This window comes from Argentina anserina, chromosome 4 (assembly GCF_933775445.1).
Source record: "Argentina anserina chromosome 4, drPotAnse1.1, whole genome shotgun sequence".
Lineage (NCBI taxonomy): Eukaryota > Viridiplantae > Streptophyta > Magnoliopsida > Rosales > Rosaceae > Argentina > Argentina anserina.
Genome location: NC_065875.1, coordinates 19,156,343 through 19,263,321, shown reverse-complemented (window position 1 = coordinate 19,263,321; position 106,979 = coordinate 19,156,343). Strand labels below are relative to the sequence as shown.

The window sequence follows — 106,979 nt, the reverse complement described above, 5'->3', positions numbered from 1 at the left end:
GGTCACTAAATATATATACCGATCATATCGACTAGTGTCGATCGATCTCGAGAAGTTTCCTTAATATAGTTGTTTCATAATGCAATAGTTTTATTCTAAACCTAATAAAATATGTATGTATAATATTTTATTATTTGGCGGGCTTTTACGGGCCGGGCATTGCGGGCTTTTGGCGGGCCGGGCTGGGTTTCACAACTCTAATTTAAGCCCGGCCCTCTACCCACGGAAGCGGGCTTTGACGGGCTTTCTCGCGGGCCGGACCAGATAAAAGCTCGTCGGGCTTGCGGGCCTCCGCGGGCTTTTCGGGGCCGCGGGCTAAATGATGAGGCCTAGCTGAACTAGCCAATCTATTTATTGGAGCGTTCTGCTGAGAGCCTTAGGTTCAAGAGCCCAACAGATTTTTGGGACGGCGTCAGTTTTGTTTTAGCGAAACACTAGCTTTGGTAAAATTATACGAGTTACAGTCACGGCCTTTAACTACTTACAAGCGGAGGTCACGTTTTTATTTCGCATGTAAATCATTGTTTAAAGTTTAAACCCTATTGCAACATTGGCATCTGCAATTCTGCATCATCCAAATCCCCAAACTTGTGAACCAAAACCCAAAACAGTTCAAAACCCAACTCAAAACAAGAACAACCGAACAAAGTCAAAGATGAAATGGGCATACCTTGGAGTCAGTAAGATCACGGTCCTCACTAGTCATTACCATCACTCATTGTGACTCACAGAACACACACGTTAGCACAAAGTACAAAGAAGCTTGGAAGAAGAAGAAGAGAATCAGAGAGTGAGCTAGATCCTCTGAGATAAGAAGAGGAAGAGAGAACTGAGTTGAGAAAAGGGTTGAGATACTTTGAAAACACCAACACCAACCCAAGATGAGCTGAGCATTTAAACACGAAAAATCACCCACAAAAGGACGTACTTTGTTAACCCCATTGGTCCTATCCAAATATAAGAGGTTCAGTTATGGTGTTTGCGCTTAATGTAAGTAGTGGCCATTACAACTGCCATTCAAAGAGCCACTATAAGCGACCCTTTGCCGAGTCTGGGCATACACCATAATTGACGACGGGGATTGCAATAAGCTACTTTCGGAGAGTTGTCATCTTCGTCTTCTTCCACCTCTTCTTTGCCTCCAAAATTCTCAATCGCATCAACCAAAATCGATGGGTCAAACCATGGGAACCGGTACCCCGCCGCTCTTTGTCCGGAAACGGTGCTTAGAGAGTCGAGTAATCTAATTTGGCCACGGTCACTGAAGTATTCCAATTTCAAATTGCGCCTCCCTCTGATCTCCACTACAACGACTTCCCACGTGTGGTCAATAGAAAACGGTCAAAGTTATACTTATCCGGCACCTGCAAGGCTGCAAATATTACGAAATTTCATTTCACAATCTCACGTGCATAGCGTGTGCTATAATTTTTGTTTCAAACGTCTGTCAATTTAACAGATAATAGTGGGACCATAATGCATAGCTAAGTAAAATTCCCTTATGAATCTTGGAGCGAAGGCGCATTCCAGAAGGCGCGTTCCAGAATGCTCCATATTGGGAACCATGTTCATAGAGCCTTGCCTTGAATTTAATATACCGAACCTCACGCATCCTCCCAACTCAACTTGATTGTATATATAAAACTGTTCATCCGTGTTCTATTCGCCTACTATACAGGGTAGGCATTTTACCTATGTACAATTAAAAAATTAGTAGATGGAGCAAATCATGAACAGAGAAGTTTTGAATAGTGAAAATGAATGCTTTCGTATATATACAAAAGGTCAAAAGAGAGTACTAGTCCATTACATATTAGAGTAACATCAAACACTTTGCATCTGAAATGCCTCTAACCACCATGCCAGTAATATCAAAATTGCTTCAGTTTTGTAGATTTTCTTGCTCAATCAAAGCACACTTATAACAAAATAATTGTTCTAGTTGTTTTCCTTTTAGTATAGTTGGCTCCTTGTCCTCATCTTTAATCGTCATGCATTATGCAATTGTATGGAGGGCCAAAGTATGCGGAACTGCGGAAGCAAGGAAAAAACAAAGAGAGAATAACTTGAAGGAAAAAACTTGCGTACAAACTAGTATGTACGCGTGCGTCCAAACTCTCGTTTATTTGCACACTTTGGGAATATAAATACATGATTTTAACCGTTCAAAAGTTTAGTTTATTACTAAAGATCATTTATGTAAAAGATCAACATAAACAAAAATCGTCTTCATAGTCGATTGCATCAAACAAATTGACGGTTGATCATGAGACTACTAACTTTCACCATAACCGTTAATTTGTTTGATGCAATCGACTATGAAGACGATTTTTGTTTATGTTGATCTTTTACATAAATGATCTTTAGTAATAAACTAAACTTTTGAACGGTTAAAATCATGTATTTATATTCCCAAATTGTCCAAATAAACGAGAGTTTGGACGCACGCGTACATACTAGTTTGTACGCAAGTTTTTCTCTAACTTGAATACATTGCTAACACAAATATGCAATCGAGGGTGCAGTGTCCAGAGCTGTGTTAAAGTGAGTTTCTCAGTCTAGCAACTTATCTCTTAAATAGTTTGAGGGAAATATCCATCTGTTCAATAACTCATTATTTATGAATTCTTAAATTACAACCCCGCCATGTCAGCAAAAAATATGCTCATGAGATTTTTAATACTACTATACATTATGCAATTCTTAATGTAGCCACATAACCAAACGAAGTTTATGTGATGACGGTAATAAAAATGATATAAACACACTAATGAAATATACAAAATTTCTTGCCTAAACAGCTACGGGGGCAAAAAATGATGAAAAGAAGCTATAGATGGCACAACATAAGTCATACCCTAGTTCAAAACAGTAATATATGTTGAGACCACACTATTCATTTAATCATCCTGCAAAACAAAATGGGAATGCTTATAACAAACAACAAATTAAAAATTTATGTATTGCACCTGCCCCTATAAATTTGACAATGAATATGACAAAAATTTGAAATTTTAACTTTAATACTTGACTTAGAAGCATGATATTAGCTGTAATGGAACCAACTGACTTTAACAGCATAGCAGAATAAACAACCAGCAATGGTATGGGTAAACTATTCCCTTTTCATATATGGTTATTAATATATAGGATAAGCATATAAACTTACCGGAACAATAAATCACTTTTATCCTCCCTTAAACTTCGAATTCATCTCCGAAATTGAAGACGGAAAAGCATAGATGGGAGATATTCGAGATAGAAACTAAAGCAAACAATTCGAAATTGCAGTCCATATCGTTATAGGATTAAAAGATTCAAAAGATATGCCACATAGGGATCAAATTGATCCGATGATACAGTGATACTTTTCAATTATGTTATGTACCACATATCAACATCAAGTCAAAAAGGTCTTTTGACTGCTTCAAAGTCCATTTAAAAACATCATCTTCTCATATATTTGAGATAACCTGTCTAGTAATAATTTATGAAAAACCAACAGTGGAATGAGAACAAACATTGAAAACTATAAGAGGAAGCAATAATAGCATACCTAGAGAGCAACCATGTAAAAAAGTTTATGGAGCTTGATATGTATTTTCAAAGTCCATATGAACTGCAATGCTGAAGTCACATGTATATCATTAGTTTCATGCTTATCCAAGCGGGAGCAGATAATGCATATTATCAGTTTGGCCGGGTAAAGTCTAATCTCATCAACCAAGTACCTTCCCATGGAAACCTAATCATTGCAATGATTAGCTTCATTCTATCTCCTCACACATTTTCATCAGTTTCATTCATATTGAAGAAAATACTAATGCAACAAACATGTAAGTTGAATACATTTTTTATGCAGTGGAACATACTATGACAAAGGAAAAAGCACATAGAAACATCGTAAATGAGAATTGAGTTGAGTAAATTACTAAAGAATTCAATGAGAATACCAATTTCTTAGGCAGTCTAGTTCATACTGGATACATGATATTTCAACTATATTTAATCAAGAAATTACAGGAAACAACAACAAAATTCATATAGCTGAGTATCCAATACGAAAAAGGATATTTATGAACCTTCCTCTAGCTGTACAAAACTTTCAATCTCCAAATAAAGTCTCACCTGCAAAAACAGATAACAAAGCAAGCATGAAGTACAAACTCATAATCAAAACTTGAGAAACGAAATTGAAAGAGGGTGTTGTGAGCAAAACAAAAGCAAACACAGGGAAAAACGAAAGTAGCTACAAAAAACAATGTATAGCTAAAGGCATGCAAAATAGCCAATTAAATTTGGAACATAATCCCTGTTTGCATGCAAAAGCTACAAAAATTCAGAAGAACAAACTTTAATTTACAACCCACAATTAGAGAAAAACGCAATGACCAAGCTCCTACTATGCAATATAAATTGAAGGGTATAGATTGGGTGACCAAGCTCCTAGCTAGTAAGCTTAAGAAAATAAAATTTAGTTTACCATCCTCTGCTCCAACAAAAAAGGTATAAAACACGCAATGACCAAGCTCCTACTATGCAATACTTCAAACTCCTACTATACTTCGCTTATTTAACCCCCAACATGGCCGATTGTTTTGTGTATCAACTTTCTTATAGGAAAAAAATTGTATAAATGAGAGGACTTGAACACCAATTTCAATTGAACCAAAATAATCAACATGAACTAATCAAACAATGAAATAGTAGAATACATCTTGAACAAATGACCACCGCGACAGAAACTCCAATCTGATGTTCTAATCAAAATTAATTACAACTCCAAGTCCGAAATAAAATCAATACAACCCAGATCTCGAAGACATCAAGTCAGATAGCCTTAATTCCCTTCTTTAAAGCACACTCACTTTCTTCTTCCTCCCCATTTTCTTTTTAGGCATATTAAAGGTTTGCTTTCGTTTTCATTCACACCAGTTAGCAGCAACATAAGTGCATGGGATTAATTCTACTGCGCATCTGCAGCTAGCTCTGATCTATTCATAATATTCTTTAATTTTATTTTATATACATAGATGATTGTGATCGAGTGTGTATTATTGAAGCAAGGTAGTAGCAGCTAGCTGAAACCCACCTCATAATCCACATCTCTATATTACCATTACTACTGGTTAGCCTCTGAAAATCTGTCAGAAGGAGATGGATGAAGTGGGTTTTCACTTTGTTTTCAAAACCCAAAACTGCTTAGCTTTATCTTTAGCTTGAGAGAGAGATAACAACACTATCCCGACTTGCAGCCACCATCTCCAAACACAGACAACAACACTAAACATGCAGCAACCCATGAGAAGAAATTGAATTTAATGGAGAAAATAACCTTGATGAGGTACAAATTGAAAAGGCGGAGGTCGTCCAAATCAAGCCGGCTTACCTGAGTGGTCGCAGTTTCTGGAGAATTTGAAATCTGAGATTCTTTCGATCTGAGAGCAATGAGAGTAGGGAAAAAAGATCGCGAGGTAGAGAAGATGAAAATGCAAAGAGGTAGAAGAAATGAGGACAAAATCGGTAATGCATCGTAGATCGGATGAATAGTATGAACAATGTATCACCAAATAATTAGTAAATTATGTACTATTTTTCTTATTCAAATGCTTGAAAATTTGGTAAAAACATTCGTCATCTCCAATGTTCAATTTCCTATACTTCATTCGGCCTAAAGAATTAGTACTGTTTACTTTAATTACTGTTCATGTTTTTTACGTTTCTGCCACTGGGTCGATACCCTTTAGGCTGCTGCAAAGCGCGGCACTCTAACCTAGTATATAACATTCATTATTCTTATGTTAATTTGTACAGTAATTGGCAGATAAAGTTATTATTATTAGTGTTAACATTCATATTTTTTCACAATTTACTAAGTTACTATTTTCTTAAAATCAAATCCCGGACTTCCAAATATGGTCAAATATGTTTTGTAAATACGTACGTGCAGGAAATCTAGCTACCGGAAATCTAACCAGTAACCATGGACTGTCCTGTGTTGGCAAAACCTGAACATGTAAGAACTAAACCAAAAAAGAGGTCGTTCGAGTAGTTTCGAATGCCCGCTGTTTGAAATGCTGTTTGAATATGGACTCCTACCTAGCTTCCGGAACATATCGAAAAAAAAAAACTAGCTATACCGGAGACCTATCCAATGTTCAATGCTTCTATTTCTACAATTTCCTCTGCAAAAACCGAATACGTAGATCTTAACCGAATTTGTGAAAAAAATAAAACTAAGAGAATGATCGAGCATATTCTAAGAAAAAAAAAGTGAGAATCATTGATCATAGATTTAGAATAAAGAAAGGTAATCATGGGTGAAATATAATAAAATAAGCGAACATGTTATAATTTGTAAGTGTTTTATAGGCTATAAAACCCATGCATCCAAATTGTATTCCTGATCGATAAGCAACTGATCATCATCAACAATATGGCGGAGAAAGTACGTGGAGAGGATGAGGGAATCGGTAGAGACTGAAGGAGAAGAGTTGGAGAAAAAGAATGATCAGATGAAGGAGAGAAAGGTTTCATGGGCAAAGCTAGGGCACTGCATGTGTTACTGCTACTCCCAGTTTGTCATTTATATTCTCGATTCGGCAAAACATTTATCTGTTGTACTTATATAACTGCTAATTCTGTACTCTCACATCAGGTGAACTGGAGGAGGACGATGAGTTTGGCCTTTCAGAGCATAGGGATTGTGTATGGAGACATAGGGACGTCTCCTTTCTCTATGTGTATTCTAGCACTTTCACTGATGGCATTGAGCACAATGACGACATTATAGGGGTCTTGTCACTCATCATCTACACCATTGCACTCCTACCCATGCTCAAGTATGTGTTCATCGTCTTGTGGGCAAATGACAACGGCGAAGGTAAGTTATCGAACCAATAATATGATCTTTTCTTGCATCACAAGATCGATACGTATTGTAATTAATTTCATTTCCATATGATGATGCGTGCATGTTCATCTTCTAGGGGAGACATTTGCTCTGTACTCTTTGATATGCCGGTATGCAAAGGTGAGCTTACTTCCGAATAACCAGCCAGAAGACAGGCAGCTATCGAACTAGCTACAAGCTTGACTTACCATCAAATGAGTTGAAACGAGACCAAGAGATTAAGAAGATGCTGGAAAACACTAAAATGGCTCAATACATACTCTTCACTGTCACTATTATGTGAACTTCTATGGTAATTGGAGATGGAGTTCTTACTCCATCCAAATCAGGTAATACATCTACCCGGCCAACTCATGGGAATGATATCCAATAAATAACTGTTTGTGAATTAAATAATATACCTATTTAATTTTTCTGCAAAATTTAACAATAGCCTATGTGTTCAACCTGATTGCAGTTCTTTCTGCAGTGAGTGGAATCGAATCGTTAGGCAAAAGTATGTAATACTTAACGTCGAGCAATTTCGCTTAAATTAATAGATCGATCAATATACTGCGTATCATCGATCTGTATGCGTATTAGCTGTGAAATATATTTGATCCGCGCTCTCTCTCACACAAAATATATCAGATGCTGTCGTGGTAATTTCGGTGTTGATCTTGGTCGCTATCTTCTCTGTTCAACGATTCGGTACCGACAAAATGGGGTTTTCCTTCGCTCCTATAATCTTGGTGTGGTTCCTCTTCATCAGTGGCATTGGTCTTCACAACTTGTTCGTACATGACACTGATGTTCTTCGCGCTTTCAATCCAATGTACATAGTCCAGTACTTTCAAGGGATTGGAAAATAAGGGTGGATTTCCCTGGGGGGAGTATTTCTCTGCATTACTGGTTCATATTCTTTTTCACTGGCCTTTATATTTCCAATATTTAAAGACATGCGAACTTCCAGAAATGATAGAACCAATGACTAAAATTACGGCGATAACGGAAATATTAAGGATTCAAAAATTGTAAATTTTGATAGAAATTTCGGGAAAATTTCTATTAAAAATAAATAAATAAATTGATAGAAATTTATATAAAACATGGAAATTTTGAATGAAATTTATTTGATTAATAATCTACTATAGATCATAATAAATTATTATATAACTATTAATTTATATTGAGTTATAATATTGAGCATTATTAAAAATCTACTTAATATATATATATACACCTAAGGGGAGACTATCTCATCACACCTTATATACATATGATACATTAAACATGAAATTACATAAATAATTTAGAACCACATAAAAGATCTATGAGGTACAAAATTTTCACTATCTTCATCATGTCTTTGAGTAAAATCCTGAGTATTGTGAAGAATAATCATTAAATGATACCTCACCTTTCTAATTTTGCATATATTGATTTATATGACAACCATATGGGTCGTGAGTGATTGACTGTGGGTTGAGGTACTGATAGTTCCCGTTTGGATCAAAAATTTCTCGACTTTGATCATAACCATAGCTTTGTGAAGATTGTGCATCAGATTGTGTCCATATGTTTTCATTTGATTTCATCTCATTATAGAATAAATATGGTGGATAAGGCATGTTGAATTTCCCTCAAAAGGGTAAGGTCTATCATTGCTTCCTCCTATACCAAAGGGGTTCGATTCCTCTCAACAATTAGTTCGATTTTATTTCAATTTTAGGTGAATATTGAGACATGAAATGCAATATATAATAAAAAGAGACATATATAACAATAAGCTTGCAAAAAGATGGATCAGAAGTTCGATTCTCCTAACAAGTGATTTTTTATTTTATTTTGAAGTTGGCATGACACGTGGCAATATTATGAAAATATCGGGAAATTTTAAAAGTTTCCAGTATATCAGGAAATACTGGGAAATTTCGAAAATTGTTATTGAAAAATGTTTTGATATGTAACAGATATATCCATATGCCAAAATATGAAAAATTTTGCGGAAATATCAAAGAAATTATAAATATTTCAGTCATCGGATAGAACTGCGTCCAAGCAGTGTTGTATTTCGATCAGACTCTAAAACTTTTATGTGAAGTCCGCAAGTTCTTGTTCATAACCATTAACTAGTTAGAAATTAACATTATAAGAAAATAACCAGGCACCTGTTTACCTCACAGCATGCACATAGAAATTTAAAACTAAATAGCGTATGCATTTTCATTCATCGATCTTCATATATATTTTCTAGCTAGCTATCAAGCAATCCTAGCATAATATTAATGGAGCACACGATCGACCGAGGTTTTATCTGCAATAGATCGAGAACACAAATAATGATCATATTAGTACAATAATTAAGATATCAAATTCACTACTAACTATTTGATCAATAGGGACGGACCATTGGGGTAACTCAAACCGTCGCAAATATTAGTCCATGGGAACTATTGGTGTCGTTTAGTCACAAATATGGTAGTGTTGACCAACTTTGAAGGTTATCAGCACAATAGCTACGGAATCTGTCCCATTAACAGGCCTAGGGGTACAAGGTAAGACAAGACTGATTAAGTTTCGTCCCGAAGTATAACCGTATCAGTTTGGGTGGGCCCAATTTGAATAAAAACTATTTTTAAAAACATTTTTTTGTAATTAGAAAAAATCAATATGTTCGTCCACCAGTGTCTTCACTCCCATATCTTTCCTCCCCTTCTCCTCTCTCACGGCCTTCGTCCACCAAACGATGTAGCTGAGGAAGATGATCCAACTTAATCTCCACCACGACCACGAAGTGGTTGATTATAGTTTCTCACAGCTACACAGCCATATGATTATCGTTAGATCTGTCGGTCTTCTCCGCTCTCTCTTTCTTCCTATCTCAATTTCTGTCGTGGATAGTGCCATAGTGTGGTGGTTTTCCAATGGTGATTTCAGATTCGCCGCCTGATGGCGGAGGCGCCGTCGCCGCGAGTCCGGCTGCGGTGTCCGATCTGCGGCGGAAGCTGATTGCGAGAGGAGAAGCGGGTTTAGATTCTAAGGACGGGAAATTGATCGCCGACTCGACGTCCAGTGAGGACTCGGTGCTGGTGAAGATCAACGGAGACGATAGCAAGGCGAGGAATGAAGGTTTGGCGAAGTCAATTCACAGCGGCGGGGAGGATGGAAGCGGCTCTATGGTGAAGTTTGCTTACCGGCCTTCAGAGATTCCAGCTCACCGGAGGATTAAGGAGAGTCCGCTCAGCTCCGACGCCATTTTCAGACAGGTAGTTATGGATTTTGAAGCTGAATTGTAGAATGCTAGTTCGTTTGTGATTGTTTTTATAAGTAATTGAGTAGTGAAAATGTGAAGCAATTTCTAAATTTAGAGTGAGTGTGATTTTGATTGCTGGTTTTACTTGTTTTGTGATTATTAAGGTATAGTTTATGATGATACAGTACATAGAATCTGTAATCAGTTTGTTTTTGAGGTATAGTTTCTGATGATCAGATTGGTTTCACAGGGAAGTAGAAGGGACTTCTCCAATGTCGACCCTCTTGTCAAACATGCATCAAGTTTCTACAGTTAAATCATACGGAGAAAGAACATACCTCCTCATTGCTTGCATTGTAATTGTCACTGGTTTGCTTTCTGGATTGTCAACAAACCATATGGTAAAGTTGAACTCTAGAGCACAAGTGTGTGTGTGTGTGTGTTACTCAGCTTGGTATGATGCTATATGGCCAAGTATCTATGTTGCAACTAATTTTATGCTATAAATGATATCTTTGCACTACTTATTCACATCTTTTATCCTTTTTTATGTTTTCTTGTATTCTGTCCGGCAAATAACATTGAAGAAGAAGGATTCCCATATAGAAGAAGTCAGAGAAGCTGGAGACTTTCGTTTATAGAAAAAGATTTAGCAAATGTGAGATCGTAACTGACCAAGAAGGATAGGAGGATAAAAGACACGTTGTATGCAGAAGTATACTCAAATTTCTAAAGTTAAAAGCATTTATTCCATGTTGTAGGATGTGTGTATCCTTCTATTTAAGGATCAGTCTTCACTTTAAGGTTCTAATTTCTTATGAGTTGATTGATCAATCATCTTTCTTTGACTTTGATGTTCATCTTTATTCTATATCAACCATCCTTCTTTGATTGTAAAATTGGATTCAAATGTAGGGGTTTGTAGGAAGGTTGGACGTGGTGACTTACTTGCATCACCATGGCCTTGAGGACAAGCTTCCATGGTATCGTGGAAAGGTAAAGTATTCAACTTACTGACTTAGATGTTATTCACGCATTTTTATTTGGCCATTTTGCTTTCAAGTTCAATACGAATTACTTATATAGCACTTTGTTGCACATTCCATACACTGCAAACTCTGACTTGGTATGTAAAGTAAATGGTGCTAATATGTGTTCTCTGGTAAAAACAAACAGGAATGGAGTTATCTAAGAGGAGAGCTACAACCATAATAGTTGGTAGAACTGTACTTAGTCATTATGACTTTTTATTTGCTCGCATGTACCATTGGCCCTTGGTCAATCACTTAATCCCACGGTCTTAATTAATTTTAGCTAACTATTGTCATTGTTCTTTATGTTGTGTTGCTTCTTATGTTTAGTTTCTTTTATTCACGTATGCTTGTTCTAAAACTGAATTCTGTACTGTTTCCATAGAATTTGCTACTTCACTTTTGTCTTCCCTGTTTGCTGCTCCTATACTCAAAGCAGTTAGTTAACAGCAACATAGGTAATAGATTGAAAACACCTTTAAGAATAACTTCAGTAGCTTGTTGATCGGCTATAGATTTAGAAATAACATGATTAGTGGTGTACTTTGTTATGAAATGCCTATAGAACGATTTCTCTAAGTCATTTATTTACTCAAACTTCTTCCTAGCATATTGTGATGGGATATCTAAAACTGAGACTGCTGAATCATAGGTAATGTTGGTCGTCTTCCACAATTGGTCCTTGATCAAGCACTAAAGCTAAGGCAGTTAACTGTGCTTACATTGGCGTAGACAAACAAGGCATGATTCTTATTCATAATCATCTTTATCTAATTTTAACATAAATTGTAAATGGTTTACTTGTCTAATTAACAGAGTTGTTACTGCTTTGTAGGTATGGGCCAATCTAGATATGCACAAGACTAGTATTTGTAGCAGCAACATCCATTCGCACCTTCAGAAGTTAGTAGCACACAAGGTCAAGAGTTGGATGCTTGGATATAATTGTGCTGAGCCTTATGGTTCGGACTAAATTTTTGTTAGTTGTGTAACCACTAAGGGACAGACAAGCACAAGCAACAGAAATTATAAAATACTGGTGGTAAACATTGGGGACGGAGGCCAAAGTCTGTGGTAAATCAGAAACAATATAATAAGAAATGGGAACTGTTCACTGTCAGAGGGGATTTTGACTAATGGAAAGGAGTGGGACGGCATGATAAACCGTGCCAGAGAAGGAAGGGACCCTAGACGGAGATGTACCATCCTGAGATGGACAGGTTTTTGTTCCCAAGGGACTTTGGGTGGCATTTAGGAACAGATTCCATCTCCAATGACATTAAGTGGGACGGAATAATTGCCATCCCCTTTGGCCTGATAGTTAGTAGTGAAATTTGAGTTGACATTGTCCAAACTAATAAGGACATTTGGGCATGCATCAACATTCTATATAAAACCCATTTTTCAAACACGTATGAGACACGTTCAGTACTATAGGAATCTCCTTATATATATATTATTTATGTAATCTTCCGGTGTATCTTGTCCTAATTAGTATATGTTAATTTAGATAAAGAATGATATATGATATTTTAATTAACGTGATACTCAATGTAATGTATATATATATAAAGATTTTTTATCAATGACTAAGATGATGCTTCTTCATATTCGATGCGTATTACATTATTCTGTAACACGTTATCAACACGTAGTTTTAACTCTGAGTTCCTAGGTCTAGAACCCTAATTTCTGAAAAATTTCCTTCTGTCATGAAAAGATTCCACGGAAGATAAAGAATATTTTACTTCTATTGAAAAAAAAATTTGCAGAAAAAAAAATAAAGAAAAAAAACACATAAATCGGGTTAAGTGGGCACTCAAAATTTCGCTCCAGGCACCCACCTTCACCGATTTTGGCCACAGCAACCACGCTGGCGCTTGTGCCCAGAACCACGTCGTCAATCTAGTGATGACGCCCCAAACTCGAGCCTCCGTGTGCTGCTGCCTCAACCCCAAAGCTGGGATCGCTCGACCCAGAGTTGTCAACCCATCTCTTGGAGATCGACTCCGTCCAACCTCGCAGCGACCTAGTTCGGCCATCCTCCAACCTCAGTCTCGATGTCGACGAGTGACCCCATATGTGGTAGACGCAGAATCCGAGTGCCGAACCCGGATTTGCAGACCTCCCGACCCAAATTTCAGAGTCCGACCCGACTTGGTAGAAGAGGGTTACCCTTTATAGTAAAAGACAATAGTATTTTTCAATATTTACCGTATTGTCCATTTTTCTTTACTGTCTTACAAAATTTTATTAGTAAATCAGTAAATTAAATATATATATATATAGTGAATATATCTAACCATATGTTATTGTTTTCCATGAAATTAATCGCTTGACGATAAAAGAGTTACCCTTTATAGTAAAAGATAATAGTAATTTTCAATATTGACCATATTGTCCATTTTTCTTTACTGTCTTACAAAATTTTATTAGTAAATCAGTAAATTAAATATATATATATATATGGTGAATATATCTAACCATATGTTATTGTTTTCCATGATATTAATCGCGTGACGATAAAAAATGCAATGGTGAGAGTCACTTCGCCGCATATTAGTGGAAATATGGAATCATGCATGATCATGGAATTAAGCAAGGGCAACTCTTATACGTTGTTTATTTGGGAAACAACAAAGTATGTTTTAATTAACGTTGTTGCTTTCATGCAATTTAAATTTCTCTGAATTTTGTCTTTCATCGGAGACTTTCAACCTCTCTTTCATTTTCAACCCGATTCTTTTGTTTCTCAGGTGGTATACAAGGATATGATTCTCCTAGTACCGAGTTTTAGGAGTGGCTGAGAGTATCGTTGTTACCATCCGTAGCCGTTGTGTGCAGCTACAATATTTGAAAAAAAAGGGACAACCATCGGTTTGCGACGGAAATTGTCGCTTATACCATCGGTTTGTGACTAAAATTGTCACGTGTACCATTGTAACGAAATTTGTCACGGTTTATTGAATTGAGTTACCAAATTATGGGAATTGACCTCCAATTCAGTACTTGGAAGTTGTATCGGATTTTGATACATAACGAATCTTCCCTCTTGTTGACCGCAACATACGCTTGAAATTTGGTATCTTCATGTTGGATGTGTTTATACACCTAGTCCAGATTAATTTCTTTTGGTGCAACATCGTTTCATTAAAAGACATAAATGTTATGGTCAAAATATACAAGAGCGAGATATGAGAAGTTCTTGAAACAAGACACTTATTATATGAAAAAACATGAGAATATCTTCTCATTAAAAGACATAAATATTATGGTCAAAATATCTTCTCACTATTAAGGATTACAAAAGAAATTATACATTGCGATTATAAAATGAAAATAATGAAGCATAAATGTTTCGGTTAATAGTCCGAATGACTATAAATTCGTGTATTTTCCCAAGTCTTTCTGAATATATTCACCGCACAAGTGTGACTATAGTTACGTAGTCATTACACTTTGGATTGATTTCTTGGTCAAGATCTCAATACAATTGTTGGCTATAAAATTCTCATGCAGTTTAAGTAAACGAACATACGAGAATGTCTCGATGCATTTATGGTTTCATTACCATAAACAATATGTTAATGCAATGTAACGCATTACATACTACATGGCACTACCTACATAAGTCCACGTTTTAATTGTGGCATAAGTATGGCTTACATGATCTTTGTGTGGCACAATGCACACTTATATGATCTTTGATGTTGTTATTATACATCTGTTTCGGTTCTCCATAATTTTTAGCGGATTGGGTCATCATCTATTGATTTTGATTAACACTTTGTAAACTAGCATTGCAAAACGCCAAAGGACTCTGAGCCATGAGCATTTGCTCTTGGCTTATTTCGAACCGACAATATGCTTGTTGTAGTATATTTATGCCTCATTGGCATGATGAAGTCTTGATTGATGTCTTGTTATGACATGTTTCCACCTTGTTTTGGTGATGATTTGTAGTGTTACACATCATGTAATGCACTATATATTCCATCGTTTCAAAATATGGTGATGTTTTCACAAAGTTCAAATTGAACTAACTCTCGTACAAGATTAGGAGAGTGGCAAACTACAACAGGTTCATGAGATACAGCCTTGGCAATAACGCCAAGATGTACGGTCCGCCGCCCGGTTTTACCCCTAATGGCATCGAAAAATAGCCGAGCTCTTGTCTCGGCCCCTAGGCATCCTGCAGCCCCTGCACAGCCCCCTGTAGCCCCCATGCGAGGCCCCCCTGCAGCCCCACTGCAGCCCCTCTTCAGGCCTCCGCAGCCCCTGCACGGCCTCCGCATGGCCTCCTCACGAACTCCTAGCCTTTTTGGCTATATTTTTTTACGCCGGCAATCTTTTTATGGGTATGTCTAGGCAACACTGATCCTTGTATTTGGTTCTATGGTGTATATGCATGATATTTACATGTCAAAATCACTCGTGAATGACGTTTGAGGGTCTAAAACCCTTAAATAACGTTAAGCGGCCATTCGAGACTATGTCAGTGCACTTGCCGAGCTTTATATTGTGATATTTATATGTCTTGACCTAAGACTACTTGTCTCTATATTCTTATTTATGAATATGTTACAGAGACGTTGAGTGCATAGCTAAATGAAAGCTATTAATGGATCTAGTTTTAATTCATTGTGACTATGATGACGAGGTCATCACACATAGAATCAAGAGCGGTTTAGGTGCTCAAGTTTAAATGTCTTACGACATTATGATTCAAGTCACATGATTTTATGCATCAAGAGAGCAATTGCACCTATGAAATGGTTTTTGTCATAGTAGTTGTCTACGTTGATGAATTCAAAATGATACCATATATAAAAATTGGTGAGACAATAAGCTACTTGAAGACAATCCTTGTGCCAACATTATTTATCACTTACAAACTCATTGTGAACGAGTTATTATGTATCACTTCTAATGATGTAGCACATCTCATGAGTCGAAATAGTGTGAATTGTATTCTTTCACGATACTATGATTCAGAATAATGAATCGATGACTCATTTATGCTATTCTTTTAAGCAAAGATGTTATACGGATCATTAAAATTCTTCCAAAGTAATGGAGATGTAATATATGCCTTATCATGTGCATAAGCCCCCCCTATGATCCTTTATTGACTATGCTCAATCTCCAAGCATATTCTTTAGCAAAGTTTAGGAGTGACATACACCCTCATACGCTAAAGAGAATGTGACATGAGATGGAAGCCGAAATTGACTTATTATGATTCACTTTGAGGATAAAATATATTGTGGTGATACATATATCATGGTTAAACTAAAACCATAACACTTAGATGTTATGAAGCACCTAAACAATGACAAAAATGAAAAAAGCCTAAAGTTTCAAGATTTACAAATTGTAGACTTGTCATTGTGAGGACCAATTCACCTACTTTTCGGTGGGCTATTGAGGTGCTACTTGTGGCCACTGATTCCTAACATTCAAGGATACCTACTCACAAAATTTAAGCCCATTTGGAGACCTGAAACATGGTGATCCGCTCGACACAAGTGGTCACTGATCTCCGGCGAGTATTCCGGCTGGTTCGGTACTTTTCTGACCGGTTCCGGAAGTGTGGCTGGTGGAATTGGATTTCTAACACCCATATTTACGTGCTCCTAAAAATTCATAGTATAGAGAGACCACTTGGTTCGATAATACTAATGCGAGTTATGGCACAACTTGATCTATGATCAATGATACTCACTCGTCTGTTTTCTTGGATGATGGTTATCATTGGGGGACGCCTCAATGTCAATACCAATCCAAATGAGAGATCTTGAAGAGTGACGATGTTGAATGAGTTTGATGTCAAACTATATATACTATGTTGAAGTGTTGAAGAATTCCAACATTGAACATTGGTCTACGTGGAAAGTGCTATCTGGCAAGAATTGATGGTGATGATCGAACCATGTCACTGCCACAGCCTCCTGGAAAGCCGTAGGATCCAATTTTAAAAAAGAGACAAGTCATTGGTCAGGTAATGTCAACACCGCACATGTAAATCCTATCGGTTATACCTTTGTTAGGCGTAGTGAAAAAGTGAAGAGTTTAGACTCATCTTATAGCGCAAACTCTCTAGCAAAACGCCCTAAAATCAAATATGAGACGGCTTGTTCTCATAATATCTTGTCAGTTAGGTGGTTTCTAAAACAACTGAATTTGCAGCTTGTGGTCACAAATCATCTCTGTTAGGACTGAGTTAAGAGATGTAGATAAAGATCTTAAATGGATTGGTTTTAACCTAATTCAAGTGCATCCAGACCACAGAGTATGATAACTTGATTAATGTAGGGATATTAAAATGATGTGTGATGGACTCTTGATGAACTAAGAGCCAAATGCTGCTTTCTGAAACTCCTTGCTCAAAACTCAGGGCTCACCACCCTCACACTGCAGGAGAATTCTCTTCAAATACTTTATTGCATAGCCGGGATTGGACATTCGCGTAACCCCATGTTCATTCTGCATGAATGGATGGGCAAGAGCGACAATTAAGCAGTTAAATCTTATTGCTAGAGCCCTCATTACGCATAAGTAATTTACCCATAACTGTCTGGGGATATGCAATATTGCATGCAGCTGTACTTAGAATGAAAGGATATTGAAAATACTAGGTCTCGAAAGTGATGACTATTATTGATGATGTTATTCATCGGTTGGTTAAAGGCAATAAGGACGTTAAACCAATACCTACAAGTATTCTATAAATAAGTCGAAGTCATAAAAGATGTATTTCCACCGGATGAGTAACGATAAGTCTTAAGAGATGAAACTCTCAATTTAAATACGATATGTGTATGCATGTACTTGTTGTAATATACATGACTCGACATCTCATTCGGTTTAAACTCATAAGGCCAAGATATTGGCTGAGTGCGCCCACACAAAGTCAATGCTTGATCACAGCATGTTTATGACATCAAATTCTAAATCCCAACACAAAAGACACTATAATGAAGCGATGCAGGAATCTGTCAAGATTCGTATGTCAACTTCCACGGGACCTGTAAGGCAGCTCACTTATTGAAAAATGGTGAATTTGACCATTCGAAAGCTCTATATGTCTACTTTATAGAGACACTAACCAGTTGACCATATATATTATACTCAGTAAGTTATATATGTTTTAGTAAAATATGACGGATTTGTCCGGAACTTGCATCTGAGTCAACTTTGACAGAGCTTTGTGATCAGCTCAGAACAAATTAGGTTGTGAACACATATCATTGGAAAATCACGGGTGTCTACTTTCCAAAACGTTTTACGGTTCATCCATACCTATTGTATATTGTATCGAAGAAGTTATGATTGTTTAAATGCGTAAAGGTCATACCACGCGTGAATCTGTTTTCATTACAAACTCTTATTTTGAATTGTTATGCAATTCCTTTTCTATTTATCAATGTACGGATAAGTGTACATGTTTGATTTAAGAGTGTTTGGCGAGATTTGATATTCAAATCATTGATCCATTGCTACTTTTGAAGAATGTGAAGAGGGTTCGTATACGCTATCTATCTAAACTCCAAGATTGAGTTACCAATCATGGGGAGTTGTTTTGCAAACTTCATGGGGAGTCTATACCACATGTTATCTTCAGTTATAGTTGGTGTGTTGTGCTCTTTTTCCCTTCGACCAAGTTTTTTATTTTACCTAAGAGATTTTTGTTTTGCTTGGCAAAGTTTTTACCGAGGAAACAGTATTGCACCATGACACATTAGGATCGCGATACAAGGGGGAGTGTTGTAGGAGAATTACTCTCCGTAATCTTCTGGTGTATCTTGTCCTAATTAGTATAGGTTAGTCTAGATAAGGAATGATATATAATCATTTATTCAACGTGATACTCAATCTAATGCCTATATCAGGTCTCATTAACAATGAATAAAGATGATACTTCTCCCTATTCGATGTGTATTACATGCTTCTGTAACAATATACAATTTTTTTCAAATAAGGAGGTCCGCACCAATGATTTTGGTGCAGATTTCCATTTTTGAACCACTTTTCGGTCGCATTTCCTCATCTCTACCGTCTAGTATCTATATAATATTGTGTAGATCATCTCTGCATAATTTCGACCAATTTGGTGATCGTTAATGTCCTCAAAATTGAAATACAAATGGACGGACTGAATTCTGTTAAACATGAACCGTTCATGTTTTAATAGAAAAACACAATTTTGAGAGCCTTAACGATTACCAAATTGGCTGAAATTTTGTAGAGATAATCTACACAATATTAGCTAGATACTAAACGGTGGAGATGCAGATATTTAATCGAAAAGTGGTGCAAAAATGGAAATCCGCACCAAAACAGTGTTGCGGACCTGTGTAGTCAAGAAGGGATATATCATCATCATCATCATCATCAGAGGTACGTACCTTGAAATTTAAGTTCTCTTTAAAGTCCACTGCCATCCTAGCTTAATTATTGTTTTGTAGAATAATCCTTATGATACGAGGTGCAGTAATGTCTGTTAAATAAACTATATTTTTGAGCGATGAGTACAGTGATTCTTTGAAACGATGACCAAGTGATCAAGATTTTTACATGGACCAGATTAAATTTTAGGTTTATATAGAGAGATAAATGACATATACAATATTGTTCTTGACGATTTGACGGGTGTTTGACATTTCTCATTTTCAGTGTTTACTGATTTACAAAATGCTGTACATATAATTGAAAAACAATTTGTCCTCATCCCATATGATTACAAAAGAGTCAGAGAGAGAAAAATAATCACATAATCACATATGTATCCAACTATCTTTCACTAAGATTTCAACTAAATAAATTAACTAGTAAATACTTTATGGGTTTGATACATGGGATTTCAAGTTAAAAATTTGTTCCTCGATACATTCTACAAGTAATACGTTAGAGTTCTTAATCATGTATGTATTCGCAGGTCAGTTTCTCTTGTATTACATTTCCCGCGTTAATCACTGCATACTGTGGCCAGGCAGCATACCTCCGCAAGTTCCCTCACGAAGTGGAGAAGACGTTCTACAGCTCAGTCCCAGGTGACTCGATCTATCACTTTCCTTCAACCAAAATTGCTGAAGTTTTACCATTGATCGGTATACAACAAAATTAAAAGTGTGCAGAATTTTCTTATAGTAATTAGTACGTCGTCGTCAAACTTAACTGATAATTACAATATAATATTGCAGATCCGTCGTACTGGCCAACCTTTGTTGTGGCCGTAGCCGCTACCATTATAGCCAGCCAAGCTAGCTATGATTTCCGGGGCATTCTCGATAATCTCTCAGTCCCTTAGTCTCGGTTGTTTTCCACGAGTTAAGGTCGTTCACACTCTGCTAAGTACGAAGGCCAAGCATACATACCTGAGGTTAACTATATATGCTCATGATCGCTTGCGTGGCCATCACCGTAGCCTTCTAGACAACAGAAAAGATTGGACACGCTTATGGACTAGCAGTGGTCAGTGTGATGGTGATCACTACATGTTTACTTGCTCTAATTATGCTGGTAATACGGAAGACCAGCATATGGCTGATTGCTCTATTCCTCGTCGGGTTTCTTTCCATCGAGATCGTCTATTCGTCTGCAGTTCTGTCCAAATTTGTTCAAGGCCGGTACCTTCCTCTGGTGATTTCTGCATTCCTCATGGCGATTTGGCATTATGTACACAAGAGACGCTACGTGTTTGAGCTCAACAACAAGGTTTCAAGCGAATACATGAGACAATTGGCCTTGAATCCCAAAATTAACCGCGTCCCTGTAATTGGACTTCTCTATTCTGAGCTCGTGCAAGGAATTCCTCTAATATTTTCTCATTTTGTTTCTAATATACCCTCCATTCATTCGGTTGTAGTAATTGTGTCTATCAAGTCCATTCCCCTCAGCAAAGTTGCAGCGGAGGAGAGGTTTCTATTCCGACAGTTGGAGCCAGGCGAGTACCGGATGTTCCGTTGTGTAGCCAGATACGGTTACAATGACAGAATGGAGGGACCAAAAGAGTTTGAGCAACAGTTAATTGAGAATTTGAGGAGTTCATTCACCATGAACACTTTGTACTTGAGGAAGAAGCACCCGAGAATGAAGGGAAAGTAGAGGAGCAAGTGGAAGCAGTGCAACAGTCTAACCCTTCGTCTGGTTCCTCACCCTCAATTCAGTTCAATGCCACTAGGTCGACAAATTCATCTAACCGGATTGTGTCTAGCCGAATTGTTTCTGTTCTGATCCGAGGGGCCGAAGAGGAAATGCAGTTCGTGCAAGCAGAAATGGAAAAAGGGATTGTATATCTGCTGGGAGAGACAGAAGTGGTTGCAGCAGAAAATGCATCTCTCTTCAAGAAATTCATAGTCAACTATGTACGATTTCTTGAGGAAAAACTTTAGACAAGGGGAGAACATATTAGCAATTCCAAAGTGTAGGCTTCTCAGGGTTGGAATGACCTATGAGATTTGAGACTTGAGGTGACAATCTCTACAATCAAATAATTGCCTCCATTATGGACAATTGGAGCCAAATTGTGTAAGCAATTGAGTGATAGATTGCATAATGTGCTTATCTATATGTTTAACAAGTAGATCCTCAGACTTTGAAAGCGTGGTTGTTTTACAAGCTTTAATATTACTGTTCTGCTTGACTATATTCTACTTAAATATAAATTTCAATGAATGAAGGTTATACTATTCTCCAGAAAATATGTACGAGGGTTATACATGTTAAGTTTACTGAGTATCATGTACAAACTACGCAGCCAAATAAACCATAAAGTAGTTAGGGAAGGTGATAGGGTTATGCAGAAAAATACACAAGTACGTCTTATTGGTAAGAAAATGAACTACTCTGAGGCAAATAAACCGTTAATACAAATCTTGGACAAGAAATTAAGGTTGAAACCGCTAAAGCTCGTTCCAAAAAAGGTCATTAAGAGTTTAGGACCATAACTGAGTATGCCTCAAAGAAAAATCGTAAGGTTTGCTTCACAAAATATATGCTTGAAAACTAACAGAAATAGACAGCAAAATGATCTCTTCTTAATGTGGATCAACTCTCGACTTCCACCCTAAACCTTTCGTGTTATTAGTTAGTCTTAACCAATAATTCTTCATGACAACTCATATTAACAGCATAATCCTTCTAAAATATGTGTCCTCCAGTGGAATACTAACAGATTATATCATGGATTTGACAGTAATGTTTAAACTTTAAAAGTTGAAAGTAATATGCATTTAGTAGAGTATTGAATATACATGCATTCTAACTTTCTAAGTGCCAGTATAGTCCCCAGCTAGCAATGAGTTTCATTATATTTAGGAGCAGTTAAGAATCTGCAGACTAAATGAGGAGAGTGCAATATTATTTTGATAGCAAGTCCCTGATTCAATATCACAATCCCTGCCATATTGAAACAAAAACAAAAACCTGATTCTCGATACTTTAGTTTAAGAGATACTTTAGGGTAATGTTGTTATTTCTCTGACTATTCTAAAATCACGTCAATGTCCAGGAGGGGCATCCACTTCTCTCAATAAAAAAATTTAAAAAACCTAGTACTAATTACTAAGAAACATGAAGTGACTGATACTCTTCATAGCATTTTCAGTTTTTTTTTTCTCAAAGGAAATGACTTCTATTAAGAGCTTAAATCTACATTACATGAAATCTTCTAAAGCATCCCCTATGATATAACGAGCCATTCAACCAAAACACATAATCTGGCAAGCGAAAATGGAAAGAATAAAAAAATAGAGGATGAAGAGCCAATCTATCTATGGAATAAACTATATGCCTCAGAAATTGCTGACCTACTAGAATGGCATGTAAAGGGCAATTATGGAGTCGATGTAGCTCCCTCTGTAGCAGAGAAGGCTTCAACATTTCAGCAGCTACACAGGGGAAATGTATCTTCAAGTTTGTTCTTCCTACGCCTCTCTATCCTCCACCTACAGTCCTTACTGTCTCAAAGTTTTATGAGATAAACTCGTGTTTGTAATATACAAAATATAATAGAAGAAATCCTTTACATACAACTACTTTCTAGGTGAACAATAATTTTCTCTAGTTTTTCTTCTCAACTCAAATCTAAAACAACTCACATATATATCCCATGGATGTCAATTGCCGGCATGACTGAAAGCCACCTCCTCAAGAACTGCACCGCATCACACAAGCTCTTCTGTGATTCAATCAACTATAATGACTGAGATGATGGACCTTGGTTTCCAGAAGAACATACACTTCAATCCAGGTATCTATAAATGCAGTTTGATATATGGCAATATGTTTCTTTACTGTTTGACTGAACCAGTCCGAACACTGAGAACTTGAGCCTGATAACATCCTTCCCATGGGGAGGGAGTTCAGCACTACGTCAGTATTCAAGTTTTAACATCCAGGTTAGCAACTATTATCAAACTTGGCTATAAGATCAAACATAAATTGCTCTAATGTAGGTCATTAGGCCCTTCAATTTTCTGTCTGCTTGTTGTTGAACCATCTGACATTCCAAACTCAGCAGCCAACATTTGTATATCAGGTGAGGCTGGCCAGTTGGCTTTCTGATCCCAGTTCGAATGTCTTGGCTGAGTCCCACACCTCTCCAACGTATCAAATCCAACAACAGTCTCAATCTGACTATGTAAATCCTCAAGATCTTCAGCAGCCACAGCTTGGCGTTTTCCCATCTCTGTGTCATATCTTGTTTTGGGCATCTCAGGGCTCATGGGATAGACAGAAGACGAGTCGACCTTAACCTTTTCCCTGAAGTTATGTTTTGATGGAGGAATTCTAGAGCAGAAGACTTCTGCAATATTTTCAAAACACCCACGATTATGCGGGTTCATCTTAATAGCATACCGATACCGGAAGTTCTCATAAGTAGTCTGCAAGGATAAAGTAAAGAAAAATATAAAAATCTTAGTGTGAGAGATACAGAGATGGGAACACCAAAGAGTGATACAGGTAACAAATAAGGAACCTGATTGGTGCAGATCAAATATAGATGGAAGCTGGTCAGACCTCCAACAAACCATGCAGCTCCAAATGTATATACAATAAGAATTCCTGAAACTGGTGACTTCAACAAAGCTCTCCAGAGATTGTCATGGTAAGTATCCATTATTTTCATGATGTTTACCCAGGAGAAGGCAAAGACATAGAGGCACAGCATGGCTGTGGATACCACAAACATGAAAAAGAATCGGTAATTCCTCTGCAAAAATAAAATAAAATAAATGAAGCGTGTTAGGCTATCTATTTCCAACAGAGGTAATTGTGAAAAACATTAGCCCCGTGAACTCAAACAAGGAGAGAGAGTAATGTTGCAGCTACAGGCATATATTCAGGGTGCAGACTTCAGAAGGAATAAGTCTAGAAATTCACAACCCCAGTTACTGACTTCAGGATTAGGGTTTAGGGTTCAGGAAGAAACAAATGCAGGGTATTGATATCATAATGCATATATGCAGGGTATTTTAAAATTTTCTTGAAGATCTAATGCTACAGGGTTTGATTTCGTATCACAAAGATAAATAATATATATTGAAACAGAATAGCTGTTCTGATTCAAGCTAATATGAGGAAAACTAAAATGTCAAAGTGAAACATACTCTCCCAATACATTGCCCCACCCATGGGCAATGGTGATCAAAACGCTCCACACAATTGTTGCATATAGAGCAGTGTGAGCATCGGGGCGGACGATATAGCATGCATGTATGACAGTATTTGACCTTGACAATCGAGCCATTAACCATCACATCTTTTGTGGGCGGTACAGTTGGTGGTCCATTCTGACTTCCAGGCCACTCAGATGACATACTAGACATATAACCATCATCTTCTGGTTCAGGAGGATGCAAACTTCGAGGAATGATGCCAGGATCTCTTGAAGCTGTAATCAAGAGAAGACTAACAACCTGCAGAAGTCAGTCCAAACCGTTCAATACTAAAATTATAGGAAGTGTACAAACAATATGCAAGCTTTTGAAAGAAAAGTCAAGCAAATGAACTTATTTTCACTGATGATACAACAAAGACGATACTATTTTAGAAAATGCTATAATAGCTTTCTTATTTCACAAATCTCATTGAAGCTGAAAACTAACAAATGATTATGTGTATCTGCCAAAGCAGGAACAAAATTTTGTGGGTCCTTATGGTCCAATTAAGGTTCAAACATTGAATTTCTATATTTTACTTCAATTCTCGGAACTGAAAGTTAACTCTCATAGCTCCTATGCACGCACTTAGCAGAAAGAGAAATAGCACATACTTAATAACAATGCTATGAGTGAAAACTTCTACTCTTACTATTTAGTTTCCTCAAACCAGGTACATATATATGCATAGGAAATTGGTGAACCAGTCATGTAAAGTAGGAACTCACATAGACAGCGAATACGACAGCTATAGCCACAATACAATTGCCAATACGGTGGGGGAACACATGAACTAGTCCACTAGTAACGAAAGCACAAAATAAGATCACCGGAACCACAATCAGCAACATAGTAAGAATCAATGACTTGGCATCCGGACCAAATATCAGTCTGCCACCAAAGAAAAATCTCTGCACACAAACAAACATGCAAACAATGAGACACATTGTACGTTTCCTCAAATCCAAATACCAATCCCAGCTAATTCTAGCACTAATCAGTAACCATGCACACATTGCATATGTCTTTGAATCTAAAAAAAAAAACCAAAGACGAAAATAGACGTACATTGTTTCCTTTCCAAACTTGATAAACTCTGAGGGAGGGGCCAGGCGTGTCCATAATCCGGCGGTCGGAGCTGGAATGATGAGCATGCACGTACATTCCATCCGGCGTTCTGACCATGTCGTTGTCGTCGTGTTTTCTCATTGGCCCGGACCCTATAAATTACTGAGCTCAATGCATTCGATTCTCAATCTCAAGCACAAGGCGCTGTCTTCTTTAGACAATCTGAAACACAAACAGACCTGTCCCCCAAACAACACTCTCAGAATCATGATCAAGCCCCAAACTTCATCCCAATATTTTCTATAATATCACCCAAAAAAGTAGGAAATTAACAATCTTTCACGAAATGGGTGCCTGAATTCTCGATTAAAAATCAAATCTTTGAGGCGTACCTTGCTTTTATGTCGAATTCCGGTTTCTGGATCCGCCGGAAATGGGAGGAGAGCGCCGAATCCGAAGTGGTGTGACTTGAAAAGAAGGGGGCGGCTTTCCGGGTGTATGATTCCGGTGAAATGTGCAGAGGCTTCAGCTCAGAAAACTGGAGAGAGGATCGGAAACACGAACAGGAGTTTGAAGATGAGATAGTGATTAACAAGTCCCAGAGAGACAGAGAGAGAAGGAAGAATGCGTTTTGCCACCGTGGCAATGACCTTTCCCGACAACTCGGATCGCCGGTTTTTTCGAATATTTTTGGCTCCTAACTAATTTTTTTTTTTTTTCAAATGAGGGAATGAAATTATGACTAGGTTGTGGGAGAGGAAGACAAGTATGTGAGCCGATGACTTCGCCGGAGCTATCTCTAACTCTTATTCCAGCACTTGTGAGCTTAGTTTACGCACTAATGTCTCTCTCTCTCTCTCTCTCTCTCTCTCTCTCTCTCTCTTTCACAAAAAAAAAACTACCAATGTCTCTAATGGCGCTTTGGCTTTGGAGGGCCTCCGCCTGCCTCCCCCGTACATTGAAAGTTTAGGCGCCCTTCCTTTTGCTTTTGCTTTTTATGTCTCCGGCTCTCTTTTTTTCTTTTCTCTTTAGTTCTAGAGATTAGGAAGATTTGTTTTTGATGAAATCCTAACAAAGATGATATGTGGGATTTCATGCGGAACATAGATACGCCGTCCATGTTATAGATATTGTATAGAATACAACTATACAAGATTCAAGATTGCATGAGGGAATGACATATTTATAATATGAAAGATGCAAATATCTTCTAATTTCTATGCTATAATCTAAACATTGTAGGTTTAATTAGTTGAATAAGGAAAAACAAAGACAATTTGAGAAGAAGTAAAAATTAACATAGTCCCCTCTGGGTAAATATTTTAATTGTAGTCGAGTGTTCATTATGAATTAATATCTTTTTTTTTTTGGAAGATGATTGGAGTGGTTGAAGTGAAACTATGAAATCAAGAGAAGAGTGAACCAGATTTGGTGCACTTTCAACTACAGGTGTACAAGCTTACAACCAATCTTATATGGAGCTGTTGTCATAACTATTCTACCAATATTACAGTTGGGTTCTCTGAATAGAGACATACATTTGTGAAAGATGGTAGTTGTCTTCTTTGCCAAAGAATGTGTAATCAGCTCATGTTGGTATGACTCATGACAGTTGATGGTAGTTGTCTTCTTTGCCAAAGAATGTGTAATCAGCTCATGTTGGTATGACTCATGACAGTTGATTCATGTAATGTCGACGGGCGTAGTGTCACGGACCTAGCCATTCGACTGCCACACTTGTTCCATGCGGCGCTCCATCCTTATGGAGTCAGTCTTATCCAACGGGGCAATGCACTGTTTCGCCCTACCTTGGGCTTATCAGGAGATCGGCTCCAAACCCCAACCTGTGTGTAAGGCGACCAACTCCTTTCTTCGACGTTAAGTCCCCGACTAGCGACAAGCTTCCAAAACTGAACCGGGTCGGCCTGCTTGAACCCCTCGGAAGGAGCAGTCATATATCTCTCACACTTATTATCTTGGAGCAATCTCACTTATGCCTGATGTTCATTTAACCAGCGACGCCCACAATAGACACTCCCGAAAATGGGACGTGACATCCTCCCCCACCAAACTTGGTGTACGTCCTCGTACACGGCATCCCCACTTGCGACCCGCGTAACCCTTGTACGCCCGCGATGCCTGAGAGACGAAAAGGAGTTCTCAAAGATCGCCCAACAATGACTTCGCGCCAGATCTCTCATCTTGGACTTTGCCATGGATCCTCTCGTCCGATCCTCCCCCTGGAGGCAACCCTGCCTACTCAACTCTCCCGCGGAGCCCCCCGTATCTTGGGGACACGGCGACACGTGTGAGCGCTTGACGACACAATGACAACGATGTTGAGGCGGCTTTGATACCACTTGTCACGAACCTAGCCATTCGACTGCCACACTTGGTCCATGCGGCGCTCCATTCCCATGGAGTCAGCCTTATTCAACGGGGAAATGCACTTGTTTCGCCATGCCTTGGGCTCATCAGGGGATCGGCTCCAGACCCCAACCTGTGTGTAGGGCGGCCAACTCCTTTCTTCGACGTTAATTCCCCGACTAGCGACAAGCTCCCCAAACTGAACTGGGTCGGCCTGCCTGAACCCTTCGGAAGGAGCAGCCATATATCTCCCACAGTTGTTATCTTAGAGTAATCCCACTTATGCCTGATGTTTATTTAACCAGCGACGCCCGAAATAGACACTCCCGAAAATGGGACGTGACATCCTCCCCCACCAAACTTGGTGTATGTCCTCGTACACGGCATACCCACTTGCTGCCCGCGTAACCCTTGTACGCCCGCGATGCCTGAGAGACGAAAAAGAGTTCCCAAAGATCGCCCAACAATGACTTCGCGCCGGATCTCTCGTCTTGGACTTTGTCATGGATCTTCACGTCCAGTCCTCTCCTGGTGGCGACCCTGTCTACTTGACTCCCTCGCGGAGCCCCCTGTATCTTGGGGACACGGCGACATGTGTGAGCGCTTGGAGACACAACAACAGCAATGTTGAGGCGGCTCTGATACCACTTGTCACGGACCTAGCCATTCAGCTGTCACACTTGGTCCATGCGACGCTCCATCCCCATGGAGCCAGCCTTATCCAACAGGGCAATGCACTGGTTTCGCCCTGTCTTCGGCTCATCAGGGGATCGGCTCCAGACCTCAACCTGTGTGTAGGGCGGCCAACTTCTTTTTTCGACGTTAAGTCCCCGACTAGCGATAAGCTCTCCAAACTGAACTGGGTCGGCCTGCTTGAACCCCTCGGAAGGAGCTACCATATATCTCCCACACTTGTTATCTTGGAGCAATCCCACTTATGTATGATGTTCATTTAACCAGCAACGCTCGTAATAGACACTCCTGAAAACGGGACGTGACATTCTCCCCTACCAAACTTGGTGTACGTCATCGTACACGTCATCCCCATTTGCGGCCCGCGTAGCCCTTATACGCCTGCGATGCTTGAGGGACGAAAAAGAGTTCCCAAAGATCGCCCAACAATGACTTCGCGTCGGATCTCTCGTCTTGGACTTTGCCATGGATCTTCTCGTCTGGTCCTCCCCCTAGTGGTGACCCTGCCTACTCGACTCCCCCGCGGAGCCCCCGTATCTTAGGGACACGGCGACACTACAACAGCGATGTTGAGGCGGCTCTGATACCACTTGTCACGGATCTAGCCATTCAGCTGCCACACTTAGTCCATGCGGCGCTCCATCCCCATGGAGCCAGCCTTATCTAACGGGGCAATGCACTCGTTTCGCCCTGCCTTTGGCTCATTAGGGGATCAGGTCAAGACCCTAACCTGTGTGTAGGGCGGCCAACTCCTTTCTTTGACGTTAAGTCCCCCACTAGCGACAAGCTCCCCAAACTGAACTGAGTCGGCCTGTATGAACCCCTTAGAAGGAGCAGCCATATATCTCTCACACTTGTTATCTTAGAGCAATTCCACTTATGCATGATGTTGATTTAACCTGCGACGCCCGCAATAGACACTCCCGAAAATGGGACGTGACAGTAGGGTGGGTATGACGCTTATGAGCTGAAATTTTGTGGCTTCTCCTAATCGTAGCATTCACGCATTTTGTGCGGCTTCGATGTGTCACATACAAAGAGTTCCATATATCAAATGAATCCTCATTCTGAAAAACGCACATCTAATGGACTTGAACAATAGAGAATAACAATGGTGATGTAAAACAGTGAAAGTGAAAACAAACATCGAACAAAATCCTCTTGAAACAAAAAATATCCGACCTACCGGATTTGAACCAGTGACCTAAGGATATCTGACGGTTTTACCCACTACAGTCCTCCGCTCTACCAACTGAGCTAAGGTCGGTTTGTTGACACAATCTGACTACTAATTTATTTATACTTAAACACGAGACAATGAAAGCAAAAGCAGATCAAAGTTAGAAAACTCATTTCTCAAACAAGATTGCATCCACCGAAATGTTGTTATTTTTTTTCACTGTCTGTTGTTGTCATCTGTTATTATATATCAGAATCAGATTAAACATATATATCAATATAATGATGGAAAAAGATCCCCACTTATGATATTCTGAGTAAGTGTATGTAATGGACATAGTCCCTGGTTCAGTGGAAAGTCTTTATATTTAACATTTGTTCCTTTTCTTTCAAAGAGGGAATAAGTACCGCATCATCTTTATTCCAAGAAGATAAAACTTTTGAAAATTCCTTTATCATGTTTGGAGGTCTTGATTAAGAGAATCAATTGTTTCTGCAGACTATGGCTTTTAATATTTGAAGGGTGTTGAGTGACTCTGAACTTAACTACAATGGACACAGAGGATTTAACTGTTCAAGTTCTCAACCTTTCTCCAAGGGTGACCATCACAGACTTGATTACATTCTTCTCATATTGTGGAACTGTTCACAATATCCAGCTCTTGAGGTCAACAACTCCTTAATAACTGGCTTAATCGCTTCATTAATTGTTATTTGTATATAATTATGATCTGGTTTCATGAATGACAGAGATAAACAGCAATCACCCTATGCTTTGGTAACTTTTGGGCAGCCTTATGCTTTCCAAACTGCTCTTCTCCTAGATGTAAGCCACAATAGCCTTTGCTATAACTTACAGCTCTTTTGTGATTGATATTTTATAAGAGTGAAAATAATGGATTGAATGCAGGATGCTGTGTTTGGAGGGAAACCCATTTGCATATTACCTGCATGTGTTATAAGAGTTCCTATTGAATCAGATGAAGACATTGATGAGTCCCAGGTTCTCTTTAACATTCTTGTCACCAAAATTTAGGACTTAATAGTTTATACTTCAAGAAACTGTATGATAAATATCCTGTCATTCAAAAACATCAAGTTCTTTTGGTATTGACAACCACACCCCCTTTCCATGCTTACAGCTCCTTCTACAAGTGAGCCTAAAAACGAGGTAGTACTAATTTGAGAATTTTTTTGCTTATTGTTTCAGACCAAATCCCAAGGACACAAGATTTCAGTAAATAGAACGATGGAGCATATAGCAACATCAAAAGGCCTTGAAGTAAAGTTGAAAGAAAGCAGGGATGAGTTGGGGGAGAGCTTGAAGCTTTCGGCCGAGAAAGGAAGAAAGGTGGTAATTGAACAAGCAAAATCAGCCATTTATGCAGTTGAGTATGCAGCAGGTCGCATGGGAAGTGCCATCAAGAACAACCACTTCATGTCAAATGTACTTGACAAAGCCTCAAGATCTGCCTCAGACTTTGGAATTAGGAAGAAGCAACCTGTTTGAGCTTATTCTTCTGTTATCAAAACGCAATAGATAATTTTACATAAGCTACCGGAAATTTGTAACTAAATTTACAAGAACAAAGCTACCAACCTTGAATAAGTTGGTATACAATTGTTGGCATTCAAGTAAGTAAAGCTACAACCTTGAATAATTTCCAAGGGAATTGAACCATGTTCAAGGTGATATATAAACGAAATAAACATTATGAAAATTAAATAGATAATGTGATGTGTAAGTCCACCTGGATATTGGGCCAAATCTTGAATTGAAGATTAGTGAGATCCCACAAGTATTCAAAGGGTGGCCTATTGTTGTGTAAGTGGTTCAGTTTGACTTGTTAAACTGTTAAAGAGAGTGTTCTACTTCTTTCCAAATCGCAAAGAAAGGCGAAAATGGAGGGATCTGACTCTGCTCTGAACCATCCCTACTCGCCTCAAAATGTAAAGCTGCCCGGATTTGTACCTGGGTTCCTCTCACAGGTCACCATTCTTGGCATTTACGGCCTCGCTTCCCTATTCGTCGTTTTCGTTACTTGGCTCATCTCAGGTACACTCTTTCATCCCTTTTTTCTTATCCGATCCAACTTTGTTCAATTGCCTTTCGTTAAAGGCTTTAGTTTAATAGTCTAATGGATGCATTTCGCGGGTTCATAGATTCATTATACCATAAAGTTTAGATCTTTGGACAATTACACTTGCAAATTCATCTTCTGGAATGCTTATTTTGTTTTTATCTAAAACTCATGAATGTAGAAACAATGAAATAGTGAAATTCAGTTTGTACATCTGATCATTGATTCAGTGCCAGGTTTAACCTTCTTGTGTATTCAACTGCTGCTCTTGAATGATGCAAAGTTTCAGTCTTGAATTAAGAGAGAAATTTCTTTTTTATGGTATCAGACCAGACGTGTTCTCACTAGTGTCGTATACTTCTTGCTATGTACCAGGAAGAGCCCCGAAGAAATCAAAACTTGATAGATGGCTTATGTGCTGGTGGGCTTTCACTGGCCTCACTCATATTATACTTGAAGGATATTTTGCGTTCTCACCTGAGTTTTACAAGGATAAGACTGGTTGTTTCCTTGCTGAAGTCTGTAAGTTCTGTCTCACATTGCTCCCTCCATCTAGAGTGATTAGCTTATTGTTGTACTTTTGCTGGCTTAAGAACGGTTATGAATTCACTTGTTTAGAGTTCCTGTACTAAAATAGATTAAAAAAATTGGCAGGGAAAGAATACAGCAAAGGTGATTCAAGATACGCATTCAGAGATGCAGGAATTGTTACCGTTGAAGGAATAACTGCGGTTGTAGAGGGTCCGGCTTGCCTTCTTGCAGTGTAAGATAATGAGTAGGAATATGTGAAGATCTATGTCATACTAGAAAATATGCTTTGCCAATTTTAGTCTACGAAGCTTAAGTATGTGTGATCAGTCATCTTCCGGTTTTGCAATGCTAAAATTTCTGTTATGCTGTTGGTTTCTGATTCTTGTCAGGTATGCAATAGCTAAAGGCAAGTCATATAGCTACGTGCTCCAGCTAGCCATTTCTTTGGGGCAGCTCTACGGAACTGCTGTATATTTCATTACAGCCCTCTTGGAAGGTGACCACTTTGCTGCAAGTCAACTTTACTACTATGAATACTACATTGCTGCAAATGCTTCCTGGATCGTTATACCCACACTCATTTCAATCCGGAGTTGGAAGAGGATTTGTGCAGCAGTACAGGCTCAAGGCCAGAAGAAGAACAAAACTCGCTGAGGTTGACTTAATTTTACGGTTTACAATTCTTGTAATTCTGCATTGTTCCAGTTATAAACATGTTTCTTTGGAATAATAGTTTTACATTCTACACTCCATTTGCAAAGCTTCTTTTAGAATGTAAAAAATTTGGTTTGTAGATCCAAATTTATGAAACAGTCAGCAAGCAATGAATGGTTTAGAAGCTTTACAGACAATCAAAGGTTTCTTACACAGATTATTTATGGGTTTGTCTCCACTATTTGATACTTTTGTCTACCTGATACAGTTTTTTTTTTGTGTGTGAATCTGTAACTACTGCTTTATTGGAGTCATTATTCTGGCCCATGAAAACTCAGATTTTTTGAGGATTTGCAAGTCTTTGGCGTCTTTATCGGATACTCACAACTCCAAGTCACAGCTACTGGTCAATGATGCAGACTCGGACATCATTTGTCTTCCTCTTAGTGTTTTGATTTCTTGGTTGATATAAGCTTCTATTTTCAATACTTGCTCCGTACTGGTAACGCGTTAGCCAAAAGAAACTTCTGCTTCTTTTTTATATTCTATGTTTCAGCACAGCTGGAACAAACTAGAAACTCTGATGGACTGCAGTTCTATAGAACTGAAGGTTATCTCCTGTAAGGATCTCAGAGCCTTCAATTTCTTCCAAAAGCTTTCGGTATATGCAGACGTCTCCATCTTCAATGATGAACTGAAGAAAGAGCAGCAACAGCAAGAACACCTACAGCAGCGCCAGAAAACGCCAGTTGACAGAGATGGAGATGGGAACCCCGAGTGGAATCATACGGTGAGCTTTGATACGCAAGTTATGTCATCACTTGATGATCAGTGGGATCACTGGTTTATCAAGTTCGACATGCGCAATGATGGTGCAGTTTTGGGAAAGAGCCTTGGCAAAGTGCAGGTACCCTTGAAGGAATTGATTGAGGAGTTCAATGGGGCAGTCAGGTTTATGAGTTATCAAGTGAAGACTAATGATGGTAAGTCTAATGGGGTCTTGGATTTTTCATACCAGGTAATTGGGAAGAAGATCGGTCATGGAATTCATGATTCCTTATTATCTGAAAAAACCAATGTTTCTGATCCTAGTGATAAAGTTGAGGTTCAATCTCTTTACCCTACTATAGAAGTAGAATCCCTGTCCCGGGATCTGTTCTATCCTTCACTAACTGAAATTTCCAGTCCTGTACCTAAAATTCCAGTCCCTACTCCAATCCTTAACACTCAATTTTCGCTACCTTCTCACCATCATCATCACCATCCATGTCAAACATTCTCGCCATTTCTTCTACCTCCCAGTATGTACTGGAATCCATCAGAGTTCACAAATCATGGTTGCAATTTCTGTGGCAACCCTGCAGGGTTAGGAAAAGTTGGGATGGTGGATTACAAGGGTCCGTGGAGGACTAATTATCCAGGCAATAGAAGTGGTCTTCTTCAAGCTCCAGATCCGGAAAGGACTACCAATGGCAGATGCTACTGAGCTTTGCTCGGCTGGGTTGTATTATTGTATTAGCACTTCATGGTTAGACAACCATGTAACATGTGCTACATCTTCATAGTTCATACTCCTATAACATGTCTGGTTTCTTGTGCTACATTATAAGTTCGCATACCAATCATGTTGCTTTAATCCCTTCTTTAATTCATTTTGAGGTTTTGGAGGCTGGGTTTGTAAATACTGGAAGTCCTTGAATTTGGATGATTTGAAGTTTATTGTGTTTCAGTAGTGTCTTAATCTGATTAGGTGGCTTCATCATCAATTGCTGCATGTTATTCCTATTAAGGCGGCAAAGGGAGCTACCTAAATTGCTTCTTCACGTTTCTGGAACAACCTTGAACCTTTCAATAATTGAATCCGAATGTTGACCTGCAACCATACACTGATTACAGTCGATCAAGTCAAGCATTCAAGTACTCAACCACATAATCTTCGAAGCCTTTCAGCCATATCAGGACCCCAGTTTTAACTCTTATCACAATTTCAGTTATAACGTACGACTGATAGGTGTATCACTCCAATCTTCCATTCAATGTAAAGCAGCAAATAGACAATCTACTACTGATTGCATGTTGCGAACTTCATGATGATCTCCACTCCGTTTTATAGTTTCATTCAGTTTAGGAAATTAGTTAAGTTAATCTGCAAAATGAAAAACGGGGCTGAATGAAACCTTCCCCGTTCCATTACTATAAAGTATATACTAGTACATAATTAACGTAAGTGGTTGTTTAGAGTTAAGTAATTAGTTGATATTAGCCAAGTGTTGAGTATAGAACACTATAGACTATAGAAGTAGCTAAGAATACAAATTAAAATCAAGTGTAACATCACTACATCAGGTACCCACACGGTGTTGGACTTGATGAAGCACACGATGACGTTCCATCACTTCCATGCTTGAGTGCTTGACTGTAATTGTCATTAATTAAATGGACCAAGTCACTAATATACAATTACTTATGCATTGTTCAACTCATGCATCTGACCCATTCCTTTCCACATTCAAGCTATTAACCAAGAGCATCTCAACTAATGACCATGACCTTATTGTACGACAAGCTAAGATCATATCGGTATAGTCATAATTGAAGAACTGTGGAAATGTAATTTGATGAAGTAATTTATCCATAGGAAAGAGAATTTGATTATGAATTATAGTAATTTCTCGTTCTCATATACTGTATACATATTTCGAGAAGGTAACCGAGTTGCAGATGCATTTGCAAATGAAATGATAGATTCATCATATCGAGTGACTTGCATCCGGAGTTTGGTCTCTCTATTAGTCAAAACAATTGGTCAGGGATTACAAACTTTTCTTTTAAGTTAGTTTTCTTTGTTATGTTACAAATCATATGTTTGTTCTTTACAAAAAAAAAAGGTCCCTACATTAGTCTTGGCTCATGACTCTTTCAAAACGCACTATAAATATTCTAGAGGGTAGGTCTAGTTTTTCTTCAAGAACAAAAACAAAAATTGGTTTATCAAGTATTTTTACGACTCAGTTTGAGAGCATTGGCTTCACTAACTTTTGCGGACGAAAGTTGTTGACAACTTGACATTAGTGTTACACATATGTTGTAATTATAGCGGTAAGTTTTCTTAGAAACATCGATTTCATCTCTTTTCTAATCCAAGTCTAGAAACCCTAGGGCCTCAACAAAATGTTCTAAACTGCAATTTAGATTTCACACGATGATTGTGCCATTTTGGCATGACATTATACAAAGTCATACCACGAGGGAGATTTGAAGGGATGACCGAGTACATAGTTATGTATGGTGTGATCGAAGTTGTAATCTTGCTGAATTACTTAGTTTTTGTTTTCTTATCTAATTGCTGATAAGTTATTATCATGATTACCGGCGATAAATTATAATCTGAAGTTGTATTAGTTATATTTTGTAGGGAAAACAGAGCGAGGCATTTGCTTTTAGAAACCCTATTATGAATGCCAACCAATAAAGCTTGCCTGGTCTTTTGTCTTTTTCTTAGTAAAGAAGAAAGCTGCAAGCTAGCCTAGCTAATTTTAAACTTAGCATATTCTACCATCCATTATTTCCCACAGTACTAAAAGCTAGGGTCACAAACAGTGATAAGTTCATGTACGTACGTATGTCATTCTTAATATATGATCGATGCAAGATCTAAAACCAGATCTGAATTAAAGAAGAAAAGGACTGCAGATTAATGATCTATGTATAATTGTATATACATAAAGAGGTGATGCAATGGAATTAGATTGTGATCAATAGTATCATCAAACATGATCTGCTTGGACGTACGGAAGCCTCTCAATTCCCTTCTCTTGTGGTGTTGTTTAATAAACGCCTGCACACATTGATGCGATGTTTGTGAAAGCAGACAATATAGATGTCATGGAATGCAAATTAGACTTCCTTGGAGCAATAATTTCTACAATCGGAACACATGCATGCACTTAGTGTTAATGATTATGTTAATTAACATGATGGCAAGATTTTGGGTTACTATAGTACTAATTGACTCCATCTAATAAAATGCGGTAAAAGATTTTAACTACAATCAAAATGGCAAAATGATTCAAGGTTTGTTTTCCTTAACTGACAACTGATCGATAGATCACCAAGAATAGAGTATCTGATCAGTACGTTCTGCATCGATAAGCATGCATGGACCAATATGATTATATGAATCATATGCTAAGGAAGAGATTGATGGGTTTGAACTAGAGTTACTTAATCTGCAGGAAATTAGAGCCTAAGTACAGAGGCAAAGAATTATAAACTCTATATTGTTTCTTGTCCAAATTCACTATTCACTGCTACTACTGGTTTCATCTTTCACCGGCCAACGGTCCGAAATTCCTTTTTAACGTTTCCTTAGTGGCAAAGGTAAACTAAAATAATGTGCTCCCAACCCAGAAGGGTTACCCTTTACCACCTGCATGCCATTACTCTAGGGCACAATCGTCTTTCCAACCATTAAAGCATCTGTTGGTTTCGGGGGAAATGAGTGAAGTGTTTACCCAGAATAGCCCTTCTCAGTTTATCACAATGCCTTTGAGGGTTTGTCCTGGAGCCGTGTACGGCGGGGATTTATCAGGATAAAGACGAAGGGCATGTGCACTGTGCTAAGAAAAAAGAAGCTTCCGTATCCAATTACTAGGTACCCATTGGTATTTGTTGCTTTCACAGAAGCACTTTCCCCCACCACTTCACAACCAAAAGACAGAAGCTGCCGCCCTTGCTTTTCCTATATAAACTCCACAAAGCCTATGGTATTCCTTCGTGCAAAGCTTCGATTAATCATACTATACAACCTTGTTCATCAACGTCGCATCTTCTATATCTCTCTCTTAATTCTTTGTTCAGATCGATCTGTTTCACTTCTGTTAGTCATTTTCAGTGTACGTGTTCATCATGAAGAACAAGGCTTCAGTTTTCTTGAAGCAGATAATCACCTTGCTGAGCTCAATAGCCAAATCGAAGACAATGGCGATCAAGAGCAAAACCAGCGCGGCCAAGGCTCGCCTCATAATGTTCTCTTTGGTCAAGAACAAGAAGGTCTTGATGGACACAGTCTCGCACAAGTTTCATAACCTCCTCGGCCACCACGACAAAGACAGAAACCAAGGCGATGACGACGAGAGCCGGGCCGTTGTGCTCTACAATGCCATCGCCAACGAGTACTCGAATGCAGCTGGCGCGAGCCATCTGCACACCATTGAAGACGAGGAGGAGGATGACAATGACAATGACAAGTTTCCCGATCTGAGGCACTGCCTTTTCGACGAAGACGAAAACTTCGATGACATTAAGGCCGGTGGGTCTGTGGTTGATATTGTCAAGAATTCAAAAGAGGATGGAGAGGATTTCAAGCTGGAAGACGAGATTGATCAAGTTGCGGACTTGTTCATTACAAGGTTTCACAAACAGATTCGCTTGCAGAAGCTTGAGTCCTTCAAGAGGTACAAAGACATGCTCGAGAGAAGCACCTAACTAGCTAGACTGATCGAACCATTTTCCTCAGTCAGCAATTTTACATGCATCTGTGGGGAAGTTAATCCAACCCATCTGCTATGATATCTACTATATAGAACTTCAGCAGCCAGCTTCTTATGCCACATGCAGATTATGTTGCCCTGGCTGATTTCAGTGAATTATGCACTTCACTGAAATTACAGACCTGTCGGATTTGGGGGCTTGTTTCTAATATTTGATTTTCTATTTTCTGTTCGACATTTGTCTCTTTTTCTCTCTGACATTTGTTGCCTTGTAATTTGCATACATGGCCGTAGCGTCAATTAAGCTACTTCTTGTAATGATGTATAGCATTTATATGAATAAACGTTAGTGTTGGTATATATGAGTTTCCAATAGCTATTAGCTGCCAGGACAATCACAGATCTGTTGAAAAGCAATTATTATTCACACTTGATATCATGATATGTTACTGAGATGTAAACCCAAACATGGAACTCAAATTCTTATTTCAACAAGTTAGGTCGGATTCAGGACCCAAAATTTAATCGATTGAGAAACCAATATGTCAATATGAGACCCAAAAATTAAAGGCGAGACAATAGAGTAATATTTACTAAATTACTTTGAAATGAAGCAACTGTAGGAGCGCATGATAATATAGCGACTCTTATAAAGATTGTATATGAAACAACAATTTCTGTAATAATTAAGGAAAATATTTAACACATGATAAGCAATTAGATTGAGAGCTTTGGAATCATGGATGGCCCGGAAAGCAACCATAAGAATCTTACCTTTTACTTTGAAGGTACATCTTTGTAGGTTCATCTATTATTGGTGCGGACACTAAGATGCACGGACACGTCACTCAAGATACACGGACATGTCACTCAAGTCTCGTATCGCGTGTCCGACACGGACACGGATACGCTGAAATACGGTGAAATACGCTGGGACATGTTATATGTTTTAATGCGGATCGGACACGCGCGTGTCCATTTAAACACACGGAGGGTTAATTATGTAACTTACTTTGTTAAAAACGCATTAGGTAGATTGGATTGAGAATCTCCATTTGTGACCTGCCGACATCTTCATATTCTCTTCACCTTGGCTGGGCGTTGTTCTACCTGTTTGCAAATCACAATTGACGTTTTCCAGGTAACCCAGACGATCAGGTTGGAGATTTGGTTACGTTCTCTTACTTCCTCTCTTGATTGAGCCAAGAATCGTCGTGATTGTGAACTTAATTGTAAGATGAATTGGGTTTGATTGAATTCTTGTTCTTGGTTTTAAGGATATCAGTTTATACGGGATGACGATGGTGAACTGATGTTTAGATTGGTGAGGAGGTTGTGAATATTGATAGAAGAGAATGCTATACAGGGATGAGGGATATGAGCTACGGCAAAATCGCTCACTTGCCACCGAGGAAACCTTTATGCGGACTTCTTTTCATAGCTGAAAGATTTGAATACTGTTATTTGTATGAGAAGTTTGGAAATTGTTGTTCTTTCTAGTTGAAAAACATTGCAGAATAGGTAAGGTTTGTGTGGATTGCAAATGTGTGATGTACATATACTTGTGTCAGTTATGTACACTGATAGTTTATCATAAAATTCACCGGTAATGGGAAATAGGTGAGGTTAAAGACTAGCTCTATTAATGTAGAGACTAAAGACCACGATTTTATATAAACATTTGATGTTCCTTCTGGTACAAAGAGGCTAGAGGCATAAAAGAGGTTTTCAGTACCTTCTTGATGATATGATGTCGTGCTCCTTTGTCTTCATTGACATGCACTACATTGCTTAAGTTCTGTTTTATTTTAATTAGGCATATATATTTAAATTATATATTTAATTAATATGTCTATTACGTATCTGTGTTTTAAAAAAAAATCATTTGTCATGTCTACATGTCATATCGTTTGTGTCCGTATCCGTGTTTCTTAGTTGCTACCGATCTTTTAGTTGGAAATGTGAGAGAGACGTGACAAGTCTTTTACAACTGGGCTGATCAGGGTCTCGGCCCAACTATTCGGGTCACACCGGATATGTAAGGGTACTGAAGCAAACGTGGCATCCCACGTGAGGAAAAATAGCGGGAAACGTTCGCGCCAAAAAAGTAAACCCCTTAAAAACCCTAATCCAATCTCACTCTATTCATTTTCCGCCGGTTTCAGCTTCACCTACAGAGCGAGACTGAAAGCAATTCAGAAATGGCAGACAACTCCGGGAACCCGCCGTCGACGCCGGACTCGCCGACGTCGGTAGGGTTCAACACCGACCAGCTCCCTCACACGAGCCGCACCTCCGAGAACTTCTCCTCCTCCGGCGACGAGGCCGACGTCGACCCCAATGTTCTCCAAGATGACGTGGAGGGCGACCTCCTCGTCGAGGAAGAGCCGGAGGGAGAGGATCTCCTGGAAGGAAACTACATGGAGTAAGTGTTTCGATTTGTTTCCTGTTCTTGAGAAATTAGGGATTTGGAATTGATTTGTGGTTTGATTTTGACCGGAATATGTGGAATTGGATTTAGTGACTACCGGAGAATGAATGAGATGGATCAGTACGAGTCGGCCGGGTTGGATGATTCGGCTGAGGACGAGAGGGATTTGGATCAGATCATGGCGGATCGCCGGGCGGCTGAGCTTGAACTCGATAAGCGCGACGGCGTTCCGGCCTCTCGGAAGCTTCCTCATCTTCTTCATGACCAAGGTAAACTCATACAACTCTTTGCGCAGTCGATTTTGGGGTTTCGGTACAATTAGAAACTAGGAATGGAGTAAAACTAGTTAAATTTGGTGAAAATTTGATGATGCTGTTGCAGTGGTGTTACTGTAATGTTGCCGGATACATGAACTAGGAAATAGGAAATGAATTAATTCTGGTCGATGATGGTGGTGGTGGTGGTGGTGGTGATGATGATGTGTTGATGTTATGTTGCAGATACTGATGAGGACAACTACAGGCCTTCCAAGAGGGCAAGGGCTGACTTCAGGCCTCCGAGAAGCGCAGATGATACCGATGGAATGCCGAGTTCACCTGGAAGATCCCAGCCTGGACATTCCAGAGAGGATGTCCCTATGACTGATCAGACTGATGATCAATATGAGGTTTGCCACTTTTGCTTAAGTTTATGAATTTGTCAAGCTACATTAGAGTTGATTTTCATTTCTCTATTCTCATCAATGTCATTTATTTTTGCATGTAGGATGAGGAAGACGAAGATGGGTTTGACATGTACCGTGTCCAGGGGACACTCCGAGAGTGGGTTACTAGAGATGAAGTACGAAGATTTATTGCCAAGAAATTCAAAGAGTTTCTGCTCACTTATACGAATCAAAGGAACGATCATGGTGACATTGAATATGTGCGCCTTATCAATGAGATGGTGTTAGGTAAATACATAGCTCCTTTCTGATTTGTCTCTGTCTGTTCATGTATCCCTATTATCTTAAGGGTATGCGTAAGCTGCATAAAGCATTACATTATTTGATATATAACAAGTTCGCTGTTGCATTTGCAGCAAACAAGTGTAGTCTGGAAATTGATTACAAGCAATTTATCTATGTTCATCCCAATATTGCTATTTGGCTGGCTGATGCACCCCAATCTGTCCTGGAAGTCATGGAAGATGTTGCCAAGAATGTTGTGTTTAGTTTACATCCCAATTACAAACTTATCCATCAAAAGATCTATGTTCGCATAACTAACTTACCCGTCTATGATCAGATTCGTAACATTAGGTATGATGGAAATTCATTTCTGTGGTGATACATATCATTCAGTTGTTTATAGTTTAGTCTCATTATATTGTAATGATCTGCAGACAGATTCATCTGAATACCATGATTCGTATTGGAGGGGTTGTGACGCGACGCTCTGGGGTGTTCCCCCAGTTGCAACAAGTAAAGTATGATTGCAATAAATGTGGAGCAATCCTGGGGCCGTTCTTTCAGAATTCCTATTCGGAAGTTAAAGTTGGTTCTTGCCCTGAATGTCAATCAAAAGGACCATTTACTGTCAATATTGAGCAGGTAAATTTTATACAAACTTACATTTGATTGGAAATTAGCTTATTTCCCTCCATACACTTTTCTTTAACATATCACTGTAATTCAAATTTAATAATATCAACTTTTATTTCAGACAATATACAGGAATTATCAAAAGCTTACACTCCAGGAGAGCCCAGGAATAGTGCCTGCAGGTCGGCTTCCAAGATACAAGGAAGTGATACTATTGAATGATCTAATTGATTGTGCTCGCCCAGGGGAAGAGATTGTAAGTTTCTTATCTTGGTCTTGCTGATTTTTCTTGTTACTTGTTTTTATAAATGTTAAGCGATGTTTTGTTTTGTTCATTTGATATATTCCAGGAGGTCACTGGTATTTATTCAAACAACTTTGACCTGTCTTTGAATACAAAGAATGGATTTCCTGTATTTGCTACTGTGGTTGAAGCAAATTATATTACAAAGAAGCAAGATCTGTTCTCTGCTTACAAACTTACTCAGGAAGACAAAGAACAGATTGAAGCGTTAGCTAAAGATCCAAGAATCGGAGAAAGGGTTAGTTTGCTAGACCCTCTTTTTCTGTGTTTCGGTAATATATTATTATGAATTAAACTGAAGAAGTTTTGAACCAACAGATTGTTAAGTCCATTGCTCCATCTATATATGGTCATGGGGATATTAAGACTGCAATAGCACTTGCCATGTTTGGAGGACAAGAAAAAAATGTTGAAGGAAAACACCGACTGCGAGGTGATATAAACGTACTTCTCCTTGGTGATCCAGGCACAGCAAAATCCCAGTTTCTGAAGTAAGAGCTACTATCATTGGTTGAAAGTGATTCCAGTTTTGGGTGATAAGGTATATAAAATGTGGGTTTTCTCTCTTTAGGTATGTTGAAAAGACTGGGCAGAGGGCAGTGTATACCACTGGTAAAGGAGCATCTGCTGTTGGGCTAACAGCAGCAGTGCACAAGGATCCTGTTACAAAGGAGTGGACCCTTGAAGGAGGAGCCCTTGTTCTAGCGGACAAGGGAATATGCCTTATTGATGAATTTGACAAAATGAATGATCAGGACAGGTATGCAAATCTTTCAGTAGGAAAGCTGCTCCCCCCCCCCAAACAATAAAAACAAAAAAATAATAAAAAACTTTAATGGTTGAGGATTAATTTCCCTCTTTTTTTTTCATTTGTGATTAGGGTGAGTATTCATGAAGCAATGGAGCAGCAAAGTATTAGCATATCGAAAGCTGGAATTGTCACCTCTCTCCAAGCACGATGCTCTGTCATTGCAGCTGCAAACCCTGTGGGAGGCAGGTATGTCAAAACATACTTGAAATTCGCTATTACATCATGAAAAGTATTCAACTTGAACATACAGATCTGAAATCTGCAGTTACATATTAAAGCCGGACAATGTTTTTCTTGTGTTCATGCAATTATCCACTTGGATTCATAGGAACAAATCTAACCTGTATGCCTGTATTCCAGATATGATTCTTCAAAAACATTTACACAAAATGTTGAGTTGACAGATCCCATCATTTCTCGTTTTGACATCCTTTGTGTAGTGAAGGTCAGAAATTTACATACCCTATCCTTCCCACTTTTTTGTGTTTTTTGTTTTGTTTTCTCTAACAAGTGGAAGTTGGTAACATGCAGGATGTGGTTGACCCCGTCACTGATGAAATGCTTGCAAAGTTTGTAGTTGATAGTCATTTTAAGTCGCAACCCAAGGGAGCTAATATGGATGATATAACCTTGGACGAGTCTCAAGAAGACGTCCAAGCCTCAACCGGTCCAGTAGATCCTGATGTGTTTACCCTATCCACTCAGTCTCTCTTCTTGTTGCTTCCAATCTTGTCTGAAATTGCGTGTTTTTCTGAATATTGTGTTTTTTTCTAATTTTCAGATACTTCCTCAAGACTTGCTAAAGAAGTACTTGACTTATGCCAAGTTAAATGTATTCCCAAGGCTGCACGATGCTGATTTGGATAAACTCTCAAATGTTTATGCTGAACTGCGGCGAGAATCTTCGGTTGGTCTTTCTCATTCTTGTTTCTGTTAAAGAATTTTTGTTTCGGGATATTATAGGAGGCTAACTATTTCATTTGCCCTGTTTAGCATGGACAAGGTGTACCAATAGCTGTAAGGCACATAGAATCAATGATACGAATGTCTGAAGCACATGCAAGAATGCACCTTAGACAACAAGTAACTGGAGATGATGTTGACATGGCAATTCGTGTGGCACTCGATTCATTTATCTCCACCCAAAAATTTGGGGTGCAGAAAGCTCTTCAAAAGGTATCAAAACACTCACACCTCTTCTCTTTCTCTCTTTTTCTTGCACTAGTGTCTAGAATTTTTTTTGGACCTGCTGGTATTGAGTTGATGCCAAGTCTAGTTGCCCCATTGAACGGTTTTGATAATGACTAATACTTCTCATAGCAATGGAAAATCACATGGTAATTTGCATGGTCAAATGTACATTTGAGAGGTTTCTCAAGTATGAAACTGCTGTCAGCTTGCTATTCATATTATTATGTACTTGTTCCTGGTAATTGCTCACAAACTAATCAATCGAATTATAGTATCTGTATGTGGTCTCAATAAGCCCTCAACTTTTAAGGATTCAAACTTTGTTATGTAAGTCGGTAAACACTTGAATGTATCCCTTCTATAACATCATGAATTTATAATACTCCAATACCATCTGAATTAGACTGTAGATCACTTGGTAGTAAGTTTGAAGTTCTATAGTAGTTGAATCTCAAACAATTTATTTTGAAAATTTGTTGTGTATTTGCAGAGTTTCAAAAGGCACATCACTTTCAAGAAAGATAGGAATGAACTGCTCCTCTTTCTTCTCAAAGAACTTGTGAAGAATGCATTGCATTTTGAAGAAATTGTTTCTGGCTCTTCTTTAGGGCTTACCCACATTGATGTAAAAGTGGCAGATTTGCTGAACAAGGTAATGCAAACGTGAATAGAGGATATGAAAACATTTCTTTACCAGCATACACAACTGGGGTATTTACCCTTTTAATTTTCTTTATGTGCAGGCAAATGAGCATGAAATCTTTGATCTAAACCCCTTCTTTACTAGTGCTATTTTCACCCGTGCCAACTTTGTGTTGGATGAGGAGCGGGGACTGATCAGGCATCGCCTTTCAGGATGATTTGGAAATGAAGAGCAAGGTCATGAACTACAGTAGTAGCTCTTTTTTTTTTTCCGCTGGGCAAGTTTACTGAAGTAGCTACCAAGTAGATCTCAGAATTTCCATGAGAAATGTTAGTATGCTGCCAAATTGTATGATTTGCTTTGGTAAATTATTCTCATATTGATCGGAATCCAAGCTGATGTGAAACTTATATGGTTCTCATTACATAGTTTGGCCATGCATCTGAGATTGATACATTGTGAAAATGTATGGCATTAGCAAGTTTTATGCATAAGTAGACCAAAACTGTGAGGTACTTGGTATAATCGTAGCAGAATTTCATCCTCAAGAGTGAGAAGATGAAGTCTGTTCCTGTCTGTTGACTACTAAAATATTATCCTTGCCTGCTATATCGAATCCACTGGCTGCTAAATCAGCTCCGCCTGCTAGGTTGGATTGAATTGATCCTTTGTAAGGTGGGATGATTATATATACTTAGAGGTTTACAAGGCTTTGTTTCATAAGCTAAATGCATAGGTTCAGCGTGTGAGTTTGTGCGTGTACATGTTTTCGTTGGCTAGGAATAATTGTTTCTATAATTGAAGGCCTTCTCTCTTCAGTTTACCATTATAACAAGATCCCAATCAAATATATACGTCTCTCACTCGTATCTTTCTCTCGGTTTTAATTGACTGAGCTTTTGTGGTATTGATGGAAGGGAGGCCTAAGATTACTGAGCTTCGGCCATTACTGCTACTCATCGCAGCTTCCTTCCCCTTTCAGATCCACGCTTCTCAAAACCACGACCTCAATGCTGTAACCCTCCTTTCACTCTTCTCCATTATCAATACTCATGCATTCTTCTTCTCCCTCTCACTCTTTCCTACTCTGAAACACAATTGATGATCGTATCCAGATCTTTTACGAGCCGTTCAATGAGTCATTCGAAGGCCGCTGGATCGTTTCTGCCAAAGATGAGTACAAAGGTTAGGGTTCACCTTAGTCCCTGTTTCGTATATTTAATCAAATGTGTTGATGTGAGTCTAGCTAGGGCTACGTCAGTTTCACTGTGTGATTTGTGTGTATTGATGTGACCGTAAAATATAGGTGTGTGGAAACTATCAAAGAGTGAGGAGCATGATGATTATGGCCTCCTAGTGAGTGAGAAAGCGAGGAAGTATGCCCTAGTGAAAGAGCTAGATGAGGCTGTGAGCCTTAAGGGAAGAATTATTGTGTTGCAGTTCGAGGTTCGGCTACAGAAGGGCCTTGAATGTGGTGGTGCTTACTTGAAGTACCTCCGGCCACAGGAGGCTGGTTGGAAACCGGAAGGGTTTGATAATGATTCTCCATATTCGATTATGTTTGGACCTGATAAATGTAGCACCACGAATAGGGTTCATTTCATTTTTAAGCACAAGAACCCCAAGAGTGGTGAGTATGTTGAGCATCATCTCAAGAACACTCCAACTGTGCCTGATGACAAACTCACCCATGTCTACACTGCAATAGTGAAAGCTGATAGTGAGGTTAGAATTTTGGTAGATGGGGAGGAGAAGAAGAAGGCTAGGTTCCTTTCTGCTCAAGATTTTAAACCTGCATTGATTCCAACCAAGACCATTCCTGATCCAAATGATAAGAAGCCGGAGGATTGGGACGATCGGCCAAAGATTCCTGATCCAAATGCTGTGAAGCCTGATAATTGGGATGAAAGTGCTCCAATAGAAATTGAAGATGAGGAGGCTGAGAAACCTGATGGATGGTTGGATGATGAGCCTCACCAGATTGATGACCCTGAGGCGACAAAGCCAGAGGATTGGGATGATGAAGAGGATGGTGAATGGGAATCACCAATGATGGAAAACCCTAAGTGCTCCTCAGCACCTGGTTGTGGAAAATGGAAGAGGCCAATGAAGAGAAATCCTGCTTATAAAGGAAAATGGCACCGTCCTCTTATTAAGAATCCCAATTACAAGGGTATCTGGAAACCTCAGCAGATCCCAAACCCTCATTACTTTAAGACTGATAAACCCGAGTTTGAACACATAGCTGCCATTGGCATTGAGATATGGACAATGCAGGATGGCATATTGTTTGACAACATTCTAATAGCTGATAATGAGAAGGTTGCCGAATCTTATAGGAGAACAACATGGAAGCCAAAGTTTAATGTTGAAAAGGAAAGGCAAAGGGCTGAGGAAGCAGCTGCAGGTCTTTCATTTGAATTCTCGAGCATTCATGTAATATATCTCGAATTCATCCTCTTAATTTTTTAGTTTATTTTGCTGGTACTAATCTTTAGTATTTCATACCTAACACTTCTTATGGACTAATACTTGCAGAAGATGATATTTAATCTTCTCTACAAGATGGCAGGTATTTCTTTCTTGGATGCATACAAACCCAAGATCATTGTAAGCTCACGTTCAGACATTTTTTGTATCCTCTTCATATACATTTCTGAACTGATCTAGTAGAATGTCTTAGGCATTGGTTATATATAATGCTTTACTCATGCAGGATCTAATTGAGAAAGCAGAAAAACAGCCCAATATGACAACTGGTGTCATTGTATCCGTTGTGGTCATTTTGTTGACAGTTCTCTACAAAATCCTTTTTGGTGGCAGACAAGTGAAACAACCTGCGGTATGCTAATAGTCATACTGAATTATTACACATTGCATATATTTGCATTTCTCTATACCGATTATGATTTCTGATATAGTCATACAGAACTATTACACTTGTAAACTCATTTTGCCCTGCACTTTGCAGGTTGCTGCTCATGAACGTTACAGGGGAGCGGCTGCAGAAATTGCCACCAATCAGGGAAGCAGAATAAGTAGTGGAGTGAAGGCGAATGAGACTGAGAAGGAAGATGCTGCTCCCCGCAAGAGATCTACCAGAAGGGAAACTTGAGCTTGCTATATAACTAGTCTGGATGTATTGCAAAATTTTGAGAGCTTATATGGCCGGATTCATTGCTAGTAGGCTTCCAGGACCTTCTTTTCTACTTATTTGAACACGCAACATGAGTATGAATTGAATTGTGCTGATCCCTACTTGTGTTTTTTAGATGTGCTGTGCTTGAGGTAGATGTTTTACTATACATATAGAATCGGACCTTCATTTCTCCGACTGTTTTTCTACATGTTCATATCTCTCATGTTTGCAAATGTTAGTCATATGTTTCTGATTCCCACTGTTCTTCATTTGCCGTCTCTTTTATCTCTTAGGAAAAATTCATCTGATTGTGTTCTTGTTCTTGATATCTATGGAAGCAATATTATTTTGGCATCCCAGACAGAAATCATGTAATGCCATAATAGTTTGAATCCTGAGGACATCCAACAGCAGAGAAAATATACACTTTTATTCGGAAGGTTCATATGATTGATAAAATCTGAGAGGCGAAAGCAATTTACTTTTGGAAGAAATTGAGCTCTCAAGGTATCCTAATCTACCTTTTTCTCCACTCCTAGTGATTTTTGCTAATTCCAAAGGCTTACCTAGTTACCTCACAGCTTCACTGTGCTCTAACTATGCTCTTCATTAAATTTTCCAGCTGAAATGAATTCATGGCAATGCCCCTACGTCTAATCAACATGATGCTCTGTTCTAACTTCTAACTATCGCAGCATCAGAAGCAGATACTGCCAAGGATCATTAGTCTCACTGATTCAAGGATCCGTGCAGGTAATCACCAAAAATCACCACATGAGCAATATCCATCTTTAAAGTGGTGGAAACATTTTGGGTCCTTGAGTATAATTTCTCGTCCTACCATCTTGGATATAGCTTTGGCAGAAGCATGGCAGTTGCGACACACCCGGAGGTTCTTAGTTACACGTATTGTTGTTCCAGCTGCTGTACTGATGAGACCAAAAGAAATTGCCAACATCTCACTGTGTCCAATTTGAATGCACTCCCGCTCTTCAAAAACATCGTGGAGACTATAATCAAAATCAGGTTTAATATTTTCATCTTCCATTTTCTTCATCAGACACTGCAGCTCCCAGTATAGTCTCTCTGATCTTGGGTGAGCTGCATCTCTTGTCCCAAACACATGGATTTTGTTTCTGAATTCTATCCAAGAAAAAGCTTCTTTTGGTTTCAAACCCATGTCTTCAATCATCCCTCTAATTTCGAAGACCATATCCCATTTTGCATAGTCAGCATACAAATTGGAGAGTAACACATAATTATCGGGATTAAGAGGTTCCAAATCACACAGTTGCTCAGCAAGCCGCTTCCCTAATATCAATTGGTTGTGAATCCTACAGCCATCTAGCAGTCCCCTTAGTACATGTGCATGTCCTTCGATTCTTTTCTCTGATATGAAGTTCCTTGCCTCATCAAAGAGTCCAGAATGTGATAAAAGAGCTACTAACAAGGTATAGTCTGCAACTGTAGGTGTCTCGATACAGTTGAAGTAAAACTTCCCTTCCTCAACCATTCGTGCAGCAACACAAGCATGAAGTACGGCAGCATATGTTAAATCATCAATTGTCATGCTCGAGTCTTTTTCAATTTGACGGAACAATTCAATTCCAAGGTGACCTTGTCCATGTAAACTGTACCCCAATATCATCACAGTGCATGAAATAATATCCTTGTGTTTCAACCCGGCAAAAACTTTCAAAGCAGATTCAATAAATCCTGATTTGATATACATGTCCGTAAGAGCATTCTGGACAATGAGATTCATACTGATTCCATTACGAAGTAAGTATCCATGAATTTCCTTACCTTGTTTACTTGCAGACACTCTTGCACAGGCTGGGAGAACACTAGATACCGAGAGTTGATCCGGCTTCACTCCATCTGCAATCATGTGACGAAACAATTTAAGACCCTCATTGAACCCTCCCTTCTTCACATAAACACGAATCATCTCTGTCCACGAAATGACATCTTTCACAGGCCTTTGATCGAAAATCGCCTGCGCCTCCTCTAGACAGCCGCACTCAATGTACATTTTTGAGAGGCTATTGCTCACCAACACATCAGACTCCAACCCCTGCTCCTTAGCAACCCGGTGGACTTTCATTCCGTCAGTTATAGACTTTAACATTCCACAAGCTCCAGCAGCCGTCGCCAGTGCCACGGCATCCAACTTACCTCCAGACTCAACCATCCCATCAAACATATCAAGCGCCTTTCTCGGCTTACCTTGTGCAATGTACAACTTCACTATCATAGTCCACGACACCAAATCCTTCACATTAGACTTATCAAACACACATTTCGCCATGTCAACGCTCTGAAGCCGCCCATAAAGCTCAATAAGAGCAGCATTGACATACCGATCATTCGCGCATGAAAACTTCACAGCGTGACAATGCAGTTGTTTGCCAAGAGACAGATCATCCGAAAGGCGAGAAGCAGATAAGGCCCGAGGCAGAGTGTGCCTATCTGGGCGAACACCGCGGTGGAGCATTTGGTGATAAGTAGAGACGGCGTAGTGGAAGTCATTGTTGGCAATGTGGGTTTGGATGAGCTTGTTCCAAGCGTAGGTGTCTGAGTGAGGCATTCCGTCGAACATGTGGTGTGCCACGGCGAGCTTCGTTGGTGCCTGAATACTCCGGGAGTGTCTATGCTGGGAAGCGTTGTTGATTGGGTTGTTTTTGATGAGCAGACGCTGGGTTTGTAGGGATGGAAGGGCTTCCATAGCTGGATGGATCACATTGTGGGTAAAGGAAGAAGACAATGACATCTGCTATGACAGCTATGTTATCATCGAGGACTGGTTTCTAATTTAAAAAATGAGATTCGTGAGCCGGCTCAAAGCTTGGATGACGTCCATAGTTTTGACTCTGACGGTCCTGAAAGTTACCATTTAACCTCGGAAAATTCTAGTATATATCAAATTATGTTATACATTACACATCCGACGGTCGATATTATTTTGTGAGTGGGGTCAAAAAAATAATATTTATTGTCAACCGTTGAATCTAATATGTATAACATACATTGATGTATAATAGATTAATTTCTTAACCTGTACGTATCTTTATTTATAGCCCTCCGGAAATCCAACGGGCTCCGGACTAAAATCCACCCCAAAAATTACCAGTCAATCAAAATGTAAGAGCAGCACACCATTTAATAAACCACGATAAATAAGGGACAGACAACATGCAGAAGACCAGTCCCAGTCCCTGTAAAAACAATCCAGGGGAAGATTTTGACCCCCAAAAAATAAAAAAGCACCATCACAAAATTTTGACCATTGCTTAATTCAAATTAATACAATGTTTTATTAATCTTTTTTTCGATTACACAATGTTATATTAATCTGGAAAATATGTGTAAGAATGCAACGGAAAAGAAGACCTTTTTTGACTGCTAATTTGTCCATCTTCTCCAGCGTTCCAATCTCCAAAAATCAGAAAACCAGAACAAGTTAAAGGTATCACTGTTTTTCCTCCACCTAAAGCAAGACAGTCAGTCCAACTTATCCAGCTCTTCTCTGCCTAACCATCATCACATAATACAAATACGACTGTTCATATATTACACGTATACACCTGGATTTTTTGTTCCATGGAAAACCAATAATTTGCAGAACCCAGAAGATAAGACCTTTAGCATGGAGAGATTAAGAGAAAGTAATCGCAGTACGTTGTATTCAAATTAAGGGCAAGAAAATCTAGTCATGTATGTACACAATTCATATATTCATTTCAATTCCAATCCTAACTCCTAAAAGTAATCCTAACTAAAACTTGGGTCATCATTTCTTTGATGATTTGATCTTGGTTTTGGCTTTTGAATGGTGCTCAGTCTTTGAACTCTTTGGACCCTTTGAGCTCTGTGTTGCTTTTGATGATGAGTTGGGTTGAGATTTCTTCTTTGATCTTCTCATCCCAAACGAAGAAAGTCTTGATCTTCTCTTGGTTTCTCGAGTCTCTCTGATTGGCTCTAGCCTCGGCTTCCATTGTCTTGCCCCAACCAGTTGCGAGTAGTCTTTCTGTAACTGCGGCGTGGTGCAGACTTTGTTGTTTGGCTCAAAACCCTTGCTATGTTCATCATCTTCTTCGACTTTAGCTTCGTCTCTGAGCTTGCCTTCTTCCAGCAATTGCGATATAAACTCGTCGGAGACACGTATTCTCAGGCAGCCAGTGTCCGATTTCTGTATATGAAAAGGCTCGCAAGTCGCGACCTTTCTTAGAAATGCATTCTTGGAGTTGATGGAGGGAACAGGCGAGGGCCTTTGGTCGGATTTTTCGGATTCTGGATCGGAGGAGGCGAACGATGCAATGGTAACGAAGGAGAGCACGGACTCGAACAAGTGCTTTGGCAGCAGAAAGTACTTTCGACCGAACTGGAGCTGGTCGTGTTCCGAAAGAGCTGGGATTTTCTGGCCGATGTAAAACGAGTCGGAAGCACACACCAAGTGCTTAGGAAACTCCCTCATGAGCTCTGATACATCAACCGGCTTGCTGTAGATCTTCACAAGGCCGTCGAACTTGACGACCTTAATATTACCAACCGCCGCGCGCTTACCGCCCACCTTAGCGCGTGGTGATTGAAACTCCTCCTCATCGTCGTCCGGTTGAAGCTGGACGCGGGAGGAGACATGGTGGTTGCCGGCGACATGAAAACACATGGGGATCATTTGGAGAGTGAAGAACCTCACACCCATGTTGCTCAACACCAAGAAAACAAGCAATGTGAGAATGATTGGTAGGAGAAGGCAAAAGGATTTGTGTATTTTATGGAAAGGGGAAGGGGAAGGGGAGGTGGGTTTGAGAATTGAATACAAAGCTATCAAACTAGATTGGGTTAGAGTATTTTGGGGTTTATATATATTAATGGGAGTACGTATGAAGTTGATTAAAGTATAAGAAAGAGCTTGGATTTTAGGGAGTAGAGGAAGGAGGACTGACTGAGAGGAGAGGAGAGGAGAGGAGAGGAGAGGAGGGGGTAGGGAGGACTAGAGGAGATGGGCGTGAGACCCGGGTAAAGCTTTGCTTTCTTTTTTTGTAGGCAACAACGTACAGCAACCACATAGTACTCTGTAGAATCTATCGACCTTTAGTTTATTCACATATTTTGAAACTTTGACTAGAGCTTCAGTCTTCTCGAACGCCAATTGAGGCCGAAGGCTGGTTTTGCTTAGCTAAGGGAGGAAACCCTTTTCAAAAAAATATAAACTGCTCTTCAGATCCCGCCTTTCATTTCTGAAATTTTTGATGGTCCAAGAGGACCAAGACTCAAGGGAGTTTAATATATGGCATACGAAATCCTCAGGATTTATTAATAGGAGGAGGAGGAGTCTTTATCCATATACATGCACGAGGGGAACAGAGATTTATTGGAGTCAGAGGAGAGGACCATATACAATCAAAGATGCCAAAAGCATCGATTGTAATATTCAGGGATACATCTGCATATAGGCCACTGATTTCTTCTTTAATGTGTGCACTGCCATAATCTGCTACTAACAGTGGAGTCAATTTTTGCAAACCCTAGCCTAGTTCATGGTGTGATCCTTGTGAAGGGAATTGTAAGATGAAATATGAAATGAAAGCTCATTCAAATGATTCAATACATCAACCATCTAAACTCTTTTAAATATTTTCACGTACAAAAGTCTCATCTTCACACTTTATGTTACACAATGAAAATAGTCTCACAGTCCAATATAAATTTATGTTTGTAAAATTGAAGGCGAAGCTTGATTAAAATAGAACTTATAAGCTAGCTAGCGATTAAATGAGTTACACAGTGAGCTATGTTGCAACTACCATTCTTACAAGCACATAATAGCAAAATTAAATAGGCGGAATTTCTTTTTATAAACAAGTTTTTTGCTTCCAAACAATCGAATGATCAATTGTAATCATATATGTGTTAGCGTGAATCACGGGAGTAATTTATGCTAGTTAGATTATATATAGAGCTCATCCGTGTATGAAAATATAGTGCAATATAATTCCATTCGGCATCAGAGCTATTTTTTTCTTCTCTCTTTTGTCTTGCTATGTTTTTGCTAGGTTTTTCTTTCTTTTTTTTCCGGCCAGTCGCCGGTGCCCTCCGCCTCCTCCCGTCCGACTCCGGTCTGCGTGTCTCAGTCACCGCTGCCCTTCGACGGTCCCCAACGTCGCCATCACTCCTCCGCACTGTCGCTGCTCTCCGAAGTCGATGTCCGCTCCTCCGGCGTTGCTGCTCTCCGACGCCCTCCGAAGTCTCCGTAGCACTCCTCTGATGTCAATGTCGCTCCTCCGGCGTTGCTACGGCCCTCTGACGTCGCCACCCCTCTCCGCCCATTTTTTCGGCTCTTTCGGCTACTCTCTGCACCGCCCGACCCGGCCCAGATTCAATCTACCCGGCCCGGCTTAAATTCGACCCAGCTCAGCCAAGATTCGACGCGACCTGACCCGGCCCAGATTCAGCAGCCTTGACTGTCAGTGCAGATTCACCGATAGTGCAAGTGCACCGAAGACAGATTCTTATCCGTTTTTTGTGATTTTTTGCTGCATAATTCCTGATTTTTTTAAATTGTTTTTTCAATGGGTTCTGGACACGAAGCGGAGGATTCTCAGATCTCTGATGTTCTGACATTCGAAGTATTTGTCAAGGGTTCTGACAGTGGTTCATTTAGGGGCGCCAAACTCAACGGAACCAATTTCCGTAAATGGAAGCGTATTATGGCCGCTCATCTTCGAGGCAGGCACAAGATGGGGCATGTCACCGGCGTCACTAAGGCCCTAGTCCTAATGCTATTGTTGCCTACAAAAAATGGGACGACGACGATGGTCTTGTCATGTCCGTGGAAAGCTATGAATGACGAGATAGTTTATCTGGTGGAGGCATGTGCCACTGCACAGGCAATATGGGAGACACTGGAAGGCTTATATACTAATGACTCTGATTTCATACAGGTTCATGAGTTAATGTGCACAGCTTTGGCAATACAACAGGATGGGCAACCGGTGGCGCACTATTTCACCAAACTAAAGAATATTTGGGTTGAGATTGATGTGAAACGTCCTTGCATGATTAAAAATCAAGAGGAAATTGTTTGGTACCAAAAGGGGAAGGAGCTTGAATGAGTTCACACCATTTCCTAGAAGGTCTTGATGCAAAGCATAACAGTGTGAAAGGCGAATTTCTTAGAAAGACGAACCCCTAGCCTAATCACCGCTTTCACCTATATCTGTAAGGATGAGTCTCAGTAGGAGAGTCTTCTTCAGGCACCGGCTGTCGTTTCCAGTCTTACTGTTCATGCTAGATCTCCAGCACCACCTATTCCGCAAGCAACTTCAGCTCCACTTCATCGACAAGGACCACCACCAGGCTTCGAGAATCAGCCCCGCCCTCCTTGCTCTTATTGTCATGATATTAACCATGCTTGTCCGACCTGTTGGAAGTTTTATCCACACCTTAGGCCTAAGAGGCCTAATTATCGTCCCCAGGCGAAAGCAGCTATTTAATTAGTTCAGAAACCAGATATATATGGTGTGGTTGGACATGATCATCATACAGCAGAAGGAGTACCACCTACAGCCTCCATAGCTGGTCGTGGTAAAATTGCTATAGCTTTCAATATTTCTAACTTTGTAAGTTTTGATACATGGATTATTGATTATGGTGCGTCTGATCATATGACTTAGGACAAATCTTATTTTACCGTATTGTCCCCTCCACCAGTACCCTATGTTACTAATAATGGTGAGGCCTTTCCCGTGTTAGGGACATGGTATGTTCGTATTACTCCCACAATAGAGCTTCACAATGTGCTCTATGTACCTACTTTATCTCATCATTTGATATTTGTTCCCCAATTGAACACTGACGCTAAGTGTTCTGTGACTTTTTTTCCTATGTATGTGATATTTCAGGATCTTCTCACCGGAGGGTTAATTGGTCGGGGGTATCTGAGGGGCCGGTTGTTTCATCTGGATCTAATATATGCGGGGGAAAAACCAAGGGAACAATCTCGGACCACTTTACTCTCCACTTTTGACAAGCTAAGTGAAGTTTGGTTATGGCATCGTCACTTAGGACATCAATCTTTTAGTGTTATGAAAAAATTCATGCCTACTTTGTTTATTAGTGTGAACGAGTCTTTTTTACGTTGTGAGACATGTGTTTTGGGCAAGAGTCATCAATCTACGTATTTCCCTATTACTTCTACTAAAAGTATTCTTCCTTTTAAATTAATTCATTCTGATGTTTAGGGACCCTCCAAAGAGTCTACTATGTCAGGAATGCGATATTATGTGTCATTTATTGATGATTGCACACTTCTTTCATGGACTGTTCTTATTAAAACTAAAGATGAGGTTTTTCCAGCTTTTCGCGCCTTCTATACCTCTGTCCAAACACAATATAATGCCACCATTAGAGTTTTTCGTTCTGATAATGGGGGAGAATATGTGAATCATGTCTTTCAGGAGTTCCTTAACACACACGAAATCGTTCATCAAACAACATGTCCTTACACACCTAAGCAAAATGGGGTTTCTGAAAGGAAAAATCGGCATTTACTTGATATGGCTCGGTGTATTCTTTTTAGTGCCCATATACCTCATTAATCGTCTTTCATCTCGTGTCCTTCAGGGGAAAGTTATGACAGTATCACCCAAATGTATTTATGTCTTTGATGTTAAAAATGCATTCCTTCATGGAGAACTAACAGAGGAAGTATACATGGATCTTCCGCCTGGATGTGTGGTCACTTCTCCAAGTAACTTTGTGTGCAGATTGAGAAAGTCTTTGTATGGTCTTAAACAGTCACCTCGTGCTTGGTTTGGAAGATTCTCACAATTCATGAGGAAAATTGGCTACAGACAGAGTAATTCAGACCACACGTTATTTCTCAAACATTAACAAGGGAATGTAACAACCCTAATTATATATGTTGATGATATGATAGTTACTGAGAATGATAATGCTGAGGTGGATAGATTACAGAAACAACTAGCCACAAAGTTTGAGATGAATGACCTAGGTACACTCAAGTACTTCTTAGGCATTGAAGTAGCCCGGGGAAGTGATGGTATCTATATGTGTCAGAGGAAGTATATCTTTGATCTACTAACATAGACATGTAAGTTGGACTGCACTCCCATTGATACTCCTATTGAGCAGAACCATCGGTTAGCAGAGTATCCAGATCAAGTGTCTACTGAAAAACCTCGTTATCATAGACTAGTTGGACGCCTATTTATTTATCACATACCAGGCCAGATGTTGCATATGCAGTAAGTGTAGTGAGTCAGTTCATGCATAATCTCAGTGTGGACTGCATGGATGCTATTGTAAGGAGTTTGAGGTACTTAAAGTCAGCTCCAGGGAGAGGAGTAATGTTCTCTAATCACAATATTTTCCTTGAAGTTTGTGGCTTCATAGATGCAAACTGGGCTGGAAATATTACAAATCGAAGATCAACATCAGGGTATTTTACCTTTTTTGGGGGTAATCTTGTTACATGGAAGAGTAAAAAACAAAAAGTGATAGCTCGATCTAGTGCTGAAGCAGAATACAGAGATATGGCTAAGGGAGTGTGCGAATTGTTATGGCTTAAAAATTTGTTACAAGATTTGGGTATTAAGCCTAAGTGTGTTATGCAGCTGTACTGTGACAACAAGACAACTATTGATATTTCACAGAACCATGTGCAACATGATCGTACAAAACATGTGGAGGTTGATCGTCACTTTATAAAAGAAAAGCTAGATGCGAAGATCATTAGTTTTTATTTTGTTTATACAGAAGAGCAACTTGCCGATATGCTCACAAAATGAGTGTCTAAAAATGCCTTTTATGACTCATTTAGCAAGTTTGACATAATTGATATGTATGCGTCAACTAGAAGGAGAGTGTTGTGAATCACGGGAATAATTTATGCTAATTAGATTATATATAGAGCTAATTCGTGTATGAAAATATAGTTCAATATAATTCCAGCATATATTTTTAGGTAGCTGACTTGAGTCTCTAGCTACTATCACGTACTGATCATTTAAGATGATATGATACTCAATTTGTTGCGTGGAAACAAAAGAATATCTCTTTTATCTCTGAGTCTCGTCCTTCATGTGTTGCATGGTCTGAGGAAAGGGTGACAATCACATAACATTTCCCAAAGAAGCGTAACAGTAACACCACCCCCATCCCATACGTGACGCACACACAACCATTCCCAACTCCAAGTTCTTCATTGATCACATAATTAAAATTCAACAAGCTCAGAGATTCTTATTCATTCTGTCCAATCATAAAGCTTTTGTTCGATCGGTTTCATAAATGAAAGATGAGAGATCTTGATTGGTCCCAGCTGGTTTCATTCCGCTCAGTCAAATCTGTATCCTTGAATATATTTATACCTACAGACACAATCTCATTGTTTATGCACGTCAGAATTCTGCAGTAAATTTCTACGGCTAGGGCACAAGTTCAGATGTGTTTGAGAAATAGCTTCGTTCATTGGCTAAATAACCCATTAAGTATTCTTCGAAGAACGTATTTGTGAAATTGCAGAAGAGGTGTACTGCTTGGGTACGCGGTTATTGCCTGTACCAATTTGTTTTCAAAGCTCAAACTGGGTTCCCTATGTGAGCTTCACTTCCACCAACACACACGTACTGGTATTATTAATCTGCAAAACCCCAGCTAATTCATAAAAATCAGAATTAGGATTGCGTACGACAAGGATTTGTGTCTTTTAGTTGCCACTAATCATACTGACACCAATTAACAAAATTATCGCTAACCATTGGTTCACACGAATGCTAGCTCAAGCAGTCAACAAGCTAATTAAGCTCAGCTGAGAGAGAGAGAGAGAGAGAGGGCCAGAGGGGTTATGTGATATACGTACATTGTGGAATATTGCATGCATGCATGTCTTCTGCATACGTTTTGGGTATGATTAAGTAGGATCCGATTCGTTTTAGTTGTACGTTACATCTGAAGTTGGATGCATGGTGGTTCTATAAACTACTGTCAATTAGCTAGGTAATTAAACACACTTTAACTCGAACAATTTAGCTTGAAAGGGCTCATCTTAATTGGATTGTATCCACAGTTTTGCCTAATACGTACATCAATGATCCATCATAGGGAAATTACAACTGAACAGTAAAGCGAAATTTTGATAGGTCAATAACGATCGGTGAGGTTTCAAGCAAGCTAGGCACTGAACTTCTCACAAAATTCAAAGCAATTAGCTAGCTACAAGTTTGAGTGTTTGACTATATATATAGGACCGTATCAAGTACGTATTAGTTATTCACACGAGTAGTATATATCATTTTTTTTCTTCACCGATCATACAAGAATTTCTTTATATGAAGGAGAAGTGTTAAAAAAATCGTATTACAAATAAATTATAAGTTATAACTGCGAACAAGCCAATGTAACAAGATCAATCAGCACTTGTACTCTCAATGTATATACGTACGCGTACACAGATCGATATACATAGAAAATATGTAGCACTATTCATCACGACATAAACCTACTAGCTACTATTACTATATACTGTCAAACTCACATAAATACATATGGTTAGTCACCAAAAGTGCACGCGCGCATCTACCTATAGATCCAAAAACAGAATAATTCATCTACCAATGCTTGTTGGTGCTATGATAACCTCATCCACCAGGTTTAAAAAGCGAATTCAAATAATTGAACAGACCAAACGGGTTGAATATTGTTATCACTCGTTGTTTAAGAAATAAGAATCGAAGGAGGATAGATCATTCTATTCTACATGTCCCCTCTTATCTCTTTGACCAAACACACGTGTTAATGTTTACGTGTTAGAAAGGATTGATAATGATGATGAAATGAAAATGACTCGAAGATCATTAGCAATCACTCAATCAGACATATGTCGGTGCCAAAGTTCTCTCATTTATATCATGTGATTCATGAAAATGACATGAAACTTGGAACATAAAGGCAATTCCATTCAAATTAGAGAAATTCTGAAAAACAACCAGTTTTAAAGTCCATGCATGGGTCCTTCAGTGTTCTAGATCCCTCGATTATCATGACCCATTCCAACTCTTTTGTAGTAATATTAATATTGCTCGAATCATATAGTAACGCTTTTTTCTTTACTCACATAAAAAGATATGCCAGCCATTCATAACAATATATCTCATTACTATTCTAAATATTATACTAGCTAGCTAGCATGGTCTATTGGGCTTATATATATGAATTAATTAAATTAATCTACAATCAAATGAATGTTACTGCTAGTTTGCTACTCATTAATTAATGTTGCTATATGGTATTGAAGTCAAGCTCGTTTCTTTCTAGTTACCAGTTTATGAATGTTCTACATTTTGTAAGTCTCATGCTTCTAAGTTTGTATGCACCATTAAATTGCATCTCCTGATCTTGGTTTTGTGAAAGTAAATTTTGATCGATGCTTCTACTCATCATGGTACGTGCAATTCATGTGAGGTTTACCTCAATTCTTGTTGGTTTTCATCCGAGATCATGATGGTTAACCTCATATGATTGCTTCAAAAAATGTTGTAGATATAAAACTAGGGGTAATTGATTGTAGACTCAAAAATCAACACCATTTTTAATTTAAACCCACCGTTAAAACTCTTTTCAGTTAGGTTGAACAAGAAATAAAAATATATATATTTGTTATAAAAAATAAAACGTGTTCTTGATGAAAATTACTTTCTTGCCACTAGTACAAATATATTTGATATGATTCTGAATTACTTAATTGTAGCTTCAATTTAATATCCCACCACTTTATATTAATTCATTTACCTTGAATATTCCTTCATTTTTGAAATTCCTTGTCACCTCTAAATCTCTTACTCAAGTACTACCTTACAGTAGGTATTTTTGTTATTCTCTGTTTTCAGTGTGTGTATGTGTTTACTAAATCTGAAGAACCTATGCAACCAGTAAAAAGTCTAATGCTTATTATTTAGTGGAGTACGTGATTCTATGAAATATGTATGTTTTTCCTTAAGTCTGCTAAATATGTGAGAGGATTCGTATGGTTACTTGTGTATTGGTTATGATTTGTAGGTTTCATAATTCTATTGAGTAGGTGGGTTTCACAATTTAATTTGGATTTGTATATGTAGAGTAGGTGTGGTTTTGTTGTGCATCTAAGGTTGAGGTAAAAAGTTATATTTTATAGAGCATTAAAATCTACTTAGTATGTAACATTATTTACATATGTTTAATATATATACTTAAAGTGGATAATTGTTTGGAAGCTTCTATTCATACCTCAAAAAACGGTATTTAGACCTCTTTACTAAGTAGACCTCCATTTTGCTTTTATAAATACCTAAAATACTATTTAGACCTCCAAAGTTTTCCTAAAATGTCCATTATCTAATTTGATATATCAAATCATACTACTATCTATTAATTTCTTTCATATTCTATTTCAAATTCATTTATTATATACAACTCAAAAAATACATTACACAAACTATCTTCTCAAATTAATTCGATGACTTTTCCACTCGTTTTCTAAATTCATAATAAATTGGTAAACTATATTTTTCATTCATTGATAGTAACATCAACGTATATGAAATATTTTAACTTCTACTTAACGAGTTTTGTTCATCAACATATATGAAATATTCTAACCTCTAATGAACGAGTTTTGTTTTTTTGCTCAAATCGAAGTTTATGAGAAATTTTAAATAGTTATATAGTTTATACATTAAATAGTCCACATTCAATTTGATGTTTATCAACTACATTAATTTTTTTCCTAATGATGATTATCAAAAAAGAAGGTAATCAATTAAATAATTTAATGTAATTTGATATCCCATTTTGGATTGTCTAGCAATAAATATAAAGGATAATTATCTACATTTGTATTTTATAATAGATATATAAAGAATTATTTCCCTTATTGTATTTTTATTGTTATATGTTTTTTGGTAATTTCATATGCATTAATTGAGTCAAAACTATTTAGAAAAAAATGGAGGTTCAAGTGCCATTTTGAGAGATATGAATAGAAGCCCCCTAATTGTTTAGTAGGTAGTGAGATCTACATACATAGTGTTGGAATTGGACAATTATGGGGATTTCATTATGTTTTTTAAATTATAGTGTGTAGGGTTGTTTTTGTTTATGACAGGTGGGAGAATAAAAAGTATATTCCAAGTATATGAAAAAAATATTTGATAACATAAAGTGATAGGAGGCTAAATAGATGTCAATAAACGTAGAAACAAAAACTAAGGCAAAATTTAAGGTTCTTTATGACAAATTCAAATAATTAATCATCTAAAAAAAATTCATTTAATCATATCTCTGTTCCACTTTTGTGTGTTCTATAATCTCTCTAAATTAATGTTGATACCCGATTTTCTCAAAATTTTCCAAAATGAAATTATAATTTTCATTTATGATAGATACAATTAAATATTAACTAAATTAGAAAGTTGGTCAAAACTAATTTTAAGAAAGAGTTTCAATTTCTCAACCTAGAGGGTAAAAATGTGAAACCATTCTAAATGAAAAATATTTGTTATAAAATATTAGGTTAAAATAATTAATTTGGGTTTAGATTGAAAAACATTTTGAGTGTGGGTTTAAATTTAAGTGAGGGCTTCAAAATTGGAAATATAGGGTGTGTTTGGTACAGCTGGGCTTATAAAAAAAGTCGGCTTATGCTGATTTCTGAAAATAAGTGGCTGATAAATAAAGTTGCAGACTGTTTGGTAAACTGACTTATATAAGTAGATGTTAGTGACAGAAGTAATGGCAAAGCGTTTGGTAAACTCAAACTAGCTTATGCTTTTAATTTGTCAAATGACCAATTTAGACATGTAAGATAATTTTTAGTTAATTTTAGTTTAAAACAATGCCTAAAAATATATGGCATATTAATATTGGATAATTTTAAAATTATCTTAAACCAATATACTCTGATATTGAAAATTTGGTTCTGATTAGGATCATGTCAATACATAAATACTCAATCACGTGCATTCATCAAACTTTGAGCAATCTTGTCTCTTAATATATCAATTTCTTGTGCGCCATGATGATTTTGTTCATCATCATCTTCCTCATCTCCACCACCTTCCATTTCTTCACCTCGGACAAAATGTCTATCACGATGTGCATATCTTCGGATATAATTATGAAGTGTCATAGTAGCAATGACAATCTTCACTTGTTTCTCGAATGAATATCCTTGCATGTCTTTTAAAATCTTCCATTTTTTTCCAAACTCCAAATGAGCGTTCTATAACTCCTCTAAGTGAAGAGTGTGCTTGGTTCTCGGCCACGATATTGTTGGAAGTGTTGTGGTGGCCCTTTATAAGGTCCCAAATACCTTGGGAGAGTGGGATATCCTGAATCTACAACATAATATTTTCCTACAAAATTATCATGTAATAAAATTTGTGAAAATGTCATTTGAAGTATGAATTGAAATTAAATTTTTGATTAAAATTAAATATATTACCTGGTGGAGGATGAGGAAAGTTCATATTAGGATTTTGAAGAACCGATTGTAATACTCTTGTATCATGAGTTGACCCTTCCCAACCCGCACATACAAAGATAAATTGCATATCAAAATTGCATACCGCCATAACATTTTATGATGGAAATCCTTTCCTATTAATGTATGGAGTTTTTTCGTCATCGCAAATTGAAGCAGGAATATGCACTCCATCAATAGCCCCAATGCAATCCTGTGAATAATGTTGTTATTTGAAAATTACTATAAATAATTATATTGTCTAATATTTGTAAGCAAACAATAAAATTACATTAAAATATGGATAATATCTTCAATCCCTCATTATCTCCGGTGCAACACCATTGAACTGAGGATCCTCTGGCTTAATTATTATTTTTACTTAGCTCACACACTAGATCCATTGCTTCACTAATATATCTACACACGGTTTCACTGGAATGCTGAAATCGTTCTCCTACCGATCTAATTCCACATCATTGTCCTAACAAATACAATAACATTCTCACGACCTCCATATGACTAGTTCTATTTGAACCTAACAACTCCTTGTTAATAACTTCTAAATCAGTACATAAGCGATAAAATACGTCCTTTTGCATTCAAAAGTATTATAACACCGGGTTTCATTCCCACATAAAACTTCCATCATCCACCTATAACCTGTTTGTTCAGATGTCTTACAAGGAGTTTTGTGGACATACTTCTCATAATAATTTGTGAAATTCGATCAGATGTCACATTTAACAAGCACCTGTGTATTTGGTTAATTGATTGGACAGACTGCTTGAACCTATATGGTATATCAGACTATCATTATATCACAATGCAGCAATTATTGGGGCACTCTATAGGATGGTAACCTAGACAGCTGCTTTTAGGAAAACCTAAACAGCAGTCAAGCTGCCACAACAAGAAGGTGACAATCATGGAAAGCCTTCATCAAGTAGTTTCATACCTTTTATTATGTAAGGCCTAAATCAATACTACAGATGCATGCATCATAGATTTGATACCCTCAGTAGAAGTTTACTAGAGGTAGTAAACTTTAGTAAATTTGTACTACCCCCAGTAAACTTTATTTTTTTGCATCTAAGTTGATTTTTCTCTGTTTTAAGGTGTATTATGGCCTTTAGAAATACTGTTTTTCAAGTTTAATACCCACAGTAGAAGTTTACTAGAGGTAGTAAACTTTAGTAAATTTTTACTACCCCTAGTAAACTTTATTTTTTTGCATCTAAGTTGATTTTTCTCCGTTTTAAGGTGTGTTATGGCCTTTAGAAATACTGTTTTTCAAGTTTAATACCCCCAGTAGAAGTTTACTAACTATAGTAAACTTTAGTAAATTTTTACTACCCCCAGTAAACTTTATTTTTTTTGCATCTAAGTTGATTTTTCTCCGTTTTAAGGTGTGTTATGGCCTTTAGAAATACTGTTTTTCAAGTTTAATACCCCCAGTAGAAGTTTACTAGAGGTAGTAAACTTTAGTAAATTTTTACTACCCTCAGTAAACTTTATTTTTTTGCATCTAAGTTGATTTTTTTACAATTAGTTGTAGTGTGAATTCAACATGCAAAACTACCCAACTATACAAGTTAACTCTAAGTTTCACTGAAAATGACCAAATCCCAATAACAAAATCTCAGATAATGTTGAAAGCTCAAATAAGTTGGTCAAAAACTCAGAAACCAAAGCAAGGAACTGGACATTATATCAGATCTGCATAACATATATAAACACTCATGTATAGAATATATGTTGGTATGAGTTTAGACTAAAAGCTGTAAATCATATTGGATTTAGATAACTAGTTCCCATGTATTGTGGTCTTGTGGAACATAAATATCTATAACTCACAGAATGAAAGAACTAGTATCTTGGGAATCAACCTGACTCATCAATTGCTTATTAATCACAGTACTTTTACTTTAACACCCAAAACACTATTATATGCAGCCACAAAAGCATGGTTTGAAATGTCAATGTTCATATATACTTGATGGTCGATCAATCGAAATATTATGAAAAGTTAAGAGGATCAATCATCATATATTTTTCCTTTTTCTTTTGCAACACCATTTCAGTGAAAAGGTTTCACTAAAAATCAAGGAGCTAAAAATGACAGTGGCTAAATAATTAATCTCTATATATGGTAGTTGTTTGCATGTTCTACAGAAGAACATATAATTAGTAATGCAGAGACAACACAATTACAAGTTCACAGAAATTGCAATTCATTCCCAAATTTCAGGTTTCATTCATACATATTTCCAGAACAAATTGCATCATAAACATGTAATACCACTCATATCCCAAATTACATACAACCTAGAACAAATTTGGAGTCAAATTTACAATGAAATTAGAGAAATTTGAAACAGAAATTGCTAAAAGACTAACCTTGAATCAGATTACCAAGACCTGATGCTTGATTTTGATTCTCACCCCCAAAATTGTGATCGATGTTGAAGATGCATTGCTAAAAGACCCAGAATCGTGATTCATGATTCACACAGTAGTGAGAAGGAAGAGTGTTGATGCTGTTCAAAGAGAATAGAGAGAGATTCATGAAAGCGACGCATGCGTTAAGAGACGACGAGGGTTCCATGGCAATGTTTTGTAATTCATCGAAGCAAATGAGGGCACCCATCGGTATTATACAAAATTCATTTAACTACAGTAATTAGCGCTACAGTTGCAATGCAGGCTTCTGCTTCTAAAAGGAGGTGAGGAGCAGCTTCGGCTTTTGGACGAAAAAAGCCAGTGCTTCTCGAAGCCACGGACGAGAAGTTGAGTTACCAAACGTAACAACGGGTTTAGCTTATAATCACCAGATGCCATAAGCACTACCAAACCCAGCCATAGTAGTTGAGGGTACTGCGTTACGAGAAAGATTATGTATTGCTGACCGCATGCATCATAGAAGAAGATTCAATGGTTTTAATTGAGCGTACGTTTGACGGTTTGAGTGGCAAGACGACGGCTCCTTGGTGCATCAAAGTTTATTGTCCAAGATAACACATTGATTAACTTCTCGCTTTCATCCTTATTAGTTTATTACTTCTAATGTTCATCATGAAGCTAATTTCTCACCACATAGACCTCTCTTATGTTCAACATCGCTTCTCTCTTGCTCCTTTAGTATGATTTCACTGAGGCTGGCGTTCCATATAAATAAGCTCGGAGGGGAAGTTTCTAGATCGAGCTTTTGTGTTTTCATTCGCTATATGAGTTAGGGACACAATGAGTTATTTGTTTGATAAAAACTTTAAAAAGAGTAAATTGAGAAAAAATAGAGAGAAAAAAAATTATGTGGGCCGAGTAGTGAATCATAAACCCAGACCCGACCCATCCATCTTAATACTTAGAGCGGAGAGACTGCACTTTCTGCAGTGTTGAAACTTGAAAGAGTTGACGAGAGAGAGAGAGAGAGAGAGAGAAGCGAAATGGGGAAGAAATGGTGGACGATCGGAGTGGCGGTGGCGATACTTGGAACGGTGAGGGAGGTGAGCAAGCTATACGGTTGGGACAAGGACGCTTTGATCAGCGTCTTCGCTCAACTTTCCGATCGTTTAGGGATTTGGGCAATCCCACTCTACGTTGCGATCCACACTCTCACTCTCGCTCTCTGTTTGCCCTACGCCGTCTTCTTCGAGGCCGCCGCTTCTATGCTCTTTGGGTTTCTCCCCGCCGTGCTCTGCGTCTTTGCCGCCAAGCTCCTCGGCGCTTCCCTTTCGTTCTGGATCGGCAGGTAGTAATATAATTCTTGGTATTCTCTGGTTTGATTTGTAGCATTGTTTACCTGTTAGTAGCCTTTGTAACAGTTTAGAGACATCAATCTAAGTATGCAAGCTTAACCCCCTTTTGTTATGTTACCTAGGCTGGATAGATATTGTTGTTGAGGATTGATTTATGCTTGTGTGGAAGAGCTTAGTTGTGTTTCACATGAGATTCTTAACTGAATGTGTTGCTGAGTACGAGAGAGTATTGAAATGAATGATGTTGTTTTGTAAAGAGGATCAGGTAGAGTCATAGTTTGTTGGTGGGTTGGTTTGTTTACTGATGGATTATATCCGCATATAGGTTTGGTTTAGTATCTGAGGAAAGGGCAGGTTTCATTTGTTCCCATTCAGATGAGGGCTTCTGCATACGGCTAGATTTAATAAGCAGCTAGACTTAATCTGTTAGAAATTAATGTGAAATCCATGGTAATACCATGGATGAGAATGCCCCCACCCATAAACTTCAATTTGCCCTACTTCCAATTTCACAATTTGAAGGGGGCAATGCTCTGTTTGTTTGTTTTTTTCCTTGATTTTGAAGAGTTTGATAACTGTTTTTAACTGTCAGGTTGATATTTAAGAGCTCAACTTCAGCAATGGATTGGGTACAGAAGAACAAGTACTTCGCCATACTCTCCAGAGGAGTTGAGCGAGATGGTTGGAGATTCGTGCTTCTTGCCCGTTTCTCACCTATGCCTTCCTATATTATAAACTATGCCCTAGCTGCGACAAAAGTTCGGTTTGTTGTGGATTTCTTGCTCCCGACAGTCATTGGATGCATGCCGATGATCTTACAGAACACGTCGATTGGCAGCCTTGCTGGTGCTGCTGTTTCTTCAGCCGGTGGCTCCCAGAAATCTAAAGTTTCATCATATCTTTTCCCTTTATTAGGAATTATGTCAAGCATTCTTATTTCCTTGAGAATTAAGAAGTATTCTACTGAAAAATTAGTGACTGAATCCTCTCCCATCCCCAGTGAGCTTTCAAACGACTCTATTAACAGCAATGGCTCTACTAACAAGGACCAGAAAAAGGGTCAATAGTTGATACTGGTCTTCTGCCAGTAATAACAGACAGAGAGACCATAAAACTCGATGTAGCATTTTAATCTTTTCTCATTGATCGATGTTATGATGGTGAGATTACTTATACTAGTCGGTGTCATTGGATCATATTCTGTATTTATTGTTGCCAGTTAGGTCTTGTTTCTCTCCTTTCTCAAGTTCTTTGTTTATCATGATTAGTTAACCTATACGATGGGTGCTATTGGGACATTGTCAGAGATCTTATGGTCTCTCGTCCGTGCACTCTAGCGTAGGAAGAGGAATGTAGCATGGCAATGTTTACTGCTAAGTTGAAAGACCTCATCACATATATGGGATTTTAATCTTCACCCCTATCTATCGTGTAGCAGAATTCAGTCCAAAGTAATTCCTTTTCATCACCCCTAAACACAATCCCAGGATCCCAGCTTTGCTTGTGCATAATCAAACATCAAAATGGGTTCAAACAATCCCAACTTTGTTCGTAACCTTACAACCCCATTTATCAATATAGCCACTTTCCCAATAAGTGTTAAATACATGCCCTTCACCTTATCAGGAAAAATTACTCTGAGTGGCGTGTTGTGGTTTGCTTATGGACTGCTCCTCAAAGACTGCATAACAGTAATTACATCCCCAATATTACATTTACATTCACAGTAATTAATTACTTGCAGACTAATTTACTAGATTTCGATCTCTTTTCATATACAGCTTCCAAACGGGTTAGGGTTTGTCTTGGGTCTCCTTCAGATGCTGTTCTACGCCATATACAGAAAGCGCAGCCAGGTCGTCATAGTGAACCAGGAGAATAAGTTCCCGGCAACAGAAAACGTGACAATTCTTTTGACTTTGAGAACTATAGAAACATCTGAAGTTCATTATTCAGTGGATGCTAAGCTGTGCGACAGCAATGACATCGACGTCAAAGTTGGGAATCCGAAAAAATATGGAAGTCAGGACGGTGATGGCGATGACGATAAGAAGTTTGGTGGTGGTGGATGTGGGTGCTTCGGGTGACCTTTAACTGAAATCTGATGAACCAAGTGCAGTCTGAGGTTCAACACTTCAACCGCTAATAATACCTTGTTTGTTAGATAATATCATAATACTTTTGTTCCAAAATAATTACAACCAGTCTTTCTATCTGCCCCTAGGCGCATGCAAAATCTCCAAATTTCTTCTATACTCTCTCATAATATTTTAGGTAGTTTTGTTTTCAGTTTAGTGTATAAATTACGATGATATCTTTTATACATTAGATTCAGTTTTGTAAATGTTATAAACTATGAGTTTTTTTGTAGTTCAAAAATTTAACTATTGGAATCTCTTTCTTACTTTAGTAATAGAAAATTTATGTATTGCATTGTGATTTTAATTGGGGCAAAAATAAGAGAAATTATTATATATACCCGCCACATATCCCACGTGCCGTACTCCATTAATATTATTGGTATATTTTTTACTGTGATTGTTTCTAATTAGTTCTTATATAATTTTTCAGTCCTCCCGGAGAATCATGTCGCAATGTCTAGTGGTCATCCATTCCAATTACAATTTGATACGTAGGATTTAAAAAGAAAAATCATATTTAAGCTATTTTATCAAAAACTATTTTGGGTTTCTTTCTAAAACCCTACCATATAAGACCATAAACCCTAAACCCAACACTCTAATACTTCATACCCTATACCCTATCCTAAACCTTAAATTCTAAACTCTAAATCTAAAATCCTATTTTAAAATCATCAATATCCATGATGATCATTTCACAAATAATAAAAATATGTAAAATTATAATTTTGGTGTAATAATTCACGTGTCAAAATATAACAGGTGAGGAGAACCACTGGATATTGACCTGTGGTTCTCCGGAAGGATTGAAATTTTTTTCGTAAATAAACTTTTATCATTTTCACCGCGTGCATGTTAATTATATTATGACATAATATGATTGGCTGGGTATACCACATAATAGTATCACGTGGTGTGGCGTGTACACAAAATAATTACTTTTTAACTGAAATCGTGATCGATCGGTTCTCCGCATACTCCACTATATGTCTCCGCCATTGATGATCAATTATTTCTCTGAAATTTCTTCTGCTTCTTTTTTGGTGAGACTCTCGGGAAAACTTATCGAATGCACCTTGGTTTTTTTCTAAACACAAACAATTCTTGACCTGTTTTCCTAATCATTTGTCTGTCATATATAAATATCTTTCTTTATCCTCAATCCATGATGGCATGGTTCAGATCATATATAAGAGCACATAAATCTATTCTAATGCCTCTCTTTTTTCGACGATAAAATTCTTGCTAGGCACAAAGACATTCGTATTTTTTTTCTTGAGGAAAATCATCAACGATATTATATAAGCAAATGTCAGAATAGTCATTACATACCTCTTCGCTACCACTATGAGTACAAAAGAGGTTATAAGAAAATCTCAAAATTGATACATGGCATAAGTCTATTCACTAGAAATCTAAATTGGCCTGATTGAAAAGATAAAATGCACATTCTACCACAAACAAAGATAGAAATATGCATGTATATCAGGGCCGGCTCAAACATTATGAGGACCATGTGCGAAAGTTTAAAATGCGGCCCTAAACTCAAATCACATATCAAGTCAATTGAAAACTTAAAATTATAACATTTGCAAAGTCATATATTAATTGATTACGAAAACCATTGCAACAATCATTGGACATTCATTACAAAATCTCAGATTACAAATTAAGCTTACAAAATAATAAGGCTTACTAAGCTTATCTCCTATCATTAGGCTTTCATTTGAATATTTTTCTCCTTGCCTTCTTAGCTGCAAAGTCATCAATCAGTTTGTTACAGCTAATCTTTCCAAGCATTTCATTCTCAATTGAAATTAAAGCAAGTCCATTTAATCTTTCTTGCGACATAGTTGATCGTAAGTAAGATTTCAATAACTTCAACTTGGAAAAAATCCTCTCAGCAGAAGCAACGGTAACCGACACCGTCAACAAGATCCTATAAGTAATTTTAGCAACTGGAAAAGTATTAATTTCTTGTAAAAAACTCAATATATCTGCAGCAACCATCTTCCCCATAGATAATACCTCCCTTAACAATTTTAGTTCTCTAAATAAGGCTTCCCCACTCAACATCTGAACTCTCTCCATGTCGCAAAGTAATCTCAAGATGAATACAAGCATTTCTAGATCATCATCATGCATGGAGCATAAAGATTCGGAAGTGAATATAAACCCAAAAATATCTTCATATTGTTGATATTGTTCAAACCTTCTGATTAATGAGCCCTTAGCTTGATCTATAATAAACATGAAATAATGCACTCTGAAGGATGCCTCACCTGAAGATGATGGTGATGGCTCACTGCTACTTTCATCAAAGAATCTTTTCCTCTGAATTTGACGTCTTTCTGGAAAAACAGAAGCAACCTTTAATGTATCAGCAATATCTTTAGCATCCTTACGTGCATTTGTGAATCCAGATTCTCTAAACCGATCAAGCCAAGCAATAAGACCTTTCACATAATTTATGGCAACATCAATTTGCATATCATCAGATTGGAGCACTTTGCTGACAGTATTAAAAGAATCTAATATTTCATACCATATCACCAAGCTCATCAAAAATTCAAAGTCACCTAGCTCATTAGTTGCAATCAACTTTGCACCACTTTTAATTTTTGGATCCTTGTCAATATCTGCCAGCTGAAGTAGTGCTTCTCTTATATGAAGAGCATTGAATCGCAGAGGCTTAACACTCTCAATACGACTTTCCCAACGTGTAGTGGATAATGGTTTGAGAGTCAGACCTTTTACATTGTCTTTCAAAATTTGCCACCGTTTTATAGAGCCTGCAAATAAGGTATAAATACGTTGCAAGACTCCAAAAAAATCTACTGCTTTCCCACAAGAATTAGTTACATCACATAGAGTTAAGTTTAGACAATGGCAACCACATGGAGTGTAAAATGGTCTAGGATTGATATCTAGTAGCTTTTTCTGTACCCCTTGGTGTTTCCCTTTCATATTTGACCCATTGTCGTATCCTTTTCCTCTAACATTATTGATATCAAGATTCAAAGAATGTAACACAACCTCCAGCTCCTCAAATAATCTCTGACCAGAAGTGTCATGCACATGTAGAAACTCCAAGAAGAACTCTTCAATTTGTATTGGACTCTTAGAAACATTCACACATCTAAGAATCAAAGACATTTGTTCTTGGTGACTAATATCCGATGTGCAATCGAGAATCACAGAGAAGTATTCAGCACATTTTTTTGTTATGATTTCACCTTTGATCTCAACAACCATCATATGCAACAACTCATTCTGGATGTTGTGACCAAGATAATGGATATGAATTTCAGAACTGATTATGCGTCGACAATGCTCCTCCATCACTTCTTCACATTCTGCCATCATCTCAACTGCACCCAAAAAGTGACCATTATCCGGTTCATAAAGCCTCTCATTAGTTCCACGAAAAGCTAAGTTGTATTTGGCAAGAAATTTCACAATTGCAATTATTCTCTTCAGCACATTCCTCCAGTGTTCCTTCTCTTTCCTAATTTGGTATTGATAAGCTTTATCAATAGTTTCATGCCTCTCCAATCTGAGACGCAAATCACTCCAAGTATTTGCATTGAGGAGATGATCAACGCTCATTTCGTGGTCCTTAAGTCTCTTGCCAAGATGACTCCAATCATTCATCCCATCATTAGATAATTGACCTCTCATTGGCCCTCTTTTAAATAATTTGCAACAAAAGCAAAAGACTTTATCGAGCTCCTTTGAATAGACTAGCCACTCTCTGTCATGTTTCTCTCCATTTCCTAAATATCGAGTGTAAAACTTAGAGCTGAAACGTCTTTTGAACTTGTCTGCATGACTATGTTCGATTGAAAGATCTCTCTGAGGACCCTTTTCTGCCAACAGGTCTATCAATTCTTTATCCAAGCTATCCCAATTTCTTGGATCAAAAATACTTATGGGAATCACATTGTCATTCTGTTCTGCATCTTTTGCCTCTTCATTGACTAAATTTTCATTCTTTTCACCCAAACTTTCTACATCTCTAAGCTCTTCTTCCTCCTCATTGACTAAATTTTCATTTATTTCACCCAAAATTTCTGGTTCTTTATGCTTTTCTGCCTCTTCATTGACTAAATTCTCATTATTTTCACCCAATCGTTTTTCTTTTCTAGTGATGAACTTATCCATACTTCCCTTCATAGAATTCTCCAACACTATTCTTCTCTTTGATATCAAACGTTTTGCATATCCACACAAACCTTTTCTTTTAGGAGCCATATTTCTAAAATTAAGTCAATGTGAATGAAAATAACAATTAGAGAATGAGAGAATCAGAGATACACAAATGGGATATTGAGATTTGGGAAGTGAAAACTCACCTTGATAGAAGTGAATCAATAGATCGATGAGACCCCTAAATTGCAGGATAAATGGATTGCTTGTTGCCTTGTTCACCCTCAGTCCTCCATCCAAATCATTGAAACGATTAGGAAAATATGAGTTGTATGGCAGAATAGCAGATCGGCAGAGGGAAGAAGTGAATAAGGAGAGGAGAGAAAAATTGGATGAGAGAAGTCTTTGAACAGACTAAACTCTTCTTCTTTTTCCGACAAGAATCTTATTTTAGGGAATTTTGTTTGACTTTTAGATTAATTTACAATTACAGTTTATATATTATAAATACACAGTGGACATTAAAGACACTTTGAAAACTTGAGGCCCTGTGCGTGTGCCCACATTGCACATGTCAAGAGTCGGCTCTGATGTATATAAACTTTAAACCCTAGGTCCAGGCCCAGGCTTGGGCTGCCAAAGCTGCTACAGTTGAGCACTGCCGACCCGTTCGCCAATCGGAAAAGCACTAATACGTACGACCAACCAACCACCGTTGTCAGTTACCACCATCGTGCCCCAAAACCGCATGCACTATTGACAACCACTCTTGCAATTCCATCCCAAGAAAAAGATCCCATCTGACCATAGGATCCAGTCTAATCGGCTTGGCCAAGATCGATATCTCCTTCCTTGCGCCACTATCAACCACTCCAAGGTCATCAAGGTTTTGAAACACCACGACCTTGTAGGCATAGTTTCGATCACCGACGAAAACGTTAAGATCTTCAATGGGCTGCTGGATATTCTCACCAGTGCCATCGCATGATCGCCATTGAGCTTCCTCTACGACGTCATCAGAAAAGCAGCGCTGACTCCTCCCATGGAAGAGTGGCGACGCCATGGAGCCCACGGGTTGTTTAGGGTTTTTTCGTGAACTTCTCAACCTAGATCCATATGAATTTCCACAAAGACATTCATACTTGGTAATCATATATTATGGTATACTAGCCTTCCTGCTCGTGCGATGCACGTACGAAAGGACACGCTCACGCGTGTGAAAATGTTGTTGCCAAATTTTAAAAATTGACAATTCTATCTGGAACAAAAACATTGCAAACTTTCAAAAAATTGAGGAATATTTTCGCATGTGTGAAATGACAGTGTTTTAGCTTGCGAGCCGAATCATTTATTGCCGAAGTGTTTCATATCATTTCCCCCCCCCCCCCCCCCCGCGTAATTATCTTGTATTTGATTATAGATTTACTTCTGATGTTATTCTATTTGTGATCATGCATATACTATATGCATTTGATGTATCACTGAATACCATTTGAAGGTCAATGTGTAACTAAATTTGATAAGTTATCTTTGAGTTTGCTGCAGATTTCTATTTACCGTCTTTAACGTAAAACTGTCACCAAATCATACTGCAAATTTTAAACTTCGTATATGAGAAGTGCGGCATAAATATGACATAGTATACTTTAAAAAAATTAAAAGTAAAAATATATCAAGTCAACCTAACATATACATTCATATACTCGGTCCAAGGAAATAGATCATTTGCATACAGTTGAATGGAAACAAAGATGTTAGAGTTGGCTTCTTATGTTGTTATGAAGCAAAGTTGTAATCTTCATTTCATTCTCTTCAAACATATACAATTGTGGAAAAAAAGAATAAACATTTATACATAATCAGTCCATGCAGCTATAGAAACACAATCAACAAACTTGTATATGCTCCAAGTTAAACGCCTGAGGACACCAATGAAAAGAAAATATATACAAACACGTGACAAATTCAACAAATAGCAAAATGACTTCTTTTTGGTGGCTGCAAAAGGATATAAGTTGATCAAACACCTTCAAACACATGACAAATTCAACAAATAGCAAAAGGACTTGTTTTTGGTGGTTGCAAAAAGATGTAAGTTGATCAAACACCTTGTCGCAGTATTTAGTTTTTTTTAATGATTGGACTTACTACATACTGACAGAAAAAGAAACAACTAGGCTTCATCAAAGATTCAAATATAAGAGAAAGCACATCAGTTACTTCTCTATTCCCAAATGCAGAGAATAAAACTCATAGCATTACTTGTAACCGTGTAAAGAACAAATAAAGAGTTGCAAACTATAATTTGAAGCAAAATAGGAACATATTATGGAGCAATTCACAATAGTGTCAAACTGAAACAAGAATTGAATACTTTTAAGGGGTGATAACATATACTAACATGTCGTAATTAGAGGTGACAAGTGGGCCGAAAAGACCGAGTCCGGTATGGGCCCGGCTCATTAAAAATCAGCCTGGCACTGCCCGAGTCCGTTTTGAGCCCGACACGGCCCGAACACGATAATTCATGGGCCGGCCCATTAAACACATAATTTTATATCCTTTATATAATTTTTTAAACAATTATAATAATGATAATTAAATATTAGACATTTTAAATCAAACTATTTTGACTATTTCATTATTTTAACTTTATTATTTCACAAATATTATCAAATAATGAAGAAAAATGCCATTGTTTTACATATGTAACATTTTAGAAATAAGATTATGAAATATATTATAGTATTTTATTTATTTTACTATTGTAAAATAGTTATATAAGATAAATATTCTAATTACAATTTTTTTTATTTTAATAAAACATTATAATGCAAATAGGATGGCCCGACCCGACATGGGCTTGGGCCGTGGGCCGGGCCAGGCCTAATGTTTAAGCCAATGGGCTGGGCCGAGCCCGACACAATACATAAATGGGCCGGCCCGAGCACGGTACATACACGGTTTTGGCCCGCATAAAATGGGCCGGCCCGGCCCGTTTGCCACCTCTAGCCGTAATTGATCATATTGAATTATTGATCAATGATATATGCATTTAAACACTCATCCTCTTGCTTTAATTTTAAAGAAAAGAAACTCTAGTATAACCTTCCATGCATATAAGTTCAGAGCAACTAAAAATTTAAAACCAACAGCTTTTTTATAGTTGGAAACCTAACCAATTGGTGATATGCAATTAAAAATTAGTTAACAAAGTGAAGAAACTGACCCTATTAGAACAAACGTCTCAATGGAGCCACAAACAGATTAAATGACATCATGGAATTACCAATACTGAGACATGTTGTCATTGCTTCCTGGTATAGTATAGTGCGATCTTATTGTTTTGATCCATTATAACTCAGTTGCCGATCTAAATCAGTTTGCAGTAATGAGTTATGTCAGTTGCAAGTGAAGGCACTTTGGAAAGAAGTACAACAGAGTTATTTCAATCATTTGGAAAAAAATAAATTGCAATACTAAAGAGAATAATCAAAGAACCAACCAACTTGGGTTGGGATCCAATCAAAGCTCTTCAAATCCAATCAAATATTTTCTCTAATAAAAATATAACATATGAGAACTCAGTAAGCCACTGTAGGCCATTGTACTATTATTGAAATCCATTATCTCTGCATCAGTTTTAGAGATTCAGAGAAGACTCACATGGTTTAAACCCCCTTATATAAATTCTCCAAGACTTGAAGGAGAAGAAAACACCTTCACTTGCGTGAATAAAACTTTGATTTGAAATAAGGACAACCGGTAAAGCATGCCTTACCTTCTCATTCCTCAAGTCTCCCTATTATAATTTCAGTCATGACCCCTGCAATCACCAAGACAGATGATTAGAAATCATGATTGATGGATTAACATTTTATCACTTTCATAACAAATTAGTTTCATACTAAATCAAACGGATCCAAAACTGAACAAAATCATAAAAACACTTTCATTAACTTATCGAGGTCAATAAAATCTCAAATAGAATGAAAATCTAATTCCCTACTTGATAACCCAATCATCATAACCAACGAACCCATTGCTCTGTATCTAATTCACCAAAAAACACAAACACATTCTTCCCAGAATCAATTCTTAAAATCTAAGATTATCTGAGAATATGAATACATATGAAAAACAACTTATCCAATTTCCTTCACATTATACATGAATGACATGTCTAAGATAATTTGACATCAACGAATCTGCAAACAGTCTGCTGATGCATGATAATTTGATCCTGATTTTGATCTACCTCTCTTTTGTATGAATTGTGAATCATAAATTGTGAGAGTGTAGTCTTTGTTTGAGAACGTGTGCCGGACAGTTTCCCTCATCTCTAGATCGTGCAATTCTTCTCTTCATGCCGCACGGTTCTAGACTTTGGTATTTATATTTCAAGAATTATTCTGGTATGTTACGGTAATAACCCCTTCTGATTTTCATTAATTTTAGTGAACTTTGTATCTGCATGGGATAATTTGGGAATTTTTAAAATTAGTGAAGCTGTTGACATTAAAAAAACCTAATTACGGCTAGAGATTATGAAAGGTAAATTTGAAATATCATGGCTAGAGATTAATTTGTAAACCTTTATATATATATATATATATATATATGGTCAATCCGAAAAACCTAATTACGATGTTCTAAAAGCGTAAATATCCTAAGACCGAATAACCAGGTGTCATGCTGACATGGTGGTCTGGACTCTGGATGACTGGATCAATAAAAAGAGGGACACATGTTCAACTACTATAATTTCTCGGACTCGGATCATTTTTTCATGGAACATTTCAATATGCATATTTCAGAAAATTTTAGTATACATCAATGTATGTTATACATCCCACATCCGACAGTCAATAATATTTTGTGAGTTGGGTCAGACAAATAACATTCATTGTCAACTATGAGATGTATAACATATATTGATATATAGTAGATTAATCCTCACATCTCTTGGAATCCCGAGAACGAGACTCAACCCTAAGCCCCAAATTCCAATCATGAATTCGAAAGCGGTCAATGCGGCAGCTCTCGGAGCACCAGCAAAGAAGAAGAAAGGATTGTTGGCCAAACTAGGCAAGCTACCTCCGTATGATATTCGACCGCTTGTATATCCGGAGCTTGAAGGCGGTAACCCTTTTGAACCGGGTACCAAGAACTACCATAAATCTGTGGAGATGCGCCGTCGTCTCCAAGAGATGACAAGGACAGGCCATTGTGTTTTTGTTATCAGCGACTATGATCCCTTTCATCCTGATCACTACGATGGAGCAAACTATTTCAGAGCCGCTGTTCCTGACAAAGTTGTTCCAGACCCTGGGTCAGAAGAACCGGAGGTTGCCAGTCCCCCCTCCAAAGATGGCCGCATTGCAAATGAATCGAAGCTTGGCAACCCCATTCCAAAGATAGCCCGAAGGCGGAAGAATCAAAAGATTGCTTCTCATTCTTCCCCAGATGGCCCAATTTGGATACAATGCAGCGCTCCATCGTAGAATTTTCTGAGTTAAGGCAGAAGAATCAAAGATTGCAGATTGCCTCGATCTCATTCTTACTAAGATGATCGTAAGAAGGGTACCGATTGTCTTTTACGTGGACAACGTAGTGATATGTACTTATTAAGTGTGTCGGAGGATGGTAATACGTACTGGATGTTAATACTTAATACTGGTTTTGTTAGTGAAAACTAAGTGTTTATATTGTCATTCTAAAATGTCAAATGTCTCGTATGTTTTCCCTTTATTAGGAATTATGTCGATATAGCATTCTTATTTCCTTGAGAATTAAGAAGTATTCTACTGAAAAATTAGTGACTGAATCGTCTCTATCTCCAGTGAGTTTTCAAACGACTCTACTAACGGCAATGGCTCTGCTAACAAGGACCTGAAAAAGGGTGAATAGTTGATACTGGTCTTCTGATAGTAATAACAGACAAACGTAACTCGATATAGATCTTCTCTCATTAATCAATGTTATGGTGGTGAGAATACTTATACTAGTCTATGTCATTGCATTGGATCATTTTCTATATTGATTGTTACCAGTAAGGTCTTGTTTCTCTCCTTTCTTAAGTTCTTTGTAACGTTTATCATGAATTCAAGATTATTTGATCTGTATGATGGGTGCTATTGGGACGCTGTCAGAGATCTTATGCTCTCTCGTCCCTAGGAAGAGAAATGTACCATAGTAATGTTTACTGCGGAGTAAGTTGAAAGACCTCATCACATACATGGTGATTATCTATATATGTTGCATCAGTTGTATCTGCTGGAATTTTGAACTTTACCCCCATCTATCATGTTGCAGAATTCAGCCCCTCATAATTCTTATTCATCAATTCTAATGTTGGGAACACAATACCAGGATTCCCAGCTTTGCTTGCATATTGAAAGATCGATCAAAATGGTGTCGAACAATCCCATCTTTGTTCATATTGTTGCTACTGGTAGCCTACCTTACAACCCCCTCTTTTCAATATAGCCACTATGCACCTCGGCAATGTTGAATAGAATTTGTGCTAGCGTGAAGCATCATAATTATTATACCATTGCCCTTGCATTCCATTCAGATGACGCAAAATTAGTAAAATAAACATCTTGACCCAGAAATGAAATTTAAAGAAGTGTTTTCTTTTAACAGAGATTACATCACAGAACTAATTCAGTAATTCGATTCCTTACACTGAATTTCTCCTACGATGTCGATTCCTCACAGACCATCATAGGTTATATAAATGATGTCGACTGCAAACGCACAAGGATCTGCTACTGCTGCCATATATGTGGTATTATAGCAAAATGCACTCGAAATGCCCATAAGCTTGTGCCCTTTAGGGTGATCAAACTTAGTTACGTTTAACAATTTTGACAAGCTGTAAGAAATGTTTGGGCAAAGAAGCCTCACTTAAAGTCTTAAAATACCCCACAAGTCCACAACCAAAGTAATGGAAACCAAAAGATAACCCAAACTCAGCATGCCCACTAGTCATAATAACAAGTCAGTATGAAAGATGATGATCTATCAATTGACGCACGGATTTCACTCTCATGCCTAAAGAGCATAGGATGTCACTTTGCACGTTAGTGATAATTGGTTCTTGGTTTCTGGTAATCATTTACCTTTTGCAACGCTTGTGTTTAAGAGTGAGCTTGAGGGTCGAGGCCTCACATCAAGGCTTAGAAGGCTGGGTATGTTGTAGAATGAAAATCTGAAAACAAATAAGAGTGCAGACACGTATATAAATAAAATGCAATTTATTGATAATTAAACGCGATGTTACGATCTTTATGAACTCCTCTAATTCTATCTATGTATGTAACTTGGCTAAAAAATGACATGAACTTGATCTTGATAATTTAAGTTTGGATTTGGATTTGATGAAAAACGAGCGATTTGGTGCCTTGATAATTCTTCGTGGACTTGGGAGATTCGGGATTTCTCAAGAGTGATCTTGCTCAAGTGATTTTCTCTCTTCTGCTCAAGTCTCATTCTCTTCATGTTGGAAGTGGTATTTATAGTGCCAAGGCTTCTATTTTATAGAATATTTTAATGACATTAAAATAATAAATTTATTTAATTGTATAATTAAATCAATATATATTTTCTGATTAATTTAAAATTAGTTATTCTCATAACTAAATTAAGCAGAAAATAATTGTAACGACCCCAAAATTTCGAGCTTAAAAACTCAAAATTCTAAAGTCGTTAAACACAAAATAATCTCAAATAAATCGAAATCATTAAAGTGTAACAGCGGATCAATTCTGAGTTCTCAATACAACTCAGACAACCAATTATTATAACCCAAATTTATAATCCATACACAAAATGGAAATGTAATAATATGTTGCACAATTGATCAAATTGTTTGATTCACGTATGTACATACGTAAGCCATTAATAGGCTAGCTACGAACTAGGCCTATTAAATGGGCAGGGCATGATCGGTCCGGTCTTAAGAAATGAAGACCCACATACTACCCGGCCCATGACCTTTTATGTCCTATATGTAAAATGGGCAGGGCAGGGCCGGCTCTAATCACAATATGTGAAAAGCCCGATCCCACATTTTGGGTGAATAAAGTTTGGGCTTAAAACGCATGCCCATGACCCGGCCTACGTTTGGCCCGCGATTTTTTAAATAATAAAATATTTTAATGTTCATTTACAAAAATTTGATAGAGATAAGAGTTGAATCCATGAACCTCTTTCTATATGAATAACACATTTGTCAATTGAACCAACATATAATTAATTCTTAATATTTAATATTTTAAATGTAAAGTAAAAAACCAATTATTACTAAGATGGGCTGAGAATGGGCCAGGTTACGGGTTTGCCTAATAATATACCATATATGCAGTGTTTTAGGTCGGCCTAGAGCTTGAAAAGTGTTACACATACCCTACCAATTCCAAAAGTGGCCAAATAAAGTCCGCCCATCAATTTAGACCGAACCGGCCCGCGGTCCATTTTTTGGATTAAATTTGGATATGTTCGTCAGCCTTGGGCTTAATTTACAGGCCTAGTACGAACTATGGCGATGTGAGCTATACTGTTATATTGGTTATGGACCTATGGTCCTTATAATTTATAACAATCATGATTGACCAGTTTATTTAGTTAAGGATGTGAGCTATACTGTTATATTGGTTATAGACCTATGGTCCTTATAATTTATAACAATCATGATTGACCAGTTTATTTAGTTAAGGATGTGAGCTATACTGTTATATTGGTTATGGACCTATGGTCCTTATAATTTATAACAATCATGATTGACCAGTTTATTTAGTTAAGGATGCCAAAAAGTAAGTTATTATATCTTGCTTTTTGAAATGTATATAATCTTACTTTTTGAATTGTATGTAATGTGGAAGAAATCAGCCCCCAGTAAAACAAAATCGTACCAACCAAAACATGTAGAAAAATACGATCACAACTAAGCTTGAAGCTTGCCAATTCAAACGTATATACCTGTATTGTACCTATATGATAATACTTCCTCACGAATTGAATGATTTGGGTTTTTTCATGCATATTTTGAATTATCAAAAGGGTTGCGTATACGTGATGCTGCCGAATTAGTGTTTGGAGGGTAGGTATACCAATTAATGGTGTAATTTTTGTCGACAAAGAATAGGTATGCCATAGCATGAAGTTCGAGTCTTACATCGTGTGTTGACCTTGGCATCAATATTCATTTAAGAGTATTTGTTCCACTTCTGCGCGCGGCAGAAATCAATTTTTTTTAAAGGCAAAAATAGTATTCCTCCTCCAAAGAACAAAAAAAAATTATACATGTGTGTGGCACGCTAGAAATTGAAGTTGAACAAACTCGTGAGTTCGACTTATACCAGATTTTTTTATAACATATCAGTTGTTTATACGATAAAAAAAAACTGAAGTTGAACAAAGATACAATCAAAAGGATTGGGGTTCCCATCAAAATTAAGAATGTACATGCATTTCTAATATTCATTCCAAGAGTTGACATAGATCGAATTAATTACGTTGTTTTCACCGATATAGAGTACGTTGCTAGGGTTGTTGATGTGCTGATGATCGATCATGCAGCTATTACATGCACGTATTTGAGGCTTTGTTCAGGAGGATAGTTTAAGACTAATTAGGCATCTTAATTATAGGAAATAAATTCAAAATTAACGTGGAGAAGTGATCATCTGAACTTATCGAGTACGAACTGGTGAATCCAGGGATATGCAGACTGCAGTTCAATTTCAACGTACACCCTTGTCGATCATGGATATCGATCTCAGGATTCTCAGCCAACCTAGTACGGACGTACTGCTCTCGCCTTTCTCAACCCCATGCAATCGTCGTACGTACTGCAAAGTACATGGTCATTAGTTAGTAATAATGCGACTGTCCCCTAATTTGTTCGAGTTTTAGTTTTCCATCTGAACTTTATGAAGCGAACTCCACCGTCTCTGGTTCTCCGGTTATCAATCATATTTTTATTCCCTACGTAATAAGTAACATGTAATTCTATACCGACCACAAGTTGAATGTACATTTCTTCTCCTTCAGACTCCCCAGCTAAGCTTAAGCTAGTTGCCAATATTATTCAAATCGGTATTTTCCAACCAAAAGGTTCTGTATGACCGTAAAAATTGACCAAAGCTAGATCGCTATAACAAGGCGCCGGTTGTGGCCGGGTATGTATATTCAGTTCAAGATAATGTGTACCTCAAAACCACTTTCAATCTAAGCTTGGCCCTTTGTTTTGCTCATGCATGTATTTAGTACCGATCGCTAGTGGTTGTTAGTGTTTGGCGGGTAGGTTAAGACTTATGCATGAAGTGATCGAACACTCGAGCATCACTGAATTGACATTGTCGATATAATCGAAGAGTACATTTATTCAACTTCAACGGCAGAAATCTCATAGACCAAATAATCTTCTTCAGAGTATATATATGGGGGTGTCACGTAGCTGTATCAAAGCATGGAGCTCATATTCACTGTCCTACTGCACGCGTTTTCAAAGAATCACATCATTTAGGGGCTGCTGTTTAGCTCAACAAATTTGTACGTAAGCATGTCATCAGCAAAGTGAAACAATTCATAAATAAAGAGACTCAAATCTGCTTCGCTCTTCAATTCAATTATAGAACAAACATGGACAGTAGTAAAGAATTCACTAAAATTTGGAAGAATAAGATCCAAGGGAACACAAATTAAAGAAGAGTGTATTGTTATATATAAGTAATTGGATACTTCTTGCTGTGGCTGGTGTGGTGATTTTTCAGGCTGACACACCATCACCATATCTCCATTATTTGGTGGTCACTTTCTGCGGCGGGTCCTTTCCTTCTTCTTCTTGGCCACTTTGCTCAAATTATGGTACTACTCGTGGGCAGGCACTCACCCACCACCAAGTGGGTGTGGTCCTCTTATTTCCCACTTTGGCTGCAATACAATTTACAAAGAATCGTCCTCCCTAATCTAATCATCTTCATCCAAAACCAAACTGTTTGATTCACTTACATAGGCATTAGGTCATCTAAGCATATACAACAGATAATGTGCTAGCTAATAATCAGTATATACTCGATCGTCTAGAAATTCTCTTTGTGAAACTCGAACTTGGTGGAGGTCCTGTGAGAGAAGTCCAGCGCCAATTGCCTCAGCTCCTTTGTTAGTGCCGGTGCCCCACAGTAAAACACACCTGCGCAACAAAAACAAAAACAAAAGAAGATCCATGAGTTTGATTCCTGGGGACTTTGGGATAATTATAGAGGCAAGATTAGCAATAATGCGCGCTTACCAACTCGGCTATCAGGGTGATGCAGTGCGATCTTCTTATACACTTGCCGCCAGTTAGGTTTGGCGAAATGAGATTTGACGCGAGTACCGGAGACTACATCAACGCCATTCTTGGCATGGTGGAGATTCTGAAGCATAGCTATCAATGCTGACCTAGCATCACCTTCCTCGTACACGCTGGTGCAGTAGTTATGTAACTCGATCACACCCTTTTCGTCCATCTCTGCCACCTCATTGAGAATCCCTTTGAACCATTCAAACGAGCCCTGTTCCCTCGTCACCCAATAGTAATAAGCTTTCTGGGTCCTGAACCCTTTATTGCTCTTGTTGCTCTTGCCACTGCTGCTGGTGTTGTTGTCATTATTGCTCTCAGCCTTGCCACTCTCTAGTATATCGTCCATAACTGCGTACTCGTCGAGTTCCTTGTTCTTCAAGAAATTCATGTTGTTGATGATGTCTTTCACAATGCTGACCATGGGGGTGGCCCCGATTCCCAGGCCTACCAGCAACACGACGTCGTATTTCTTGTAGTCTTGTGCTGGTGCTCCGTATGGACCGTCGATTAGGATCTTGGGAAAGCTGGGGTTGTTTTCTTCTTGCATGTCAGCTCTGAGTAGTCCACTTTTACCAGCAGCTGAAGGCTGACATACCTACAGTGACCAATTCATACAAAAAATATATAACAATGAGATCGTGCAAGATAAAAATGAAATGAGTTGTAGTAAAGGTCAAATGTGTTTGATTTACCGATGAGAAAACGGTCTTGAGCTGCCGAGTCCAATCCCCGAGTGTTCGAATGTGGACGCTTAAGTAGTCATCTCCCGGTGAAGAGGTAATCGAAAATGGATGCCTGTTTCAATTCAATACTTTAGTTCTGATCACAATGTGAAGTTGTGAAATGTGACAACAAATCTCTTGTTACCTACCATTCGAATGGAGAAACTGCGGCGCAGTTGACGAACATGTACTGCCCGCTCTTGTATTTGAAACCTTGCGGTTTAGACATGTGCAGTGCAAGCACATTTCCCGGATAAACAGCAACCTTCAATGATTAAATATATATATATATATATATCACATTGTGTCACCAACATTTATGAAGAAACTAAATCAAGTGTAACGGAAAATGAGACTAACTTGGAATTATTTTTTACCTTGAGAATCTTGACTGGCTTGATGCTTGATCTGAAAAATCTAATTAGCCTTTCGCAAGCATAGAGTAAAACCGGCACTGCCAAATACATCCATGTCTGCAAGTCCGCAGAGGTAGAGTCATTGTCATCATAATGCAACACCAACCTCTCATATACATTCACATGATGACATGCATGAGAGAATCGACAGTCTATACAGTAGGTATACATACTAAAAATAACATGAACGTTTTACCAATTGAATGAGATGAACTTACCGTTTTGTAGTACCATACTTTAGTGAGGTAGAGTTTAATCCCATGAATTATGAGGAGAGCGTAGACAATAACAAATAGATGGTGTGAATACCAAAAGGCATTGAAACCTGTTAATTTCTTCAGCGGCTTTGGCAAGTTCAACTTGTTTCTTCTAAACCAAGGAGTTGCCAAAGTGAAAGCTATGGCCATCAACACCACCATTCCAATCCCAGTCAATCCTTCCACCCCCTTCACAAACCACCAATAATTCTTAGGCTGATCTTCACCAAAGTACGGTATCATGCTCTCGTACTGATCTTCCGTGGCATGAATTAACCTCGGAAAATCACACGTCAAATGCGCTCCGGCGTGTAATCCAACCCCGATGACTATTCCTACTGCAATGACCTTATGGAAGTTCAGATTATCATCGAACGGGACTACCACCCCCAATTTGGTCTTGTTTCTGAGCCAGGTAATCGTGTTTCGACAAACCGGTAACAGAATCAGTGCCATGTTGAACTTCAAAGTCTCTGCTCCTCCTTTAGCGATGCAAACACAATACCCCATCACTTCAAATGCTTCCTTGTTCTTGTACTGAATAAACTTGTACACAAACAAAGCCGATACTATGCCAATCCATAGCATCAAAACCCAAACTCTTTGCCAATTATCTAACAAGAAGTACTTTATCTTCTGGTACCACCTTGTAATTGGGTTGTTTTCTTGTGTTGGCTTCAGCTTCTGACTCAGTAGTTGACTCAAAACTCGGCTATCGCTTACGGTAACCGAGTGGTGCACCGGAGCTTGCAGCAACAATGTTTCCAAGTTTTCAACCTGTTAATTAATTAGTTATTTCACTGTCAAACAAGAGAATCAAAGTCTTCAAATATAAATTAAATAATTGTACTCATGAAGCTAAACATACCATAATGTAGCCAACATTGTCTGGGTCAAGCTCTTCCATAATGAGCGCTGCATATTCCTGAGCTTGATTCTGAATGTTGGAGAGCTTATTCGCGGAAGCACTGAGACTAATAATCTGGATCCGAATTTCCATGAGCAATTAATATAAATGAAGAACAAATTATTTGGACAATGTCAAGTAATTAAAAAATTCAAACTAGCCGACCACTGTCACCTACCTCTCTGACTTCTTCTTCAGTGATTCTTCCGTCCGCGTCTTTATCCACCCTGCATGGAAAGTGATAATCCCGATTAGTTGATATAAAAACTAGTTAAATTGCCGGAGATTAGAGATTAAGTCCAAACTACATTATGAAGAATTAAAAAAAAAATTGTACATGTCAAAGAAAGTCTGGAGCCTAGAGTCGAAGCTTTCGTCGGAAATCTGCTCCCAGAACTCTCTCAGCTCTGCCTTGTTGATGGCATCACCGCTAATGTTGCGTCTCCGAGCAATCGCCCGGAAAAGCTCGCCGGCGAATTCCTTAGACTCCTTGTTCATTCCTACGTCACCAAAACCAAATTAATTAGTTAATGAGCAAAAGAATACGACATGTATAATTAGTCAACTAATTGAATATGATTAATTGATAAGGTATGTACCTATGCATTCACCGAAGAGAGAATAGTTGAGAAGGCCATTGGAGTTGGCGGTGAGTTCGTCGAAGCGTTTCTCAACGGAGGCCCAGCCGTTGGCGGTAGAGGCCTTGGCGGTGATGAATTTGAGGCTCTTTAAAGCATGCGCGGTGGCGGACCTGGTCCGGTCGACGCGTCGGCCGGCGCCGGAGTTTCGCTTCGAGAATGAAGTCAGACGCTTCAGTTCCTGAGAGACCTGCCTTATGTGCGTCGACGTGTTTCGGAGGAGCGACAACCGGAACGACTCTGACTTCTTGCCCTCCAGAGTCTTCTTAGCCAGCAAGGCAAGTTCCGGATCTTCGTGGCCACCACCTCCGGCTGCCTGAACACTGTGCACAGCCACCGAGTCGTCGAGGATGTCGAGAGTTATCTCCACGTAAGCCTCGTCGTCATCGTTTTCGGTGCTGGTACTAGTCCTCTTCTTATCCAAGCTCTTGATCCTCCAAGCCCTAGAGGATGAGCTCGAGCCTAGAGGACCGCTGAAAACTTTCCTCTCGGCTCTGGCCATGACTTCGGAGTCGGAGATATTCTCCACGGAAGCTCGATCCTCCTGACGGCTTTCCATTTCTCTACTCAGAAACTCAACCAAACAGACAAAATCGATACGAAATTCAAGTACATGAAAGTGATGAAACTGATTCTGAAAAAGAATGTGCGACTTGAGTCAAGAATGGAAAGAATGGGGTTTGATATATCTGCTTTGAAATTAGAGGAGTGTATATATAAGCCATGGAGTGAGAATGGATAAAAGAGAGAGAGGGGGATAAAAACACCGAGTTTGATTTTCAGAGCGGAAAAGTCAATTGAGCATGAGAAAATCTTTGAAAGGTATTAAAGAAAGAAAATCGAAAACGAAGGAGGGACAGTCGGCGGGTCCGCGGGTACTGCTATATCTAACCAGCACAGCGACTCAGTCGATTATACTTTTATATATACACGTTATTGTGCATTTTTAATCGACCATCATATAAAGTTGGAGACGTTGAATTAAAAAAATGTTGTAGGCAAGCACCGGCGGCGGTCAACTGCGTTTTTCAACTCTGTTAAAAAAAAACTGCGTTTTACAACCACATAGAACCAAAATTCTAAAAACGTTAGGCGTTAATTGGGCGGACAGCTAAAAACCAGCGCCCAGAAGATTAATCGGAGATTAATCGAATTAATCGGGGATTAATCGGATTAATCGAGGATTAATCGGCCAAAAATCGAGGCAGCCAAGGATCTCCGGGCGCCTAGGCGCCGCCTATTTTTAGAACATTAACTCATGGAACCGCTTTCTTGCCATTTTTCACTGTTTCATGATGTCAAGTTTCTACTTAGACCATGTGCACCCATAAATTCATTTTACTCAAGCAATAGGTGGGTACATAAGCAAATTTGCTCTAAGAGCATCCACACTTATAAAATAGGTTTGCTCAAGCAAATGGTGGATGCGGAAGTAAATTTTTCTTCAAGCAAATTGGTTTCAAAATTTGCACAAGCAAATCGATTTTTCCACACACCTATTCACAATTTGCTTGATCAATTCAATTTTGTCTTGTTGTGAAATTATTTTAAAAAAATTACCGGATATATTTACAACCAATAATAATGTGCCACGTGTCGTTATCGACTTGATATTATACAAGATTTCTGATAGATTTTAGACTAATAGATAATTGACACGTGTCATTGTTGGCAAAATAATTGGACCGGATTTCCGGCGAGATTTTAGACCAATTGGCTATAATTGTCTAATATCACTCATTTTATACTCACACCATTGTGAAGAATCAGAGTAGATTTAAGATCTTTCTATCGAAACACTTAGCAACATTTCCTTGTTCATGCACCAATGAATCCTTTTAGCTTCACAATTTTTTCAGACGGAGACAACATCAACAAGAAGAGGATGACCATATGGAGCAATAATTCGTCAATCAGGTGATCATGGCGGAAGCACAACACGACGATGAACCAACACGGCCAATCGGTTCACGTCGCAGTAAAAAACTAAATAAGTCACGTCAGAGGCTATTTAGGGGACATAATCTCATGAAAGATTACTTCATTGAATGTCCAATTTTCGACGCGCAAGACATTCGCCAGAGGTACATGATAAGTAAAGACCGATTAACCATTATCATGACAGACCTCTGCAACCACGACCAATCTTGGCACCAAAGAGAAGACGCCACTAGTTTGCTAAGGCTACTTCCCCAATAAAAAATAATATGGGCCCTACGAATGCTGGTGTACGGGTCAGTCGCATATCAATGTACTGAAATTATAAGGATTGGAGAATCAACTACCCTCCATTGTATGAAGGAGTTTTGCAAGCAAGTGGTTCACCTCTATGGTCCAAGATACCTCTGTAGTCCAACACCGGCATACCTCACACAACTACTACTAAAGGTGAACGCCAAAGCTTTCCAGGTATGATTGGAAGCATCGACTACATGCACTGAGAGTGGAAGAACTGCCCAACCAACTATCAAAGGGCATACTCGGGGCGAAGGGGTCGTCCAACGGTCATCCTGGAGGCGGTTGCCTTGTATGATACGTGGACATGGTACATTTTATTTGGGTGTCCTGGAGCTAAGAATGACATTAACATGCTCCACCTATCAAATGTGTTCTCAGGATCCTTGTCGGAAGAGGCCCAACTGCCGTCTACGAAGTCCACGGACAGAGATACTCGACAACTTATTATCTGGTGGAAGAAATATATCCAAGGTACTCTACATTTTTCAAAACAATTTACAATCCCCAGACGCCGCAAGATAAACTCTTTGCAAAGAAACATGAGCCATACTAGAAAGATGTGGAGAGGGCTTTTGGCATCTTGCAATCTCGATGGGCAATTATACGTCATAGTTGTACAATGCACCACAAATCGATAATGACTACCATCATGTTAGCTTGCATTATATTTCATAAACATGATTGTTGAGAAAGAGTACGTGGAGGATGATGAAGAAGAAAACTTGCAAAACTCATCAACGACTTTTCGAGTTTATGATGGGCCAGTGGATGTACAAGGGAATCGAATTCGTTTTGAACCAATAAGTAGAGATGAAGCCAATATACAACGGTTTCACGACCGTGTTTCTGATATCGAATCCGTTTACATCCATAGAGAGCTCAAGAGAGACCTGGTGAAACACATTTGGAGGGTGGAAAAATGTAAAATACTCTAAATATATTTTATTATGTATTTTCATTCCGTTTGTATTTAATTATTAAGTTTGTGCGTAATTTAAGTATGTGTTTTAATTTTTTGTGTATTTCAATTTCATCTTAATAAATACATTGCATTTTTCTTTCTCGAAAATTTAAATTTAATACAATACTATAACTATCATGGAAATAGCACGCGACTTGGGTGATAACAATATGAATATGTTTCATCGGTAGGTTGATCTTAACTTGCTCCTCATTCATTAAGGATTTCTAGTTTTCTCTTGGTAAAATACATTTTCGATATTGTGGTCATAGCCTCCAAATCCATTGTCATGATCCTTGTATCATTCTCTTGTTTCTTCAATTGTAACTCTTCTTCCGCCCTTGCTTACTTCCGCTTTTGAATGTCTATGTACTCCGCGTAATAATTAAGCTCACTTTTATTATGTGCTAGCCTCTTGGCGTGCCATGATGCTTGGTCACTTGCAATTGTATGCAAAACCTCAACTCGTTGCTCAATAGTAGTCTTACCTTGTTTCTTTTGGCGCCTAGCTTCCTTTGCCGCCTTGGTTCCCATTGGTCTAGGTGGACTCGAGGAAGTTGCCGTGTTGCTTTGAGGTGTCTCATTCACTTGGTCGTCATTCAAAGTGATGGTCGGAGATGATTTGGTTACATAAGGAGTAGCATCGTAACTACTTGCATATGGAGATGGAATAGTAGATAGCACTACAACAAAAGACGAATGATCATTAACCACTTCTCAACATTCTAAGTGTGTAAACTTTTTCTTCTTGGCATTATACTAACATGATTGAGCTTGTCGTTCTTAATGAAAAACTTATATTAGGTACATATTTAATTACATAATTTAAACAAATTGGATAAAACAAATAATGTAAAAAATGCTACATATTTAAACAAATTAGATATATAAATTACATAATTTAATTCATATAATCAAATAAAAATTAAAATATATGATTAAACAATGTAAACTTACTTCGTCCATTAACGAAGTGCTGTTAGCTATACGTTGTCGTGACGCCCCCAAACATTCGCCTCATTTTTGCAAGAGTAGCTTGCACTTGTTGTAGTGAGAAGCGAGCGCGATTCGGGTCCTCGGCTCATTCGGAGGTTTCTCACCTTATGCTAGCTCCCAATTTTGCATAAAATCAGCATGAATTGTCTCCCACAATTTTTACCGTCGTATTCATCAACTCTATGACGGACAAAAGAGATGCACATTTGTAAACCTTCGGAAGGAAGTCAATGGGTGCCCATTGTTTTGGAAAAAATGCTAAATGAAATGAGAGAGGAGATGTGAAAGATGTGAAATTTATTGTGCACAAATTGGTGTGAGTTGATCAAAAATTAAAGTAGTATTTATAGAAAAATTTATTTGGAGAGTTTTGAAAATTTTGGGATTTTTAAACTATTTTTGGGGTTTATTTCCGTTCTGATCAAATAGTAGCTGTTGCCTATGAATCCTGACCATTTGATCGAAATTTCTGATTCAAAGTGGAAGGTCAAGATCTATTAAACCATTGGAGTTTGAATGGCCTAGCCGGTAATCCACGTGTCATCCATTCAATGATCCGTAATATTTTTTCTTACTTTTGTTTCTAGCTTTTAGAAGAAAAAAAAGTGCATGATGTCATCGATGTGTTGTGGGCTCCGCTAGGCGATCGAGCGATTGCCCGAGCAAAACCCCTGGGTTGACTAGCACCATGGATTCCAGTGCGAGCTCAAAATTGGGTTTGCTCGAGCAAACCCGAGCAGTCCTATTCCATGCTCGAGCACCACCTCTCGTCGTGCTCGCCAGTGTGGATGTTCTTAAAGGCTTAGATCAATCCACAAGACCACAGAGAATAAGTTGCAACACACCTTCTTTCATTTTCCCATTACCATATATTAGCAATTTTCATGCGTATGATATCCAATAATGTGGACTTTTAGAGGGCAACAAAAAAGTTACATATACATTGTCTGTCTATATTGAATATTGTCTACTAGATGAAATCCCGAAAAGAAAAAAAAGTAGTTAATTTCTCATATTTGATAAATGAAAATGCCGAAATGGAAAGGTTATATGTTGTAGTACGGAGAAATTTTTATATATACCCTCCACATATCCCACGTGGCGTACCTTTTTATTGTTATTGGTCCATTTTTTACTATGTTTGTTTCTGATTGGTTACTTATATGTAAATAAAATTTTGTCATTTTCACTGTGTGCATGTTAATTATACCACGACGTGATATGATTGGCTGGGTGCACCACATAAAAGTGTCACGTGGTACACCACATAGAAGTGTCACGTGGTATGGTGGGTACATAGAATAGTTACTCCGTAGTACGTTGATGTTTATTTGGCGCCTCATGATCACTAATTACACCCTCGCTAGGGTTTCAAGCATGTTGTAGTTCAAAGTGAAAGTGAAAAACTATGATTGCCCGCCACACCCGACTTGACTCTCGATCAAAAGGCAACCAATCACATTGCGGCTTTTGGCAATCACCCTTATCCTATGTAGCACAGATACGGACACGAGAGTTCGTATTGGACACAATTCATTACGCGGACACGGCACATGAAATTTTTGTTGGACACAGACACATTAATTAAATATTTTTTAAAAGATATATATATATATATATATATATAAATCTTCCACGGACCAGAGATAAGCCTCCACCTGAGTAGCTTGTTTCTCGTTTGTTTGTTTGAAAAATTGCTTCTCATATCCTGCAACAAAAGAGTAGCAGCAATTAATAAGCCTGAAAGCATAACGCCCGTGGACAACCAGAGTTTGTTGAAAGTAAACCAAGTTCTAAATGCAGAGTGTGAATAACCAACCAGTACTGCGATCAACTTTATCCCAATGTCCCTGGTCTTATACCATACCGATTTGGTGCAGCATTAAATCCTCTTTTTAACCAGTTATGAGCAGAAATTTCCTGAGAGATGATAAATCCAGATTCCTTCATTTTCTCATTATCCCCTAGCTTCGGGAGAACTGCTTCAGGATACTTCTTTTGCATACGACAGCAAACAATGCCAAAATATTATATCTCATTTTTTAGTCTGGCAGGTATGTACATATCAGTACAATTTTCAATAGTGACTGATTCTTAGATTACCTGTACCAAATGTGTCATGGGGTCACCCCATCTTACTCTTTCCTTCATCATTTTGTCAAGTTCTGGATCATCCCTGCAAACAGAAGATGCTGCTGTTAATACAAATAGGGATTGAGATTACATGTCTGTACATTTTCAAGAGAAGAGAGTTGTAGACTAAAGCAGAAACTGGACATAAATGATTGTCAAAAATCAGGAAATAACTAAAGACCTTTATAAAGAACAATATATTCCAATTTTGTGGAACTAAAAGACCTAACAAAGAATTTAAATGTGTGCCAGCCCTAAGGTTGACAATAAGAACAGTGAGAGAAAGAATGGCATATGGAAAAAATGAGGAATCCCACAGATAAAACCTAATCATTACCACTAGACTAAGACTAGCAAACAAAAATAAAATTATGAATATGATGTGTGATATAATATTGGATTGTCAACCACTCAAGAGAAACAACAAAATAGAACTCTCTTCACGAGGATTGTAAAGGGAATAATATTATAACTAACCTAGTCCGTGCAAATGGCTTCTCCTTCTCACGTTCTAATTCTTCTAGTTTAGCTTCAACTTCCCGCTTTTGAGCCAAGCCCTTACCCCATTCTAACTTTATCTCCTATTACATGAAGATACACCACCAACAACAACAACAACCATTAAGTAAGATGTGCAAGACTCATGTTTTATGGAAATCAAGCTTAAATTAAACCATAACACAACTAATCACCCCACAATATCAGTTAGAGTATATGGCATAACTAAAACTAGTGGGGAGAGAAGCCAATGACATACTTATAGAAAATCATGAAAATCAAGCAGGACCTCTCACTGAGTGCCAACATACCTTAGGCTTTTCATCAAGTTTCTTTTCTGCTTTCAATTTCTCCTCCTCTAACATGCGTTCACCTACAACATTGGTAGTTCCAGATGAATATCAGAGTCCTTGCGAGTCCAATATCATTAATATTACGAGAATATAATAATTTTTCCTTACCTGTTTTCTTATTACAAAAAACATTTGCTGCATTTTGCCCAGTTTCAGAAGGATCCATCTGTTGAAATCTACAAAAATCAACATTTATAGAGTCAGAATACTTTAGCAATTATCTCTCAAATAAGTGTAAAGTATCAATAATCTTTTACCAATAACACATTCTACTGTCATTATCTTTATAAATAGAATAACAAATAGAGCGAAAGGATAACATCTACGAATCTTGTGAAATAATATGCTTAGCTAGAAACAGAGAGAAGCTATATAGAAACATTGAATATCAATAACCCTGAACCCTAAACACACAATCACCCAATTGAGAGATTGAACCCTAAAAACAATCCCCAAATTATGATAACAAACCAAAATACAAGAACACTGAACATAGGAGAAAAGAGACTTACAGTAGAAGAAGAAGACTGAAAGGTGTTTGGGTATTTGGGGATGAGAGAAAAGGAAGGAGCTGTTGTTGCTGGGTTTCGATGACTTGGTGAAAAAAAAGAGAAGTGAATTCAATTTCGTTCTCAGTTTCTCAAACCTAGATTCTAATTTTCTCCCTTTCTTCTTTGTTCTTCCTCTGTCGCCGACCTCGCCCTTTTCTTCTTCAATCTGGGTGACTCAGGAACCACGAGGACTCAATAGAGTCTATGAAGCAACAAGTTAAGGCTTGGGACGATATCTGATGTAGCTGCTATGGACCTGAGCTAGAAGACTGCGCGCATTGAGGATTTTGGTCTAAGATTTTTATATGGACAAAAATACCCCACCGTGTCCTTCTTAATTGCGTGTTCAAACAGGACACACGCGTGTCCATTACGTATTACAGCGTGTCCAAACCGTGTCCAAAATCAATTTGCGTGTCCAAACGTATCCGAACGTGTCCGTGTCGGACATGTGATACGCAGCTCAGGTGGCATGTATGTGCTTCTTAGCCCTTATCTAAGAGTAAATGTACTGGGGGGGGGGGAAGACCGTGTTTGGGCAAGACCGTGTTTGCGTACAAAATTCCTGCAATGCTTAGTTTTTTGCCCGATTAAAATTGATCAACCGAGTCTGCTGACAATTGTTGACTCTTGATCAAGTTGGGCAACAAAGTTTCTTTTCCCTCTTTGCCCTTATTACCCTGTTAAGAGAGAGATAGAGACCAGAGGCATGAATTAAGGGCAAAATTGGGAAGATCATAATTAACCCTAGAATAGATTTTTGAGAAAAAACCCTAGAATAGATGGTTGAGAGGCAAAAGTCTTGTCATTCACGGTGCATAGAAAAACTGAAATGCAGAGGAAAAACATCTCATTTTGCCCTTGCCTTTTGCCAAATTGCGGTGCACTTGCTCTTAATCGTTCATAGTAGAAGAAGTGGAATAACTGTGTTCACTAAAATTCTTCGGGGACCTTTCTAGGATTCCAATTCAAGATGAAGCCTTTCTCATGATATGAATTATCAAAAGAGTAATGAACTAATGGACATTTTCTTCATAGCACATGGTTTAATGAGATATATATAAATATGATGACGTTAATAACCATATCTATCAGTTCGATCTTCATCTATTTATGTAAGTGCTGGTGAACATTCTCTCCTTGTCTTCCTGAATCTGTTGTGCTGGTGAAGCGAAGGCCGGTGATTTAGTGGTGATAAACCAAACTTAAAGGATATGAACGTGGATTATGAGGATAGTGACATCACGACTACGTGTAGTCTTGATTGTGTTGTGTATTGTATATTACCTACATACATTCATACACACTCGGGTTTGGATTTACTGTCTTATCTCAGCAATAATATTCGATCGTCATCCACATTTTGCTCGATGCACCTTTCTCCGTTTTGAACGACCTCTTCCACGCATAAAGAAAGGTCTACCAGATGAGGGCAACGATTCTATAGTAGCACTAGAACTTGAGACTATACTTTCTTCAATTCATTTCGGGTCTAATTCTTTGCTTAGAACGACAACGTTTGCTTTCTTTAGACCATGCATTGAATGATTTAAGTAGCTTCTTCCTTAAACGACAATCGTATTCTAGTAGTAGTCTTGTATAATTGCATGAATAACCTAATTAGTTTGGGTAAACTAATCTTAATCGCTGTATTAACATACGGCAGCATCTAAAGTTAGTTAAGTAATTAAGACCATTTTTTACTAGAATCAAATGGGGGCAGAAGGGCGACTATTGACTGTAGGAAATGTCTACATTCCTTAAATGATCATAAACGTCCGTAGACTACGTGATTATTATGCACAAACGTATTTAGACTACGTAATTACTCTTTAAATAGATAGACGACCTGATTTATCGGTGTGTAGGTAGCACACAATAAGTTAGAAAACATGAAACTTAGAAATATTTCGAAAATCAATAGATTGACATTCGCAAATGTATATACAAATTGTTGAAGATGAGATATCTCACATATGAAATGTGACAAATAATATACAACTTATAAGTGGATGGATGATACTCAATTGTACCGAAGCCTTTTGAGATTAAAACTCAACATCTTAAAGGTGATTAAGTTTGGACAATATGAGTACATCGGTGATTTACATACCACGCTTGTCCCTGTGCAACATGGTATCAGAGCGGTTCCATTTCCAATTACTTCTCCTATCCATATGGGGATTCCCCAATCATACTGGACCCAAATTTGGGTTCATTGAATTCCATACTAAGTGTCTGCAGTGGGCCTTCGACTGTAGTGCCGATTTCCGAAATAGGAATTAGAGCAAACCACCAAATCACATATACCAATTTCCGATGTGAACATTGGACCGAATGAATTACACATGCATACCTAAAAATTAGGTTGCACGTGAGGGGGAGTATTGAAGATGATATATCTCACATTTGAAATGTGACAAATGATATACAACTTATAAGTTGATGGATAATACTCAATTGTACCGAGACATTTTAAGATTAAAACCAAACACTTTAAAAGTGGTTAAGTTGAGACAATATCGGTACATTGGTGATCCACAAGTTACGTTTGTCCATGTGCAACACAAATTAAGTTCCAACTTATTAACAAACTAAGTAAAACTTGAAAGAATAATAAATTCAACGTTTGCATAAGTAATTAAATCTTGATCTAAAAGGTTTGGCTTCACATGGAGTATATAATAATCAAATTACTAAAGTACAAATGGTATAAAGTATCAACCTTATAGCTTCCAATATCCATTATTGGATTAACCAAAGTATTTGTGAACGCTAGCTAGGTAGTCCTTAATTATGGCCATTTGGTCCATTTCCATTTTCTTTATATATATTTTGGTGTACAGGATATACTGGAGTTTATATCATGGTGTTAAAAAGAGCTTGAGCAAAGTCAAGCTTTTTACATGATTACTTCTTCGATCATCTCATTGTCACTATGACTGAAAGAAAAACAAGAGATTATATATTGGAACCCTTAGTTGGTGGTTAATTAGTGATCTTCTTAATCAAATATATATGTTCCAATAACTAAAGTCTGATTATAAATTAAGTTCCAACTGTTGTTAACAAACAGTTGTATTTAATTAAGATCACATATGTATGATTAGACTTAATTAATAAATAAGTGCATATATCTTCTTTACAAGGTGATGTGTACAGTAATTGATTCATTATATTGTGATCAAATGTATTAATTCATTAATAAATACGTATGGCGTATTAACCAAGAATATTTATGTATGTTGAATGATCGTAAAGAGAAATAATTTATATATAGTTTTTTTATGTTCGAATTACATTGCAAATTAATTTTCCCTTTGAAATGTTTTTCATTTGAAGTGGAGAAAATATATTTGAAGAATTCTTTTAAATTAAAAATCAACCTCAATCACATGAAAATACTTTGAGGACTCTTTAACACTCTTTGCCGGAATCATGCATGGGATGAGAATCCAATGGTAAACGAAATAAAGCCCCTGCAACACACAGACTGTGGCCGGAGGAATAATCCGATTGACCAAATGGGACAGATGGGTCCAGCTCCTCCTCCGGTCTCCAGTCTCCTCCAGACGGCAACGACTTGCCTTATATCCCAAACGCGGCCTCACAATCTGAAAGATATCTTCACAACCACCTCTTTTTGTTGCACAAGCAAACCAGACAAACACGACGTATGTTTCATTTCGATCCTTGTTTGGTAGCTATAATTATACATGGAGACAATCAGTACCTTTGCTTAGTCTGGTTTAATATGATTAGGCCAGGGTTCATGCACGAATTGCATGATGAATCAGTAATATATATATATATATATATATATATATACGGGACTTTTCAAGTAAGGAGGCCCTTATTTTAGCTTAAAGTACGGATTTTCATTTTTGACCAACTTTTAGATCGCGTTTTCACATCTTCACCGTCCAATATCTAGGCTATAACGTATAGATCATCTCCACAAAATTTCATCCGATTCCATCACCGTTAAGGTACTCATAACCTCGATTTTATACTCAAAATATGAACGGTTCAGGTTCGGTAAATTCAATACGTCCATTGGTTTGGATGAGTTTGATACCTTAACGATCATGAAATCAGATGAAATTTTTTGGAGATGATCTATACATTATAACCTAGATATTTGACGGTGGAGATGTGAAAACTCGATCGAAAGGTTGATAAAAATAAAAATCCGTAACTTAACTTAAGGTACGGACTTCCGCACCTAAAAAGCTCCGTATATACGGCTAAATTTGGAGAGTGTGCTGCTTTCCTGGTGAACAATGGCTCTACTGATGCCACTGTCCAATTTCAGAACTCTCCTTATCAGTTGTCCCGAAAGTCAATCAGTATCTTACCAGACTGTAAAAGAGTATCTTTTAACACTAGAGAGGTAAACAAGTCCTCACCAGTATTCATGCTAATTCATATGCAAGCTGATACTAACTTAAAATTATTCATATGGCTTGTGCAACATGTAAGCGCACAACATGCTACAAGATCATGGACACCAACTCAAAATTTTGATTCACCTCATAATTGACAAGAGTACAATGAAGTCATTCTCACTTATGACAATACCTCTCTAAGAGAAAACATAATAGCAGACCAAATGAGAACTATAAATGACCTTTCTGATTATCTGTGGTATACTTTCAGGTAAGATCAATTAAATATCTAGAATGAGGATCAAGTAGGACGAATGTGAATACACCATGTCATTTACAAATATCCTTACAACTTTTTGTAAATACAGCTTTCAGCATGACTCTCCTAATCCAGAATCCACATTAAATGTTCAAACACGAGGACATGTCTTGCATTCATTTGTAAATGGAGTACTTGTAGGTAAGGTTTACATCTCAGTATCTGAATGATTCGTTTACCACCAATCCTTCACCTTCTTACATCTCATTCATTCATTCATGTAATGTGCATATTCTCTTGGGTATTTTAGATAGTCGGTTCATTACGAGTTTAATATAGTGATTTGAAGTTTCTGGGTTTACTTGATATGAATGTATATATGGTTCAAGATAGGCTTAGATGAGGCCTCTTAGAAAGCCTCTTAGATGAGGCCCTTGCATTCACCAGCATGAATTTGAAGAACTTGAGCAGGTTGCATGATACTCTAGGAAATGGTGTATCAGAGAAAGTGAATCTATCCATTTATGAAAATATGGTAGCAATAAGAAAAGCCTCTTAGATGAGGCCCTTGCATTCACCAGCATGAATTTGTAGAACTTGAGCAGGTTGCATGATACTCCAAGAAATGGTGTATCAGAGAAAGTGAATCTGTCCGCTTATGAAAATATGGTAGCAATAAGAAAAGTTGTAGTTCAGGTTCGTTTGATATATCAATGTTGTCTTTAGACATGCATGCTAGTATGTAGTATTTGTAAAGTTTGTTTAACAGATAATATATGCAGTGTCCGCTGTTGTGCAAAGAATTTATTGTTGATGCTTGTCAACATTTTTTCAATTACTAGACATTATTTTCTGTCACAGTTTCTCATCTCTTATGGGCTTATGGCTGCAGTATATTCAAGATGTGAAAGATGAGAACATTAACTTCCACTATAAAATGTATGTTCAATTGTATGACTAATTTGTAATGTTTCTTACTAGGGTTTGTATAAATCAGCAAGAAAGTGTTCCTTACTAGGTCATAGTGTTAAAACAAGTATATTTGAGGACTGAAGTGTTGAAGTTTAATTAAACTAGTTCTCCTTTATAGTTTATACATAGGCCTCTTTTAGGGAGTGAATGTAATAATGAATATTGTTGATGTATTGTTGAATATTTTAAGATTTCAATGGAAAATATGAGATTGGATTATTTACCATCTTGATATTTTTATAATTTTTTGATGTAGAGTTTACAATTTAGTCCCTACCTAGGGGGGAGTCAAAGGTAACAAAGAAAAGTTAAGCAATGAGGACATATAGCTAAAATGTCCCCAATTGGTTAAATGTATTTGTACATATGTATGGTAGTTGCTCTCTACTTTGTAGTATGAGAAATTATAGGACCTACACTTATATTTGGGGACACATAAATTAAATGTCCAAGTTAGCAATAGGAACACCTTCAAAAGACACATTTGTGTTAAGTGTCCCTATATCTCAATAGAGACTTATATATGTCCCTATAAGTACCAAATGGGACACTTAAAAATTGTCCCCTCAGGCCATATTTCTAGTAGTGGGAATTGTGGCAAGAAAATCCATCAAAAAGCACAAGAAGCTAGCTAGTATTTAGCTACATTATTGTGTTTTGCAATAAGGAACTGTTGTAGCAAGAAAATTTCCCTGCTGTATCTCTACTCAATCAATTATATGATAGGTAAGAATATCCATCAAAATTGTATTTTTTGACAGACAAACTTCCCTGCTGTATCTCTGAACTCTTTCATGTGTGTGAGATTCTTTTACGTGTACTAATTATAATTATATATGTTTGATTTTAGATTAACACTAGGCCTGCTACATACCAAGCCCAAATGACTAATGGTGCAAAGGAGCAGATAACAATATGGGGAAAAGCTAATCAACTAATAATTAAGAGAGAAGGAATTAAGAACGATCCAGTATGATAAAATATTGGGCTCCTCTGTGCAGCCTATTTTATATAACTCAATTTCAGTCCTCACCTTACACAATCGAACTGGAGTTGTATCACAGACTGCACAGTACAAAACAAATTAGTAAAATTAGTTAAGTAGCCTACTTTGTATAAACAAATCGATCAGTTTCCGTAGTGTGTCACTGTGTCTTTATATCATTTCATTGATCAACTATGGGCCGACGTTCACTATTCTAGCTCTCTTCTCCTACATCTTCGATCTTATCAAATGTACAAAAACTTGGATGGAAAATTCACAAACAGAATATGAGAATTATTGTACAGTAGTACTAACTAGTACACCGGATAATAGTTCAACGAGACGAAATGAGTTCTTCTGTGTACTCTTTTTTTAGAGACGTATTCAGGATCATATGGATGGAAGATCCCTCACTATGATATGAGTTTGAGTTGAATTATCAAGTTGTTGATTATTTTAGCTTTTACAAATAACAATTATCGATTATGATGAAAGATTATGTCACATACAATTCTTTAAATTCTTTTTTAGTATAGAGAAGGTTGTGTTTTTATAATTTAGCGATTCAACATGTCGTTTAAGATGTAACCCCTATTAGAACGTAAAATAACTATGGCTTAATGAGAGTATTGTTTCTATGTAAACATGTTGAAAAGTTTTTGTTACATGCAAGTTGAGTAATGAAGCAAACAATAAGACTGACCATAACATAAATAGAGTTGGGGCTACAAAAAGGGTGGTTGGCATCGTACGTAAATACTAGATCGACAAGGTGCGTGAAATTGGTCTAGTGAAGCTGGCTGGCCTCTCAAGCAGGGTCGGCCCTGAGAGATTCAAGACCTAGTGCGAGAAAAAAAAATGGGCCGACAATTTGCAAGAAAAGTCTGAACAGAGTAAAGCTATTTTCCTAGATTCTGACACATTAACGCTTTTACACAAAGTCCTTATAAAAAAATAAGACATTTTACACCAAGCCGTTTAGTTGATTTCCCTGGCCCGGCTGCACAGCCTGCCCTCCCGAGGGCCGGCCCTGCTCTCAAGTCTCAAGTATCAGCATTATACATGCATGCAATGCAATTATATACCTGGAATTTCTGTATTATTGAGAGTCATCATCCATCAAATCATACGAGACTACTGCAACCACCAAATCGAAAGTTTGGTACAGCTAATAACACCCGACTTATGAATGATGATCGGATCATTATCACTATCAGTATTCGACCATATATGTTGTGACAGATTTTGGGATTCGTAAGTAATATTCGATTATAAGGATGCTTGATTAATGAATGGCACTGCTAGCTAATAATAATACTACTAATCTACTATATGTGGCCTAATCTCACATGTTTTGGCTCAAAGTTCGCTACAAACTGACTCTCAAGTCACTCAACGAACTTAGAGTAAGAGCAGCATTTCAATTTGATTATTTGCATGCATATATGATGCATGGATGAGTAATGAGTTTAATCGTTACGATCTAGATGTCTAAATTCATATAGTTGTTTATACTGATCGAACTCCCCATTAACAAGTAATATAGGTCCTGGAATATGTTCAATATTAAAAGATCACTTCTGCACTATGTTAATTACCTACTCACAAAACCAAGTTGGACTCGATCGTAGAAACAAATTGACCTCACAAGCTACGTACAGTCATTGATAAGCAATCACAATTATTCAAATAATTTGTATATAATTAATTAATGAAGTCGACTGCATGGCTTAATTGGGAGCTCCTCATGCATTTGGAAGTTGAAACAGTTATGTGGTTCGGGTATTATCTTGCTAATCAATTCACAGTTGTACGTGATTTGGGAACATCCCTATAGTTGCTTCATTAACAAGTCAGGGAATCGAGGAGGCACTTAGAGGATCATTTGATTCCAATTAACAGCCAGACTACTATTCTAAAACATTACCCAAAAAAAGAAGAAAATGAGGTTCTATTTGCACCTCTTAATTTATTATTTGTACCTCCATTCTTAATTTTTTATACCAAAATTACTATATTACCCCGAGCTCTTTTGCAATTACTTCTCCAATCGATCTATGACCCAGTTTGGTACAGTTGTGTTGTGAGCAAAATGACTTTTAAAGCTGTTGTGAGCAAAATAACTTTTGAAGTTGTTAAAGCGTTTAGTAAACTGTTTTGGAAAGTGTTGTGAGAGCAAAAAACTATTATTTGTGTTTGGTAAGTTGTAAACAAAAAGGGCTTTTAGTATGTACAATTACTAATATATTAATAAAAATGTTTAAAGTGTTATTAAAATAGACAAAATGATTCATTCACCTTTTATTTGTGTATTAATTATATGAATTATACACTATGGGCTATTCTAATTGTTAGTATAATTATTTGCAATTTTATTGGTTATACATTGTTTGAATCAAATAAAAAACTTACGTTAAAACACTTAAATTTTCAATAAAAACCATTCAGAATATTACATAAAAATATTTATCCACCATAATTAAATATAACCCAATTTATGGGCATGTAATATTTAGAAAGACTAAGGACAAAATATGTTGACCATAAAATTTCATTAATGCCAAAAGTCACTTTTAAAAGCTATCATCTCTTAACTTTTCAATTTCAGCTGTGATCAAAATCAATTTGAGTCAAAAACAACTTTCGAGAAGTTTACCAAATATCATCAATTGCTCCCAAAAGCTAAAGCAGATACAAAAGCTATGCCAAACTGGCCCTATGTCTTCATCATTCCTTGATTTCCATACATACAAGGTCATTCAATGGAAGCAGATGGATTTTGAGTTTTGTGATTGGTACTGGATTTTGATTTTCCTCTACCAGAGTCCTCATAATTGGGCAACACAACCTTTTCTTTGTCTTGTTTTTGTCCTCCTCTTTGAGTTTTCTGACTTGGAGGAAAATCATTTTCTATTCTTGCATTTCTCATGTTTGAGAGTAACAGTATTATGAGTATGTAAGATGTTGCCGTTTGTATTGCTTGTTTCTGGGCATTAGTGTCATCTACTGGGCTATAATATTAGAGACATGGAGATGAAAAAACAGTCTTCAAATTTCCAAGGTTTTTGAGGGGAAACAATAAAACTGATCGAGCAGATCGAGAGGGGGAAAGAGATGATTTTGGTATTTACTTTTATTTTTTCTGTTTGAATGACAAAAATGGGATTAAAATTTTCTGAAATTAATTAGGTGTAAATAGCATATATGGAGGTGTAACTAGAATCCCAAAAATAAATAGCATCCTAATACTAATCCTATCCTTTGCGTAAAAAGAAAGTGAATTAATACAACCAAAAGAAAAACAAATAACAATACAAATATATATATATATATATACACATATGAACTCATCGTGCGCTTGGTGCTTACTTGATGACATTATTTGTTTTGAGTTAATGTTACGTATGTCATCAAGGATTTCAATGTTCGAAAAAGTGTTGCGTTGGCCAAATTAATGGAAGAAGCCAAAGCCTCGCTACTTTTAGCTGTAAGAAGAACGTAGGAAGAGAACAAAAAATGTATATGTAGCACCAAGCAAGTAGCTAGAAAGTGCAGATCGATCAGTGATCCAGTTTAATGATAATTTCGATAAATGAATGAATGAATTATATTGGTTGGCAACCAAAAAATCTGACAAAATAATACAACTGGAGGAGAAGAGAAGACAGCTGCGCGCATGTAGTTGCTATGGATAGAGCTGAAAGCCTGAAACTCGACTCCATCCAAATAGCCTATCATCAGCTCGAATTTTCCTTACACGGGTGGGGCGGAT

At 37.8% G+C, this 106,979-nt stretch overlaps 15 protein-coding genes, 3 long non-coding RNA genes, 1 other non-coding gene and 1 pseudogene across 23 annotated transcripts; 12 read left to right on the top strand and 8 right to left on the bottom strand.

Moving 5' to 3' along the window:
* Window positions 1–2,486: 2,486 nt before the first annotated feature.
* Window positions 2,487–5,473, bottom strand: LOC126791443 (uncharacterized). The gene is made up of 3 exons (XR_007671818.1): window positions 5,390–5,473; window positions 5,093–5,283; window positions 2,487–4,128 (listed from the first exon to the last, which is right to left on the bottom strand). It is a non-coding gene; the product is annotated as an uncharacterized LOC126791443 (long non-coding RNA).
* A 1,189-nt stretch (window positions 5,474–6,662) lies between these two features.
* On the top strand, window positions 6,663–21,663 carry LOC126790980 (potassium transporter 5-like; annotated as a pseudogene).
* Window positions 9,581–11,925, top strand: LOC126790981 (diacylglycerol O-acyltransferase 1B-like). 4 transcript variants are annotated; one of them, XR_007671772.1, is made up of 4 exons: window positions 9,581–10,161; window positions 10,399–10,549; window positions 11,064–11,144; window positions 11,832–11,925. XR_007671772.1 is itself a non-coding variant. In XM_050517369.1 (2 exons), exons 1-2 carry the CDS (start codon window positions 9,820–9,822, stop codon window positions 10,462–10,464), a joined length of 408 nt encoding a protein of 135 aa, XP_050373326.1. In that variant the 5' UTR covers window positions 9,581–9,819; the 3' UTR covers window positions 10,465–10,590. The 4 variants fall into 4 exon arrangements, 1 of the variants encoding a protein (XP_050373326.1); XR_007671770.1 differs by lacking the exon at window positions 11,832–11,925 and having other exon boundaries at window positions 11,064–11,822; XR_007671771.1 differs by lacking the exons at window positions 9,581–10,161; window positions 10,399–10,549 and adding an exon at window positions 10,606–10,952.
* Window positions 21,664–22,668: 1,005 nt separating the features above from the next.
* Window positions 22,669–26,773, bottom strand: LOC126789786 (probable protein S-acyltransferase 7). Of its 2 annotated transcripts, none has more exons than XR_007671622.1 (6): window positions 25,912–26,207; window positions 25,572–25,754; window positions 24,793–25,101; window positions 24,162–24,395; window positions 23,281–24,066; window positions 22,669–23,139 (listed from the first exon to the last, which is right to left on the bottom strand). XR_007671622.1 is itself a non-coding variant. In XM_050515837.1 (6 exons), exons 2-6 carry the CDS (start codon window positions 26,050–26,052, stop codon window positions 23,629–23,631), a joined length of 1,305 nt encoding a protein of 434 aa, XP_050371794.1. In that variant the 5' UTR covers window positions 26,053–26,150; window positions 26,304–26,773; the 3' UTR covers window positions 22,669–23,628. The 2 variants fall into 2 exon arrangements, 1 of the variants encoding a protein (XP_050371794.1); XM_050515837.1 differs by adding an exon at window positions 26,304–26,773 and having other exon boundaries at window positions 22,669–24,066; window positions 25,912–26,150.
* Window positions 26,774–30,147: 3,374 nt separating this feature from the next.
* TRNAY-GUA (transfer RNA tyrosine (anticodon GUA)) lies at window positions 30,148–30,238 on the bottom strand. The gene is given in 2 exon segments: window positions 30,148–30,183; window positions 30,202–30,238. It is a non-coding gene; the product is annotated as a tRNA-Tyr (tRNA).
* A 423-nt stretch (window positions 30,239–30,661) lies between these two features.
* LOC126789934 (protein vip1-like) lies at window positions 30,662–31,780 on the top strand. Its single transcript, XM_050516016.1, has 4 exons — window positions 30,662–30,817; window positions 30,901–30,976; window positions 31,061–31,153; window positions 31,361–31,780. The coding sequence occupies exons 1-4, from the start codon at window positions 30,702–30,704 to the stop codon at window positions 31,658–31,660; spliced, it is 585 nt and encodes a 194-aa protein (XP_050371973.1). The 5' UTR covers window positions 30,662–30,701; the 3' UTR covers window positions 31,661–31,780.
* A 127-nt stretch (window positions 31,781–31,907) lies between these two features.
* On the top strand, window positions 31,908–33,627 carry LOC126789933 (probable 3-beta-hydroxysteroid-Delta(8),Delta(7)-isomerase). Its single transcript, XM_050516015.1, has 4 exons — window positions 31,908–32,206; window positions 32,607–32,753; window positions 32,886–32,994; window positions 33,152–33,627. Exons 1-4 carry the CDS (start codon window positions 32,053–32,055, stop codon window positions 33,414–33,416), a joined length of 675 nt encoding a protein of 224 aa, XP_050371972.1. The 5' UTR covers window positions 31,908–32,052; the 3' UTR covers window positions 33,417–33,627.
* Window positions 33,628–33,822: 195 nt separating this feature from the next.
* Window positions 33,823–35,142, top strand: LOC126789932 (uncharacterized). Its single transcript, XM_050516014.1, has one exon. The coding sequence runs from the start codon at window positions 33,964–33,966 to the stop codon at window positions 34,900–34,902; it is 939 nt and encodes a 312-aa protein (XP_050371971.1). The 5' UTR covers window positions 33,823–33,963; the 3' UTR covers window positions 34,903–35,142.
* A 3,081-nt stretch (window positions 35,143–38,223) lies between these two features.
* On the top strand, window positions 38,224–39,262 carry LOC126791674 (uncharacterized). The gene has a single exon (XM_050518146.1). The coding sequence runs from the start codon at window positions 38,325–38,327 to the stop codon at window positions 38,901–38,903; it is 579 nt and encodes a 192-aa protein (XP_050374103.1). The 5' UTR covers window positions 38,224–38,324; the 3' UTR covers window positions 38,904–39,262.
* A 714-nt stretch (window positions 39,263–39,976) lies between these two features.
* On the top strand, window positions 39,977–40,611 carry LOC126791906 (uncharacterized). Its single transcript, XR_007671884.1, has 2 exons — window positions 39,977–40,049; window positions 40,194–40,611. It is a non-coding gene; the product is annotated as an uncharacterized LOC126791906 (long non-coding RNA).
* A 448-nt stretch (window positions 40,612–41,059) lies between these two features.
* LOC126790301 (DNA replication licensing factor MCM2) lies at window positions 41,060–46,378 on the top strand. The gene is made up of 17 exons (XM_050516491.1): window positions 41,060–41,333; window positions 41,430–41,608; window positions 41,840–42,006; window positions 42,105–42,291; window positions 42,420–42,639; window positions 42,723–42,930; window positions 43,043–43,177; window positions 43,272–43,463; window positions 43,544–43,716; window positions 43,797–43,985; window positions 44,106–44,222; window positions 44,397–44,481; window positions 44,568–44,720; window positions 44,818–44,943; window positions 45,030–45,212; window positions 45,718–45,879; window positions 45,971–46,378. The coding sequence occupies exons 1-17, from the start codon at window positions 41,110–41,112 to the stop codon at window positions 46,085–46,087; spliced, it is 2,817 nt and encodes a 938-aa protein (XP_050372448.1). The 5' UTR covers window positions 41,060–41,109; the 3' UTR covers window positions 46,088–46,378.
* Window positions 46,379–46,964: 586 nt separating this feature from the next.
* On the top strand, window positions 46,965–49,143 carry LOC126792336 (calnexin homolog; the record flags this gene model as incomplete). The annotated part of the gene is made up of 5 exons (XM_050518787.1): window positions 46,965–47,055; window positions 47,177–48,306; window positions 48,409–48,480; window positions 48,587–48,712; window positions 48,842–49,143. Coding segments are annotated over 5 exons (1,563 nt in total), but the record flags the coding sequence as incomplete, so codon positions are not given.
* A 296-nt stretch (window positions 49,144–49,439) lies between these two features.
* LOC126791236 (pentatricopeptide repeat-containing protein DOT4, chloroplastic-like) lies at window positions 49,440–51,869 on the bottom strand. The gene has a single exon (XM_050517659.1). It carries the CDS (start codon window positions 51,780–51,782, stop codon window positions 49,767–49,769), a length of 2,016 nt encoding a protein of 671 aa, XP_050373616.1. The 5' UTR covers window positions 51,783–51,869; the 3' UTR covers window positions 49,440–49,766.
* Window positions 51,870–52,802: 933 nt separating this feature from the next.
* LOC126792334 (uncharacterized) lies at window positions 52,803–53,714 on the bottom strand. Its single transcript, XM_050518786.1, has one exon. It carries the CDS (start codon window positions 53,712–53,714, stop codon window positions 52,803–52,805), a length of 912 nt encoding a protein of 303 aa, XP_050374743.1.
* Window positions 53,715–67,937: 14,223 nt separating this feature from the next.
* LOC126791470 (uncharacterized) lies at window positions 67,938–69,530 on the top strand. Its single transcript, XM_050517925.1, has 2 exons — window positions 67,938–68,283; window positions 68,883–69,530. The coding sequence occupies exons 1-2, from the start codon at window positions 67,979–67,981 to the stop codon at window positions 69,355–69,357; spliced, it is 780 nt and encodes a 259-aa protein (XP_050373882.1). The 5' UTR covers window positions 67,938–67,978; the 3' UTR covers window positions 69,358–69,530.
* Window positions 69,531–69,897: 367 nt separating this feature from the next.
* LOC126792333 (bidirectional sugar transporter SWEET15-like) lies at window positions 69,898–70,377 on the top strand. The gene is made up of 2 exons (XM_050518785.1): window positions 69,898–69,981; window positions 70,072–70,377. The coding sequence occupies exons 1-2, from the start codon at window positions 69,898–69,900 to the stop codon at window positions 70,375–70,377; spliced, it is 390 nt and encodes a 129-aa protein (XP_050374742.1).
* A 1,776-nt stretch (window positions 70,378–72,153) lies between these two features.
* Window positions 72,154–74,685, bottom strand: LOC126792332 (uncharacterized). Its single transcript, XM_050518784.1, has 2 exons — window positions 74,183–74,685; window positions 72,154–74,056 (listed from the first exon to the last, which is right to left on the bottom strand). Exons 1-2 carry the CDS (start codon window positions 74,683–74,685, stop codon window positions 72,154–72,156), a joined length of 2,406 nt encoding a protein of 801 aa, XP_050374741.1.
* Window positions 74,686–85,197: 10,512 nt separating this feature from the next.
* Window positions 85,198–89,623, bottom strand: LOC126790196 (respiratory burst oxidase homolog protein D). The gene is made up of 10 exons (XM_050516351.1): window positions 88,835–89,623; window positions 88,573–88,735; window positions 88,414–88,462; window positions 88,197–88,310; window positions 87,290–88,105; window positions 87,033–87,128; window positions 86,805–86,920; window positions 86,626–86,728; window positions 85,880–86,528; window positions 85,198–85,780 (listed from the first exon to the last, which is right to left on the bottom strand). The coding sequence occupies exons 1-10, from the start codon at window positions 89,430–89,432 to the stop codon at window positions 85,671–85,673; spliced, it is 2,814 nt and encodes a 937-aa protein (XP_050372308.1). The 5' UTR covers window positions 89,433–89,623; the 3' UTR covers window positions 85,198–85,670.
* A 5,529-nt stretch (window positions 89,624–95,152) lies between these two features.
* On the bottom strand, window positions 95,153–96,218 carry LOC126792331 (uncharacterized). The gene is made up of 4 exons (XM_050518783.1): window positions 96,161–96,218; window positions 96,011–96,072; window positions 95,679–95,782; window positions 95,153–95,244 (listed from the first exon to the last, which is right to left on the bottom strand). The coding sequence occupies exons 1-4, from the start codon at window positions 96,216–96,218 to the stop codon at window positions 95,163–95,165; spliced, it is 306 nt and encodes a 101-aa protein (XP_050374740.1). The 3' UTR covers window positions 95,153–95,162.
* A 4,628-nt stretch (window positions 96,219–100,846) lies between these two features.
* On the top strand, window positions 100,847–102,443 carry LOC126791340 (uncharacterized). Its single transcript, XR_007671813.1, has 2 exons — window positions 100,847–101,262; window positions 101,360–102,443. It is a non-coding gene; the product is annotated as an uncharacterized LOC126791340 (long non-coding RNA).
* Window positions 102,444–106,979: the final 4,536 nt, after the last annotated feature.

Excerpts from the sequence above, each read along its gene's own strand:
- LOC126790196 (XM_050516351.1), bottom strand. The coding sequence starts at position 89,432 with ATGGAAAGCCGTCAGGAGGATCGAGCTTCCGTGGAGAATATCTCCGAC. Across the intron at positions 88,463-88,572 it reads CTCCAGACTTTCTTTGACAT|GGTGGATAAAGACGCGGACG; the intron begins GTACAATTTTTT and ends CTTTCCATGCAG. Across the intron at positions 86,529-86,625 it reads TCAAGACCGTTTTCTCATCG|GTATGTCAGCCTTCAGCTGC; the intron begins GTAAATCAAACA and ends TGGTCACTGTAG.
- LOC126789933 (XM_050516015.1), top strand. The coding sequence starts at position 32,053 with ATGGAGGGATCTGACTCTGCTCTGAACCATCCCTACTCGCCTCAAAAT. Across the intron at positions 32,207-32,606 it reads CGTTACTTGGCTCATCTCAG|GAAGAGCCCCGAAGAAATCA; the intron begins GTACACTCTTTC and ends GCTATGTACCAG. Across the intron at positions 32,754-32,885 it reads TTGTTTCCTTGCTGAAGTCT|GGAAAGAATACAGCAAAGGT; the intron begins GTAAGTTCTGTC and ends AAAAATTGGCAG.
- LOC126792334 (XM_050518786.1), bottom strand. The coding sequence starts at position 53,714 with ATGGGTGTGAGGTTCTTCACTCTCCAAATGATCCCCATGTGTTTTCAT.
- LOC126789786 (XM_050515837.1), bottom strand. The coding sequence starts at position 26,052 with ATGAGAAAACACGACGACAACGACATGGTCAGAACGCCGGATGGAATG. Across the intron at positions 25,755-25,911 it reads AAGTTTGGAAAGGAAACAAT|AGATTTTTCTTTGGTGGCAG; the intron begins GTACGTCTATTT and ends GTTTGTGTGCAG. Across the intron at positions 24,396-24,792 it reads TGGGGCAATGTATTGGGAGA|AGGAATTACCGATTCTTTTT; the intron begins GTATGTTTCACT and ends TTATTTTTGCAG.
- LOC126791674 (XM_050518146.1), top strand. The coding sequence starts at position 38,325 with ATGAAGAACAAGGCTTCAGTTTTCTTGAAGCAGATAATCACCTTGCTG.
- LOC126792332 (XM_050518784.1), bottom strand. The coding sequence starts at position 74,685 with ATGGCTCCTAAAAGAAAAGGTTTGTGTGGATATGCAAAACGTTTGATA. Across the intron at positions 74,057-74,182 it reads GGAGAGAAACATGACAGAGA|ACTTAAGGACCACGAAATGA; the intron begins GTGGCTAGTCTA and ends TCTTGGCAAGAG.
- LOC126791236 (XM_050517659.1), bottom strand. The coding sequence starts at position 51,782 with ATGTCATTGTCTTCTTCCTTTACCCACAATGTGATCCATCCAGCTATG.
- LOC126789932 (XM_050516014.1), top strand. The coding sequence starts at position 33,964 with ATGTTTCAGCACAGCTGGAACAAACTAGAAACTCTGATGGACTGCAGT.
- LOC126792333 (XM_050518785.1), top strand. The coding sequence starts at position 69,898 with ATGCCCTTCACCTTATCAGGAAAAATTACTCTGAGTGGCGTGTTGTGG. Across the intron at positions 69,982-70,071 it reads TCCTCAAAGACTGCATAACA|CTTCCAAACGGGTTAGGGTT; the intron begins GTAATTACATCC and ends TTTCATATACAG.
- LOC126790981 (XM_050517369.1), top strand. The coding sequence starts at position 9,820 with ATGGTGATTTCAGATTCGCCGCCTGATGGCGGAGGCGCCGTCGCCGCG. Across the intron at positions 10,162-10,398 it reads CCGACGCCATTTTCAGACAG|GGAAGTAGAAGGGACTTCTC; the intron begins GTAGTTATGGAT and ends TTGGTTTCACAG.
- LOC126791470 (XM_050517925.1), top strand. The coding sequence starts at position 67,979 with ATGGGGAAGAAATGGTGGACGATCGGAGTGGCGGTGGCGATACTTGGA. Across the intron at positions 68,284-68,882 it reads CTTTCGTTCTGGATCGGCAG|GTTGATATTTAAGAGCTCAA; the intron begins GTAGTAATATAA and ends TTTAACTGTCAG.
- LOC126792331 (XM_050518783.1), bottom strand. The coding sequence starts at position 96,218 with ATGGATCCTTCTGAAACTGGGCAAAATGCAGCAAATGTTTTTTGTAAT. Across the intron at positions 95,783-96,010 it reads AACTTGATGAAAAGCCTAAG|GAGATAAAGTTAGAATGGGG; the intron begins GTATGTTGGCAC and ends TTCATGTAATAG. Across the intron at positions 95,245-95,678 it reads AAGCCATTTGCACGGACTAG|GGATGATCCAGAACTTGACA; the intron begins GTTAGTTATAAT and ends TTCTGTTTGCAG.
- LOC126790301 (XM_050516491.1), top strand. The coding sequence starts at position 41,110 with ATGGCAGACAACTCCGGGAACCCGCCGTCGACGCCGGACTCGCCGACG. Across the intron at positions 41,609-41,839 it reads TCATCTTCTTCATGACCAAG|ATACTGATGAGGACAACTAC; the intron begins GTAAACTCATAC and ends GTTATGTTGCAG. Across the intron at positions 45,880-45,970 it reads TGGCAGATTTGCTGAACAAG|GCAAATGAGCATGAAATCTT; the intron begins GTAATGCAAACG and ends CTTTATGTGCAG.
- LOC126789934 (XM_050516016.1), top strand. The coding sequence starts at position 30,702 with ATGGACACAGAGGATTTAACTGTTCAAGTTCTCAACCTTTCTCCAAGG. Across the intron at positions 30,818-30,900 it reads CACAATATCCAGCTCTTGAG|AGATAAACAGCAATCACCCT; the intron begins GTCAACAACTCC and ends CATGAATGACAG. Across the intron at positions 31,154-31,360 it reads AAGACATTGATGAGTCCCAG|ACCAAATCCCAAGGACACAA; the intron begins GTTCTCTTTAAC and ends TTATTGTTTCAG.